The sequence below is a fragment of the Silene latifolia genome, chromosome Y, assembly GCF_048544455.1.
Source record: "Silene latifolia isolate original U9 population chromosome Y, ASM4854445v1, whole genome shotgun sequence".
NCBI classification, from domain to species: Eukaryota; Viridiplantae; Streptophyta; class Magnoliopsida; order Caryophyllales; family Caryophyllaceae; genus Silene; species Silene latifolia.
This window is the reverse complement of record NC_133538.1, coordinates 207,736,108-207,880,286: the sequence shown is the minus strand read 5'-3', so window position 1 is coordinate 207,880,286 and position 144,179 is coordinate 207,736,108. Positions and strand designations below refer to the sequence as shown.

The window sequence follows — 144,179 nt, the reverse complement described above, 5'->3', positions numbered from 1 at the left end:
TTCTTTGTTAATGACTTTGTTTCGTTCTGCCACGAACTTTCTTCTTTTCTCCTGTACTGGGGTGCAGCCTAGGTTCACGCTTAACTTGTATGAAATAGCGGTCGGGTCTATACCTACCATATCGTCATAGGACCAAGCAAAACAGTCCATGTTGGTTTTCATAAATTGAGTCAGCTGGCTGCGTAGCGCTTCACTGCAAGTTGCTCCAATTAATACGGTCCTATCCGGGTGCTCCTCATCCAGGTGGACCTGGTCTAGTTCTTCTGAGGGAGGCTCCTTGTATTCTTTCGAGGTGCCCCGGTCCTGTAATTGCTATGAGGGGAGCCTGGTTGTAGTTTTAAGGGCTTGAGCGTAGCAGTTCCTGGATTCCTCTCGATCCCCTTTCACTGTGACCGTACCCCATGGTGTTGGGAACTTGAGACAGTGATGATATGTCGAGGGCACCGCCTTCATCTGATGCAGCCATGGTCTTCCTAGTATCACGTTGTAAGTGGTCGGACCCTCAATGACTAAGTATCTTACCAGTTTGTTAACTCCTTCAATATACGTTAGGATGGTTATCTCACCTACCGAATGTGCAGTCTCACCACTGAATCCCACCAGGGGTACAGATTTCTTTATCAGGTCTCTTTATCAAAACCCATGGTTATGAGGGTTTCCAGCATAATGAGGTTCACAGAACTCCCTGTATCCACTAATGCTTTTCGTACGGTGCAATTGCCAATGGATAACGTTATAGTTAGGGCATCGTCATGTTGCTCTGCGCCGCTTTCTATGTCGATTTCGTCGAAAGTTACCGGGGGTAAATTAATCTGGCTTACCCTGTATGAAGTTTCTGAATGATCCCCTTTACTTTCGGTGGCTTTCCTCTTAGCGGCGGAATATGTCAAACCCGATAGCTCGAATCCGACTGTTATCACCTTAATAATTTTCGTGCATATGGGTGGGGCAGAAGGAAGCACCTGGTTAGCTGCTTCCCTCCTGTCGTGCTTGCCCCCACGTGATAACAGGTGGTCCAAGTTTCCCCTGCGTACCTGGAACTTTACTTCCCTGCGCAACCTGTAGCAGTCTTCTGTCCTGTGCCCTATGTCCTGATGCCATTCGCATCTTTTGCTGCTGTCTTTGTCGTCGTTGGGTCGATTCTGAGTGGGAGGCTTTGGCCACCTCACTTGATCACCTAAGCCTCTTAGCGCTTTCAGCAACCCTTCCATTCCCGTGTTGAATCCGTACTCAGATAGCTTAGGAGGATGCTGGGAGTCATCAACTTGCTGGTTTTTTTCTGCTACTCTGCTGATATTGGATCTGCTGTATGGCTTAGTTCGTTCGTCTTTCTTTTCTGTTGAGAGTTTCCTGCTAGGTTTGTCGAAGTTTGTTATTCTCTTTCTAGCTTGTGTATCCTCTTCTAATCTTAGTGTCGATGTGGCTCTCTGCTGGACTTCTTCGAATCTCTCACACGGTTACATCATTAATTCTTTGTAGAGGTTTGATTCCTTATCCAAGCCCTACCTGAAGGCGTTGATGGCCTTGGACGTGTCGCAGCCTCGTATTGAGACTTTCTCTGCATTGAACCTGGTGACGTAATCTTTGATTGATTCGCCTATTTCCTGAATGATCCTATACAGATCGCTCGGCTGCATTGGTGTTCTCCGGCTGCTGGAGAACTGCTGATTGAAGGCGTTGACTAAATCGGCGAATGAAGATATGGTTCCGTTAGGCAAGCCGACGAACCATTGTAATGCTGCTCCGGTTAGGGTTGAACGAAATCCTTTATACATGCATGCCTCCTTCGAGGCTCCTGTGGCAGTGGTAACCATCATTTTTTGCTTAAATTGGCTAATGTGATCGCAGGGGTCTGTGGTTCCATCGAAGAGGGTCATCGTTGGGACGTTAAATCCTTTTGGTAAGGCCACTGTAGCTATATCGTCAGTAAAAGGCGAGTCAGCGTAGCTTTCCGGTGCAGCCATCTCCATGGGCAGCGGCATTCCTGGGCCCCTCCGGAGGAGGCTTCGTAGTTCCTGGTATTGATGTTCTATGTATATCTCTCTCCCGGTGGGTCGCAGATGCTCCTGTGACTGACGTTCTGCCTCTCGTACGAAGTTCTGTTGTCCTAAGACTACTGGTTGGTGCATCTGTGATGCTGCTGCTGCCGGGCCGCTTTCCCAGGTATACTTAGCTTCATTTGTAACTGGAGCCCTGGTCACCTAGATCGCAGCTGCCGCTCTGCTCTACAGGCGTTCTTCTGCATCTGACGTGGGCGTTGGCTCTTGGCGTGCTGGCTTATCATCTGGTGTCAATGCTCCTAGTCCTGTTGGGACCAGGCCTCCTCTTGGCTGCGGTGTTGCGTCCATGTCCAATCTTAGTGCTACTTCGCGTGGTAGCACCCGCGTCTGCCTCCGATCCCTACTTTCTCCTGGTGATCCCCTCGATCTGTCTTCCTGCATTCAAGGGGCTGGATTAGCGGCATGGCTTCTTAACTCGTTGATCTGTGCTTGGAGGAGATTGTTGTCCTCTTCCATCTGGGATCTCATGCTCCTATTTTCGTTCTGCATTGTCCGGATTGTCCTTGCTAATGTGTCCAATCCGCTTATCATGATGCTGGTGGGACTTGGAGGAGCCTGAGCCTGTTGCCCAGATTGTGCTCCTCTCTCAGGCTGTGGGACTCCTTGTCGTCCCTGGACGACTCCCGAATCTCTAGTCTGGATTCTCTCCGAAGATGGGCTTGTTGCTGCCTGGGAACTTTGACTTTGCTTGACTTCTGGTATCTGGGCAGCACTGGTGGTTTGAACCGGGGTTGTGCGTGCTGCTGCTGCCGAGGGAGATGGTACCCGTGTTGCTGCTGAGGGGGATAGTGCCCGTGTTGCTGGGGCACCGCTGGTGCTACCTGAGTTGGTTTCTTGGTGTCCGGACATGTTATGCTTGCTGTGTAGACTGGCTAACGAATATGACCACTATGCCCCACGGTGGGCGCCAAACTGTTTTGGTAAATTTCTACCAATTTAGGGTTAAAGCGGTCTTAATGTTAGGCCTGTATTATGATTTGTTTGTTTGTTGTATGATAATTTGAATGCGCGACGTAAATAAATAACACAAGTAATTTTGGTGACGCGGAAAACCCGATTTGGGAAACAACCGCGGGGGGGAGACGGAATCCCACCAAGATTTTCACTATAACTCGAGGGGAAGTACAGTTCGTGCGCTATACTATGGAGGCTAAGGTATAATTCTTGTATTTTTCTATCATCTTCCTTCTTTGCATTGAGGCCCCTTATATAGGGGAGCTTGCTCAGCTAGGGTTTCTTGCTTTTCTTTCAAGTTATTCCTAATTTGACGCAGAATAGGACTTTCCTCCATTGGATATGATAAGTGATAGAATTTCCATATACTTCTTCCATATGGATCAAAGCGTCTTGCACTGCGCACTGATGCTGCCACCCTAGCTCCCTGACGCCCTACATCCCACACTGCTTCCAGACTCGCTGCCCCAGACCAGCCCATATCCAGATTTTGGGCCTAACAGTAAACCACTAAAAAAGTATGTTCGTAGCAGAATGAAAGATGGTCGAGTGCTAAAATTTGATGTCACTTATAAGAGACTCCCTACATTCTATTATGGATGTGGTGGGCTCGGGCATGGTGAAAAGGATTATGAAAATGGTCTCTTTGAAGAATGAGAGTTATTTTTCAGTGATATCTTGCGTGCCTTGTCACGTAAGATAACCCAAACTATTTCAGTGAGTAGGGGAGGATTAATGAAGGCACCAACTGGGAATGTTGGGACGGGAACAAGTAAAACGGAGGAGGAAAGTTTTCTTCTTATGATAGATAAATTGCAGGCCATTGCTTTGTCTTTAAAGGGCACAAGGAAGTTAAAAGGAGATACTGAGTTGCCAAAAGGGGAGATGAACGTGGAGCAGCGGATTGCTGAGTCAAGCTTGGTCGTGGGCAACCCGTTTTCAGCAAGGAGGGCATATGTGTTATTATGAAGACTTATGACGTTGTACGTATTGATCTAGATGCAGAGCAAGACTCTATTAGTATGGCGGAGGGCGGTTTTCGTTAGAATTGCGTGAGTAAATATGAGGAGAAGGAAGGGCTGGTGACGGCAGGGAGTGCTTGGAGGACGACAAAATAGGGTGGAAGTTAGAGGGGGGCTGAGAAGAATGTAGGACTTACTACGTGGAAACAAGTAGCTAAGGACAAGACGGATATTGTGGCTATAGGGGGTGCAAGGGGTGTGATCCATGCTGGTGATAAACGGGACGGGAGGAGGCCGGTGTCGAGGATGTTAGGAATGTAAAAAGAATAAGTCTTGATTATATGGGTGTGTTTTCACATAAGGCGGAGATTGGGATGACCTAATCCCACCCGACCCAATAAAATCTTGATTCTTAACTGCAAGGGTTTGGGCAAGCCCGATGTAATAGAAGAACTTTCTAATCTTGTCCATAGTGTGGTTCATAGTTTTGTATTTTTATTTGAGACCAAGCTAAGTGGAAAGGAGATAGATAAAATAAAGAAGAGGTTAGATGGATATGATGGACTGGCAGTGGATAGTGTTGGGAAGTCGGGGGCTTAGCTGTTTTATGGCGCTCTAAGTTTAGTTGTTTATTGCGATCAGCTACTATTCACTACATGGATTTAGATGTAACTGAGGGTGGCCGAGTATTGAGGCTGATGGGATTTTTTGGGCGGCCGGCAGTTAAGATCGTCACTTATCGTGGCATCAATTGCGTTTACTTGCATCAGAGGATGATAGCCCGTGATTATGTTTGGGTGATTTTAATTAGATTTTATATTCTACAGAGATGAAGAGGGGCTCCCGGGCTCAGTGGCAGATGAATAATTTTCCTGATGTAGTGGATGAATGTGGGCTGAGGGATTTGCCGTTTAAAGGTTACGAGTTTACATTTGATAGTGGACAGGTAGGTGAGGCAAACAAGCAGAGTCGACTAGATCATGCTATGGCTACAGGGACATGGTTTGATCATTTTCCTAAATTAAAAGTTCGTCATCTAGATAGGGAAAGTTCAGACCATGCACCTATTTTAATGATTCTTGATACCCGTGCTGACACGAGAGATAGAGGAGAAACGGTTCGGGTTCGAGCATATTTGGTGGGTAAGGATGAGTGTCAGAAGGCTGTGCGTGAAGCCAGGCGGAGGGATAAGGGTGACATGCTATAGACCTTGACTAGGTGTGCTACGAAGCTGAAGGAATGAAAGGGAGTTAGCATTGGGAAATGTAACACCCCCATTTATTAAGGAGCCTTTAGCTAGACATTCCCAAATAAATAGGACTGTTACCATCTCGGTTTCCCGAGGTAGTGAATAACAAAGTCCAACTCACCAAAGTACTTTAAATTAAAACTTTAACGATTACATGTTTATTACAAATTAATCGACTAAAACCTAATATCAAAATAATTACAACTCGCAGCGGAAATAAATAAAGTGATAAAACATTCTATGTGGTCTAGACTTCTAGGTAGGTTGTCCAAGTCCTCACGCATTCCCATAAGCTCCCAAGTCAGCTAATCTTTAGTACCTGTCAAATCTGCTCCCCATAAAACGGTTCACCGCAGGTGTTCACGAATACACGGTCAACCACGAGGTTGAGTAGGAATAAATACTAACAACAAAACATACGATAAATAATCCAATTTCTTTTTTCATTGCACAACCCCCTGACAACGTGCTCCTTCGTTTTACTTACTCATTACACTAATCATCCCGCCAATCCCTGGCCGGGGCAGCCTCAACCCGAAGGTGAGTAAACACAAACTACATTACCAAAGGTAATGTCTGCCTCAACATATAGTTGATTAATATCCACCAGATGGCTGCGGACCAATCTGGGCTGCCCTCAGTAAATACGATAAAATATCGTCGCGCGAATAAATCTGAGATACGTCACCCGAAGGCTTTTACACGACGTCTGCCAATATAACCTCAATAATAATCTACATCACCACGAAGGGATGTCTGCCAGTATTAAACTGAATAACCGATGCAATAACAGTAACTCCATCATAACTAATCCAACCAACATTTACAATATAATTCTCCCCTCCAACAATTTCAATGATATCAACCAACACAATTCTCATATGATCAATTCACTTTAATATAAATCATCCAACAAACATTATCGAGTAAAAGTTGAGTAGGATTTATCCCTACCTGGCAAGCGGTTCCAATTATGCAGCTTAAGCAATCCAAATAATTAAAGCAATCCGACCCGGTTATAATTTCTTCACAAATCAACCTCGAGTTAATTAGCTATGTAGATTCCGTTTTAATTCCTTCTATGTCTGCTCCTCTTTTCTCAAATTTTCAGTTTGCATATGATAAACTAGGTCAAGGTATTTATCTCTATTTATAGGGTAAGATTAAAGAGTATGTGAGGTCAATTAGGAAACTATCTTAATTTACCTATTCCAATTAATATAGGAATTACTATTATTATAATTATCATTATATTATTACTATCACAATTATATTATTATTATTACATATATCATAGGTAGGATTCCCTTATTTTATCTTTACTAATTATTATTGTCATAAATTATTATTAGTATTAATATAATTACTACCTTTCCATATTATATTATAATTATTATTTTCCGATGCAAATGCCGATTACAGTCCAATTACAGTCCAATTACTTAATGGCACATGGTCCAATACTCGATTATTAGCTAAGCCCAATTCCCGACTTATTTTACTTATTTTATTATTTAATTATCGTCTTATTTGTAATTCATTATTAGAAATGCCTTTAATTAATTATTAAATTACATAAACTATTCTCATAACTTATTATTAGAATACGGAGTATTACAGGAAAATAGATTGTGATATTACTAAGAAGCAAAAAAGGAATAAGGTGTTAACCAAAGGAGATCGATCCGTTGATAATGTTCGAGAGCGACAACGATTGGTAAGAGATATTGCCCATTTACTTGTTAGGTTCATATACCTATTATTAGACTCCTCTAATAGTGAACTAATTAACTTCTTAATTATTTGTTCTTTAGATCTAGTGCATGCATAAAAAATAAGACATTTATGAGGAAAAACAATGTCCCTTACATAGTATATAGGTCCGAAATTTAGGGCACAAATAAGGTCACCTTAATTATTTGTTCTTGAGCTTAATATGTTGGATGATCCTCCAAAAATCCCAAAGTAGAGATCCTCCTTAGATTGCACCCAAGACTTATCCCTTAAACTAGTATACTAATTAACTAGATTAATAAACTAGTATCCTTAAAATGTATTCTAATATTATCACTATTACTACACTAGTAATCTTATTTTGATATTTGAATGGATGAACAAAAACTTGTATTTCTAAAAAATTGTTTTAGAGAGATTGAGAGAATATGAGAATATTTTTGCATGTAGAAAATGTGAATGAATAAGTAGTGAAAAAATGAGAACAAAGTTCTCATAAGAGGAGGAGGGAGGACGGTTGGAACAAGGGAGTGATGGCCAAAAATTGGCATCTTCCTTTTTCCTTTTGGTCTTCACAAGGTGTAGATGAGTAAGACAATGTAGAGTAGGTGTAGGCGAGAAAGCAAATAGCTATGATTATTTCTCATAAAATAAATCAACCTCACACCACTACTATTCCCTCCATTCGGTCCATATCATATAAAATGAACTACCATTTTATTTTGTCAATTTGTCAATTGTCACACAATATGTCACATGTAGTATGTTACATGTTATTAATTAATTTAATGCATATTTATCACATAAATATCATTTTATAAATTAATTAAATTACATACAACAAATTAACTAGTGATACTTGATCATATAAATAAAATGGGTCATATAATTATAATTCACAACATCTTGTAATTATAATTAACCATTCATTCTTATCTCTATTGTTTCTCAAACAATAAACAATTTTAGTAATAAAGTATTCCAATTACTAAAATAAATCTTATTTAATCCCATTATAATAAGATATCAATATTCTCTCTCACAAGTGAATTGTTCAATTTTAAGGAATTGATCACCTTGTATCGTCATACAATTAATCAATTTATCTATTAAGGGAGCTGTCCTTTAGGTGTGACCTTAAGGGATCAACTGACCACCACCGTCGTACGACATTAATGTCAAACTCTAGTCAGCCAATCATTACCGAATAATGATGATCAGTTGATTATATAATAAATCATCCCTTACGTATTCTTAATATGAGATTTAAACATGTGATCGGACTATTGTTGAGGTCACATTTTCCAACAATCTCCCACTTGTCCGAGACAAGTGTGCGTCACCAATTCTATTTTCCTATTACAATTTCCCACTCAATGCAAAGTGTCTCGCAGGTCGTACTTACACTTGATCATATCTTGAGTGGTTTCCTCGATCTGTAGTGTAACTGTCTGACCGAAATTATCTACCGTAGATACCTTCCGAGCGTGGCCACGCATTTCCAGTTCACTACTCCTCGAGTAGCCTTGAGATTTCAAACGACCCTGATAAGGGGTGGACAATTCCTATCGCACTATTCCCTTTGTTCAGCCACAGTTCATCATATCCCAAAATATACTCATTTGACCTCATTTACGACAGTCGTAGAGCATTAATCAAAGCTAATCAGAAATTTGTGCTAACTTGGGCGAATAGTCTCTAGTCAAAAGAATTGACTCATAAGAACACTATAGCAGCTCTTACCACGACCAGGCTTTATGAATTACCAGAACTCTATAAGCGGTCACTGCCCGACAGAGTGTCCCATACAGTCTGCCTATGTGATCGACTAGTCATCCCGTATGACTCTATGGCACTTGAACTTGCCATCAATCGCATCACACTCTAGTCACTTCGAGACGTCACCTCATATAAGTAACTAGGGGCGAACACCATGTCAATCCAGTTCACTTTAATGGGGTTCAATTTGTCTCTACAACCCATTTGGATATAACAAGGTAACGGGTGAGTTTAATAAAACTCAAACGATAAATGCGATTATCATATATGAATAGTCAATACACTATTACTACTTCATATCTTATAATCTTTAGTGTACCTCTTACACTTAGTCAAAATGCAATAAAAACTTGGCAAGTGGATATACCCTATATCCTAACATTCCAATCTTATCAATTGCTATTTCCTTCTTTTCAATGTTATATCTAATAATATGAATTTATCTAAGTAGATGTCTAGTCCTCTTACTAGACTTGGGCTCTTTAACTTGAAAGATGCTCCCACTGTTATCACATAACTTGTGATAAAGTCATTGGTAGAAGAATTTACTCTCATTCCCTACGTTGACCATTTTATCACAATTTACTTAGATTCCTTTTGTAGAATTTGCAATGTGCGAAACTAAAACACTTTTCTAGTCTTTTACTCCTAAGTCAATAAGATATTATAGGATTTCAACAAATCCTTTTCGGTTTGGAAACTAAAGTTTGTGGAACCCTTCAACACATAACTTAGTTTATCATCCAAACATATGAACGGATCCTTAATTCTTCTCAAGAATCTCAAGGACATTCTTTAAGGCTTTCACAAGTCATATCATGGGAATTATCTTGTTATTGACTTGTTATGCTCTTAGCATATGTTACATCATGACATGTGCATCTGTTGGCATACATAATCATTCCAATGGCGGAAACATTAGAAATTAATTTCATGTAACCAATAACCTAATAGGTTCAGTGAACGACTATGACTCCATCATAGTAATTCCACTTCCATCAACATGAATAACCTATTCGACCTTGTTGATATTAAACAGATACGAAAGATCTTATCCTCATAAGACTCTCAACTCTATGCCAATATTCTCTCACATAGATTCAAAAATCTAGAATACTTTGCATCTTTTTCCAAGTCTCCAATCACTCTTTTACATAAGAGAGCATTGGTACATTATTCTCAATATGTAATATGTCATCAACATATAAGACATGGAGAAACAATTCTAGCTCCCACTTAACTTCATGTATAATCATGATTCTTGAATCATGTGAATGAAACCATTCACTATTATCACATGAACGAAAAGTATAATCCATTAATGCTTGCTTAAGACCATTCTAGGATCACTTAAAAAAGCTACGCATAAGATGTTAGGATTCTTAGATCTTTATCTAAGGTTTTGTGTTCCAAACACATCCCTCTCTAAATTCCCATTTTAGAAAAATTTATTTTTAATATCATTTGCCATCCTTCATCAAAATGAAATGTGGCGATCCCTAACATAATTTATCTTGATCAACATCTTTATGTCAATCTTATGCATTTGAGTACTCTAAAGCTCTATTTACCTTTAAAGAGACCCTCGCTTTAAAGTAAATCTACTCTTGAGTAACAATTTTTCGGATTGTAATGCTATGGCTCGTATATAACAAGGTCATAATACTATCACTTTCACAAAGCAATATTTTAACCAATAAGACATGTGCGATAAACTCCCACTGAACTATGCTCCTACTCTATCTTTATAGATTATAGCTCAACTATACTCCCACTCTATAGTTCCATTACTTACACAAAGTAATACTATAAGACATGTTTGTGACGATCCAATCTACTCCCACTCTATCTCTGAGAAATACATCTATCTTCTTGAGAGATAGCTTTGTGAGTTACAAACATATATATGGAGGAGTATTAGGAGTTTTTCTAGACTATGCATTAGCTCACAAAAGGCCATACCTATCATGGCAGTTTGATACATGTAATATGCGAGTCTTATCCATTTCATCTGTTTAATAGACTCTCTATTTTAGGTATTTTCTGGTTGACCATCCGTTTAGAATTACGTGTCCGTTTTGGATTGCAAACTCCCAAAATTGAGTTCAATGAGTCAAACTGACTCATATTAGTTTGATCTTATGGGTAGTGACACTAGGTCATAATCCATATTTTAATAAATCAAATTTATTACTTAGATCTTTGCCACTACGATCGAATCGTAATGCTTTATTACTTTGTTCAATTGGTTCTCTACGTCATTTATAAATTTCTCAAATGCTTCACTTTATATTTGATTAAGTAAATATACCCATATCTACTTAAATCATCGGTAAAGGTGACAAAGTAGTCATAAATTCCCCTTGCGGTGATGCTCATTAGAACACATACATCGGCATGTATTAGTTCCAACAAATCACTTGCTCGTGTCCCTTTACCACTAAAGGAAGTACAAATCATTTTGCGAAGGAGACAAGATTCGCATATTCCATATGATTGAAAATAAAATGGTCCAATAATTCTAGTCGACACTAGTGTTTAATGCGTTTCTCATTTATGTGACCTAATCGAAAAAGCCAAATGTACAAATCATTTGGATTACTAGTTATGAGTCTTTTGGATCGTATTATGAAGATATCATTGCTTGAGTTGGAAGTGTCTAAAACATGAATACCATTAAGAGAATTGACTTGGCTCCCAGCCATGTCAATTTTCAAACAAAATACAACGATTGTTTTTTATGGCGAAATATGAATCCTTCCATGTCTAACATGAAATAATGTTTTAGATAAAATGGGTACATAATCACCATTATGTAGATTACAACTCAAAGCTATTAGCTAAAACAAGTACACAAGTCCCTCTCGAAGTGGCGGCTACCCTAACTCCATTTCCTTGTCGGAGATTTATATCACTCCTGTTTAGCTTTTCCACATTTCCAAATCCCACTTGGAGTAATAAGTCCAACTTTGATATCTCCCAAATACTTGGGGCAATTTCGCTTCCAATGGCCCATGACATTACAATAATGACATTCTTCATAAGATTGGGCACCCTTCTTGGTCTTCGTTGTGGTAGTCTCACTATCCATTTCCAATTCATTATCAGGTTTGGGTTTCTTACCCATCTTTGCCATTCCTTTAATAATACCAATACTCCTTTCATTTGCAAGGACACTCTTGCTGGAACTCCCATTGAATTTAATATTTCTCCTTGTTTCTTCAAACAAGGATGCCATTGGTTTAGTGAGATTTTCTTCACAAGATTTTCTTACCAAAGTGGTGGGCAATAATATTGAAGTGGGTGGTGTGGAGGTGGTAAAGAAGCAAAGATTTCCATCCTAACCAATGCCACAGCGTAATTCTCTAATCGTATCATTGTCATACTCGGAGCACTTTTCATCGAATGATTGGAGCCATGAATTAATGGTGATTGGTGTAGGAGTATTAGATGAATTCATTGCGTATGATTAACTACAAAAACGGAAATAAAGGAAATAATTAACATCTATAGTTTTAATCAAACTTGTAAACACTTTAAATAAGTTTTAGCATTTATATAGTGACCTCTACCCAACTATTATAAATGATTCCGAGATCCAAATTCATATTAACTGGGGCACGGTGAGCCGATTCATCCCTTATCAATATAACTCGGTGGATTAACCACTTAATCGATTCTACTTCTAGAACTCTCGGTCGATAAAAATTACTTTAATATTTATCTTTAGCCCAGAACACATGCGACTACGGTCACGAATACTTCCGTTGAGCTCAATCCAAATTTCGATGTAATAACATTTTATTACCCACTTACCCAACGTAACAAGTTTAGTACCCCGGTGAGCCGAGCTTACTTCCTTATGAAATTGGGACTCATGGTTTCTACTATTTGGTAAGGCTAATTCTCAATTATTAATTTGTGAGAGGTCGTATCAATTTATTATCTATCACGTTTTAAGTGAACTAAAGCGGTGAACTACGATAATTATAATTGACACGGTCGATGACTAGATATGATATGCATGTGTTGTTATGGCGATTTGGCAATGCATGTAACATATTAAAAGAAATGCAAAGCAATGATAAAATTCCTAGTATGGCCTTCCTAAAATAGAAAATCAAATAATCTATTACATATTCGGAAACCAACTCCTTTGGTCCCTTGAATCTTCAAGTGGCGCGCCTCCCAAGAACTCCGTCTTCGTCGGAACACCTTTCCGAATGGCCGTCTTTGAAGAAACTCCATAATTACAAATAATAATAAAAATACAAAGCTATTCCTATTATACATTTGTAAAATGGAAAAACTAATAAAAATAAAAGTGATACGAGATCACATTAAATTACAACCGAATCAATATTCCCTTTCATTACGGGTAATATCGATTAAAACTAAGGTCATACTAAGATAAAATTATATAATTCAAAATTATATAAGTAAAAGACATTCAACAATTGAAATATGCGGCATTATAATATGTATCTATCATGCCAAATTATATGCCAAATCGCCATATTTAACTTATATCGTATATTTAACCCGGTTTTATGGAAATGCGTGATAATAACTTCTTAAAATCACAAATTAACACTTAAATCACGTCTAAACTCAAGTTAATTATCCTAAAACTACTAGGACTCAAAAATTAGTCATCACTCATTTTTTGACAATAATTCAACTTGATTTAATTTTTATGCTCATTTTTTACCTTAAAATCATAATATTTATGAAATAAATCCAAATTAAATTACAATAATTTCAAAATTTGAATTTTAAATTTTTGAACATTCTGGAATATATCCATGACACTCATAATATCAAAAATCAGGGTTAAATTTTTTGAATTAATTTTGAGAAAATATAGTTGCATTTTATCGGTTTTATCTCATAAAACATCTAAAATATCCAAAAATTAATCCAATTAATTTTAAAACCTTAGATCTGATTAGTGGGATAATTATTCAACCTAAAATAATTTTCTCATGCCATGGAATTTGTTTTAGCTATTTATGCTAAAATAGTCACTATTTATGCCATTTTTATTCTAAAAATTCATAAATCATGCTAAATGAGATCATTTCTCAAAATTTACATACACTCTGTAAATCATGCATATGACAACATATTAAAGTTTCATGGCCTAATTCAAAATTTAACTATTTTTAACCATTTTACCTCATTTAATCCATTTTTATCTCATCAAAATCATAAATCATGCAATATTAATCCAATTAATATGAGATTTTACACACATCTTGTAAAATATGCATGTGAGGGCATATAAAATGTTCAAGATCAGAGAGTAAGTTTAACCATTTTTTAGTCATTTAACTTCTATTTATGCCATTTTTACACTAAAAATTCATAAATTATGAAATATTAATCACATTAATATGATATTTTACATGAAGTACATAAAATATTCATGTGAGATCATACTAAAATACCACGACCATTAGTGAAGGTTACCTTATTTTAGTGAATAAAAGTTCATTTTACTCATAAAAATGTAATAAAATAACTAAAAATCATTAAAATGGGCAATAAATTTCCATAAATCATAAAAATGACCTAAAAACATTTTAGGACCATAATATATAATATACATAATTATTTTGTGACCTACTCTTATAGATCACAAATTTTTAGTTTTATATGTTAACATTTTAACTCGGAAAAACAATAACCGATTATGCATGCAACATCTTATGCTCTGATACCACTTGTTAGGTTCATATACCTATTATTAGACTCCTCTAATAGTGAACTAATTAACTTCTTAATTATTTGTTCTTTAGATCTAGTGCATGTATAACAAAATAAGAGATTTATGAGGAAAAACAATGTCCCTTACATTGTATATAGGTCCGAAATTTTGGGCACAAATAAGGTCACCTTCCTTATTTGTTCTTGAGCTGAATATGTTGGATGATCCTCCAAAAATCCCAAAGTAGAGATCCTCCTTAAATCGCACCCAAGACTTATCCCTTAAACTAGTATACTAATTAACTAGATTAATAAACTAGTATCCTTAAAATGTATTCTAATATTATCACTATTACTACACTAGTAATCTTATTTTGATATTAGAATGGATGAACAAATACTTGTATTTCTAAAAACTTGTTTTAGAGAGATTGAGAGAATATGAGAATATTTTTGCATGTAGAAAATGTGAATGAATAAGTAGTGAAAAAATGAGAACAAAGTTCTCATAAGAGGAGGAGGGAGGACGGTTGGAACAAGGGAGTGATGCCAAAAATTGGCATCTTCCTTTTTCCTTTTGGTGTTCAGAAGGTGTAGATGTGTAAGACAATGTAGAGTAGGTGTAAGGCTAGAAAGCAAATAGCTATCCTTATTTCTCATAAAATAAATCAACCTCACACCACTACTATTCCCTTCATTCGGTCCATATCATATAAAATGGACTATCATTTTATTTTGTCAATTGTCACACAATATGTTATATGTAGTATGTTACATGTTATTAATTAATTTAATGCATATTTATCACATAAATATCATTTTATAAATTAATTAAATTACATATAATAAATTGACTAGTGATACTTGATCACATAAATAAAATGGGTCATATAATTATAATTCACAACATCTTGTAATTATAATCAACCATTCATTCTTATCTCTATTGTTTCTCAAACAATAAACAATTTTAGTAATAAAGTATTCCAATTACTAAAATAAATCTTATTTAATCCCATTATAATAAGATATCAATATTCTCTCTCACAAGTGAATTGTTCAATTTTAAGAAATTGATCACCTTGTATCGTCATACAATTAATCAATTTATCTATTAAGTGAGTTGTCCTTTAGGTGTGACCTTAAGGGATGAATTGACCATCACCGTCTTACGACAGTAATGTCAAACTCTAGTCATCCAATCATTACCGATTAATGATGATCAGTTGCTTATATAATAAATCATCCCTTACGTATTCTTAATACGAGATTTAAACATGTGATCGCACTATTGTTGAGGACACATTTTCCAACATTACTGTCACAAGAAGAAAAGTTTCGGAGGCAGCGATCTCGTGCACTTTAGCTTAAGGATGGTGATAAGAATACAAATTTTTTTAACATAACGGCTAGTTAGAGCAAGCAAAACAACTATATTCCGCGACTTGTTGATGAGCAGGGGCGGGTATTTGAGACCTCTCAGGGTCTTCAGAGGTGTGTTGTAGGCTATTTTGAGTAATTATTGACACCAGGTAATCCGATTATCCCTGCATCTATTCTCACGGGGATTAAGGGATAGGTGACGAGGTAGATGAATGAGATACTGCCAGCAAAGTATACTATAAAGGAGATTGTAGAGACGCTGGATCAGATGCACCCATTGAAAGCTCCAAGGTTAGATGGTATAAATGGTCTTTTTTTCCAGACTTATTGACATACTGTTGGCCCATCAGTGTGTCGTATGTTTAAGGGTGTACTAAATGGAGGAGCTATTCCTGAAGGGAGGAAATAAAACGAATATTGTGTTGATCCCAAAGAAGAAAGCAGCGGATAAGATGCGAGATTTCAGACCGATTAGTCTCTGCAATGTGGTATATAAACTGATCTCCAAGGTGCTGGCAAATAGGTTGAAAATAATCCTTAATGATATTGTCTCAAAAAATCAGAGTGCATTTACACTAAGTAGACTCATTACTGATAATGTTCTTATTACTTTTGAACTTTTTCATTATATGAAAAATCCTAGAGGGGGAGGGGGCCATATGGCTCTTAAACTCGATATGGCCAAGGCCTAAGACAGGGTGGAATGGTGTTTTTTGGAGCGTGTTATGTGGAGCTTGGGATTGAATAAGGCATGGGTCGACCGTGTCATGGAGCGTTACGTTCTGTTTCTTATGTAGCCTCTCTTAATGATCAGTTATCTACTGAATTTGTGCCGAGCAAGGGATTGCGACAGGGAGATCAATTATCACCTTATTTGTTTATTCTTTACGCTGAGATTTTATCTTCTCTATTGCGACGGGCGGTTGAATGTGGGTCTATTAATGGGATTCGTGTGGCACCACAAGCTCCAGTGGTATCCCATTTACTATTTGCGGATGATAGTATTATCTTCACTAAGGCTAATGACTCTGAGGCACAGCGGGTTGATGACATACTCTGGGAATATGAGAATGCGTCAGGGCAGGTAGTGAGCAAAGAGAAGACTACGGTCTCTTTTATTAAGGGAACGCTAGTGGTGAGACGACAGCTGGTGCTAAATGTTCTTAATGTAGCTGAAGTACAGGAAAAAGAAAAATATATTAGCCTCCCGACGGTTGTGGGACGGTTTAAACAAGGCATCACCAGGTTGGTTCGAGAAAAACTAGGTAGGGAATTGCAGGGTTGGCGGGGTTTGCTGGTCAGTAAAGCGGGTAAGGAGGTATTAATAAAGGTTGTTGGCCAATCGATTCCAACTTATGTGATGAGCATTTTCAAGCTCCCTGTTAATTTTTGTGATGACCTTCGCTCGATGGTGTCTCAGTTTTGATGGGGGTTGGAAAATGGAAAGAAGAAGATTTTGTGGGTGGCGTGGAGGAGAATGTGTCGTCCGAAGGGTAGGGGGAATGGGTTTCCTGGACTTTCATATGTTCAACCAGGCTCTCCTGGGTAAGCAGGCATGAAGGTTGTTAATATTTTCGGAGTCTTATGTGTCGTGTATTAAAGGGAAAGTATTTTCCAAACAAGAATTTTATGGAAGCAACGTTGGAGCGAATCCAAGTTACACATGGAGGAGTATTCTGGAGAGCTGGGAGGTGCTCTGTATTGGTTCTCGTAAAAGGATTGGGTCGGTGATGCGTGACATTTATATGATGTTTTATACCCTATTTTACACGCATTTCAGAGCTCAGTTATGTAGTTTATGCTACTATTTTCCCTATTTTCGTCTACTTTCGTGTTTTTGTATAATATTGCAGAAATGTGAAGAATCCAGCGGAAAATGAGCCGAATCCGTTCCCGAGTGTTTAGCATAGGATTTGACATGAGGTATTGACTCGAGGAATGAGCTTGGTGCGCGTTTCAAGGCCTAAAGATAGCAAAAGCATGGGTGCGTACGAGTTTAACAAGCAAAGAAGCCCTTCACAATATTGCAGCCTGCTTCAGATAGCAATATCTCGAGTTCTAGAGCTGATAATCAAGTGATTCCAATTGGAGCTGAAAGCTTATCCTCTTAGCTTTCCAACGCCGCGTAGAACGCCTGATTTGACCAAGTAACGAAGAAATAGAAGCTCTTTTAAGATCGTTGCGCGCTGCAGAATTCATCAGAATGCATTACTGTACAGCACCCTTGGTCGATCGACTGACCTACATGGTCGATCGACCAGAGCGCGAATTCCAGAAGCTGATGTGCCAGGTACCTTGGTCGATCGACTGGACTCAGTGGTCGATCGACCAAGCTTCAATCGACGCAAATTAAGAACGAGAAGTTAGAAGCCCAACGTAATTAGGTTTTAGAAAATAAGAAGTTGTGTTATTCCTATATAACTCGATTGCTATCGATTAGCGAGGGACGGACGGAGACATTAGTTTAGAATTTAGCATACGGTTTACATTCAATTACTTTAATTTTTACTCTCAATAAAATTCGTTATTTCGCTTTCGGATTCTCTTGTTCCTGCCTTGTTACGGTATTCCTTCTTCATAATTCCAGTTTGTTTTAGTTATTCTTGCAGTAGTTAGAATTGTTAGAAAAATCCCGAAACCTTTAGTTTATTATTGCTTTTAATCGTTCAATTTCAATTATGCATTCGTTCATCGTATTTATCGAATTAGTTGTTGTTATCTTCATTAATATGTGTAGCTAAACCCTTCGTGCTAAGATGTAGGGGACCTATAGCGTAGATGGCGTAGAATTAGGCGACCTGAATTAGGGCATTGGTCGATCGATCGCTTCTCGGTCGATCGATCGTAGCCCGTTGGTCGATCGACTGCCTATAGTGGTCGATCGACTGACGCGTGTATGATTAGCACCGTTTTTAATTTATTAAGTACAATATTTGACAACGAGACCGAGAGGAGACTTGTTAGATGCTTAGTATTGACCAACCCATTAAAATCGAGAGATAGGGGAGGGAAATAATTAATGAATTAGAACGACTAAATTGCTAAGATCGAAAGATAGGTAATTTAGGCTTTAAGAATCACTTTTCAGGGCGAGAGCTAGCATTAGTGAGACTTAGGGGCTAGTAGCATAGGCCGAAAGAAGCTATTGGTTAACTTGGACCGAGAGGACTTGTTATTTACCCATCTACACGACTTTATTTCAGACTCACCCAGGACATGCGCCGTCATAGCTATAGTGAACCGACCATCTTAGCATCCTTTTTAATATTTGATTTTATCCATTTTATTTAATTGCTTATTTATTTGCTTTAGTTTAATTATATTGCATATTAGCTTTAGATAAACCCAAAACACCCCCCTTATTTGTTACTTTTAGACTGAAATCTAGAACAACTGAAATTCCCTTCCTCCCTGTGGTTCGACTCGTGCTACCGCTGTCTACAGTAGTAGTTTCGAATTTATAAATTTAAATCTTGATACTTTACGACGGTATCAAATTTTGGCGCCGTTGCCGGGGAGGTAGCGCTAGTTTTAGTTGTTTTTATTTTGGTCTGTCTTTAGCCTCAAGGGAAAATTGAGTACCTTGAGGCAGTTCTTATCCTCTTCTTTAGTGTTGTTTCGATAGGTCCTACAAGTCCTATTAGCAGTACTTCAGGAGGATTCACCATGTTCCGTTCTTGGGAGCAGCAGGTGGAATTTTGTGGGAGATGTGGTGCTAAGGGGCATGATTCTGCTATGTGCCGAGCAAATATGAACCAAGTCTACGCTTACGAGAAATATAAATAAGGTCATTATACGCCGCCACATCCGTACTATCAACAAGGCTTCCAAGAGCCTTCATATTCTTTTGCACCACCTCCGCAAATCCCTCTTCCCTCTAACGAGATGGCGGATATCAAAGCTATGATACAAGAGATTGCGACCAAAACTGCCAAACGTCGTGAAGAACATGCAGCATGGTTTAAATCAACTCAGTCCCGAATAGCCGAACTTTCTTCTCTTCAACACAAGGAGACCGTTCATGCTATGCGCGTCCATAGTGGGTCAACCCTTGAAAGGCTTGCTATGAAAAGGGTAAGCCCGGAAATTAATAAAGATGAATCGGGAAGAGAAGAGGCTGAACTGTCAGAACAGAAGAATATGGTTAGGAGTAGAATTTGTTGGAATATGTGTCCTCCGACAATAATGCGATCACGACTGTTGATCATGATGATCACATGTTTAAATCTCATTATAAAGAATACAATTGGGAAGTAATATTTTACTGTCAACTGATCAACATATATCGGTAATGATTGGCTGACTAGAGTTTGACATTACTGTCGTGCGACGGTGGTGATCAGTTGATCCTCTAGGTCATACCTATAGGGCAACACTCTTAATTGATCATTTAATTAATCGTATAATGTTACGAGTTAATTAAATTACTTGAAAATTGACGGACGATTTTGGAAGTAAAATTTACGTATCACATTGAAATTGATTAAAATGAGATACGGTCTGAGTAATCGAATTGTATCATTACTCAGATGAAATTATTGTTTAAGGACAACTAAATTTGAATGAATTATTATAAATACAAATTGTTGTGATTTATAAATTGGTAAAAGATTTTGGTACAAGTAATTATGAATTACTAAGTCGATTTTTGTATATGACGTATTTTTATTAATACGTTGATTTTTAATATGTTAAAAATACATAACAAATTTATGTTACATATGACATGTGATATATTGACAAATTGACAAAAATAATATGGAAACCATATTATCAAATGTACCGAAATTAAGGGGTGGTTTAAACAAATATTGTGTTTGTTTAAATTAGTTGTAAACATAATGATTGCTTGCTTTAGTAGCCATGCAACCCTAGTTTACCTTGTGAAGATAAACAAGTGCATGCATTGGCTCCCTTAATGCCCCCTACCACCCGGTTTTTGAAAGAGGAAAAACCAATTGGTTTTTCCTCTTATTTTATCTTATATACACAAAATGTTTTGTGTGATAAATTCATTCTTCATTATTCTAATTCTTTGAGTTTTAGAGAGATAAAAAGCTCCCATTCTTCCTCCTCCCAAAACCGAAAATATTAAGTGTTCCATAATATTTTTGGGTCAATTTTCTACAAAATTAATATTATCTAGTATTCATAGTATTAATTTTAATTAAGAGTAAGCTTTGGGTATAAATCCTTGGGAGAGATCCTACACTTGGGTCTTAGTTCATCCAAAAGGGAAAGCTCAAGAACAAGAGAGAAAGGTGATCTCTCTTGTGCCCATTAAACCGAAAATCACAATGTAAGAACAATGTTTCTTCCTTATTTTGTTTTAATGTTTGCATGCATAAGATCAATCATTAATTTTATGACAAATTAAACTAAAACATATATAAATATGTAAGTATATAGATCTACTTTTCCTTCAATCGGTATTCAAGAGCCATGGTTGTTTGCATGCAAATCGGTTAAAAGTTTTTCCGAGTTATAAAGATTAACATATAAAACTTGTAAAATTTGTGTTATTATGATATATCACGAAATTAATTCATGCATGTTAAAATTACTAGTCCTAAAATGTTTTAGGATATTTTGGTTAAATTTACGGATTTTTATTGTTCATATTATACAATAATGGCATTTAAATATGATTTTATGAGTAAAAATGTCATTTTCGGTCTAAAATTAGCTATATTCCGAATTTTCCAGTGATTTTTGGATATGTTATCACATATATTATTTTGAGATAACCTGTAAAATTTCATGATTTGTGGACTTCTTATACTCGAAAAATGGATTTTTCATTATTAAATTCGGATTTAGGTGAAAAATAGGTTAATATGAGATAAATTTCGAATCTGGTCATATAAATTTAGTATGTTATCACATGAAATTTTACAAGATGTGTGTAAAATAATGGGCTATAGTGAAGTCTTTTTGCATGATTTATGGATTTTTAAAGAAAAATAGCATAAATAGTGACATTATTAGTGAAAAATTAATAAAACATAATCTATGACTAAGTAAAAACGTCACATGTTGCATTTTATTATCTTTATCAGATCTAAAATTGAAAAGTTAATGAATATAATTTTTCCCATGTTTTTATGATTATTTTAGTTAAAACCGATAAACCGCAACATTGTTTTTCCGGAAAAATTTCGAAATTTTTAACCTAAGTTTTTGAACATTATGAGTGTCATGGTATTTTCCAGAATGTTCATGAGTTTAAATTTCAAATTTTGAATTTATTTGAAATTTTGTGATTTATTTGAAGTTTATAGCTTATTTTTGTAATTTTTAGTCCATTAATGAACAATTTTATAAATATGAGTTAATTATGGTCAAATTATTAGTGAAGACTAAATTTTGAGTCCTAAGAGGTTAGGGTAATTAACTTATACATAAATATGAATTTATGTAATTTTTGTGATTGTAAAATGTTGAAATCACGCAAATCCGTAAAAACCGAGTAATATACGATATTGGCTAATTAAAGGCGATTTAGCATAAAATTGGGCATGTTCATACATATAATAATGCTGCATTTTCTTTATGATTGTCATAATTTATTTTATGTAATTTTTGAATTATGTAATTTCACTTAGTATGGCCTTAGTTTTTAATTGGTATTTCCCGAAATGTATGGGAATATCGATTCGGTTGTAATTTTATTATGATCTCGTATCACCGTTTTGTAATTTAATAGATTTATTTTATTTTATTTACAAATGTATAATAGGATATTATGTAATTTGCTATGTAATTTATTTATCTCGGAGTTTCCCAAAGACGGATTTCTTCAAGATGGCGATACATAAAGACGGTGTTACCTCGAGATGCGTGCCACAACCGAATTTCAAGGGACCAATGGTGTTGGTTTCCGAATATGTAATATTTAAATAGTTTTTTTTTTTTTTAGGAAAGGCCATACTAGGATTTATTTATTTTTATGCTTGCATTTTATTTTATGTCGCATGCATCGCTAAATCACCATAACTAAAACATGCATCATCATCTTCATCGAGTTTATCGACCGTGTCAATTAAAATTATCGTAGTTCACCGCTTTAGTTCACTTAAAACGTGATAGATAATAAATTGACATGACCTCTCGCTAAAACAATCAATTGAGACATATCCTTACCAAAGAGTAGAAACCATGAAAACCTATTTCGTGAGGGAGTGCACTCGGCCACACCGGGGTACAAACCTTGTTACGTAGGGGAAGTGGGTGATAAATGTTTATCCACTGAATTCATGTTGATGAGGGTTTCATCGGCCACACCGTGCCCAAGTTAATATGGGTTTGGATCATGGACACATTTATTCGAAATTTGGATTGAACTCAACAAAAGTTTTTTGATGAGGGTTTTATCGGCCACACCGTCCCCTTGTTGAATGTGTTTTGGGCTAAAGATATATGTTAATGTAATATTATCAACCAAGAGTTCTAAAAGTAGAATCGATTAAACGTTAATCCACTTAGTTATATTGATAAGGGTTTCATCGGCCACACCGTGCCCAAGTTAATATGAATTTGGGTCTTCGAATCATTTATCTAGTTGGGTAGAGGTCACTAGAAAAATGCATAAAACTTGTTTAAATCATACATTTTTACGAGTATTATTATTAAAACGACATTTGCTTTACTCCTTCTATTTTGTTTTGTAGACCACTTCTTTTTCTCATAACAAATGGCAACACCAACCCCTAACGCCACGCCTCTCGCTAGTTCATCATGGCTCCGATCCTTCATGGATCGATGTAAACTTGAAAAGAATGGGTCAAATTTCTCCGATTGGGATGCCCAACTCAAATTAGCCGCCCAAGGTGACGACAAGCTTCGTTACCTTACCGAGGCCTCTCCACCCGAACCTACTACTAGGTCGACCGCCGCCACTAGGGAAGCATATGAGGCTTACCAAAAGGAGTCCGCCGCAATGAAAAATGTCTTGATATTTGCAATGGAGGCGGATCTCCAAAGGAGAGCCTTTAAAATGGGCAATGCTAATGAGATTTACTCCAAGCTTGTGACAATGTTTTCACAAACTCCGCGGATCGTCCAATATGAGGCGGTCGCGGCATTCTTTGATCTCGACTTCAAAGAGGGCCAAAAGGTTAGCCCTCATGTGCTCAAACTTATGGAGCTTGTCGAGACATTGAAGATTCAAAAAGTTGAAATCCCCAAAGAACTCATTGTAGATAGGATTCTACACTCCTTGTCCAAAGTCAAAGCATATGTTCAATTCTGGGTGAATTTTAACATGCAAGATAAGGATGTGTCTCTTGAAGAATTGCACAAGTTACTTGTGCAAGCCGAGAGGGACATGGGGTTAAATGTGAACCCTCCAAAGGATGTGCTTAACATAAGCACTAAGAGTAAGGGGAAGTTCAAGAAGAATGGGAGGAAGGGCAAGAAGCAAACTCCCACATTCACCAAAGCTAAGACTTGTGAAGCTAGCACTTCAAAAATCAAGAAGGGTCCTCTTGATAAATGCCATTATTGTAATGGTATGGGACATTGGAAAAGAAATTGTTCCAAATACCTTGGTGATATTAAGGCCGGAAAGATTACTCCAAAGAGGTAAATGACTATCCTTCTTTTATGTTTCTAATTCAACTATGGTATTATGATACAAAGTTGTGATAATGTATCTCCCTTTTTATTGTAAATAGGGCCTCCGCCAAGCAAAGACAGGGGAAAGGAAAAGCAAGCATGAGAAACCATCAAGAAGCTAGGGATAGCTTTCATGGAGCTTTGCTTTTCATTGTCTTATTTTAAATTATGTTTTGGATTTTAGAACCTTAAGTTTCCGTGTTCGACATGGAAAGGTATTTTGGATAATGGGTTGTATTTTGGATAATGGTGACTTGGTTTGCAACCCAAATCACCCGTTTTATCATTTTATCATTTTGTTCTAAAATTCATGTTTAAATGCTTGCTCTTAGAAACATAAGATTATTCACTTAAAGTGATCTAATAGACAACTATAATGACGGGATTCATTATATGTCCACATGCTTAAGGCTTGTGTATGATCATTTATAAAGTGGTGATGAGTCTATGAACTCTCTTAAAGGTATGTCAATCACCAAGTACACATACGAAATCAATAACTATTAGTCTATCTATGAGATAGTTCTCCTTATACTTCAACATCATTATTTGTGTCTCATATGCTATCTTTGAATCTATAGTGTATTTATTCTAAAGATAGAGTGGGAGAAAAATGAGGACACAACACACAAGGCAAGATAAAATTGTGTACTTGTGTAAATGAAGATCTACGCAAGAGAGAATGATTTGAATGAAGGTATATCTATTTACATAGTATACCGAATAGATGAGATCTATGGTCTCAAGTTAGTTTTATATGACTAAAGAGACCAAGTGAAGTAATCATAAGAGTATATTCTCAAGATAACTACACGAGGAGACCAAAAGAAAGTTTTGGAAGAAGAATGACTAATGTAAAGTCTTAACAAGTTTTTGACTAAGTTCTATATGATAATTTTGACCAATAGTTTCAACCTTGAGATTTACTTAAGAGCCTAAATGAATTATAGTAACATACTAGTTATGATCGAGTTGCAAAGATTGATATACCGATATCTTCAATGGCCAAGTTTTAACCACGCAAATGTCATTGTTTAACCTCATTATGAAATGGTTAAACCTCCTTCGGAAAGGGTATTTCGAAGGACGTGTTCTAGATATTATTTATATTTGAATAATGACATCGCTACACATCATTATGATATGTGAGAGTTAGAGATTAAAATCTTTTTCCATAAGGTTAAGATAAGACCACTTCAAAATAGGTATTTTGAAAGGATATGATGGGAACATATATGGTTTTATCTTAATAACTTGGCAATGCAATTTATATTTCAATTCTTGAAAAGTTTCGATTGAGAAGTCAATTTCGAAATATGTGGAATTGAGTGGGAGTTAGGAAATTGTCATGTGAAGACATGGAATTTAGTGGGAGCTATCATCTTTTGAATGTTTACAACTCATCACTCATTAAAGAATGATGAGCTAATACCTTCTTTCATAAAGAAGCATTTGAGTTTTCAATTCTGGATGAAAATGGACTATGATGAATCCAATTACATCAAGGGATGTTGGATAAGTATTGGGAGATACACATCGAATCAACAGAAACATAGGTTATTCATCTAAATGAAATGGAATTGCCATTAGCAGTCATGGTCGTTCCTTGAACCTAAATATAGTTGATGTCATGATTAAAAATTACTAATGTTTCCGCCATTAGAATAATCATGCACATGTCCAAATAATGAATCATATGCATAAGAGCATGATGATTCATTGGTAAGCCACAATAGAAACGTCATGAATTCTCGAGTAGAATCCGATGAGCGATTTCGGTGTTTGACGGAATGCTCTATTGTGTGTCAAGAGGTTGCACATATTATAGAAAATCCGTTCACATGCAAAGATTTATGAGAATCCTTAACCTTTCAAGCTAGAAAGAGAAATAAGAAGTTTAGGAAAGATACTTAGTTAGAGAATAAGTTACTCAAAACTAATCTTTCCTAACTATGCTAGGACTTGTGAGAAGTGCTAGGCTAATCATCTTGTCAAATTGTTGTAAGACTCTACAAAACATATACCTAGTGCATTGTGTATGGATGGGATACTTGATCAGTATAAGTTATATCATTCATCACAAATTCGTTCGTTATGTGATAATCGATAAGGAAGTTCTTTCAAGTTAAAGAACTGAAACCAAGGTCGGGAACCTTGATGCATACTTGGTAAGATTCATGCTATGAGAGAGAACATGAATGTAAAGGAAATGCAAGTGTAAGAAGTTTGAACGCATGGACACATGGCATGTTAAACTTCTGTTACAATCAATAAGTGTTTACACTTACGATATACATCACAAGGTTGTAATATGATATTCACTACCCGAGTGTGATGTCGACATTTGTCGTTTGAGTTATTATTAACTCACCTTATACTTTGTTACATCCAAACGGGTTGTGGAGACAATTGAACCCCGTTAAAGTGAACACGGATTAACATTGTATTTGCCCATAGTTACTTGTATGAGGTGACGTCTCGAAGTGACTAGAGTGTGATGCGATTGATGGCAAGTTCAAGTGTCATAGAGTCATGTGAGATGACTAGTCGATCACATAGGCAGACTGTTAGGAACATTTTGTCGGGCCTAATGACCGCTTATAGAGTTCTGGCAAATTTATATAGCCTGGTCGTGGCGAGAGCTACTATAGTATTCGAATGAGTCGATTTTTTTGACTAAAGACTGTTCACCTAAGATGGCACAGTTTCAGATTAACTTTGATTTGTGTTACTACGACCTTCGTAAATGGGGTCAAATGGGCATATTTTGGGTTATGATGGTTGTGGCTAGTCGAAGGGAATGAGTGCGATAGGAATTGTCCACCCCTAGTCAGGGTTATAACAATATCTCAGGGCCACTCGAGGAGTAATGAACTGGAAATGCGTGGCCACGCTCGGAAGGTATCTATGATAGATAAATCCGGTCAATCATTTATTCTCCAGATCGAGGAAACCACTCTCGATATGATCACTTGCAAATACGACGACCTGAAAGACACCTTGCATTGAGTGGGAGATAGTAATAGGATAAGAGAATTGGTGACGCACACTTGTCGAGGACAAGTGGGAGATTGTTGGAATATGTGTCCTCCGACAATAATGCGATCACGACTGTTGATCATGATGATCACATGTTTAAATCTCATTATAAAGAATACAATTGGGAAGTAATATTTTACTGTCAACTGATCAACATATATCAGTAATGATTGGTGACTAGAGTTTGACATTACGTAGTGCGACGGTGGTGATCCGTTGATCCCCTAGGTCATACCTATAGGGCAACACTCTTAATTGATCATTTAATTAATCGTATAATGTTACGAGTTAATTAAATTACTTGAAAATTGACGGACGATTTTGCAAGTAAAATTTACGTATCACATTGAAATTGATTAAAATGAGATACGGTCTGAGTAATCGAATTGTATCATTACTCAGATGAAATTATTGTTTAAGGAAACAATTAAATTTGAATGAATTATTATAAATACAAATTGTTGTGATTTATAAATTGGTAAAAGATTTTGGTACAAGTAATTATGAATTACTAAGTCGATTTTTGTATATGACGTATTTTTATTAATACGTTGATTTTTAATATGTTAAAAATACATAACAAATTTATGTTACATATGACATGTGATATATTGACAAATTGACAAAAATAATATGGAAACCATATTATCAAATGTACCGAAATTAAGGGGTGGTTTAAACAAATATTGTGTTTGTTTAAATTAGTGGTAAACATAATGATTGCTTGCTTTAGTAGCCATGCAACCCTAGTTTACCTTGTGAAGATCAACAAGTGCATGCATTGGCTCCCTTAATGCCCCCCTACCACCCGGTTTTTGAAAGAGGAAAAATCAATTGGTTTTTCCTCTTATTTTATCTTATATACACAAAATGTTTTGTGTGATAAATTCATTCTTCATTATTCTAATTCTTTGAGTTTTAGAGAGATAAAAAGCTCCCATTCTTCCTCCTCCCAAAACCGAAAATATTAAGTGTTCCATAATATTTTTGGGTCAATTTTCTACAAAATTAATATTATCTAGTATTCATAGTATTAATTTTAATTAAGAGTAAGCTTTGGGTATAAATCCTTGGGAGAGATCCTACACTTGGGTCTTAGTTCATCCAAAAGGGAAAGCTCAAGAACAAGAGAGAAAGGTGATCTCTCTTGTGCCCATTAAACCGAAAATCACAATGTAAGAACAATGTTTCTTCCTTATTTTGTTTTAATGTTTGCATGCATAAGATCAATCATTAATTTTATGACAAATTAAATTAAAACATATATGAATATGTAAGTATATAGATCTACTTTTCCTTCAGAATTGCAGCATTTGAAACTCGATCGACCAACCACTCTGGTCGATCGACAAACACCTCTGTTAATGCTTCTCTTTCTGACAATCAAAAGATTTCGGATCCCAGCTCCCATGGTCGATCGACCTCGCCTACTACTGATATTGTTGATAATTCGACCCGAATTCTTGACGGGTCGTTCATTTCAAGAGCCATGAAGTTATTTCCAGGTGTTGATAAGGACAAGGTCCTTAATTCAAAGGATGTTTCAAAGAAGGAAGTAGAAGAGCAAGCCAAGTTGTCGATAAAGCTATCATTTCCTGAGCGGCTCCAGAAATCGAAAGACGAGACTGAGCGAAAAGAGACTTTGAATGCCATAACACTGAGGAGCGGGTCTACTATTGTCGGGCCCACTGTGGCGAAATATGGGTCTGAAAAGAAGAAAGAAAGGGCGTCTGTGAACAGTGGCAAAATAAAGACGACTAGCAGCATAGGCAGTCGATCGACTGCCTATCATGGTCGATCGACCAGTGCCCGACCTTCCAGTGCTACTGTACCTGAAGACCTCGGTCGATCGACTGACCAACCTAGTCAATCGACCGAGGAAGCTGCTGAAAGTGCACAGTTCCGTCCTCCAATGCCTGATGACTTGAGAGACCATTTGTTTCGGGGTTCAACAACTCCGAAAATATTGAGGCAAGACCCAAATGCTGATGGGTCAGTTCCAGTGCCCAGGTATGACCCCACTCATCACAATGGTTCGTTCTGCGACGGATCAAGAGGGTTCTAGCTACAACAAAGAGAAGATGGTCGATTTTCAGCCCAAGTTTTCAGATGCTGGTATTAGAGATTTAGAGGAGCGTACTAAATTACTTCTCACCGCCCCTTATCCAGAAAGACTGGTGCCGACGAAGGATGAGGTATCTTTCGAGAAATTTATATCTGTTATTCATAGTTTAAATGTTCAAATACCTTTTCTTGAGTTGGTAAATCTAGTTCCTGCTTATATGAAATTTATGAAGCAACTTTTGACTAAAAAGCGGAAACTTGATAGAGTCGAGTCTGTTGCATTAACTGCTGAGTCTAGTTCTTACTTAATTCATACTGCTCCGCAGAAATTAGCTGACCCGGGTAGTTTCTCTATCCCGTGTCAAATAGGCACCTTTCGTCTCGATAAAGCTTTATGTGATTTAGGCGCTAGCGTGAGTGTTATTCCATTAAGTCTAGCTAAACGACTTGGTTTAACTGAGTTTGCTTGCACGAGTATGACATTTCAGATGGCCGGCCGTTCTGCGGTCCAGGCCATAGGAGTGTTAGAGGATATTCCTGTGCAAATCGAGAAATTATTCTTTCCTGTAGATTTTGTTGTCCTAGATATACCCGAGGATCATCACACCCCGATTATTTTGGGTAGACCATTTCTGCACACTGCTGGTGCAGTTATTGATGTTGGCCTTAGGACATTGACTTTTAAGGTGGGGAAGGAAAGAATTTCATTTGCTCAGTCTCCCATTCGTAGGGATCCTATGATGGTTCAGTGCAATGATAAGATAGCTAATACTTATGTGATTATTGATGATGAGCCTTTTATTCCTACCCCTATTCCTGCTTTAACACCTCCGCCCCATATTGGGAGCGAATTGGAGGAAAAATCTCGTGTTTTACTATATGCAGGGTCTGGTTTGGGGAAGGAACTACCGCATATTGCTCCAGCTGTGAAGGAACCAATTATTCAGAAAGGTGGACTGGGATGTTTAAGCTATGGATCAAATGAGGAGCCGGAGAAGAGCCCAAGAAAGAAGAAGCCAGCGCGAGTCACGGAGTATGACTTGGAGTTCGATGAGCTAGACGATACTAGAGCATGGGAGGCCAGAGCTGCTGATGATCCATTGAGTTGCCTAGATGATGGAGATGGGTGGAGTCCAGCTGCCGAGATTAGTATTGCTGAAGGAGTTTCTTATAGCCAGAAGCCGTATTCTGAGCTATATGGCGGCATGGATTGACGGATTCGATAGTTATTGAACTTTTGGACCATTTTATTTCTATTTTAGACTATTTACTGTTTTTGGTTTGCGCGAGACTTCGCATTTTATATTCGTTTGCTTAGGATTTTTATAGACTATAGACTATAATTTTGGGTTTAGCGCAAATTTTGGGCACGTTATTATGTGCAATTGCAGGTATAAAGACCACATTAACTCAATTTATTGAGTTATGTCGAATAACAGCACTGTTACGCCATGTATGACAGTCGATCGACTGCCCATAGTGGTCGATCGACCGCCTTATTCAGCACAAAAGCTACTGTTTCAATTCCCATGGTCGATCGACTAGCTATATTGGTCAATCGACCAAGCCCCGATGTTGAGTTGTTCTTTCTCCAATTTTAAATTCTTTGCACCTAATTTCCGCTTCAATTTTGTTTTCTCGGATAATGCGCGGTATATTCTGTCTTTTCAGGTACTTATGGTAGCACTACTGGCTACTGAAACCTCCTAGCTCACGCTGGTTTGGGGAGGTTTCCTTCAGTTGCACTTAAAGTCTTGTGAGTTTCCGAGTTTAACTTCATGTCTTATTTAGTTAATTTATCGCAAATTCCCATTTCCCTTTTATTTCATTACATGATTTTGCACAATGGGGGCATTGTGTGATTTGGTTTGGGGAAGAGTTTTGCATTGCATTCACATGTTTTATTGCATTTCTGTTTCACGTTTATTGCATTTCAGTTTGCATTGTTTATTTTATCTCCTATATATACAAAAATCAAAATTCAAAAAATTCAAAAAAACTCAAAAAATTTCACGTTTATTCTAGCATGTAGGTCGAGTCGGAACGGTAGTATTTCAATGATGACATTGCATTTGCATCTGTTTATGCCTAAGCCTTGCTAATTGACATGTTATTAGTAGAATCACATATGCATAGTCTACGAGTTTTTCGTTAATTTACTTGCTAGACTTGAGACTTGACTTAAATTTTGGCAAACTACTTATATATTCTGAGGTTTAGAGCTTATAACTGGTGACATTCATGACCAGTTCATTTAGGATTTGTGAGTAGTTACTCCTTATAAGACATGTTACATTAATTTGCATAAATATTAACTTGATCTACTTAATACCCGTATGCATTCGGTTTGTGGTTAGTTGACACATGTGGTAGAGGTTTCCTTTTCTCATTTTACCCATAAGCCTCACATAGCCAGATTGCCTTTTGTCCCATAAGCTACATACCATTATTTAGCCTACCCTATCCGAGCTAGTATTGGTAGTTTTGGGAATGTGTATATTGCTTTTTGGTTGTATTGCTGTTTATGAGAAGGTTGGTGAAATGTTGGTGTTCCGGGTGTGATTCCGGAGCAGGATTTATGACCACGTAAGCTTGTAGGATGATGTCTTTGCTTGACTCTTCCTTTCGCTCTTTCCTGTTTAAGATGAACAAACTGAGGGCTCGGCTTGGTACCGAGCGTACTCACTCCGACGCTCAAGTCAGTAAACTTAAAGAGATTAAGTTGTGTGTTACTTGGCAATGTATATTGTAGAGAGATAAGGGAGTTTATACCAGATTAATATTGAGTTTTAGGATGAATTGTGGATCGTTTTCTCAATGAGGATTGAGGAGTATTTATAGGCTTTCACCTTTTGTCACGTAGTGGCCAAGTGGCCAAGTGGCTAGCAGGTGGAAAGACCGTTCTACCCTCGGCCGAAGGACCCATGGCAGGCCGGCTGGCCTGGTTGACTCCATGCCGAGGGGACTGGATGTGAGTACGCGGATATGGCTCCCGGCTGGCTAGTTGCCTATCTGAGACCCAAGTGACAGGCCGAAAGGCTGCGTTGGTTAGGCTGTCTAATACGTTGACTTGCTGTCTTTTGGCTTTGACCTTGCTCAATATGTTGACTCGGACAGCGGGTGCAGAATATGCCCCATCAATTTGCCCCCAGCGTAGTCTATGCCGTGGTATGGACCTTCGATGAGTGTTGAGCGTATTCTGCGCAAGTTGAATTTCTTCCCCGGCTTCTTCTTCCTCGGCTTGGTTCTGTTCAGGCCGTACCGTATCCCCCCTCCACATGGATGTGTAATGGACATCAAATGTGGAAAAGAAAATGACGCTGGCCGAGACCAAGGTTGAGAGTGTCGTTTGTACTTTTGATTGCCCCCGGCCGGTGCTGTCTTTGCTTTGTTGATCAGCTGGCCGTTAGCAAGCAGATACCAAGGAGCGTGTCGAAGAAGTTTGGTAACTGTATGTCGATTGACATTCCGTGGCTGCATGCTTGACACGTGGCTTGGCATTTATTGGTGGACGTTTCATGGGCTTCGCCCTGATTGGTCCGCCTCATGGGCTTTGCTCTATAAATAGAGCAGTGTGCCCCGTTTTTTGGCCATCAAACTTCATTTTCTCAAAAAAAATTTCCCCTCTCTTAGTTTTTCGAAGAAATTTCTCTCTAGTCTTCAAAGCGTTACTCGGCGTAGCACTTTTTCCAAGGTAAACAAACAAATTTTTCCAACTTTTTAATTGTTAAGTTTTTGTTGTCACTATGTCTTCTGCGGATGCTCAACCCAGTACCTCTGCGCCGGGGGGCGAACCGTCGCGTCCTGATGAAGAGGAGCCACTGGTTGTCACCCCGATAGGGTTTGGGGGTCCCAAGCCGCTTTCTCCTGAAATTGATGAGCAATTTTTGGAGGGTTTTGATGATGACGATGATGAGGCGACCCCTTATGTCGTAAAGAGGCCGCATTTCTCGTGGCACGGCGACGCATGTTCGATCAACCCTGATCGTGCTTGGACGAACAAGTTCGCTAGTTGTTCCGGTTCTGACCTTTTTGAGAATCATTACTCCTTCGGCAGGGGGTATAAAATAATTGTTCCTGAGGGTGATCAGGACGTCTGTTGCCCTCCCAAGGGTTGTATCGGCGTATACATCAGACACCTGGAGTATGGGCTCCGGTTTCCTCTGAATGAATACGTTACTGCCATAATTAAAGCCACGAATGTCGCCGTGGCCCAACTGCATCCGTTGGCCATCAGGACGATTTTTGGCTTTGTATAGTTATGTCTTTTTAAAGGGGAGGCCCCAACGGTGAACCTATTCCGCCGGCTCCACCATCTTTGACAGACTACCCTAGGTGGCACGGGGTGGTATAGCATACAGACCGAGGCGGGTTATGTTACCGTTTCCAAGTTGACATCTTGCAAGGACTGGAAGGGGCGGTGGGTATACGTCGAGGTTCCGGAGGACTATCCGCCGCCCCAGTCCTTTCAGAGCCGCGTCAATTTGCGGTGTGAGAATCAAGGGGAGCATGACAAATATGTCTCCCGGAATAAGCTTAAGATGGACGGCATGAACGTCTATCTTAACGAGGACGAATCGCGGGCAATGAGGCTGTTTGAGGCTGAGAAGGATGGTACGCCGAAGGGATGGATGCCCCCGACGCAGATCGTTCTTCAGGATGAGCTGCTCTGCCACGTCGGCCTCATACCGGCCCTCAGCCAGGGTGAGTGGGATCGGTATGAGGCCCATATTTGCTTTTTATGTTTCTGTATTTGAATCTTGGTTTATTTCTTTTGCTTAACTCATGCTTCGTTTCTTTTGCAGACCGATTTGGCCCGGAACTGCCTGTCTCCATCCTCAAGAGGTTGGGACTTGACGAGAACGGGAGAGTTGTTGAGCTGCATCCTAAGGCCGCGCCACGTGATCGCAGACCGGCCCCTCACGAACTTATGGAGAAGCAGTTGAAGGCACTGGATGTGGCGGCGGCTCAAGCGCAGATTGCTGGTAACGTGCCGTGCCGGAGACCAAAGACAACGTCTACGGCGGCAACGACGTCAACTCTAGCTCAATCTGCAATCCCCGTAGTCCAAAAGGAGCAGGTGGTCGTTGATGTTGAAGAGGAGGTCACTGTTGTGGAGGGTCCTCCTCCTTCAAATAAGAGAAAAGAGGCCGAGCCTGCCGCTGCTGCTGTTACCGAGGCCGGGAAAGGAAAGGGACCAGCCGGCTCTCTGCCCAAGAAGGCCAGGACTGGTACGGATCTTACCCATGGCTCGGATTTAGCAGGTTCATTGGGCATTCCTGATGACAGGCTCTCTGACATGTCAATGAATGTTGACATGGATGCTTTGTCTGGATTTTTTGTAGATCAGCCGCCGTCAGCTGTCGTTCTCACTGAACGGCAGTTGGAGAAGCAGCCTGTGCAGACGGGCGGTAAGAATATCACCGTTGACTCCTCATCCCTGAAGGTTTCCCCCGCTCAGCTTGTGGCGGAAGGCAGAAGGTTGTCCAAGAGGCTGGGGAAGTGGACTGAACTAGCCGCCAATCATATTACGGAGCAAGAAGAGGTCATGGCTCGAGCTTCCCCTGCGCTTGAACGGCTTAGCCTCGAGCTTGCCGCCGCTAAGAAGGAGGCCGAGAGGTCGAAGGAGGACTTCCGGGCCGCCAAAAATGATTTCCTCGCTGAGCGAAAGCTTAGGGAGGACGCTGAGAAGGCGGTCCTAGCCGAGAGGGCCAAGGTTGAGGCTGCATTGGCTGATGCCGCTAAGCTGCGGGAGGAGCGGGACAAATTTGAGGGCGGCTATAACGCCGTGGTTGGGCAGAAGGGGAGATGGAAGACCTTGCATTCGGCTGAGGCGAAGGAGCATAAGAACACCAAGGCTATCCTTGGTCTGAGAGAGAAAGATATTGAGACGCTGAAGACCGTCATCATCCCTGACATGTGTGCCCGACGGACCAAGTCAAGATGCTACCAGGGATGTGATCAAAGAGCTCCTTCCAGAAGGCAACTTCCCGTGGCAAGAGTTTGACCGGCTTCTGGATGAGAAGGCCGCTGCTGCGGAGGCAGAGGCTGCGGAGAAGGCAAAGGCTGCGAAGGCCGCTGAGGAGGCTGCGGAGAAGGCGGCCCGGGAGGTTAAGGTGAAGGAGGCTGATACGTGCCTAATGTATAGTCTTTTTAGCCTATTTCAGCACGTATTTCTATGCTTTTCTATACTATCTTTATGGTATTTTGCCCCGAATTGGCTACTTTGGTGTATTTTGTCCTTTTTGTAGGAATGATCGCGAAAGTAGTGGAACCATATTCTTTTCCGTCCTTTTTGCATGCATTTAGAGGAGACAGAGTTGTCCCAGAGTAGAGTACCGCACTTGGAAGCATCATGGCACGCACTACGAGGCACTTGGGTGAAGACGTGAGCTGAAACGAAGACAAAATCACTCGATCGAGCAGTTTTCTAGTCGATCGAGTGGTTTCTAGACTCCCTGATGCTCGATCGAGCTACCCTTCAGTCGATCGAGTAAGCTGCAATTGACCAAGTCCTCGATCGAGTAAGCAGTTAGTCGATCGAGGAGCTTCTGCTGAGATATTGGTCGATCGAGTGGTTTAACCCACTCGATCGAGAGGCTTTCGACATCATGGGCTTTAATCAGTCCATGTTTACTTATTTCCGCAAAGACTCTTAGTTGTTTTATCTATTTAACCTATGTTTTACTAGGTTATCAGGTTTCCTTTTTACTATCTCTTGATCCATCTAATCTTTTACACTAGAAACTACTGTAACTTTTGCTACGTTGCTTTTACCTTCTACTGTTACTTTCATTTTTTGGAATTGCTTCACTCGGATTTCGAGTTCTTTACGCCGGAATTTGCTTGGATTGTAATTTCCTCTCTTCTCTCAATAATAATTAACCTTCTTATTGCATTAATTTCTTGTTACCTTATTTATTCTTTTGCCCTAATTTATTTATTATTGCATTTTATTATTATTTCATTATGTCTTCTGCTGGAAATTTATCTGCTGTTAGATTAGTTACGAACATGAGTAGCTAAATCCCCTTCATGTTGGGATTAGGGAATCTGCGGTAGAATAATGACGACGTAGTGAATGAATTGGACGAATTGATTAAGAGACTCTGTCACTATAGCAATTTAACTGTAATTCCCGACCTAGTTGAGTGCACGCTTCTATGTCACCCATTAAACTGGCTACAATTAATCCTGGATCGAAAGATTGGATTAAATAGGCCTGCTATAAACAGTAGACTACCCTATTGAGGACGGAAGTTAAGTTAGTGGTATTTTAGGGTAGGAAGTGGACCGAAAGGACCTTCTAACATCCGTCTCGCATTAGTTCGTCCGAGTCATTTACTGCCGAGTTGTTAGACTATCGTAGTGAACCGAATTCCCGACATGACCCTCTCTTCTTGATAGTTAAATCGTAATTTACCGCTTTTATTACTCATAGTTTAGAATCAAATTTAATCAAACCCCCCATTTGTTACCGTAGGATTAGAATAGACAGCTATAATTACATTTCCTCCCTGTGGATTCGATACTCGACTGCCTCTACTACATTTAGTTGAGACCGTTAGGTTTTATCTTTGATAGGGTTGCGATAGCCGTGTCAAATTTTGGCGCCGTTGCCGGGGAGGCAATTGTTCAATTTATTAGTTGTTTCGTTTTTAATCCTTTTTCGGTCTAAGGGACAACCGTTCCTTGGACTATTCTCATTTTCTGTTGTAGTTTCTTCTTATGCGCAGGTCGCAGGGTGCTCCACTACTGCCATTTGAACCAGAGATTGAGAGATCTCTGCACGTAAAGAGGAGACTATTTCAAGAGCAACAGTTGGAAGAAGAGTCCAGTTCTCGTTCCAACTTCTACGAGAACGAACTGTTCGAAGACAATCCACCGTCTTCTCCTGTTTCCAATTCGTCGGTTGAAACCGTTATTTTTCCAGACACTTAAGAAATGGCCGAAGAAGCGACCATTGCCAGTTATTCTGAACCCTCAATTGAGGATCTTTACAAAGGATTCGAGCTACCAGGGGAAGCTCGGAAATTCGAGCCGAAACCTTCTTACCTTAACATGGTTGAGAAGAATCAGTTCGGTGGGGCTGCAAACGAAGATGCGGCAAAGCACATGGAGACTTTCATTGATTATCGCCTTGCTCCATACCCCCACCTGCCGGCGTGATACCGATCGGATAAAGGAAACCTTGTTCATTTTCTCACTCCACGATGCTGCGAGGGAGTGGTATAGGGATTTAGACCGAACTGCTGCTGGCATAACTGATTGGAATTCATTGGCTTTAGCGTTCTATAAGAAGTACTTCTCTGCATCGAGGACTATTGCCATTAGAGCTCAGATAACAAGCTTCAAACAAGGGCCTGACGAGAATTTTCACGAGCCGTGGACTCGATTTAAGAAGCTAGTGCGAACCATACCGCACGATGGCTTCGAAAAGTGGAGTCTATGCAATCATTTCTATAACGGGTTGTATGATGATCAGAGGGACATTTTGGATCTTTGCTAATGGCCGGTTCAATAAAACTTGGGAGCTACCAAAGGGTGAAAGATCATAGAAGATTTGGCCATCCATAAGGCTGAATATGGGAACTCGAGAGGAAACCAAAGAAGAGCTGCTGAGTCTTCTTCTGTCGCTGCACTTGAAGCCCTCACTGCAAGGTTCGACAAGTATGAGCTAGGGGAGTTTCAAGGGGGCATGTACCAGGTTAATCTTTGTGACGAGACGGTCCTTTCGTCTGTAGGAGATGCGAATCAGAGGGACATGTCTCAGATCATTGTCCCAGTCCCTTTGAGCAATGCGCTGCCTTTCAACATTACAGGCAGAACAACAGTTACTACAAGCCAAACGTCCATCCCAATTTGAGGTGGACTAGCCAGAATGTACAAAATCCCACGGCCCCTCCAACGCAGCAACCATACATTACTCTACACCAGAAGCAACAAGGCTATCAGAAGCCTCCATCCTTCAACCCTCCTAATCAAGGTGCATCGTCCTCTAGTGGGGTGACTGAAATGGGTGAGCTTAAGTCCATGATGCAAGCCATTACAAAGCAGCTTCATGCAAGTGATCAACAGAGAAGTTCAAGTGATCAACAGAGAGATGCGTCCATAAAGGCACTTGAAACTCAAGTTGCCCAATTGGCCGCGAATAAGTCCACAAGAAAGCAGGGTCATTTACCGACTCAAAACGAGAAGAATCCACATGAGACGGTAAATTTGATAGAATTAAGAAGCGGTCTTTCTTATGAGGGACCGGAAGTGTCGAAATCAGACCCAAAGATAGTCAGAATCGATGATGAACAAGTGTTACATCAAGAAAAAGGGCTCACGACAAATGTAGCCTACTCGATCGATCAAGGCTGGTGTTCGATCGAGTGGAATTGGTGAGGAAAGCCCTCGATCGAGTAGTCTTTCTGCTCGATCGAGTGAACAGGAAGCTGAAGATGGTCGATCGAGTGGGAATGTTGCTCGATCGACTGAAAATGCTGAAGAAACTGCTCGATCGAGTGAGGAAACTGGTCGATCGAACAGTATTGATGACGGGAAGCTTATTCGAGAGCCTGCTAGTGCTCGTTTAAGCGAAGAATTACCAGAAAGACCTCGTTCGAGAGGTAAGAAGCGTTCAAAGGATACTGAACTTGCTCCGGAAGACACTTTGGAGGCGAGAAACAAGGGACTCGAGATACCAATCACGGTTCCCTTCCCGAGGCGGCTGCAGAGTACCAAAGTTAATCAACAGTTCGGCAAATTTGTTGAACTTTTGAAGAGCTTGGAAGTTTCCGTGCCGTTCACTGAATTGCTGACTAAGGTACCCTCTTATTTAAAGTTCATGAAAGACATTTTAGCACGTAAGAGGACTATAAATGACAGTGAGACCGTAGCTTTAACTGAGGTGGGGTCAGCCCTATTTCAAAATAAGTTACCCCCTAAGCAATCAGACCCGGGTAGTTTTTCGATTCCGTGTCACATCGGTATGCAGTTGATTGATAATGCGTTATGCGATTTAGGCGCTAGCGTAAGTGTCTTACCTTTGTCTCTGGCTAAGAGACTTGGTTTGACAAAATTGAGTTGCACCAACATGACTGTCCAGATGGCCGACCGTAGTCTATCACGGCCACTAGGTATAGTAGAAGACGTACATGTCCAGATCGGGAAGTTCTTTATTCCCGTCGATTTTGTTGTCTTAGATATCCCCGAAGATGCACACACCCCTATTATTTTAGGGAGACCATTTCTGTCCACTGCTCGTGCAGTGATAGATGTCAGTGGGAAGACTTTGACATTTCAGGTAGGGGATGAGGAGCTGATTTTCATCGGTCAAATTCGGAGAGCTCCCATGCAAGTTCAACCTTGCAATGCTCTTTCTTCTATTGTTCCTATTGTTGACACTCCGGATGAAAATTTGGAGAATATTGCTGTTATTGTTAACCCTCCGCCTCAGATTGAGAGCAAGAAGGAGGCAAGTTCGTCTGTTGTCCTTCTGCAGTGCAGATGAAAGCAAGGATGGGGCCGTCAAGAGACATGGTGTGGCCATTATCAATCAGAGTGGCAGCAAGGATGCCAAAGAAGATGACAGAGGAGCGAGAACGAAGAAAGTTCGAACCTACATAGACGGGAACTACATTCCTCCTACTGTCGCAAATGGTGATTCGAGTTCATGGAAGATGAAGAGGTCGGTCGATATCGCCGAGGTGACGTCCTCGATCGGAAGCCCACGAAGGGGCTACTGAAAGCTGATGAGAATTAAACGGGGAAATGCCCCGTGTAACAAATTGTAATAGACAATTCGTTGAATTTCTTTTAAACCTTGCTTTATTACGTTTTAATTAGGACAATTAGTTAGACAATTTTTAGCATAGACTAAGACTATAGACTGTGTTTTCTGCGTATTTGGTATTTTGGGATGTGTTTGGATGTATTCTATGCAGGTTTGGGGAAGTGTCACGCATTTCGAGGAAGTAAAGACGGAAATCAAAGAGCCTACAAGAGGAAGTCCTCGATCGAGTACTTTTTATACTCGATCGAGTGGAAGTTGGTTCGATCGAGTACATGCAGTTACTCGATCGAGAAAGGCCAAAGAGGAACAGGTCGATCGAGAGGTTTCTTACTCGATCGAGCAGAAGGGATATCAGAAGTCCTCGATCGAGTGATTTAAAAACCACTCGATCGAGTGGTATGAATAGGACACGGGAGTTTTCTATACTTAACTCCTTATTTCAGTTTTCATTTCTATTTTTATCCCTAATTTCTTCTAACCCCTTCCTAATTGCGATTTCCATCTCCCCCAAATCCCCATTTCTTGCCCAAAATTATCAAATCCGTCATCTACATTCTATTGCTAGCACTTTAATCTTCAATAGCCCCTTATTTTCCCCCTCTTTTGTGCTCGTTTTCGCGGTTTTTAAAGGGAATTAGGGTTTGCGGGTTTTTCGATTAAAATCCGCCTTCATTGCTTGTTTAATTGAAGTTTAATTGCTATTATAGGATCATCTTCATCAAGTAAGTGTTTCATTCACACTCTTTGCATTTTCTCTTCGATTAATTTGAATTTCTTGAGGTGATTTTGAATTAGGGTTCGGAAAATCCATGCCCAGTCGAATTTTTTCGATTTAATTGTGTTTATATGCCCTTAATTAGCTTCTTGATGATTTTATCCCAATCCCTCACTGCTTTGCTTGTTTAATTCGGAATTTGCGCGAAATTTCCGCGATTAGGGCTTCTAAGTCGGTTTTTCTCGACTGTCAGACGGTCTTTTTGTTGCCTTGCCTTGTTTGACTTCAGTCCATGCTTCCTTGCTGCTGTTGTTAACCGTTTTTCCGTCCCCTGTCGTTATTACATGTTATAAACTTTTGGAAATCTCATTCTGTGAGTCGACTTTTTCGCCTGCTAGTAGTCCTATATGTTGCCATATGCAGTTTTCTTGCTCATTTTAGTCCCTACTAGCAGTCATAGCTGTGTCACTTTATCAGTACTCACATGCTACCTTTCGAATTTATTGAGGATTGTTGGATTTTGTATGCTGGACGTCGGATTTCTTGACTGATAGGGCCTTATATTTGTTGTCACATGTTGGTTAGCGGGTTGTTTTAACCACGGTTAGCAGCAATATTTTCTTATCATGCCCCTTTTACATTCGCAGGATGGATGCCGGTTCTCTGCCTTCCACCAGCACCACTTCCAGTCAGACCGTGGGCGAGTCAGTGGCCCCTGCTGCTGCCACTGGCTCTGCCTTAGTCACCACTACAGTTCCTGCTCCTGCTACTACCCCTACCAGATCCCTCACTATGCTGGAACGAGGATTCACACCTCGATTTCCGCAGCCTGGTATGCTGCCACTGAGGCCACATCAGCAGGCTAGCCAGTTAGCCATCACTTCCAGCCCTTCTGAGGCTGATGTTACGGGAGAGGGCGCTCTCACCCCTTTACAGCGGATGCCCACGGTACGTTTTACTTCCGCGGCTCACCGGACTCGGTTAGCCGCTTTACTTCGTTGCCCTCTCTCCTCCACCCGTTTCCTTGCACGGACTGACCTAGAGACCTTAGGAATTTATGAGGAGGTCTGTAGTTTGTTGAACGGGACGGGTATGTCGGGTCTGATCACCATGCAGGAAGCTACTATTCGTACCCATATGTACGAGTTTTTTAGCTCCTATTCCTTTGACACCGACTCTTATGATGTTGACCACTCCAGCTCTTACATTCACTTTCGACTCCGCAATGAGTCACATCACTGGACTTTGGCCAGGTTTGGGCAGGTTTTAGGCCTAGTTAGTGACGGTCCCACCGACCCACCTCGAGACCTCCTTCAGCCACTTTGGGCTGCACTTTCTCACACCCCCTTCCCTTCACGGAAGGGAGCTCACGTTCACTTACCCGCCCCGTTACTACTTGCGTCTGATAGGAGAGACCATCTTTGGGCGACCTGAGCCCAATAACATGACCAACACTGAGCTAGCGATTCTCGCGGGGTACCTCAACATTGACTCCGGTACCCCGTTTGTTCTAAACATTGCCTATCTGGTAGCTCAGCATTGGAACGGAATTGGGACTCGGGTCAAGACCGCTGTTGTCTACGGCGGGCTAGTGACTAGGATTGCCCGCCACCTTTACCCCACTGACTCTTCACTCACTGCACCCGATAGCATGGCTTACCTTGACCTGGGTGCCATGGCTGACTTCGCCTGGTTCCCAAAGACGAAGGGGAGCGCGAGGACGTGGAAGATCTGTGGTTCCACGTCTGTTACCTTACCGTGCTCTACCCTTCCTCCACTCTTACCGCTCCCGTCTGCTGCTGAGGGAGCGAGGCCACCTCCACCCACCTACCACCTCACCTTTACCCCTACCTCTTCTTCTAGGAAGAGGAAGCGGGAGGCCGGAGCATCTTCTAGCTCCCAGATCCCGACTCCGGCCCAGACCCAGTCTCAGACTCAGACTGGACCCACACAGATTCCCACACCTCCACCTTCACTCACTCCACCTCCTTCTGATCCGGCCTTTCCGGCCAACTTTGTCTGCCCTCCTGTTTTAGGGGCGCCCGAGGTCATGGACCAAGGGCGTCGTGATGCCGTGCTTTCGGATATTTGCAGGTACATTACTGAGATGAGACGGGATATGGCTTTGGCTGTATTCCCGCTCTACGAGTTCCATATCCGAGCCCGGCGACCGATTCCAGAGGGGTGGCCACATCCCTCCTTCTACCGATACCCAGCGGACGGGTACCCTCCACTACCTTCTGACTCAGAGGAGGAGGCGGAGGAGACACCGGTAGCACGAGAGGTGCGGTTACGAGCGGAAAAGCGCACGATCGGTGCCGAGAGAGGAGGCGAGTGACCCTCCGTTCGTGCCCGGTCCGAGGATCGGCCGGAGATGACGACCGAGTCTCCCCCTTGTTTGTTGCTGGTTTGGGGAGACCGTTTTGTTGAGTCGGAGTACCTGGGAGACGGCGGTGTCGACGACGAGTAGCTACTGGTCTACTCACTTCCCCAGTTCTCTGGCTGGTTTGGGGAAGTTCGCTTTTGTATGTACCTTACTCTTTTTACTTTGTCTCCTTTATTTATTTTTCTTTTGTTGGTTGTATACCCCCATCTCCCATCTTTCTGCTGGTGTATGCTGGAGGACAACGAGGGCGTTGTCCGTTTTGGTTTGGGGAGGGTATTGCATCCTTTTGAGTCTGCATTTGCATTTGTTTTGCATTCACGTTTAATTTTCAGCTTGCATTGTTGTTTATTTTCAATAAAAAAATCAAAAATACAAAAAAAAAATTAGAAAATTTCAAAAAATTCAAAAACATTTCACGTTTAATTTAGCATATAGGTTGAGTCGGAACGGTAGATTCCCGTGATGAAATTGCACTTTAACTTGTCATTTTACTTGAGCCCTGCACATTTATTGATAGTTATTAGCCTTGTCATACGCATAATCTACGAATTTCTGTTCAAATAATAGCTGACTGTTTAGACTTGACCTAATAAACTGGCAAACTACTAAAAAAATTCTGAGTTTTAGAGCCATAACTGGTGACATTCATGACCAGTTCTTTAGGAATTTTGAGAGTAGTACTCCTTGCATAGCATGTTTGTCTCATTTGCACATTTATGACATTCAATTTCTCGTCAAATGCACATATTCGGGTTTGTGGTTGGTGTCACATGCAGGGAGGGTCTTGCAAATTCCCCTTTCTTTATATCTTCATCCATCTAGCTCCACTTTAGCCAAAACTTGCCTTTTTGACCCATTAGCTACATTCAAAACTAAGCCTGCCTAGTCAAGCTAGTTAGTATGTCTTTTGTGGTATGTCCTCCATTGCAGTTTGGTCCGTAATCTTTGTTGGAGTTGGTGTATGATTTAAGAAAGGAGGAAAGAAAAGAAAAAAAAAAGAAAAGAAAACGTGAAGGAAGAAAAAAAAAAAGAAAAAGAAAAAAAATATATATGAAAAAAAAACAGAAAAAAAAACTGTGATGAAAAAAGAAAGAAATAGAGATTGTGAAAAAAGTTGTCCCCTCTTGTCAGAGTTGAGAAGATGTTCGAAGATGTACAATCGACAAGAGGGTTGGTTGTTTCAGTTAGTTGTTTCAGACGATGTGTTTAAAAAAGGAAAGTTTGTGACCGTCTGACTCCTCCGTTCTATCCCACATTTTTTGAGGAGATTGTGCCTTGAGTCTAGTGAGTTTTGTGCCAAGTGAAGGGCACTAGTACTTAGTTTTTCAGTCAGTTGAGATCCGGATGGTTTCATTATGGTCCTGTTAGGAACTAGCTTGACGCTTTTACCTCCACTTTTCCATAACTTGTTTAGCCTTTTCTCACCTGAACCTCACTATTCCCATATTATTTGCAACCCTCGGCTGTGACGGACATTGTTGGTTGGAATTTGTGCATTAGTACTTGAATTGTCTTTCATTTTTGTTGCATGCATGCTATGTAGGTCGCAGTTAGGTGAGTGACTGTCCTTTCTCCTCTCTTTTACATTTTACATTTGCCCTTTGCTTCATGAGAGAAGAGTGACCACGTGAGAGTCCAGTTTTGTTGGCCTTGCAAGGTCGATAGGTCAGCTTTATTTCTAAACAGCTTATAATTCGTTTGCGTACTGACTGCTTGGCTTTAACTGTTGATTTCCGTTGCATTAAATTGGTTCAAGTAGACAAGCTAAGCTAGCTCTGAGTTATCTTTTCCGTTCCATTAGTTTAGTTTTGAGTTTACTCGAGGGCGAGTAAAGGTTTGGTTTGGGGAGATTTGATACGTGCCTAATGTATAGTCTTTTTAGCCTATTTCAGCACGTATTTCTATGCTTTTCTATACTATCTTTATGGTATTTTGCCCCGAATTGGCTACTTTGGTGTATTTTGTCCTTTTTGTAGGAATGATCGCGAAAGTAGTGGAACCATATTCTTTTCCGTCCTTTTTGCATGCATTTAGAGGAGACAGAGTTGTCCCAGAGTAGAGTACCGCACTTGGAAGCATCATGGCACGCACTACGAGGCACTTGGGTGAAGACGTGAGCTGAAACGAAGACAAAATCACTCGATCGAGCAGTTTTCTAGTCGATCGAGTGGTTTCTAGACTCCCTGATGCTCGATCGAGCTACCCTTCATCGATCGAGTAAGTTTACTGATTGACCAAGTCCTCGATCGAGTAAGCAGTTAGTCGATCGAGGAGCTTCATTGAGATATTGGTCGATCGAGTGGTTTAACCCACTCGATCGAGAGGCTTTCGACATCATGGGCTTTAATCAGTCCATGTTTACTTATTTCCGCAAAGACTCTTAGTTGTTTTATCTATTTAACCTATGTTTTACTAGGTTATCGGGTTTTCCTTTTACTATCTCTTGATCCATCTAATATTTTACACTAGAAACTACTGTAACTTTTGCTACGTTGCTTTTACCTTCTCTCACATTACTTTCATTTTTTTGGAATTGCTTCACTCGGATTTCGAGTTCTTTACGCCGGAATTTGCTTGGATTGTAATTTCCTCTCTTCTCTCAATAATAATTAACCTTCTTATTGCATTAATTTCTTGTTACCTTATTTATTCTTTTGCCCTAATTTATTTATTATTGCATTTTATTATTATTTCATTATGTCTTCTGCTGGAAATTTATCTGCTGTTAGATTAGTTACGAACATGAGTAGCTAAATCCCCTTCATGTTGGGATTAGGGAATCTGCGGTAGAATAATGACGACGTAGTGAATGAATTGGACGAATTGATTAAGAGACCCTGTCACTATAGCAATTTAACTGTAATTCCCGACCTAGTTGAGTGCACGCTTCTATGTCACCCATTAAACTGGCTACAATTAATCCTGGATCGAAAGATTGGATTAAATAGGCCTGCTATAAACAGTAGACTACCCTAATGAGGACGGAAGTTAAGTTAGTGGTATTTTAGGGTAGGAAGTGGACTGAAAGGACCTTCTAACATCCGTCTCGCATTAGTTCGTCCGAGTCATTTACTGCCGGGTTGTTAGACTGTCGTAGTGAACCGAATTCCCGACATGACCCTCTCTTCTTGATAGTTAAATCGTAATTTACCGCTTTTATTACTCATAGTTTAGAATCAAATTTAATCAAACCCCCCATTTGTTACCGTAGGATTAGAATAGACAGCTATAATAACATTTCCTCCCTGTGGATTCGATACTCGACTGCCTCTACTACATTTTAGTTGAGACCGTTAGGTTTTATCTTTGATAGGGTTGCGATAGCCGTGTCAGAGGCCAGAGAGGAGGCTGAGAGGGCCAAGGCAAGTGAAGCTGCCAAGCTCTCCTCTGCGCCGCCCACCGATGGTGATGCTGCTACTGCTGCCGGTGGCGAGCAGAAACAAGCATAGGGAGACGGGCGGTCGTCACCAGATTCACCCGGCCCTTCAGACAGCTTCAGCTGTTCGGGGGCCAACTATTAAGCCTTTCCTCCCTGCCATCCTTTTGGCGCTTTCAAGTCTTATGTTTGTAACCTTTTGCTGTACCTTTTGTTTTTGTTAAACTTTGGTAGGTTGTGTTTAGGCTATCCCTATGGGGACGGCCGTCGACTTTGTATTTGCCTCACCTGTAAACATTTTTCAATAAAGTTTGTTTATTTTGCCTCCATTCAGTTGTCTTATTACGTTTCAACATATTGAGTGCTTTTTCGTTTTTACTTTCGGCTTGGCCGAGGCAGTTAGAAGGCGCATCTCAATTGTACTTAAACGTTTTTAAACATGTTGGCATGTCGGTCGCTTCCTCCTCCACTCCCGGTCTTAGCCGAGGCGGTCAGATTTGCGCTTCCCAACCGCCGTTGTGAACATGTTAGCGTATCGGTCGTTGTGTCCCCGTCACTCCCGGCCTTGGCCGAGGCAATCGAGGTTACGGATCGACAGCGTTCGTATCTGTAGACATATTGATCGCTTCCTCTACCATTCCCGGATTGGCCGAGGCGGTCAGATTTGCGTTTCTCAACTGTACTTATACGTTCCTAAGCATGTTGGTCGCTTTCGCGAGTATCAACTGCATTTGTAGTGACTGCCGTGGCGTCTACTAAGCATGTTGGTCGCTTTCGCGAGTATCAACTGCCATTGTGGTGACTGCCCGGCTTTGGCCGTGGCGTCTACCTTGGTACGACTACGGAGGGGACAAGCATCTTGATGGAAAAGTTGGATCATTCTTCATAAGGTATAATTACGCGCTGGGATGTCCACAATGGTCTCGGACACCTCCGCCGCTATACAAAATACTTTCTAAGGTTGTCTGTGTTCCAATGGCTCATTAGAGGAACACCCTCCATGTCTGTCAGCCGGTATGTCCCCGGCCTCATTTCTTCAACTACCTTGTAGGGTCCTTCCCAGTTGGCCGTCATTTTGCTATGGATGTTTCCTTTGTTGGTTGCGGCCGACTTTCTTAGGACTAGATCTCCTACTCTTAAGTCCCTTTTGTGGACCCTACGGTTGTATGCTCTTCTCATCCGGTTTTGATATACTGCCAAGTTTAGCCGTGCCGTGTCTCGGCTTTCTTCGACCAGGTCTAGGGAGGCTCTCAGGCCTTCCTCATTTTCGACTGGGTCAAAAGTTTGCATTCTGAATGTCGGCACCGCTGCTTCAATTGGCAGGACGGCCTCAGACCCATAGACAAGGTGGAATGGACTGTATCCCGTTGCTTCTTTCTCCGTGCTTCGAAGTGACCACAGGACACCGGGTAGTTCATCAGCCCATCTTCCCTTTAGATCTTCAACCTTCTTTTTCAACCCGTTCAATATTGTTTTATTAGCCGCCTCCGCCTGTCCGTTGCTCTGAGGGTGGCAGACGGAGGAGTATGCGAATTTGATACCGAGCTCTTCCAGCCAATTCATCACCATGTCACTCCAAAATTCTCGGCCGTGGTCAAATACAATGACTTGGGGCAACCCAAATCGAGTTATGACGTTCTCCCAAATCACCTTTCTTACGGCCGCCGTGGTCTTGGCGAGTCTGCGCGACCTCGACCCATTTGGTGAAGTAGTCAACGGCGACGATTAGGTACTTCCTTCCTCCGGAGGCCGTCGGAAATGGCCCTAATAAATCCATCCCCCACTGTGCAAATGGTAGGGGGCTAAGTACTGGTTGCAAGTCTCGGGAAGGTGCATGTATCACCGGAGCATGCATCTGACAATTCTTGCACTTCTTGGTCTTAGTTCTGGAATCTTTCAAATGGTCGGCCGTAAGTAGCCGGCTCGGAGAGCTTTGTGGGCTAACGTTCTCGCCCCCATGTGATGTTCGCAGATGCCTTCGTGAATCTCTGTCAGTATGAGCTCCGCGTCGGTTGGGCCGACACATTTCAAAAGTGGTCTTATCACGGACCTTCTGTATAGTTCTCCTTCGAACACCAAGTACCTTGCGGCGATCCTTCTTATCTTCTGAGAGAGACTGTGGTCCTCCGGTAACTCTTTTGTTAGTTTGTATTTCATTATCGGAGTCATCCACGTCGTCTCGGCTTCGATGTCGCCCACCATGCCGACGGTCTCAGTGATGCTTTTAGCATTCCTGATATCCACCAGCACGGTTCGACTGACATTCTTGATGCTTGAACTGGCAAGTTTTGAGAGAGCGTCGGCTCGGTTGTTCTCAGACCTGGGGATGCACTGTATTTGGAAAGATTTTAATTTTGCAGTGTCGGCTTTTACCCTTTCCAGGTATCTCACCATCCCGTCGTCTCGAGCCTCATACTCTCCTCTGATTTGATTAGTGACTAAGAGTGAATCTGTTTTCACCACAACATGCTCCGCCCCGGCAGCTCTAGCTAACTCGACTCCAGTTATCACCGCCTCATATTCGGATTCGTTATTTGAGGCCGAGAAGGTAAACTTCAAGGCGTACTCAAACTCGTCCCCGTTAGGGCTGATGATAAGGATGTCGGCTCCTGAGCTGTTCGCCGTGGAGGACCCGTCGGTATATACTTCCCACACACCGGGATTTTATTCTTCTTGGTATGTGCACTCGGCTAGGAAGTCTGCAAGTGCTTGCCCCTTTATCGAAGGCCTCGGCTTGTACTGAATGCCGAAGCCGGATAGCTCCACTGCCCATTTGATAAGTCGGCCGGATTTTTCGAATTTTTCTAAGGCTTTCTCCAATGGCTGGTCGGTTAAGACCGTCACGGGATGTGCGTCGAAGTAGGGTTTTAACTTCCTTGCGGCAACGACGACGGCGAAGGCCGCTTTTTCAATCAGTGGGTAATTTCTTTCGGCGGGCGCGGTGTATGGTCGATAAAGTAGATTGGGTGTTCTTCGCTTATTTTCTTCCCGACAATTACGACCGACCGTGGCCGAGGTAATCGCTAAATATAGGTATAGCGTCTCCCCCGGCGGCGGCTGGACAGGGAGAGAGAGAGTTAGTAGGTGGGCTTTCAGTTGCTTGAAAGCCGCACTCTGTTCCTCCCCCCAGCAAAAATCTTTATTCCCCTTCAACACTTGAAAGAATGGGGTGCTCTTGTCGGCCGACCGAGAGATGAAGCGGGCGAGAGCCGCCATCCTCCCGGTCAGCATCATAACCTCTTTTCGATTCCTCGGCTCCGGCAGGTCTAGTATTGCTTGGACTTTCTCTGGATTGGCATCAATTCCCCTGGCGCTGACAAGCACGCCGAGGAACTTGCCGGCCCGGACACCGAAGTTGCATTTCTTTGGGTTAAGCTTCATTCTATATTTCCTTAGTGAACAAAATGTCTCGCTCAAGTCGGCCAAGTGCTCACTGTCAGACTTGGTTATTACAATAGCATCATCGACGTAAGCCTCGATGTTTCGCCCTTTTTTATCTTGAAACACTTTGTCCACCAGCCTAGTGTAAGTTGCGCCAGCGTTTTTCAAACCGAATGGCATCATTTTATACATGTATGTGCCGTGTATGGTGATGAATGCGCACTTAGGCATGTCTTCCTTGGCCATGAATACCTGATGGTATCCTGAGAAGGCGTCTAGCAGGCTCAGCATAGTGTAGCCTGCCGTTACGTCAATTAAACTATCTATTCGAGGCAAGGGATAGCAATCTTTAGGGCATGCTTTATTAAGATTACTAAAATCCACACACATCCTCCACCCCCCTGATGACTTCTTCACCATTACAACATTTGCTAGCCACTCAGGGTAAGTACAAGGCATGATAAAGCCTGCTTCTAACAATTTGTCTACCTCGGCCTTGATGGCCTCATCCTTCTCGGCCGAGGAGTTCCTCATCTTCGCTGACAGGCGAGCGGTGGAGAGTACGTTCGCCTTGTGAACGATCACCTCCCGACTCACGCCTGGCATCTCGGCGGCTGAGTACGCGAAGACGTCTTTGTTCTTCCTCAGCAGGTCTAGGAGATCGGCTCTGAATTTTGGCTCCAGGCCGACACCGACAGTTACGGTGCGCCCTGGGTCAATTTCTACTTCCTCGGTCTCGGCTCCTTCGACCATGCCGACGTTGGTGTGCATCGGATCACCCTCCTGTTGTAAGGATGGGCTCTTCCCCTTCTTTGACTTCTTCGCCACTTTGAGGGATTGCATGTTGCACCCCCTGGCAGATACTTGGACATTGACAATTTCGTCTCTTTCGTCCTTTGAGACGAGCTTTTGCGCTTTCCCCCGGTCCGAGACATACATCAATGTCAGGGCCCGGATGGACATCACTGCATCGACCTCGCTCAAAGTGACTCGGCCTATGAGAACGTTGTAGGCAGATGAACCATCAATGAAACACTAAGTAATGAGGGGTTTTCCGCACTAAGCAAGAAGAAAAGAAGTAGAAAACTCAGTTTTCAAACTCATAATTTTAACTCAACATAATCTGATTTTCTCATTAGGTTTTCTTGGTTTATATAGACCAAGCAATACAATCTTGTCCATCCATCATACATACATCTAAGGGCCACAAAAGGGCCTTACAAAAGCACAAAATAACAGCTATTTTATCTTACACAAACTGAATATAAAGACTAGAAAACAATAAAGCATAAAGCATAAAGTAATAAAGCTAAATTCAGTTTTGTTTGCTTGCATAAGGTCAATTTAGATGTGTAAGACCTTGGTGAAGGGACCTTAGCAGCTGCAAATATTCAAGCACAAGAGGTTAGGAGGAGTCTCAAGTCGTGCCCAGCCCTTGTTTAGCCAAAAGAAGGAAGTTGAAAGCAACATTTCTCCCATTCTCTAAAACAGCCCAATTTCTGATAGACAAAATGTGTCCTTAAGCTACTTCTTTAATCCTGCATTTTTAGGACCAATGACCCTAGATAAAGTTGCTCCAAACTCTCTAAGTTATCCATTCTAGGCTTTGGTTTCATGACTTTGGCATTTGCAAAGCTCCTGGACCTCAAAACAGAAGACGGACCAAAACCGGGTTGGAGAACAACTCAGGAATTCAGATGCATCTTTTAGAAGCCATATCTCATAGCTCCGGATGAATTTTAAGGCCTATGATAGCTCATTGGAAAGCTAATGAAGTTAACTTTCACCTTAAAAAAGAATCACCCTAAAATATGGATTAAATCTTGAGTTATTCAACGTTTAGTTCACAAAGGTCATGGGCTGTCCAATAATGCGTAGTCTGTTTGCATTGGCCATAACTCAAGCTATATACCTGATATGGAGATGATTCAAAATCCATGGTTTTCCTAAGATCCCAAGCTTTCCAATGACATAAGAATCATCATATTTGCATGAGTAAAACTTGAGATATAGAGCTTGGAAGTTAGGCTTGCTGTAATGACACTTCAAAAAGCGATGAAATGCATTCAATTGTGAACTGTTACTTGGACTGTTTCTTTTGGCTTAAAAATGAATCACAATGCAACAAATTTTGTTGCATGATCCTAGTGAAATCGCCGCCCCTAAACTTATGAAGAAATTGGCAGATATATATTTCGCGAATGTTGCCGCTACTTCGGATTCTGTTTTCTCGTTGACTCCGCGTCAAGTTGCATTGTGCAAGTCTCATCAGGGGGCTCACTCTTCTGATTGGTTGCGTGCGGTCCTATTTCTGGACTGGGGCGGACTATGAATTTGAGGACCTATCGTAGTGTGCTTAGCTATCGACTCGGCGTCCCATTGTTCACAGTGTCTAGGCCCTGTCCTGCTTGTTCTTGGATTTTTGACGAGAATGTTTATGGAGATCATGCTCTCCCTTGTGCTGGTACTGTGGGCGTTAAGCATCAGCATAACCTCGTTTGCGACACCTTATTGGACATCTGCTACAGGTCGGGGATCTCTGTTGGTTGGGAGGTTCATATCGGTTTGGTTGATGGGCATGGTTGCTCCCTTCGTCCGGCGGATCTGCTTCTTTATTCTTGGGACAGGGGGGGTGATGTGTGTATCGATCTGACGGGGTCTTCCCCCTTATCTCAGATTGGGTTTTCCGATTTTGTGCCAGGTCGGGTTGTTGCTGATGCTGCTCAGCGAAAGTGTGCCAAGTACCGGGATTTGTGCATGACGGCTGGTTATGGATTCCTACCCTTCTCTTTTTCTTCGCTGGGAGAGTTGGATACGAATTCTGTGGCTTTGTTCAAGCGGATCTAGAAATTCTCTGCTTCTGAGGATGCAGGGGCTCGCGTGGCCACTTACATTTTTACTAGACTTAGCTTTGTTATCGCAAAGGGAGTGGTGGCCCGGATTGTATCTCGGCTGCTGTATGGGTAAAAATTCCCTCTCATTTTCATCATGACGTGGCAACTCGCAATTGGATAGAGTAAAGTCACACGGATTAGTAACCAAGGTAGTAGGCTGCTAGATGCAAGGAAGGACAAGGGGGGATGAACCTAGACATTCAAGTGATATAAAGGCCACGTTTGAATTAAATAACAAACAGCCAGCAGGAACGTTGAAATGGCAGCGATCAGCAGAAGCTTTGACAAAGTCAGCAACCACTTCCTATTTCATAGGAAGTGAAGCGTATGGTTGAGCATATGTAGGGAGCATGTGCAATGACTCAAAGAAGGGCTATAAAAGAGCAATAAACAACAGATTCAAGGCATTCATCATTGGCTCCACTCGAAGAAATATCATTCGCCACCTGAAACAAATATTATCATCTACACACTTAGAAATTAATACATCGTTCATCTCAATTGTACTTAGTCGTTTGGAGATCACTGTTGTACCTCCTGATCATTCCAGCTAGGTTCACCCTCGAATACTATTATTACTACTAGTGGATCATTGGTGGGATACCATTTCCCCTTGCGGTTTTTCCCACATTTTGGGTTTCCCGCGCTACCATTTGGCTTGTGTCACTTGTCTCTGTTTCTTTTTTGTTTGTCTTTCTTTCGTACTAGTTGTTTACTTTCGTTCTCGCTATGTTCTGATAACCGATCTACTTAAGTCCTTAATATCGTATTTTAATTGGAATAGCCGCATCGACTCAGAAATCTCTAGTCGGTAAAATCTTACCAAAACCGTTTGGCGCCCACCGTGGGGCATTGTGGTTAAATCTTTGTTAAAATACCTCTTTTCGAAGTATCCTAACATCTCTATAGTTGGTCAAGTCAGGATCCAATCAGAACGTATCAGATCCGATGAGTACATTAGTGCAAACTCCAGTACTAGGGGCTACGCCAGTAACCTCCGATGTCCCAACAATGGCGGTCCCTACCACCAGAGTGACTGCAGGCCAGGCTCAGTCCCAAGTATCAGCAAAGCCTCCTTACTCCCCAAAATCACAGATCAGGAAGCAGGGAAGGCTGACAAATCACCAGTTATTAATCCTGTGCCAAAGCCTAATAAGGATGGGAGTCCGCAGCGCCAAGGATCACCAGGACACCTGATAGGAGCCCGTTTCCCAGGAGCATCACAACCGGATCCGATACAGCAATTGCTCCAAGGGATGACATCCTTGCAACAGGCGGTGACAGGGTTACAAAGGGGCAACCAGTCCTTGCAGGAGAAGATAGATGCAGTGTTACTCCTGGGAACGACCCAGCAGATGGCAAGGTCGACACTCGGCCAGGGGAATGCCAGGGAGTACTCAGGGAGGCTACTGCCGCAAAATACAGTAACCAGGCTCGATATGGATACGCTTCCACCAGGGGTAACCACGCCACCCGAGCAAGCATATCCAGCAGGAACGGTAGCCACCCAAGGTACGATCCAACAACCAGGGGTTCCACCACCACCAAGGATGCCACAAACGTACCCCATGGTACTAAATCCTTTGGGAGTAGGAGCATTGACACCAAATCCCATATCAACAACCAGCAGTATGCCCGTGGTACCAGGGAGTAACCCAGGGAAACAGTCAGCAAGAAACGCATACCCCGGGATATGCTCCTATATGCCGTATACCCCAGACAATCAGTTTAGGCCTATTATGAACTCAACACCATTACCTGGAAGCTACATGGTACCTCCTTACATTCCAGGAGGAACACTAAGTCCATATGGGATCTACTCAGTACCACACAACCAGGGTATGTGGGTAGGAAGCCATGTAGAACAACAGTTGCAGGATTCACGTCCCTACTCAGCAAGGTTCCAGGGTTACCACGTCCCATGGAGGTAGAAACCCCGGAGTGCTATGCGGATTCCCCCTTCGTGGAAAACATTGCCATTGTCAGCATGCCAAAGGGGTTCACCACACCAACAATGACGTTGTATGATGGAACAGAGGATCCGCTGGAGCACATCAACTAGTACAAACAGAAAATTATGGTGGTTGCAGCAACAGGGCCGGAGAAGGAGGCATGTATGTGCAAAGGATTCGGTCCACCTCCAGTGATTCATTAACCTTCCCAACAAATCTATTTCCAGCTTCGCAGGGTTAGTGAACGTTTTCAAACAGCAGTCGCAAGCCAGAAAAATTATCCAGTGATCTATAACGGATCTTCCAGAGGTTCGAGGAGTCCACCAGGAATTATTTCGCCAGATTCAACGTAGAAAAAATATCTATCCCTAGGTGTGACCCTACAACGACAGTCAACGCCTTCAGAAGAGGATTGCATTGCGACTCTGATTTGTACAAGGATCTCACCAAGCATCCATGCGCCACCTTTGAGGAAGTCAAGCAAATGGTAGAGGCTACTTATCGCCTAGAGTAGGATGAGGATAGAAGGGACCTACATGAAGCAGAGTCGTCCAGCAGAAAAATCACAACAGAAAAAAAGAATGAAAGAGCCAAACCGTACCGCAAGAACACAATGAACAAAGTCTCAGGAAAAACAGAGAGCACCAAGGCTCCACCTAAGCTCAACGAGTACGGTTTCACCACTGGACTTGTTGGGGTAATGAAGGCAATCAGAGAGCTAGGGCAGAGGGCCAGGTGGCCCAAGAAGCCTACCCCCAGGGAGAACAACAGAAGAGATGCCATCAAAAGGTGTGAATAATACCACAACAATATTGGCCACAATACAGAAGATTGTATAGTACTACGAAAGGAAGTGAAGCACCTCTACAGTGCTAGATGCTTGGATCACCTGCTCCCCAAGGGGGCGAAATTTGGAAAGGTGAATACTGCTGACCAGGCCCAACCATCCCCACCTCTACCTTACTCAAAGGTCGTGAGTGTCATCACAGGGGTGTCGGAGATATGTGGTCTCACTTATTCAGCAATAAAGCGCCATGCAACCGAGACTAAAGGAGATAAACCAGAGTTCTACCTCAGGGTCAGCAGACAGGGATCTACCAGCAATCTCATTCGACGAGGCAGACGTACCTGATGAGGCAGAACACCACAATGACGCCTTGATCATTACCCTTTCTATAAGGAATTGCCTTGTTAAAAAGATATTGGTAGATATAGGAAGCTCCGTGAATCTGGTAATGCTGGAAACCTTGAAGAACATGGGGTTCAGCGAGAAAGACCTGGTGCAGAAGGCAGTACCCTTGGTAGGCTTCAGCGGAGAAACTAAACAATCCCTTGGAGAAATAGTGATACCTACCTTTGCAGGGGGTGTGAACGAACAGGTACGGTACTTAGTCATTGATGGTCCGTCAACTTATAACGTGATACTTGGCAGGCCCTGGATCTACGAAATTAAAGCGGTACCATCAACGTACCATCAGAGCCTAAAGTTCCCTACACCCTGGGGGGTACAGGATATACGAGGATATCAAAATATAGCTCGAGATTGCTACAAGAACGCTCTGAAACCAACTGCAGCTAGTCCAACATAGCAATTACAGAAACTGTGCGTCCAGAGGGAGTATATGGCACCTCCCCAGGAGGAACTTGATGAAGTAAACCTGGACACACAGTTTCCAGCAAGAACAGTGCTGGTGGGAGCAGATTGTGCATGTAACATCCGTGAGTAGATAATTAAATTTCTACGTACTAACATGGGTTGCGCCTGGTCCCATAGCGACATGATTGGCATAGATCCAAGTGTAATTACACCCCGGTTAAATGTAGGCCCTAGCTTTCTTCCAGTCCAGCAGAAAAGGCGGAAATTTGCTCCTGAAAGGAACGAGATGATAAACCAGGAGGTAGACAACCTCCTGGCAGCAGGCAAGATCAGGGAAGTTAACTACCCAGAATGGCTCTCGAATGTTGTGGTTTTACCCAAGAAGAACAACAAGTGGAGATTATGTGTTGATTTTACAAATCTTAACAAAGCTTGCCCAAACGACCCGTTCCTCCTGCCGCACATTGATTCCATGGTAGACGCTACAGCAGGGCATGAGCTACTTACCTTCCTTGACGCCTGGAGTGGTTACAACCAAATAAAAATGGACCCTAAGGAACAGGAGAAAACAGCCTTCAGATATGACAGAGGCTTGTACTACTACAATGTGATGCCCTTTGGCCTCAAGAATGCTGGTTCCACCTATCAGTGCCTGGTGAACATAATGTTGAAGGAAGAGATAGAGAGAATAATAGAAGTCTACATTGACGATATGGTAGTCAAATCCGAGAAGGCAGAACAACACATGTCCGACCTGGAGAATACCTTCTCGATCTTTAGAAAATACCATATGAAGCTGAACCCCCTGAAATGCACTTTTGGAGTCTCATTTGGGAAATTCCTGGGGTACTTGGTGACGTAAAGAGGGATAGAGGCCAGCTCGGAGCAAATCAAAGCAGTACTTCAGTTAGAATCTCCTCAGAAGCCAAAGGACGTAAAGAGGCTCACAGGACGGGTAGCAGCCCTAAACCGGTTCATATCAAGGTCCTCAGACAGGTGTCGATTATTCTATGACATCCTGAGGAAGAGCCAGAAGTTTGGGTGGACGCAGGAGCATGAAAAGGCGTTTATGGAGCTCGAGCAGTACCTGAGCACCCCTCTGCTTCTCTCCAAGCCAGAACAGGGAGAACCGCTTTACTTGTATTTATCAGTGACAGAGGTGGCTGTAAGTGTTGTACTGGTACGAGAGCACGAAGGTATGCAGAAACCAGTATACTATATAAGCAAGTCTCTGTTACCTGCAGAGACCAGGTACACATCTCTAGAAAAACTCGTTTTAGCACTTGTTACTGCTTCGTACAAATTGCGTCCCTATTTTGAGTCACATACAATTTCAGTCGTGACCAACTACTCCCTCAGAACCATAATGAGGAAACCCGAACTGTCAGGGAGAACGGTTAAGTGGTCTATCCACCTGAGTGGGTATGACCTGAAATTTGAACCCCGAACAACCATAAAGTCCCAAGCCCTAGCTGACTTTGTGTCAGACATTAGTCCCACCCTTCAAGAACAAGCCGACAATGAAATCTTGACCCTAAGTGAAGCTAAAGGGGAGCAGGTATCGAACTTACATGTTGATGGGGCATCCAATACAAAGGGAGTAGGGGTAGGGCTGGTCCTAAAATCACCTCAGGGGGACCAGATAATACAGGCAGTACGGTGCGAGTTCAAAGCAATGAATAACGAACAAGAATATGAGGCCCTAATCTTAGGACTCCAATTAGCCTTAGAATTGCAAATCAGCCGCATCGAGGTGTATAGCGACTCCCAACTGATCGTAAACCATGTGAATAACATATACACGGCCAGGGATCCTCAAATGATAGCCTACCTGGAAGTAGCGAAGGAGCTCAAACTCCCTTTGCCTCCTTCAACATCCAGCAGATACCAAGAGATTAGAATGTTGAAGCGGATTCTTTTGCCACCCTGGGAGCAGCCTTCACTCCAGGGGCAGTGGGTACTATACCATTCATACATGTCATGAAACCTGCCATACGTCAGAATGAAAAGCAGAACGCCAGTAAGGCTGCAACCATCCACTGGACATACAAAGTAGGGATACTGTATACTGCCACACCCCAGGAAGAAATTGATGATTGGCTCAAGCCTTACATTAGTTGGCTCAAGCCTCCAGATTCATACTTATTGATGGTATGCTATTTAGGAAGTCCTTGACAGGACCCTATCTGAGGTGCTTGAGCATACAAGAGGCGCAAGCAGTAATGTGTGATATCCACAGTGGTGATTTTGGAAATCACACAGGGGGTAGGAGCGGGGTTACTTCTAGCCTACCATGAGGAAGGACGCCATAGATTACGTCACGAAATGCGGAGAATGCCAAAGGCACGCTCCTGTCAGCCACCAGCCAGCAGAACATATGTATCCGATCATCTCGCCTTGGCCTTTTATAAAATGGGGAATGGACATTATAGGACCATTACCCCGTGCTTCTGGAAACAGGACGTACATGCTGGCGATGACAAACTACTTCTCTAAATGGATAGAGTTAGAAGCTTTCCCTCAGATCTTGGAGAAGCATGTGATATCTTTCATCAAGAGGAACATAGTCAGCAGATATGGCATCCCTTCAGAAATCATATGTGACAACGGGTCACAATTTGTATCCAACAGGACGGAAGACTACTGCGCCAGATGGAACATCAAGCTGTTTAAGTCCACTCCTAGGAATCCGCAGTCCAACGGTCAGGCAGAATCCAGCAACAAGATAGTCATGAATAACCTGAAAAGAAGGTTGGAGGAGATAGGAGCCAACTGGGCAGATGAGCTCCCCTTCGTGCTGTGGTCTGATAGAACTCCCCCCAAAGTAGCAACAGGTCAAACACCATTCAGTCTGGTATATGGGGCCGAGGCAGTTATTCCCTCTGAAGTGAAAGTACTGACACATCGATATGCCAATGCCACCGAAGAGAGGAACCACGTAGAAATGGCCAGTAGCCTGGATACCATTGATGAGCCAAGGACTGAAGGAAATCATATTTTAAATATCACATATTTTAGTTTAAAATTTTAGTCATAAAAACTTAAGGATCTTATGCATGCAAAACAAATACAAGAGTAAGGAGAAAAATGGTTCCTTACATTTGATATTTCGGATATTTTGGGCACAAGTGAAGTCTCCTACCTCACTTGTTCTTGAGCTATGATGAGTAATAGGATGATCCTCCAAAGTCTTCAAGTATAGAAGCCACTCCTCGTGATTGCACCCAAGATTATCCCTTATCCCCACTAAATAATATGTGCTAGATATTTGTTTAGTAGTTTACCTTAAAATTGATTAATAATACTCATATATTACATTAATAATATTAGTAATTTGATTGAACAATTTTGATTGAATCTTCTCATATTTTAGATGAAGATTAAATAGAAGAGAGAATAATGCATAAACTTTTGCATGTGATGTGTAAGAATAAAATAAGAGAACTAACTCTCTCAATTTGAATGAGGGAACACGATTGGAGCCTCACCAAATGCCAAGGATGGCATCTTACTTTATGTTTTTTCTCTTCACAAGGTAATAGGTTGTGTAAGAGATGTAAGAGTAGGTGTGTAAGCTACATGGTGTAGGCATGAATATAATATTCTATCACATAAAATATTTCACCCATAATCCACCATAACTCCCTCTATTTCGGACCATGTATGTAAAATGGACTACCATTTTATTTTGTCAATTTGTCATTTGTCACACAATATGTCACATGTAGTATGTTACATGTTATTAATTAATTAAATGCATATTTATCACATAAATATCATTTTTATAAATTATTTAAATTACTTCCAACAAATTGACTAGTGATACTTGATCACATAAATAAAATGGGTCATTTAATTATAATTCACAACATCTTGTAATTATAATCAACCATTCATTCTTATCTCTATTGTTTCTCAAACAATAAACAATTTTAGTAATAAAGTATTTCAATTACTAAAATAAATCTTATTTAATCCCATTACAATAAGATATCAATATTCTATCTCACAAATTGAATTGTTCAATTTTAAGAAATTGATTAACTTGTATCGTCATAGAATTAATCAATTTTACAGATTAGGGCATCATCCTTGAGGTGTGACCTTAAGGGATCAACTAACCACCACCTTCCCACGACAGTAACGTCAAACTCTAGCAAGCCAATCGTTACCGATTAATGTTGGTCAGTTGACTATATAATTGAATCATCCCTTACGTATTCTTAAAATGAGATTTAAACATGTGATCATCATGATCGACAGTTGTGATCGCATTATTGTCGGGGACACTCCAACAATCTCGCACTTGTCCTCGACAAGTGTGCGTCACCAATTCCCTTGTCCTATTACTATCTCCCACTCATGCAAGGTGTCTTTCAGGCCGTACTTGCAAGTGATCACATCGAGAGTGGTTTCCTTGATCTGGAGAATAACTGATTGACCGGGATTATCTACCATAGATACCTTCCGAGCGTGGCCACGCATTTCCAGTTCATTACTCCTCGAGTGGCCCTGAGATATTGTTTTAACCCTGACAAGGGGGTGGACAATTCCTATCGCACTATTCCCTTCGACTAGCCACAACCATCATAACCCAAAATATGCCCATTTGACCCCATTTACGAAGGTCGTAGTAACATAAATCACAGTTAATCTGAAACCATGCCACCTTAGGCGAACAGTCTTTAGTCAAAAGAATCGACTCATTAGAATACTATAGTAGCTCTCGCCACGACCAGGCTTTATAAATTTGCCAGAACTCTATAAGCGGTCACTGCCCGACAAAGTGTTCCTAACAGTCTGCCTATGTGATCAACTAGTCATCTCACATGACTCTATGGCACTTGAACTTGCCATCAATCGCATCACACTCTAGTCACTTAGAGACATCACCTCATACAAGTGACTATGGGCAAATACCATGTTAATCCGGGTTCACTTTAACGGGGTTCAACATTGTCATACAGCCCGTTTGGATGTAACAAAGTACAAGAAAAGAGTTTTTAAAGTAAAAACTCGAAAACTCGAACGACAAATGCGATTATCACATATGAATAGTCAATGCCTGATTACTATTTCATATTCTATAATCTAATTTGATCTTGTATGTAGTTGTTCATTTCAATTCAATTGAAATGACATGACTCATCATGTTTAGCCCATGATTAGGCCTTGCTAAGGAGGTTTTAGCAACTCCTTGCTCAACCTTGCTACATACTCGTTTTCCTTTCGTAATGCATACCTTACATTACAAAACGTTCTGAGTACGTGTCTAGATCTAATCTAGACATAAGCTCTCTAGCTTTGGAATAGCTCCCACTGTTTTCACAGTGCGCGGGATCCATCCTCTTGCACATATCATAATTGCAAGTGTACTCAATTTCCGTTGTAAGCATCTCTCATTGTTCTTTATTGCCTAGAACAATTTTAGCAAATCCACTTCTTAAATAACATAGCCACAATGGTTCCTTAACCATCTTTAGGTGTTTCGAATATGGTTTTTGTCCGAAACCTTATACAATCTCAACAGTCATTAATGTAAGCCCTTACACAAATTTGTAAATTGCAAAAACACTTAACTTTGCATCTTTAATGCTTCTTCAAGCACTTAAGAATAATCTATATGGCTATTTGATAACTATTACTTAAATTCGATTTTGAAAAAACTCATCATACTCAAAGTATATGAAGTGCTATACATCATTACTCATTTAATGATCCGGCAGCGGAAGCAAATGGAATCAATCAAATATGTTCAACTTATATTGAACTAGTCATGAATCTTATCAACATAAGACTTCTTATTTGACTCTAATATCATGTGGATTTATCTCCATAAATCTGGATATTAAAGATGTATTATATTTCTCCAAGTCTTAATTCATTCCCAATGATCAATATGTCATCCACATATTAGACTAATTAAAATTACCGTAACTCCCACTAAACTTTATATATAAACACAACTTCTCGGCCTATCGAGAAAAGTTTTATAACATGATCAAAACATTGATTCCAACTCATTGATGTCCTACTTAAGACCCTCTCTTAAGTTTCACATTATCTTAGGATGGCAAGAATCTATAAAACTGAAGACATGTATTGAATACATTCCTTCTAATTGAAGAAGTGGGTTTTCGATTCACTCGCTATATATATCTCATAATGAAACACAATCCCTAAGAAGATCCAAATAGACTTAAGCATTTCAACTAGTGCAAAACCCTTGGCAACCAATCAAGCTTTGATATCTAACAATTCACTTGGAATTTATTTCGGATTTTCATGGCTCTAAGCCTTGTATTGAGTTGTGACTTAAACACTCTCATGTACGTCATATATTCATTACTTTCTAGAAGTAACTTGAATCAAACAATTTTTTTGTAAGTTGTAAGCTCTTTACTTTCTTAAAAGTAACACTAATTCATCATCTTCAACAAGTGATGACTTTAACCTCCTAGGTTTTCCTAGGTTTTGAAGAAACGTCTTACACAAAACGTCTCATGTAGCCAAGAAATACCAGTTTCTTGCGACATAACATTCTTTGTGGCTCTTGAATAATTTCTCCCACTCGGTCTTCTAGAAATAAACTTGTATTCTAGAAAGACAGCTTCACGAGCCACAAACCCGTTGTACTCGTGATTATAGTAAAGAAAAATGAGCATTTGTTTCTTTTGAAAACTTACAAACATAGTACCCTACCATTTCATTTCTCATATGATTCGTTTTTGATTTAGTGGAAAAATAATTTAGTCAAAATGATTAAATCCCCAAAAGGATCAAGTAATTCAAAGTAACTTGATTGAAGTCCAAACCATATCGAATAGCGTTTGATTTCTTTATCCAATCCACACATTATCCCATAATGCATGCTAAGAGAGATTAATTTGTGATACTATATCACATTTCCTTTGGCTTATATCAAAGTCTTCACTTTGATAATCCCATCACGACTGAATCATGATTCTTTGAACTCTTTGAACTTCTTCAAAGATTTCTCTATTTACCTTATTAAGTGAACACATTAGTGTCAACTTAAATCGTTGGTAAAAGAAAATGATCAACCTATTCTGGATCAATGATTTACAACCTCGATCTCCTTTTCAACCAAAAGCACGAGACATCTTGTTTTGAATACAAGATACGCATATACCATAAGATTAACAATCTAATGGTTCCAAGAGTACTCGATAACTCTTTGCGTTCATCATTCCAGAATATAAGGTTTAATCTTGGGCTACCAATTTGAGTCTTGCATCATCTACATGATGTATCATTCTAGTTTGGTTTAGACTATATTCACCTTGATAATGGGCTAGCCATACATCAAATCATGGTGTATAGGGTCACAAAAGTGAAACCTCTTTTGTATATTAACAAGTTTATATTCTTATTTAGAGTTTATTCACTTAATATTCATAATTAAGGTATAAATATAAACCCAAAACTAGATTGAGTACACAATGACTCTATCTCTCGACATCATTGTTGCTAGTCGTCATATTCTAATCATCCTATGTATCAAATACAATGATGAAAACCACCACCGGTTTCTAATATTGACGAAGTAGTACTATCAAAATTTAGGTTAATCGAATAAACATGTAAAGAAGAAAGTCCCATTAGATGTCCCACAACTAACTTGCTGATTCTTCAATAATTTGGGGTAGTTTCCTTTCTAGCATCCAACAATTAAGACAATGGAAACTTTATTGGTCGTGATTGATAGGTTTAGTATCGTTATTCTCAATAACTTTACTTTTAACATTACCTTGTATCAATTCCATTCTAATTTTACTTCTTTGAACCTCGTCCTTTTCTTAATGGTTAAGAGAATGCTCCCACTCATTTCAATGAGTCTTTGCTTAGAGAAGCAAAATTGAATTTCATGAAGACTACTCTTCAATTCATTTGTTTAGTCTTAAAACATCCATTGAAGTGGTTGCGGTATTTTGGTCAATTTTGATTTCCAACAAATCTAATTACCAAAATGATGTAACGTTTCAAAGTACTTAACTCAATTAAGCATGTGAGAAACAATTCATTGTAAGTAGATATGTTAGTCAAGAATCAAAAACCCTTTTGATCACGAATAACTTTTATCTATACTCTTCACAAGAGATCCTTTCAATGGATAACACGAGGTTTTAGAAGAAAAATTCATATTTGTCTCAAGTTTTAATGGAGATTTTGTACTATAATCGAAATGATATCGTATAAATTTGAGGTGAAGGAAAAAGAACGATGCGAACGATCCGACAACGGAATGATGAAAAACTAACATTTATCGTTATAATAATACTTGTAAATAATTTAACAAGTAAAGCATTTACATAGTGACCTCTACCCAACTATGATAAATGATTCCAAGATCCAAATTCATATTAACTTGGGCACGGTGTAGCCGATTCATCCCTTATCAATACAACTCGGTGGATTAACTCTTTAATCGATTCTAATTTTAGAACTCTTGGTCGATAAAATTACATTAATATTTATCTTTAGCCCAAAACACATCCGGCTATGGTCGAGAATACTTTTGTTGAGTTCAACCCAAATTTCGAATAAATGTTTCCATGATCCAAATTCACATTAACTTGGGCACGGTGTAGCCGATTCACCCCTTATCAACATGAATTTGGTGGATAGACATTTATCACCCACTTCCCCTACGTAACAAGGTTTGTACCCCGGTGTGGCCGAGCGCACTCCCTCACGAAATAGGTTTTCATGGTTTCTACTTTTTGGTAAGGCTAAGTCTCAATTGTTTATTTTAGCGAGAGGTCATGTCAATTTATTATCTATCACGTTTTAAGTGAACTAAAGCGGTGAACTACGATAATTGTAATTGACACGGTCGATAAACTCGATATAAAATGCATGTTTAGTTATGGCGATTTAGCGATGCATGCAACATATAAATAAAATGCAAAGCATAAAAAATAAAATCCTAGTATGGCCTTCCTAAAATAGTAAATCTAATAAACTATTACAAATTCGGAAACCAACTCCTTTGGTCCCTTGAACTTCGGTCTTGGCACACACTTTAAGGCAACACTTTCTTTGATGGATCGCCTTCTCGAATGGCACCGTCTTCAAGGAACTCCGGAATAATTAAATTACAAAATGAATTACATAATTTCCTATTATACATTTGTAATTAAAAATAAAAATAAATCTATTAAATTACAAAACGGTGATACGAGATCACAATAATTACAACCGAATCGATATTCCCATACATTTCGGGTAATACCAATTAAAACTAAGGCCATACTAAGTAAAATTACGTAATTCAAAAATTACATAAAATTAAAATATGACAATCATAAATAAAATGCAGCATTATAATATGTATGAACATGCTCAATTTTATGCTAAATCGCCTTTTAAGAGCCAATATCGTATATTTATCGGTTTTTATGGATTTGCGTGATTATAACTTGTTAAAATCACAATAATTACATAAAATCATATTTATGTACAAGTTAATTACCCTAACAATCTTAGGACTCAAAACTTAGTCTTCACTAACATTTTGACAATAATTCAACTTGATTTCTTAATATTGTTCATAAATGGACCCAAAAATACAAAATTATGCTATAAACTTCAAATTAAATTATAAAAAATTCAAATAATTTCGAAATTTGAAATTTAAACTCATGAACATTCTGGAAAAATACCATGACACTCATAATGTTCAAAACTTAGGTTAAAAATTTCGAAAATTTATCAAGGAAAAACAATGTTGCTATAATACTACGGATTTTATAGGCTGGTACTCGACCGAGTATGGCCTACTCGGTCGAGTAGTGTGTGTAGTGAGTCTTTTTGGCTACTGCCGAGGAACACTCGGCCGAGTATGATGAATACTCGACCGAGTATCCGGTCTAGCGAGTAATATTTCAGCGGTTTGATTCGGAAGTAATTAGAGATTATATAATTTGATAATCAGTTTCTAAAACACCATTTACAAACCTAATCAAACTTACGACGCTCTAATCACTCCCAATCTCTCCTCTGTGTATGTATGGACAATCTTAGCAATCGCATTCAATCATTCATTCTTTCGTCGGTAAGTCTTTATTCCCATGTTTATTGGTGTTTAATTCTAGGGTTTGCCTTTAATCATGAATTGGGGGAAATGGGGTTTTGCAGTTAGTGATTGGAATTATGTGATTGTTGTTGTAGGTGACGATGTGGTATTTGTTATGCATTTGTATGGTTGATTACAGCGTAAGCGGATTGCGAAAAGGTAGGGTTTCCCAACTCAGTTACTGTTAATTGATTTAAGAATGTGCTTGTGTTGTAATTGTTGTTATCTGCTGATCATCGGAGTATAGTTGTTGTGATGGCGGTGGTGATGTGGTTGTATTGTGACGGTTGTGGTGTTGTGACAGCTGTGATGTTGTGGTGTTGTGTGATTGTGGTGGAGTCACTTGCGGGAGTGGCTTCACACCCTAGTTGGCCCTCCGTGGAACCCGCCACGGGAGGGGATGTGCACATTAAGGGACAGGGATTGTTAGTCGCTCGTTGATGAGCTGGACTAGGTGGGGATGGGCTGCGGTCACCCACTGGCGGCGAGGATTACCTGTTGCGATAGGTAATCTAGCAGGGCTACACACTTCGGTGTGTAGTCGGTTACTGTGTGAGATCGGGAGATCGGGGATGGAGGATGATCAGCCGGTTACATTGTTTGTTTGTCTTATCTTGATTGAACGGTACTGACCCCGTTGTTGTTGTTTTGTAAAACCTGCGGTGATCCATTCGGGGATGGTGAGCAGATTATGACAGGTAATGCAGATGTTTAACTATGGGACAGTCATGGGGAGTCATAACTCGAGTCTAGCGTCCGCCGTCAAGAGACTTATCTTGCATTCTTTGTAGTTGTTAGGCCTTTTACAGTTATACTTTGGTTTGGTTTTGGAAATATGTAATCACTAACTCTTTATACTTTAATAAAGGTTGTTTGGAATTGGTAACTTTGATATGCTAACCTCGGGAAACCGAGATGGTAACAGTCTTTCATGCGGGGGTAGTCCTTGGTAAGGTACCTTGGTATGAGGGGGTGTGCAGAATAATTGCAGGCACGGGAACTGTTAAAGAAAGAGAGTCCTGGATATAGGAATGGTTGTAGGTGTTGAGGTTATAGTGGGTTATCGTTGTCATGCAGTGGTAATGAGGATTATGGGAGGTATAACAAAGGATCTAATATTAGTGAGTTACGAGGACGTAACATTTATCTTAAGAGGAGTAGGATGCGACAAGAGATTTTGATGGTCATACAGGTTGCAATTGGAAGTTTGAGTGTTGGTGCAGAATAAGGATGGATTTGTGTGATTGCCGATTTTATTACGGTAATGGCAGTGCTCGTAGTAGTATGATGTTTTTGAGTGAGAGTAACGGATTGTGTGAGGATGTTTATATGTGTGAGTAAACTTCGAGGACGAAGTTTATTTTAAGGATGGTAGAATGTAACATTCCGTTTTGATGGTTGATCTTATTTTGTGAATTGTCTTGGTATTGAGTTATTAATGAGTGTTACGGAAGTGAGACAAGGTTGGCAAAATTGTATTGTGGTTAGTCGATAATATTTTGGAGTCAATATCAAGAGGATATGTTATCTAGTAAGCGTGGTTGGTGGAGTTAGTGTTAGGTGTCCATGTTTTATAGTTTAGGTTGGAACTTCGGAGACGAAGTTCTTTTTAAGGGGGGAAGACTGTAATACTATTGATTTTATAGGCTGGTACTTGACCGAGTATGGCCTACTCGGTTGAGTAGTGTGTGTCGTGACTCTGTTTGGCTACTGCCGAGGAACACTCGACCGAGTATGATGAATACTCGCCCGAGTAGAGGATACTCGGCCGAGTATACTCTATACTCGACCGAGTATCCGATCTAGCGAGTAATATTTCAGCGGTTTGATTCGGGAGTAATTAGAGATTATATAATTCGATAATCAGTGTCTAAAACACCATTTACAAACCTAATCAAACCTACGACGCCCTAATCACTCCCAATCTCTCCTCTGTGTATGTATGGACAATCTTAGCAATCGGATTCAATCATTCATCCTTTCGTCGGTAAGTCTTTATTCCCATGTTTGTTGGTGTTTAATTCTAGAGTTTGCCTTTAATCATGAATTGGGGGAAATGAGGTTTTGCAGTTAGTGATTGGAATTATGTGATTGTTGTTGTAGGTGACGATGTGGTATTTGTTATGCATTTGTATGGTTGATTACAGAGTAAGCGGATTGCAAAAAGGTAGGGTTTCCCTACTCAGTTACTGTTAATTGATTTAATACTGTGCTTGTGTTGTAATTGTTGTTATCTGCTGATCATCGGAGTATGGGTGTTGTGATGGCGGTGGTCATGTGGTTGTGTTGTGAAGATTGTGGTGTTGTGACAGCTGTGATGCTGTGGTGTTGTGTGATTGTGGTGGAGTCACTTGCGGGAGTGGCTTCACACCCTAGTTCGCCCTCCGTGGAACCCGCCACGGAAGGGGATGTGCACATTAAGGGACAAGGATTGTTAGTCGCTCATTGATGAGCTGGACTAGGTGGGGATGGGCTGCGGTCACCCACTGGCGGCGAGGATTATCTGTTGCGATGGGTAATCTGGCAGGGCTACACACTTCGGTGTGTAGTCGTTTACTGTGTGAGATCGGGAGACCGGGGATGGAGGATCATCAGCCGGTTACATTGTTTGTTTGTCTTATCTTGATTGAACGGTACTGACTCCATTGTTGTTGTTTTGTAAATCCCGCGGTGATCCATTCGGGGATGGTGAGCAGATTATGACAGCTAATGCAGATGTTTAGCTATGGGACAGTCATGGGCAGTCATCACTCGAGTCTAGCGTCCGCCGTCAAGAGACTTAGCTTGCATTCTTTGTAGTTGTTAGGCCTTTCACAGTTATACTTTGGTTTGGTTTTGGAAATATGTAATCACTAACTCTTTATACTTTAATAATGGTTGTTCGGAATTGGTAACTTTGATATGCTAACCTTGGGAAACCGAGATGGTAACAGTCTTTCATGCTGGGGTAGTCCTTGGTAAGGTACCTTGGTATGAGGGGGTGTTGCAGTTACGGTTTATCGGTTTTAACAAAAATGACCATAAAAATATGAGAAAATTTTTTTTCATCAACTTTTCACTTTTAGATCTGAAATATATGATAAAATGCAACATGTGACGTTTTTCCTTTAGTGATGAAGTATGTTTTAGTATTATTACTAATTATAGTCACTATTTATGTGATTTTTCATCAAAAATTCATAAATCATGCAAAAAGATTTCATTATAGCCAAATATTTTACACACATCTTGTAAAATTTTATGTGACAACATACTAAATTTCCATGATCAGATTCGAAATATAACTCATATTAACCTATTTACCCATTTAATATGATTTTAAAGTTAACATGAAAATTTACAGTCCATCATTAGATAATATATATGAAAACATATCCAAAAACCACTGAAAAATTCGAAGTTTAGCAATTTTTCGTCCAAAAATGACATTTTTTCTCATAAAAATCACATTTTAATGCCAATAATACATAAAATAAACAATAAAATCCATAAATAAACCAAAATGTCCTAAAAATCACTTAGGACCTGAAACTTTTAACATGCAAAATTATTTCATGATTTATCTTCATAAATCCTAAATTTCAAGTTTTATTCGTTAATCGTATTATCTCGGAAAAACGATCCCGATCTTGCATGCAACAACCATAATGCTCTGATACCACTTGAAGGAAATCATATTTTAAATATCACATATTTTAGTTTAAAGTTTTAGTTATAAAAACTTAAGGATCTTATGCATGCAAAACAAATACAAAAGTAAGGAGAAAAACGGTTCCTTACATTTGATATTTCGGATATTTTGGGCACAAGTGAAGTCTCCTACCTCACTTGTTCTTGAGCTATGATGAGTACTAGGATGATCCTCGATAGACTACAAGTATAGAAGTCACTCCTCTTGATTGCACTCAAGATTATCCCTGATCCCCACTAAATAATATGTGCTAGATATTTGTTTAGTAGTTTACCTTAAAATTGATTACTAATACTCATATATTACACTAATAAGATTAGTAATTTGATTGAACAATTTTGATTGAATCTTCTCATATTTTAGATGAAGATTAAAGAGAAGAGAGAATAATGCATAAACTTTTGCATATGATGTGTAAGAATAAAATAAGAGAACTAATTCTCTCAATTTGAAGGAGGTAACACGGTTGGAGCCTCACCAAATGCCAAGGATGACATCTTACTTTATGCTTTTTCTCTTCACAAGGTAATAGGTTGTGTAGGAGATGTAAGAGTAGGTGTGTAAGCTACATGGTGTAGGCATGAATATAATATTCTATCACATAAAATAATTCACCCATAATCCACCATAACTCCCTCTATTTCGGTCCATGTATGTAAAATGGACTACCATTTTATTTTGTCAATTTGTCATTTGTCACACAATATGTCACATGTAGTATGTTACATGTTATTAATTAATTAAATGCATATTTATCACATAAATATCATTTTTATAAATTAATTAAATTACTTCCAACAAATTGACTAGTGATACTTGATCACATAAATAAAATGGGTCATTTAATTATAATTCACAACATCTTGTAATTATAATCAACCATTCATTCTTATCTCTATTGTTTCTCAAACAATAAACAATTTTAATAATAAAGTATTTCAATTACTAAAATAAATCTTATTTAATCCCATTACAATAAAATATCAATATTTTCTCTCTCAAATTGAATTGTTCAATTTTAAGGAATTGATTAACTTGTATCGTCATACAATTAATCAATTTTACAGATTAGGGCATCATCCTTTAGGTGTGACCTTAAGGGATCAACTAACCACCACCGTCCCACGACAGTAACGTCAAACTCTAGCAAGCCAATCGTTACCGATTAATGTTGGTCAGTTGACTATATAATTGAATCATCCCTTACGTATTCTTAAAATGAGATTTAAACATGTGATCATCATGATCGACAGTTGTGATCGCATTATTGTCGGGGATACTCCAACAAGGACCAGCGCCCAAATCAGAATGGCAGCCTACAAGTAGATAGCTGCCAGGAGTTACAACAAAAACATAAGGCTGAGAACGCTGCAGGTAGGGGACCTGGTACTCAGGAAGGTATTCCCAAACACCAAGAACCAGAGTGCAGGCAAATTCGCCTACAACTGGGAAGGTCCCTACCGCATAAAAGACAAACCCTGGGTAAAAGGGTACTCGTACAGGCATACCCAACCGGGATTATGGGCATCCGACGACTCCCCAGGCTGAGGAATGTGAATCTCAACCTCCTGCCCAAGGCCAAACCTCTCTCTCACCTCCTCGAGGGGGGTGTCAGCAAAGCTGGAATCGCACATATAGTGATCTGCGAGGATCCCAGAGGATCGGAAGGGAGAGAGAGCAGCAGCAGATGGATCCCCATGGGGAGAAAGAGGAGGAACGGTACGGTGGATAGACTTTTTGTTTAAAGGCGAAAAAATTAAGAGAGAGAATAGAAAGTGAGGAGTTTACCTGGTGGATAGGGAGACTTTATAAGGGAGGGAGAGTGAAGGGTTTTTAGGAAAGGGGGTAATATGGACGGGAATAAAGGAAGTGGGAGGGGGAGGGGTGTATTTATAACCAAAAGGAGTTAGGAGAGGGAGTTAAGAGAGGAAGTTAAGGGAAGGAGTTAGGAGAGGTAGTTATTGAGAGGAAGTTAAGGGAGGGAGTTAGGTTGGGAGGGGAGGGGATCGAGGGAAAGGAGACGTGGGGGAGGTGGGGAGTTATTGAGAGGAAGTGACTGATTAGACCTCTAACGGTCAGACTCAGTGGATAAGAATGCAAGTGGGCTGATGTCACGCTATGACATCACCACTATAGGTAGCGTTAGGATCGAGAAGCAACTCCCAGCATCCATCGAGCAATAACAGAACCTGGCGGTTGCTTGGGGGTAATTGTATGGGTAAAAATACCCTCTCATTTTCATCATGACGTGGCAACTCGCAATTGGATAAAGTAAATGCACACGGATCAGTATCCAAGGCAGCAGGCTGCTAGACGCAAGGAAGAACAAGGGGGGATGAACCTAGACATTTAAGTGATACAAAGGCCACGTTTGAATTAAATAACAAACAGCCAGCAGGAACGTTGAAATGGTCAGCAGGAACATTGCAGCGATCAGCAAAAGCTTTGACAAAGTCAGCAACCAATTCCTATTTCATAGGAAGTGGAGCGTATGGTTGAGCATATGTAGGGAGCATGTGCAATGACTTAAAGAAGGTTTATAAAAGAGCAACAAACATCAGATTCAAGGCATTCATCATTGGTTCCACTCAAAGAAATATCATTCGCCACCTGAAAAAATAATATCATCTACACACTTAGAAATTAATACATCGTTCATCTCAATTGTACTTAGTCGTTTGGAGATCAATGTTGTACCTCCTGATCGTTCTTGCTAGGTTCACCCTCGAATACTATTACTACTAGTGGATCATTGGTGGGATACCATTTCCCCCAACGGTTTTTCCCACATTTTTGGTTTCCCGGGTCACCATTTTGCTTGTGTTACTTGTCTCTCTTTCTTTTTCGTTTGTCTTTCTTTCTTACTAGTTGTTTACTTTCGTTCTCGCTATGTTCTTATTACCGATCTACTTAAGTCCTTAATATCGGATTTTGATTATTTTGCTCCCCTAGTGTTTTTGGGTCTGTCCATCTTCCTTTTGATGTCGCTCTTCGTTCTAGCTTGGAACGTATTGTCACAGCGTCAGGGCCAGGTTTTTGGGATTGGCAGTGGCGCCTTGCTACTTTCCCATTTCAGCTTGGTGGTCTTGGTGTCTATGCGGCGGGAGATGTTTTATTTTATGCTTTTATTGCGTTCCGTTTGCAGTCTGCTGGTTTGCAGGCAAAGCTCATCGGCCCTTCTGGTATTGTACCTGCTGGCCCTGCTTTTGATGATGCCGCAGTGTTTACGAGACTACGAGGATCGGTATTTTAGGTAACCCTAGTGAAATTGTGCCCCCCAAACTTATGAAGAAATTGGCGGACATTTATTTCGCGACGGTTCTTTCTTGGCTCGTAGTCTGTTTTCTCTTTGACACCACGCCCGACTTGCTTTATGGCGATCTCGGCGGGGTTCTCACTCCTCCGATTGGTTACGTGCGGTTCCTATCTCGGGGTTGAGGCGGACTATGAACGGGAGGACTTACCGTAGTGTCTTTGGGGTATCGTCAGGTGTTCCGTTATTCTCGGTATCCGGGCCCCGTCTGCTTGCTCTCGGGTTTTTTCTTTGAGGATGTTTTTGGGGACCACGCCTTTCTTGTCTTGGCACCGTGGGCGTTAAACATCGGCATAACCTTGTCCAGGACACTCTCTTCAACATCTGCTATAGATCCGGTATTTACGGGGAAGGAGGTTGATATCGGTTTGGTTGATGGGCATGGTGGCTCTCTTCGTCCTGCGGTTTATTGCTTTATTCTTGGGACGGGCGTGATGTGTGCGTCGACTGTGAGTTCTTCACCTTTGACTCGGGGCCCAGGTTGGCGATTTTGTGTCGGGCGGGTTGTCGGCCCGATCTTTGCTTTCGGCGAAAGTGTGCTAAGTATGGGGATTTGTGCGCGTGTGGCAGAGTTGTAGTTTCTACCTTTCTCTTTCTCTTCACTTGGGGAGTTGAGTTCGGATCTTTTGCGCTTTCAGCGGATCCGAAATTCTCGGTATCTCGGGATCTTTGGGCTCGGGTAGCCGCTTACATTTTTACTCGTATTAGCTTTCTATTCTTAAGGGTGTGGGAGCCCAGATTGTCTCTCATTTCCCACCAATTTCATGTAAACCTTTTATTTTTATTATAATGAAAGCTGCGCGCATTTATAATAATAATAATAATAATAATAATAATAATAAATACTTTACGTTTTTAATTAGAGAAAATTCTCTCTAATTCACGACGCCATTGTTGAAGCTTGGACCTCATCATGGCTCAACGTAGGTGGAGGCCACCGAAAGGAAGGCCACCATTGGAGAGCTCTTCTTACGCTGCATCTACTGGTACCAATTTCTTGATTAATTCTCCTTTGATTTTGGAAAATTTAGAAACCCAGATTGCTAGCCCTCTTCGACCCACTGTCAATGATTACATTGAAACTGCTGTAGTTAGTTCTGCTAGTAATACGAAGATTAGTCAACGATCTAGTGTGCTTAATGCTACCATAATTTCGTCGGATGTTTTGATTGAGGAATCCTCTGTTTCTCTTGATAATTCGTCTACAAATGTTGATAATTCGTGTGCAAACTCTAAGAATTCCTGTAATTTCTGATAAATTGGGGGAAACTTCGGGTGGAAACCCTAAAAAATATTGGAGTTCTTTGCCCCATAAGGAGAAATCTATAGGTATGAGCTTGTTCTATTGTGAAAATAGAGCAAGTTCTGAGGAAATTGTCATTGAAGAAAAAGATGTACTTGAAGAATTGAAATTGAGGAAACACACATTAATGGGGAATGTACTAGGAGCTAGACCAACCCTGAAAGTAAACACACATTTTGTGTGGAAACACTGGAATAATATTGCTTTGCCAACAGTCCAATATTACAAAAAAGGATGGTTTAGCTTGAGATTTGTAAGCTATGAGGATCTGATAACAGTTTTGAAAGGGGACCATGGACTTTAGGTTATAATACTTTGATTCTGAAGAAATGGAGTCCCTCTTTCTCCTTGGAAATACAAAGGGTTTCCAGAATTGTGTATGAATTGTGTATGAATGGCTCCCTCATTACTGCAGGGAATGTGGGAAAATGGGTCACTTACAAGCTAAATGGAAGAGGCTTAGGCCACCAGGAAAGCCTGAAATGCAAACAACAGTGCCAAACCCCCATATAACAGTTTTCAAGAAGGTTGCTGCTCCCATTGGCAAGGTACCCATCCCTGAAATAGCTCAGAAAGACTTAGGAAGCTAAGAGATAGGTGGTACCTCAGACCCAGAGCTGGCTGCTACTGAACCTGCTACTAGGGACGATAGCTCACAATGCCCACAGCTAGGCCATCCCCAACCAATTCAGGATCAAATGCACTCTCCTCTGAGTTCTAAAATGCACTCAAAACCTTTAGAGCTAGGTCAATCTCTGGCTATTAATCAGGGTGGCTTTTTTGAAAATGGAATATCCTTGGACTCTAGCCACAATCAGGTTGAGAGTTCAGAAGATCAGAGGATAGGTGGTACATTAGGACCTGAGAATGTTGTACCTGAACCAACCAGGGAAGATATAACCACTCCTAAAACAGGTGTGGGCACTCCATCTCGGGTTTCTATAAGGCACTTAGTACCCCCTGATAATGGAGGTGTGACAGATAATTCACAAGGAAATAGCAGCAGATTTGCTAACAAATATGCTATCTTGGCTTATACTAATTCAGATAGTGGAGAACAACCAGGGGATTTGGGTCCCCTAAATCCTTCTCAATGAAGATTGCATCATGGAATGTGAGGGGATGTAATGACTCCTCAGGCAAAAAGAAGTCAGGGACTTCTTTAGAACTAATCATTTGGATATCTTTGGAGTTGTTGAGAAAAGAATTAAGGAACAGATTGCTCCTCAAATTATTGGTAAACTTTTTCAATCTCTTAGTGTGCTCACCAGCTATTCTGCTCACTATAATGCTAGGATATGGTGTATTTGGAATCCCTCCACAATTACTCTGGTTCCTCTTATTATAAATGCTCAGTATGTTTACTGTCAAATCACTTACCTAGCTAATGGCATTTCCTACTACCTGACTGTGGTCTATGGCCACAAAAGAGGGGAGCAGAGGAAGGATCTGTGGGATTTTCTAAAAACAGTAGGGGTAAAGTCTGAACCCTAGCTTGTTCTAGGAGACTTCAATGTGGCTAGACATATCCAGGAAAGAATTGGGCATCACCCCCCTGATATTTAAGATATTTTGGATTTTAATGAAAGTTTGCTGCATGCTGGGCTTGATGATGTTCAAGGGACAGGTGTTGAGTTTACCAGGACAAGTAAGCAAGACCCCAGCTCTAGGGCCTGGTCTAAGTTGGATAGAGCTTTAGTAAATCCTGAATGGTATCAAGCAAATTCTCACACTACACTTGAATTTTTACCCCCTAGCATTTATGATCACTCTCCAGTGGTTATAACTGCTTTTAAAGCAGTTAATATTGTTAGGAGATTTAGCTTTCTTAACTGTTGGGTTAGTCATCCTGAGTATGACACAACTGTAAAGCAAGCCTGGGAAACACATATTCAGGGTAATCCAATCTATAGATTGTTCTATAAGCTGAAGTTAGTTAAGGCAGGTTTAATTTCTCTGCATAAACCAAGCTATTCAAATATTCAGAAGAGGGTCCAGCTCTTCTGGCAAGATCTTACTGCCGGTCAGCAACAGCTTTAGCAGGATCCATACTCAGGGGATTTAATCACTCAGGAAAAGGAAAAATTAGAGAATTATAAAAACCTTAAAAAAGCAGAAAGAAGTTCAGTGCAGCAAAAAGCTAAAATTGAGAACATCAAGCATAATGGTTGCAGCTCTTCTTACTTCTATGCTAAACTTGCATCAAGGAAGAACCAGCAATTGGTTGGATTCATTAACGATCAATATGATCAAACTCAACAAGGGCTAGATAATGTTACTAATGCCTTTGTTGATTATTATACTAGTCTTTTAGGGACTGCAACCCCTGCTGAGCAAATGGATGCCAGTTTCTTGTCCAAGGGAGAAACCCTTAATGCAGAAGACTGGTTTACATTGCTAGCCCCTGTGAATAAGCAAGAAATTAAGGATGCACTCTTTAGCATTGATCCCAATAAAAGTCCAGACCCAGATGGTTTCTCATCTGGTTTTTTCAAACACTCTTGAGCTCAAGTTGGAGGAGACTATTGTAATGCAGTGCAATATTTTTTCAAGACAGGAAAGATGCCCAAGCAGGCCAACTCCACTATTATCTCCCTATTTCCCAAGAAGGAGGTCCCAGCCACTGTTTAGGATTACAGGCCAATCTCTTGTTGCTCTACTTTTTATAAGTCTGTTAGCAAGATACTGGCTACTAAAATGCAAAACCTCCTGCCTAAATTGATAGGGGATGAGCAAGCAGCCTTTATCAAGGGAAGAAGTATTCATGAGAACATTATGCTCACTCAGAATTTAATAAAAGGATATAACAGAAAATATAAAACTCTTAGACGCTTCATGAAGATTGACATTAGAAAAGCCTTTGATTCCTTACAATGGGAGTATGTGAGGAATATACTGATCATTTATAACTTTCCTCCTGAGTTTGTAACTTGGATTATGCATTGTTTTTCTGGTTCATGGTTTTCCCTAAAGATTAATGTCTCAGTGAAAGGGTTCAAATGTAGGAGTGAGATAAGGCAGGGAGATCCTGTCTCACCCTACATTTTTGTCCTAAGTATGGAAATCCTTTTAAGACATCTATGGGCAATAAGTAGCAAGCCACATGTCTCCTATCATCCTAAATGATCCAAGCTAAAACTTACACATCTCATCTTTGCAGACGATCTGATGATCTTCACAAGAGGAGACGTGCCTTCAGTTCAAGCAGTAACTGAGACTATAACAAATTTTGGTGCCTGGTCTGGATTGATAGCCAACAAGGAGAAAACTTACATATATTTTGGAGGGATTAAGGACAAGATCAAAGTAGAAATCCTAGAAAACACAGGATATACTGAAGGAGCATTCCCTTTCAGATATTTGGGAATTTCAATGAATACCTCAAGACTCACAAAAGATAGTTTTGGAGTGATGTTGCACAAGGGGCAGGGGACTATACATCACTGGTCCACAAAAAAGTTGTCATCTGTCGGGAAGCTCCAACTCATTAACTCCATCATCTTTGGCCTAGAAAATTACTGGTGTACTGGTTTATTACTTCCAGTAGGAGTAGTTAAGCTCATTAATAAATACTGTAAAGATTTCTTCTGGGTAGTCCAAGAGGGAGTAAGGAAATGGGTCTTAAAAAGTTGGCAAAGCATATGTGCAGCTTAGTAGGAGGGTGGCTTTGGCTTAAAGGAACTCATGTGTTGGAATAGAGCATTGCTACTAAAATGGATCTAGTTGCTTGATAGCCCTAATTCAAGCATATGGGCAAACTGGGTTCAAAGTTATTGCCTTAATTCTGACAGCATCTGGATTGTAGTTGTTAAGGAAAAATTTTCTGAGTCTTTGAGAGGAATTTTGGCTACTCGAGACTACTGCATTAATCTAGCAGGGGGTGTAACAGAAGCTACGGATGCAATCAAAAGCTGTGTCACTAATAGACTATATTCTATGAAGAAGGCATATAATCTCCTAAGAGTACACTACCCACATCAGGCCTCGACAAGAGCTTTAAATAGCAACTCCATTCTTCCTAAGCATAGGGTTATAACAACTGTTGCAATGGACGGAAAATTGGCTACCTTGGATAATATCTCAGCAAGAGGTATAATAATAGTAAACAGATGTGTATTATGTAAGAATGCATGGGAGAGTCATGAGCATCTATTTCTCTCTTGTGCTTTCTCCAAAAACATTTGGTTATCACTCAAAAAGATGGATGGGTTTGGGAATCAAAGTATATAGCTAGGTGGGTTGAGGATCTTCACACTGAGATAGATAGGAATCTCCACAGAAAGTATATAGCTCCATGGATGAGGCATCAATTTAAATGTTGTCTTGTTGCCGCCATTTACAGTATATGGATGGAGAGAAACTCACGAGTATTTTCTAACAAGGAAACTGCACCAGAAACCATTGTTCAGCAAATCAAGCACATAGTGGCAGTTCGATTGCTAGATAGATATCATGAGACTGAAAATAGGGATATAACGTCAAGGCTTAATAGCAAATAGTTGTGTTGTAGTCCTTCTAATGGGCATCTCTTTGTTGTACTGTACTCTTTAGTGGATAGCCTGTAAGGTGATTCTCCTTTTATTCCCCCATATGTTGAAGAATAAAAATGAAGAAAAATTCTTGCAAAAATAAAAATAATAGTAATAGTAATAATAGTAGTACTGATAGTAGTAGTAATAATAGTAGTGATGGTGGTGGTGGTGGTGGTGGTGGTGGTGGTAGTAATAATTAATAATATGACAGATTATAATAATTGGTAGGTTTCCTAACAATTTTCTAATTGTCCTTGCCTTACTAATATATAAGTCAAACTAACCTACCCATAAGTCTTAATTGCACATAAAATTCACAAAACTCTCATAAAGAGAGAGAGAGAGAGAGAGAGGGAGATCTAGAAGGGACAAAAGAAGGAGATTCATCTAATTTAATTGCCTCAAGGTAAGATATTCATAAAACCGTCTCATAGACTAATTTGTCTTTTATTAGTTAATGTAAATTGCACCGTTGACCACCGTAGTGCTTGACCATGGCCGTGACCCCACCGTGACTGACCGGATTTGCCTCTGACCACCATTGACCAGCTAGGGTTAGGGTTAATGGGTTGTTGTTATAGTGGTTTAAACCGTGTATTGACACGGGTTTTTAGACCCTTACCCCACCTTATTTTAGACTAGATCTGGGTTGGCTGGGTTGTGGGTAGAGCATCAACCATCGTGGTGGTGTTGGAGTGGTTAAAGGTGGCGTCTTGCCGGAGTTTTCACATTAAGGTGACGGGTTAGTGGTTGTTGTTTAAACCGTGTGTTGCTAGGACCTAACCCCTCTAAGACTTAACTGGACCGTGACCAGGGGTTGAGACGTAGCCGGTGGCTCCATCGTGGGTCAGAGGTGACCACGGTGGTGGCTGTAGGTGACGTATGGTGGTGTTGTAGTGGTAATTTGGGGTGTCGGGTTTTGGTGGTTATTGGGGTGTTTGTTGTTGGTGTCGTGTGTTGTTGTAGTTAGGGCTGCCGTGGAACCTATGTGTGGTGGTTGTCAGGGGTTGCTGACAACCGTGGCCAGGTGTGGTGTGGTGGTGGCCAACGGTAGTGGTGTATGGTGGTGGTTGGCTGTGTATGATGCGTGTTGTATGGGCTATTTTCATGGGTTGTTCAACATGGTTTCAACCGTGTGTTCATGGGTATGTTGGGTAGTTTTAAAATGGGTTTTAATTGACTAATTTTAAATATCGTCTTATACACTTGGTTAGTTAGTAATTACCTTGTGTTAGTGATTTAATTAGTGTGATGGGTTTTAATTATATTAAATCACGTATTGTTGTAATTAGATTAATTGTTTTATGAATTAGAATAATTAGTAATTGTTATTATTATTATTTAGGTGACGGATATATTGAGGAATACTACTAATTGAGCTTCACTGCTAAAATTTATTGGAATTGCTAATCAGATAAGCTAGCTACTCAACACTTACTTGCGGGGTTCTTTTATGTGCTTAACTGTCTTAATTGTTTTGATTGGCATTGATGAATCATTACATAAGAACTGATGTTGATGAGCTATTGTATTGGCCTTTGGCCGTGGTATTATTTTGTTAATTGTTTTGTTGTAAGTTCTTATAATTGCTTGGCATTTATTATGTTGAATTTTGCGTTGACATATTAATATCATTTACTTAAGAGGAACTTGGCATTGTGGCAGCGGTTATGATTGACATTTATATTTTTTTATATCAATGTACCAACTCGTATTGGCATTTAGCATTGTTTGGCAACTCGTTTGCGGGATGGTTTGTAATTTGGATAGGTCAGGCACGACTGCGGTCGTGGGCCTGAATTGGATAGGCCAGGGAAGGGGATGTGGAAGAGCCGTGGACCTTGGATTGGATAGGACAGGCAGGACATGGTGTTCGGAGTTGGCCTTGGACCTGGCGTGGCAAGGTCACATGGTGTGGTTGAGCTTGGTGTAATACCCATCCTTTTAGGGACCCGTTGACCGATGTTGACTGACCTTAGACACCGATCTTGACCTTGGGAAACTTTACGAGTGATTACTTGTGACCTGGTGAGCTTTGGTTTGTGTGGTACTCGATCTAGCTGAGGTTACTCGATCGAGTAGCTTGGGAGCTCGATCGAGTGATGAGATTGCAGCGGGAAATTATAAACCGTATATCGTGAAATCCCAAATCTTTTCCCCATTTCCTTTTTCTAAACCTTGATATCGTCACCTCCTTTCTCCTTTGCCATAATCCCTTTTCTTGAGGCCTTTGAGGATGCTTACACCAAGGGATGGGATGTTTGAGTCGGGTAGCGGTCTTGACGCCGGATTACTTTGTATAGGTATGTTATCGTCATCATCATCGTCATCATTGTTTTCAGTTAGGTTTGTAGTGGTAGTAATAGGTGGTTGCATTGATTTTATAGGTGGTTTTCGTGGTTGGTTGATATCTTGTGATCGGACACGGAATCGCTGCGGTTTGCTAAAGGTAGGTTCGCCTACTCAGTACTGTTGATTTTCTAGAGTGTCTATTGGTGTTGTTTGGTTGGTGTAGAGTCAGTATTGCTGATTGGTTGTGGTAGTTGTTAATGTTGTGTTGGTATAGTAGTTGGTGTTTGTTGTTGTACAGCTGATTGTGATTGTTTGTCTGTGGTTCTCGAGGCGCGCCCTCAGCTGAGTAGAGTCACTTGCGGGAGTGGCTTCACGCCCTTAGTTCGCCCTCCGTGGAACCCGCCAATAGAGGGGATCTGCATATTAAGGAACATGGGATTATCGCTCGGATAGATGAGCGAGGCTTAGGTGGGAACTACTTGAAAGATCATAGATCCTAATTAGACTCTCTAATTAAAAACAAATTATCTCATAATATGTTCATTTAGTGATCTATGTAACATGCATGCAAATATAAAAGCATAAAATTAAAGATTAAGGAAAAACAATTTTCTTACATTGATATTTATGGTAATATAGGCACAATCAAGATCTTCTATCTTGATTGCTCTTGAGCTAAAAAGAAATGGATGTTCCTTCTTGAAAAACCTTCAATAAGAAAGTCTCCTTCAAGTTGCACCCAAGAACAAAACACCCAAAAATTTTACAAGTATTAACTAGATACTAGTAAAATTTACCCTTGATAATATTTGTAATATTACTAACACTATTAGTAATAATATTTTTGATTACTAACTTCTTAGTAAATGATGTATAATAATTTTTAGAGATATAGACCAAGTTTTGTTCACATCCAAAAGTGAAGTAATGAAGTGTAGAAAAAATGAACAAAAGATGGAGTGTAAGTAGAGCAAGTGGCGGGTGGAGTGTGTAGTAGTGGAGTGTAGGATTTATTTTCCTTATTTTATTGTCCAACACATTATGACACACATAATGATCACATGACAATTATGGAAGAAAAATAAGCAAAGTGTAATGATCACGATCATCCACTACACTCCATTTACACGGTCCAATGTACCATTTACGGGTCCATTTTGGTTCTCATATTTTTCGCACAAATACGTTTAAATTTTATTTAAACATACCTGTACAATTAATACGTTCCAATTAATTTCGTCCAAATTACTCCGTAAATATACGTGTACCGCTACACATATTATTATACGTACTAATATTAATCACATTAATCAATTAGTACAATTTTAGTGAATTAATAATTAATTAACTTAAACCCGTCTCATAAAATTTATTATTTAATTATCGCGTAATTAAATAATAACTGCTGCTCCTCGAGTTCGCAACTCAAAATCTCTCTAAAAATAATTGACTAACCTTTTTGTCTATAAATCAAGGGACTAAATAAATTGTATCTCATACAATTAATTAGTTGTCAATTGGGGTTCGTTCCTTTAGGTGTGACGGAATGGGGTTGATTGATCGTAGTCTCTCACGACAATAACGTCAAACTCTAGTCAGCCAACCGTTATCGATTTACATTAATCAACTGACGAGGATCAAATAATTAAATATCTGATGATATTTCTTTAATGAGATTTATTATGTAAACGCACTATTGTGGAGGACACTAACTCCAACAATCTCCCACTTGTCCAACACAAGGTGTGCGCTACCAATTCTCTTGTCCGTTTTAATCTTCCACTCAATGCAAGGTGTCTTTCAGGTCGCACTTGCACATGAACATATCGCGAGTGGTTTTCTCGATCGGGAGTGTGACTACCTGACCGGAAAAATGTCTCACGGATTACTTCCAAGCGTGGCCACGTATTTGTAGTCAGTGACTCCTCGAGTGGCCTTGAGATATAGTTACCCAACGTGGGTGGACAATTCCTGTCTGCCCTATCTATCCTATTGCTTAATACAGATCACCACGACCTAGTAAATGCCCTTTGGCCTCCTTTCACGGCACGACCTAGGACAAAGACCAAAGTCACTCGAAAACAGCACTTGCTCAGATAATAGTCTCCAGTCAAAAGAATCGACTCTTTGGAACATCTTAGAGATCCCTGCCACGACCAGGCGTTTATAATAGACTTAAGGGATTCTCTAAATGGTCACTGTCCGGCAAAGTGTCACACACTCTGCCTATCTAATCGACTAGTCATCACGTATGACCTCACGGTGTTGCACAACCATCAATCGACTCACAATCTAGTCACTCCAAGACATCACCTCATTAAGTGACTAGGGACAAAATACAATGTTCATCTTATTCACTTGAATAGTGTTCAACATTGTCTCCATAACTTATTCAGATAAACAAGGTATTTAAAAATTTAGTCACACTAAATAAAAGATTCATAAAAGAATGAATGCGAAAACAATGAATGTGATTATCATATATATAATAAGATATACACTATCCAATTATTACATATCCATAATATAAAGAAAATATGGTACTTGTCTCAATCCCATTGCGACGACATGACCATCATGCTTAGCCTTTGATAAAGGCTTGGTTAAAGGATCAGCAATATTATCATCTATCCCAACCTTACAAATGTCAATTTTCTTCCTTTCCACATAATCTCTAATTACATAGTATTTCCTTTCAATGTGTCTAGATTTGTTACTAGACTTCGGCTATTTGGCTTGAAAAATAGCTCCATTGTTATCATAATATAGAGTGATCGGATCTTTGGCAGAGTGGACTACTCCTAGTCCCTCCATGAATTGCCTAATCCAAATAGCTTCCTTCGCAGCCTCAGACGCTGCAAGGTACTCAGCCTCTGTTGTAGAATCCGCAGTAACACTTTGCTTGAAGCTCCTCTAGCAAACAGCTCCTCCATTTAGCATAAACACATACCGGATTGGGATTTCATATCATCCCGATCGGTTTGGAAACTTGCGTCCGTGTAACCTCTTACACGCAACTCAGTTTCTCCTCCAAACACTAAGAACGAATCCTTAGTCCTTCTCAAGTATTTAAGGATGTTTTTTACGGCTATCTAGTGACTCTCACCAGGCTTGGCTTCATAACAACTTGTCATGCTCAAGGCATACACAACGTCGGGACGAGTGCAAATCATAGCATACATGATAGACCCAACAACGGAAGCATAAGAGACGGTCTTCATGTGTTCAATTTCCTTAGGGGTGGAGGAAGACTGTGACTTGCTCAAAGTAGTCCCTTAGCCCATAGGTAGAAATCCTCTCTTGGAGTTTTTCATATTGAACCGGTCAAGAACTTTGTCAATATAAGCTTCTTGACTCAATGCTAGTACCCTTTTGGACCTATTCCTATAGATCCGGATACCCAAGATTCGTTGTGCCTCTCCCAAGTCCTTCATCTGGAAGTGTTTCCCTAACCACTCCTTAACGGAAGTGAGCGATGAAACATCATTCCCGATGAGCAATATGTCATCGACATATAGGATAAGGAATGCAATCTTACTCCCACTAAACTTCATGTATAAATACGGTTCTTCCACACTTCTAGTGAAACCGTATTGTTTAATAACATGATCAAAGCGATGATTCCAATTCCTAGATGCTTGCTTAAGACCATTGATGGACTTCTTAAGCTTACACACCTTCTTAGGGTTAGATGTATCCACAAAACCTTCAAGTTGTATCATGTACACCTCTTCTTCTAGAATCTCATTCAAGAAGGCGGTTTTGACATCCATTCGCCAAATCTCATAATCATGAAATGAGGCAACCACTAAGATTATCCTAATGGACCGAATCATAGCGACTGGAGCGAAGGTTTCGTCATAGTGTAAACCATGAACTTGGGTTAAACCTTTTGCTACCAATCTAGCTTTGTAAACATCTACATGTTTATCCACGCCGAGCTTAATTTAATATATCCATTTACACTGAAGGGGTCGGACTCCCTCAGGTAAATCCACCAAGTCCCATTCTTGGTTCTCGTACATGGAATCCATTTTGGATCGCATGGCTTCTAGCCAAAGAGAGGAGTCGGGACTAGACATAGCCGATTTGTAGGTAATGGGTTCATCACTTTCCAAAACTAACAAAACACCATCCTCTTCGATGTTACCAAGGTAGCGGTCAGGTGGATTAGAAATCCTACTTGACTTTCTAGGAACAATTACCGTTTCAGAGGAAGAGGGAATGCTATCCTCCACGTTCTCCTCTACCTCATTCTCGGTTTGTCGCTCTCGAACTTCGTCAAGTTCAAATATTCTCTCATTCTGTCTCCTAGAAATAAACTCCTTTTCTAGGAAGACAGCATCACGAGCCACAAACACTTTGTTCTCGTGTTTATTGTAGAAGTAATAGCCACGTGTTTCCCTTGGATATCCTACAAAAAGACATTTGTCAGACCTGGGTGCAAGCTTATTGTCAGACTTGATCTTGATGTACGCTTCGCAACCCCAAATATGCATGAATGACAAATGAGGGACTTTCCCTGTTCATATCTCATATGGAGTCTTATCGGCCGCTTTAGTCGGGCTTCGATTTAGTGAAAATATTGCAGACAAGAGGGCAAAACCCCAAAATGAACTAGGAAGCTCAGTTAGACTCATCATAGACCGAACCATATCTAGTAAAGTTCGGTTTCTCCTTTCGGCCACACCATTTAATTGTGGTGTGCCAGGAGGAGTTCATTGTGATACTATACCACAATCTTTTAGGTGTGAATCAAATTCATAATTTAGATATTCACCACCACGATCGTATCGTAGGGTCTTAATCTTTCTATCCAATTGGTTCTCTACTTCATTTTGAAACTCTTTGAACTTGTCAAAAGCTTCACTCTTGTTCTTTCATTAAGTAGACATACCCGTATCTACTTAAGTCATCACTTAAATTAATGAAGTAGTGAAAACCTCCTCTAGCGGTGATAGTTAATGGTCCATACACATCCGTATGTATGAGAGCCAAAACCTTACTAGCACGTGTCCCTTTTCCCGCAAAAGGTGCACGAGTCATCTTACCTAAAAGGCAAGACTCGCATGTACCATAAGATTCGAAACCAAATGGTTTGAGCACTTTTGATGAAGGAAGCCTCTTAATGCGTTGTTAGGCCTAGAAATCTGCAGACGTCCCTGATCAGTATCTCACCTTAACCTGACCATCAGGGTGTCAGGGTGTCAGGGTATCAGGACACATGAAGATAGGCGTCAGGACGTACATGGAGAGGACAACGGTCAAAATATCAGGACGATATCAGACAAGGAAGACATATTACAAGAGGAATATATGCGCAGCATTGAATAGGAAGATCTCGCAGGAAATGCAGTAATTATGGACATAATATTGGCAATTATTGTGGGTAATTAAGTAGAATAATCCACATTAATGCCGCCATCACACAACCGTTCAGCAAGAGCTTATATAAGGGATATTTGGAAATCATTTGAAGGATGATCACGAGACAAGGCAATATACAACATTCTCATTTCATTCATAGATAATTACGTCCAATTGTGCTCAATACATAATACAATAGTGAAATCCTCTCCTGGCTTGGTGCCTGTGGTTTTTTTCCATTTAAGGGTTTTCCACGTACAAAATTCTTTGTCTTCTTGGTGTTATTTTTTATTGCATTTATAATTTATATTTTGCCTCTGACGACCTGACTATTAGGGCATTTAGAGCTAGTTAACCCTATCCAAATCTACCCTGACCTGATTTCGCCTTGCGCAAAATCCACACAAAACAATTGGCGCCCACCGTGGAGCATCTAGCTCTTTAAATCCTTTTCTCTCATCTTACAAAAACTCAAAAATCCTACAAAAATGGCCCAGCCTAGAAGAACAATTGAACGCAGCTCTCCAGTAAATCGCTGAGTTGGAAAGCTTGAAAGAAAAAGTAGTCCAAACTGAAGCAGAAATCTTGCAACTAAGAGAATCTGAGTCAGCTCTGAAACAAAAATTAGAGAAAACCCAAGAAGCAGGCTCTAGATTTCAGCCAGGAACCCCATTTGCATCAATCATCAAAAACATCGATTTCTCCAGTTTTGGGAGCCCAAGTGGTTTTAAATTCATTAATGTTGATGGTGAAGGTGAACAAAAGAATGACAATGAAAAACCTGATGAATCTGTAGCAGCCATCATGATGGCAGTGGTTCAGGAGATCAAAAAACTCAATGAAAAATTTGACAAGATACAGGAGTACCCGGCATGGAAGAAGCGCTTTTTGACGATTATCTTGATTCGTCTTTCATAGACGAAATAGCAAAAGTAGATTTACAAAAGAAGTCTGTGGTCCCATCCATGAGGGTCTATTATGGAACCACAGATCCACAAAATCACGTGGCTCTCTATAAAAAAAAAATGTTGGCTGCATCTATTCCCAGCGAATTTAGACAAGTTTACATGTGTAAGGGATTTGGAACGACCCTGACCGGCCCTGCTCTGCAATGGTACATCAACCTGCCAACTGGGAGCATCCATTCCTTCGCCAACCTGATCAACAACTTCAACCAGCAGTTTGTGAGTAGCAGAGAGTTGGATAAACGATCCAGTGACCTTTGCCGAATCACACAGAAGCCTGATGAAACTCTCAGGACATTCCTTGCAAGATTCAACAAAGAGAAAGTATCCATTCCCAGGTGTGACGTTGGAACAAAGCAAGGTGGGCATTCGAGCGGGGTTGCTACCACACAGTGACTTATACAGCGAGCTCACTAAGTATCCCTGCCATACCTTCGAAGAGGTCCAAGCCAAGACTCTTGCCTTTATCAGGCTAGAAGAAGACAAAAGCTACAAACTTGGATCACCCAGTGGACCAAAGGATTATGAGAGGAGCATTAGGAAGAGCAACAAAGGAAACAACTACATGCCTACTCCATATTCCAGACCAGATCAATCAGAAGTTAACCTTGCTAATGAGTATCAAGGTAAGGCTAAAGTTTTTCCACCTATTTCCAAACATAACTTCAGTGTTGATATTGCAGGATTAATCCAGAGACATGACAACATAGGATCAGTAGTCAGATGGCCCAGAAAGTCAGAAAATCCCAACCCTAGAAGGGACAATTCCAAATGGTGCGAATTCCACATGGACATTGGTCACACGACGGATGACTGTTTCACCTTGAGGAAAGAAGTGGCTTATCTGCTGAAATCCGGATACCTAAAAGACCTGATCAAGACGAAAGGCAGGAATGCGAACCAGGGCAAAGAGGATCAGGAGCACAAGCAGGATCACAACCTCCCTCCACCACCTCCAATATACGAAGTAAAATTCATATCTGGTGGATCAAAAATCTGCGGCCTGACCAGTTCAGCAGCAAAAAAGATTGCCAGGACGCCAAAGACTGTCTCACCATACAAACCAGACCATATTCCAATAATCACTTTCAATGATTGTGACCTGGTAGGTATTCCTGATGTTCATCATGATGGCCTGGTAATTTCTATGCAGATTGGAACCGCCACAGTGAGAAGGATCCTGGTAGACGGAGGCAGCTCAGTAAACCTGATCATGCTTGACGTGCTGAAAGCCATGAAAATCAACGAGGACCATATCACCAAAAAATTCAGTGTCCTGATAGGATTCAGTGGCGAAACAAGGAGCACTCTAGGAGAAATCCACCTCCCAACCTACGTTGAAGGAGTCTCATCTTATGAGAAATTTGGAGTCTTTGATTGCTTGTCATCTTACAACGCAATCTTGGGTAGACCCTGGATTCATAATGTCAAGGCCATACCATCAACCTATCACCAGTTTATCAAGATACCAACAAACTGGGGCATAGCCACAGTTATAGGGGATCACAAGATAGCCCAAGAATGCTACACAACAGCTTTGAAGCCTTCCAAGGCAGGTAAGTCCCTCGCATAACAATTACAGTACTCTGTCAGGAGCACTTATGTAGCACCTCCCAGAATGGAAATAGATCAAGTAATTCTAGACCCTGAGTACCCTGACAGAGTACTGTAATTGTTATGCGAGGATATCTGTCAAGGATATCTAAAAACTGATAGGTCAGGTAGCTGCCCTGAACAATTTCATATCAAGATCCTCTGAGAGATTCAAAACATTTTACAACCTCCTCAGAAAGAATAAACAGTTTCAATGGACGGATGAACATGAGACAGCCTTTCAAGACTTGAAAGCTTATCTATCATCTCCACCCTTCGGCTAAACCGAAAAGGAGAACCCCTGTCGATATACTTATCCGTTCTTGACACAAAGATCGATGCGATCCTAGTAAAAGAACAGGACGGCCAACAACACCCTGTTTATTACGTAAGTAAAAGCCTATTTGATGCTGAGATGAGGTATGGACTTCTTGAGAAATAAGTTTTAGCTTTGATTATGTCATGTACTAAATTGCGACCTTATTTTGAAAGCCACCCCATTGTAGTCAGGACTAACTTGCCCATAAAATATGTCCTACGTAAGCCTGAACTATCAGGCAAGATAGCCAAATGCTCAGTGCAAATTAGCACGTACGATATCTCCTTTGAACCCACGGCAGCGATCAAATCGCAGGCCCTAGCAGACTTTGTGGCTGACTTTAGCCCTAAACTGGAACTTGACCTGAAAAAAGAGATCAACCAACTAGAAAATAAAACCCCAGACCAAGAATGGACCCTGTTCATAGATGGGGCATCCAACGCCAGGGGGACAGGGTTAGGATTAGTGCTCAAGTCACCACATGGAGATATCTTAGCACAGGCTATAAGCTGTGAGTTCAAAGCTACAAACAACGAAGCAGAATATGAAGCTCTGATAGCAGGCTTAAAGGTATGTCTAGACCTCGGTGTTCAAAACCTAAAGGTAAAAACTGATTCACTTCTAATTGCTAATCAAATAAAGGGAATTTATACGGCTAAGGATGCAAAAATGATTTCGTATTTAGAATATGCAAAAAACCTTACCGCTAAATTAGCTTTATTTGACATAGATCAAATATCAAGAGACTTGAACACCCAGGCTGATGCTTTGGCCAGCCTAGGTTCAAATTTTACCCCTACAGTTTTCGACAAAATACCAATTGTTCATTTATTAGAGCCAGCCATCAGCAAGCCTGAACAAGTCAATCCTGTCAATTATGATTATAACTCTTGGACTAAACCCTATTATGATTGGTTTCTCCAAGGAATACTGCCTCAGGGGAGACATGAAGCAAGGGCTTTTAAAATTAGAGCTTCAACTTACGCTATTATCAATAACACTTTATTCAAGAGATCGCGGGCTGGACCTTACCTAAGATGCTTGGAGCCTGGCGAAGCCAAACTGGTACTTCAAGAAATACACGATGGACACTGTGGTAACCATAAAGGAGGAAAGAGCCTGACAAGTAAAGTCCTCATGACAAAGCACATCGGCCTACACTAAGGGTCCGATCGCTGGAATATTCATCAAAATGTGAAGCCCGCCAAGTCCATGCACCAATCATACATCACCATCCGAGTTCCTTCACTCAATTTCGCACCACAGCCATTCATAAAGTGGGGCATGGATATTGTGGGAAAACTGCCCGTAGCTCCAGGACAAAAAGTATTCATGTTGGCCATGACTGATTACTTCTCCAAATGGATTGAAGCTGATTCTTCCAGGCAAGTAACCGAAAAGGAAGTAGTATCCTTCATCAGGACAAATATCATTTGCAGATATGGAGTCCCGTCAGAAATAGTATGTGATAATGGAACCTAATTTGTGGGGAAAAAGACCAAAGCATTTTGCCAAGAATGGAATATCAACCTGGTAACGTCAACCCCTGGATACCCAAAAGCTAATGACCAGGCTGAATCAAACAATAAGGTAGTCATAAGTTGCCTAAAAAAGAAGCTAAAAAGAAGATGAGGCAGATGGGCTGAAGAACTTCCATTAGTACTATGGGCAGACAGGACAACTCCAAAGACATCAACAGGCCAAACACCTTACTCTTTTGTGTACTACTGTGAAGTCATCATTCTGCAAGTACGGTGCCAACATCAAGGTACAAACAACAATGTTGAAGCAATTAGAGACCGATGCAAGATAACCTGGTTCTAACGAGAAGAGCTAAGAGATCTTTGCCAAAATTAGGATGACATCATACCAACAAGCAGTTGCCAGGACTTACAACAAAAATGTCAAAATAAGAGTTTTCAGGGAAGGAGACCTCGTCTTACGCAAAGTTTTTCCAAACAAGAAAGAAAAATCAGCAGGCAAGCTGGCCCCCACATGGGAAGACCCTTACTTAATTGATTGAATTGTTAGACAAGGAGTATACAGGCTCCAAACACTAGAAGGAGAAATGATCCCAAGATCCTCGAATGTAACCCATTTAAAACTATTCCATATATAAAGACCAGATTAAGCTATAACCAGGTACAAACTCATATCATTACTCACCTGATGTGCTACCTGAAAAACTACGTGTTTTACATGCTCTGTATGCGACTCATGTCTATATATTTAAGTAACCCATTTTCTCTCACTTTTTGAATCCTGAACAATTATACATGATAAATATTTTATATGCATAAATATTCAGGATTGAGGGCTACTCTACTATATATCAATTCCTGAAAGAAAACTTTGCACTTAACTGTGCCTAACGAGTTGGTAACCATCACGGATACGATAAAATGTCGGGACCAATCAGGCATGAATTAATTGCCTGACCTGACTAGGTTTACTGCCAATGATTACAACCGGCTGGACGCAGCAAGACAGGTGCAAGGGTGTTCTCTCCCAACCACTTAGTCTAAACGCCCTCCTGACAGGCCGGTTTTCCCACCCCTTCAACCATTATGGCAAAAAACTATACTTGGTTGAATTACTCACGACGATTCAAATAACAGGATAAATCAAAAATGCTTTGCAGGTTAACTAAACACAAATTTTGACAGGTCCATCAGGATGGAAAAAAGGAAAACTCACAGGCTCAAGCAAAGTCAAAAAAGCAAAATCGGCCAAAAAAGGCCACCATGCCTATATCAATAAAGCCCTTACCCCCTGGGGCAAAGGCGCCAAAATATTCATAAAGGCCAGGGATAGTCTCCCTGACCTGGATAAAAAAATAAAAAGATAAAAATTGTTCGTCCAGGGACATCCCCCCTGGATGGGCCAAATACCAACTAAAAAAATCAAATTACTGCTTCTCCTTAGAAACAGTACCAGCACTCCCACTCTTAGCCGGATAAGCATCAACGTCCTGCTCCCCTGGAGAATTCACCTCCTGTTCATTGCCCATGTTATGCAGGTCAGGATACTTTGAAGCAGCAAAAGCCATCTCAGCTTCAGGGTTCCACTTCGCCCTGGCCTCGACAGGCTCTAACATAGTAGCAGCCCTCCCCTTAATATAGAAATAGAGGGAAGCATCATCAAGTTTGAACTCCAATTCATCCCTCTCCTGGGTGAGCTCTTCATTCATGTCCAAAGCTTCCTGCAAGAGCCGCTTACTTGAATCTGCCTCAGCTTTAGTAGAATCATTTTCAGCCTGCACCCTCACCAAGTCAGCAGCTTTAGCAGCCAGGTCCGCCCATGGAAAATCCAGTTCAGACTTTAGCCTATCATAATCTGATCTCATCAGATCAATCCTGGCTACCAAAGAAGTAGCCTGATAGGCGTTATGGAGACAGGCCGCAGCACCCCGACCAAAAACAGGAAGAAGAATATGAGTAATATACCCTAATAATAAAAACTATCCAAACAAAATACACATAAAAATAAAAATAGCCTACCTCTCTCATAGCAGCCAGGGCACCTACCAAAAGGTCCGATGAATGATCCACCAAGCAACCGCACGAGTAGCGCTCAACAGGGTCAAGGGTGAGAATAATGTCTGACTTAGAAGCAGCATAATCTCTAATCTTCACCCTAGCAGCCTCCATATTGTCCACCCTGGCCTTCACTTCCCTGACCGGGGCAGAAATGTCAACATCTTCAATTTTTCTTTTTTGGGCTGCTGAACTTGTTTCAGCAGGGGCATCAGGTACAACAGTGACCTTAGGAGCATCAGGTTGTTCAGTCAAATCGATAACAGGCTCAACATCTCCGCTTCCCTGGGAGCCCTCCTCTTTAATCTTAGCCAACCTGGCTGAGAGGTCAGCCATACCAAACCTGGCAAGGCGAGTAGACCACCTTGTGGCTACAACAAGAAACACTATATTAGCAATATAAACTAAACATCACCAGGAAGCCAAAGTAAGAAGAAAAAAGAAATTAAGATAGACTTACTGCCTGAAGTAGTGGCTCTAACAACCCCGGAAGGTTTAGCCACCCTGGCAGCGCCATCAGCCTTCAAACAGCGAGGGAGATGGCCAACCCCACAGCAGAGAGGCCAAGACCTCGCCAAAGGAGGAATAGCAAGGAAAGCAGAAATATTGGCAGTGGGATACTCAGTTTCAGTAACCCCATCATCAACTGCACACATAAAAGGTATGATTCAATATGAACTTCATTTTATTTTTTACTAACGAGTGAAACATGTAGGACAAAAGAAAAACCAAAAAACTCACCAGCAACGCAAGCTTCATAATTTAAATACGCCAGGTCAGGACCCACAGAATTGGTCCTGACAAACATGTACCCAGCAGCCCAGCCCTTGTCATGTCCGCTATCCAGATTGCTCAAAAGGGGGGTAGTAGAAACCTTAACCTTAAAACTTATACGGCCAGGACAATTTGTTTTGACAGCATAACAAGCTTTTAGATCATCAAGGGAAAACGAGATATTGTGTTTTTTACAGACATACTCAACGGAACACACAACCTTCCACACCATAGGCATCAGCTGATAAGATGGAACACCAATCTCCTTAATAACCTCAACCATAAGAGGAGAAAAAGGAATCTTACAACCTGCCCTGAAAGCCCAGTCATGAATGCATAACCAACCAGGACAAGCCCAGTCAGCCCTGATAGGAGAATTTTCAGGGATCCAGACTTCAACATCAGCAGGGATGATCCCCTTATCCTTTAATACCTTCTCAAACTCAGGGTTCAAACGATTTGTAAGAGACTGATCGTCCTTCAAAGCCTTTGTAGGCTTGAACTGGAAATCCCCATAGAAAATTGAGATCATCTCCAATGGAGAATCACTCGGCTTATTGATCGTGGAAGGTTGAGCAGCAGAAGAAATAGGCAAATTCTCAGAAGAAGTTTCCTCAGGATTCTGGGAAGGAGGGATTGCAGGAGTCGCCGCCCTGGTAGACTTATTTTTTGCGGCCATTATTAAAAGATTATGAAGATTAATTGAAGATTAAGGACCTGGAAGCTAAGTAAAATTAGAGAAGAAAGTTATTAAGAAATAAATAGGGGAGATTATTCTTATGGAGATCAACTTAATGAAGTTAACGGGTATTTATATAGAATAAATTAGGGTTTTAACCGCAAGTGGATGGATAATCATTGAAGGAGTTGGAGTAAAAAGCTACAACGGCCAAAATATCAGGATGAAATCAGACCAGGAAGACATATTACAAGAGGAATATATGCGCAGCATTGAATAGGAAGATCTCGCAGTAAATACAGTAATTAAGGACGTAATATTGGCAATTATTGCGGGTAATTAAGGAGAATAATCCACATTAATGCCGCCATCACACAGCCGTTCAACAAGAGCTTATATAAGGGATATTTGGAAATCATTTGAAGGATGATCACGAGACAAGGCAATATGCAACATTCTCATTTCATTCATAGATAATTACGTCCAATTGTGCTCAATACATAATACAATAGTGAAATCCTCTCCTGGCTTGGTGCCCGTGGTTTTTTCCCATTTAAGGGTTTTCCACGTACAAAATTCTTTGTCTTCTTGTTGTTATTTTTTATTGCATTTACAATTTATATTTGCCCCTGACGACCTGACTATTAGGGCATTTAGAGCTAACTAACCCTATCCAAATATACCTTGACCTGATTTCGCCTTGCGCAAAATCCACACAAAACATGCGTCTTTCGTTTATGTGGCCTAAACGACAATGCCAAAGGTAGAACTCGTTTGGATCACCCATTTTGAGCTTTTTAGTTTCTACATGATAAACGTCATTAACATCATTTAAAACATAAATGCCTCCAATTGAAATAGCCTTGCCATAAACCACATCATTTAATGAAAAAGTACAACTATTGTCCTTAATCATAAAACAAAAGCCTTTCACGTCTAACGCGGAAATGGAGATGATGTTCTTGGTTAAAGTTGGTACAAAATAACACTTATTTAAATACAACTCTAGACCACTAGCTAAAGTGAGCACATAGGTCCCCACGGAAACGGCCGCTACTCTAGCTCCATTGCCCATGCGGAGATCCACGTCACCTTTTGCTAGTGCTCGCACGTCCCTTTAACCATGCAAATGATTACAAAGGTGAGAGCCACATCCAGTATCAAGTACCCAAGTGAAAGTTCAAGCATAATTAACGTCTATCACATAGAGAGCGAAAATCATACCAATAGGCGTCACACACCATTCCTTGAGATACTCCAAATATTTGGGACAACTTCTCCTATAATGCCCTTCCCATTACAATGAAAACATTCAGCCTCGAAGAGTTTGACACTTTTTGCCTTGGGATTGCCATTCTCAACGGCCTTCCCCTTTCCGTTGTTATGTTTCTTTGACGATTTCTTGAATTGGGACTTTTCCCTCCCCTTTCCTTTCTTAACTCCTAGGGACATGTTCTTTAACTTCGTGGTTAAAACATCCCCTTTGTCACTCCCAATAGCTTCCATATCCCTCTCCGCTTGGGTGATGAGTGCATGAATTTCATGATAACTCTTATCCATGCCATTCATGTTGTAGTTCACCCTAAAATGGGCAAACTTGGTGGGAAGTGAGTGGAGGATACGATCCACCACAAGAGTCTTAGGAATCTTACACCCTAGACGCTCTAGGATGTCGACATATTCGACCATTTTGAGTACATGGGGACCAACCTTTTGGCCCCTCTCAAGCTTAGCTTCAAAGAAGCGTGCCGTTGCATCGTATTGACGGACTTTAGGTGTTTGTGAAAACATAGTAATCATACGAGTGAATATCTCGTACGCATTTAAAGAAATGCATGAAAGCTTGGGCTTTGGAGACATCGACCATATCAACACATTCTTGATATCATTCGACATCCTCACATGGTCATCATAGGCGGTCCGCACCGCCGATGAAGCCCTTGGGCCGGGCTCGATGGGAGGAGCATCGGTTAAGTAAGTGAGCACGTTGTCGGACAACGCGGCGCTTTTGATGTTGGATTCCCATTCAAGAAAGTTACTACCGTCATCTTTTAAGATACATTTGTCCATTACGGACCTTAGCCATGAATTTTTGCCTAGTGATGTAGTCGTTGGAGTTGAAGAAGTTAACATTGCGAATTGAAATGTTACAACAAAAAGGAAATATTAACATCCATTGTTTTAAAAAAAAATTACTTGTAAAAACATGTTTAACAAGTTTTAACATTTATATAATGATCTCTCACTAAATTATATAAATGATTCCAAGACCCAAATATTAAACAAAAATGAGCATCGCTTGGGCGTAACATCCCATAATTGTGTAAATTCGGTAAGTCACGTTGACTAATTCTACCTCTAGCACTCTTGGTCGACGAATTTCCTTAAATCCATCTACTAGCCCCGGAACATAAGACCGTCTTATATCCCGTTGAGTTCAACAAATTTTGGCGTGTGATAACCGTTTACCACCCTACTTACCCAAGGTAAAAAGAGAACACCCCGCTTGGGCGAGCGTGGCTCTAATGAACAAGAGATTCATAGGTGTTACTAATTGGTAAGGCTAATCTAAATTTTAGTTATGTGAGAGATCTTGTCAATTTAGTCATAAATTCCCTATAAGTTAACTAAGTCGGTGAATGTAAATGACGTGAATTGACAACCGCGAAAATAAAATGCATGTGAATGTCGATTTTGGCATGCGCGAAAATAAAAACAAGCAAACAAGTAAGCATATGAATAAATCCTAATATGGCCACCTAGTTAATAAAAACTAGACTATTACATATCGGAAACCGACTCCTTGGTCCCTTGCCTCTTCATTCCAAAAGTGGCTCCTCTTGTGGGATTTGGAACACCTTCAAAAAAATAGACTCCGTCTCGATGTAATCCGTCTTTTGGAAACGCCGGTAAGAATAACTATTACAATTGAATTACATAGCTATTCCTATTATAAATTAATTAATAAATAAATAAAACTATTAATTAATTACAAACCGACTATACGAGATCGTATTTAATAACAAACAAATCGCTATTCCCATTCATTTCGGGTAATAACGATTAAAATAAACTAGGTCATACTAGGTACAACAAGATAAATACTTTAAATAAATGACAATCATTCATTCAACTTAAATAAATATGCTTAAAAAATGCTATAAAATGATGCCAAAATTGCCCTATCTATCAATCGTTGGTATCCATCTCGGTTTTTGTGGATTTAATCGATTTTTAACTTGTAAAAATCAATAATCAACTCTTAATTCTCATTTAAGTCCAAAATAATTGTCCAAACAGTTTTGGGCCTAAAAATTAGTCCTCACTAATTTTATGATGAATAATTAGTTTGATTTGGTTATATTTTGCTAATTTAATCAGTAAAAACATAATTTTTAAGTAATAAATCCAAAATAATTGAAAAATTACCCAAAAAAATTGAAACAAAAAGTTTGAGTATTCTGGAATACTTCCAAGAATACAAAAATGTCAGAAAAATTGCCCCAAAAATCCGGATAAAATATATGAAGAAAAAGATCGATATTTATCGGTTTTTAACCACTAAAACCAATAAACATCAAAACAAGGTGAAATCACATTTTAAATTTCACTTTTAACTTTTAAATAATATTTTTAAATGTACATAAATTTATCATGGGCAGGAACAATTTTTTCGAGTATATGATTAATATCTATAACTTTTATCGACTTTTATTTCATAAAATCAATAAACATGCAAAACTTCAAACAAACCTTCAACATTTTGCATACAATCAGTAGAACACATGCATGAAACACCATAAAAAGTCCATGGCCCGAATCATCATTTAACTATTTTTAGTCAATTTATAACTAAAATACGGCATTTTGACTCGGTTTTCTACCAAAAATCATTAAAAATAGCAAAATAACTTCATAAATCACCAAACTTTGTCAAAAATCTTTTGAGATCAGTAGGTATGCATGCCCCAAAAATTTCATGCTAAAACCTCTTCTAACACAATTTTTGAGTTTTTATAAATTATCTCATAATTTATTAATATGCTTAAAATCAACATGCAAATTACAAGCCTAAGCTCTGATACCAGTTGAAATATCATAGATCCTAATTAGACTCTCTAATTAAAAATAAATTATCTCATAATATGTTCATTTAGTGATCTATGTAACATGCATGCAAATATAAAAGTATAAAATTAAAGATTAAGGAAAAACAATTTCCTTACATTGATATTTATGGTAATATGGGCACAATCAAGATCTCCTATATTGATTATTCTTGAGCTAAAAAGAAATGGATGATCCTCCTTAAAAAACCTTCAATAAGAAAGTCTTCTTCAAGTTGCACCCAAGAACAAAACACCCAAAAATTTTACAAGTATTAACTAGATACTAGTAAAATTTACCCTTGATAATATTTGTAATATTACTAACACTCTTTGTAATAATATTTTTGATTACTAACTTCTTAGTAAATTATGTATAATAATTTTTAGAGAGATAGACCAAGTTTTGTTCACATAAGTGAAGTAATGAAGTGTAGAAAAAAAGAAAAAAAGATGGAGTGTAAGTAGAGGAAGTGGCGGGTGGAGTGTGTAGTAGTGGAGTGTAGGATTCATTTTCCTTATTTTATTGTCCAACACATTATGACACACATAATGATCACATGACAATTATGGAAGAAAAATAAGCAAAGTGTAATGATCATGATCATCCACTACACTCCATTTATACGGTCCAATGAACCATTTGCGGGTCCATTTTGGTTCTCATATTTGTCGTACAAATACGTGTAAATTTTATTTAAACATCGTATCATGTTTAAATGCTTCCAATTAATTTCGTCCAAATCACTCCGTAAATATACGTGTACCGCTACACATATTATTATACGTACTAATATTAATCACATTAATCAATTAGTACAATTTTAGTGAATTAACAATTAATTAACTAAAACCCGTCTTATAAAATTTATTATTTAATTATCGCGTAATTAAATAATAACTGCTGCTCCTCGAGTTCGCAACTCGAAATCTCTCTAAAAATAATTGACTAACCTTTTAGTTTATAAATCAAGGGACTAAATAAATTGTATCTCATACAATTAATTAGTTGTCAATTGGGGTTCGTTCCTTTAGGTGTGACCGAAAGGGGTCAGTTGATCACCGCCGTCTCACGACAATAAAGTCAAACTCTAGTCAGCCAACCGTTATCGATTTACATTAATCAACTGACGAGGATCAAATAATTAAATATCTGATGCTATTCCTTTAATGAGATTTATTATGTAAACGCACTATTGTGGAGGATACTAACTCCAACACGGCTGCGGTCCCCCACCGGCAGGACTGGACCTTCGGGCAGTCTGAGGTGTGGATGGTTGGAGGAGGTGTGGTATGTGTGTGTTGTTGTACTCGTGTTGTATCTGCCTTTATATGTTTGTTATATCAGTCACTGACCTTGTGTGGTTTTGCTGTGTTGTTTCTGTTGTGTCTGCCGTGATCCACTATGGTGAGCTGTCAGTCTTAGCAGGTTATTGTTTGGATCATAGCTAGGTGCTTGGAGGGACGAGTCACGACAGAAGTAGTTCACATAGTTGATAGTGGTGTTGAGTTGTATCTTTCATATCGTCTGTTGTTGTAAATCACTTGTAATATAACTTAAACGTCCTTTTATCGACATTTTATTATTACTGTCCTCGGGCAACCGAGATTGTAACGCCCTTATATGTTAGGGAAGGTCTTGTTAAGGCTTCTTGGTATATGGGGGTGTTATAAAGTGGTATCAGAGCGACGATTTTGGAACCAGTAACAAATGAGCCTAATGAACGTAGTGAGTCTAATAAAATGAACCTGGTATATGTATATTGGGAGCCCCAACTGATGCTTGGTTTTAGGTGAGTAGGCGCCCTCATTTCAAAATCACGGCCCCATTATGCTTAAGCCAGCCACCGGTTATGGGAATATCCAGTCGGGAATTATGTGCTTAGTGTATGATTAATAAGTTAGCAATGTCTGTGATAGGGCCTCTGTTAATGTTTGGTATGTATAACAGTGATGGTGAACAGCGTAGGGTTATGGTTGAATGGAAGTGTGAGTGAATGTAATAGAGATGGTGAAGTGTCAATAGTTCATGATAATGTTGAGTGATGTAGTGATAATGATGCGTTCTAAATCTTTCTATGGGTAGTGCTAGTTTATAAAGGAATTGTGAGTCTTGAATGTGTAATAATAAGAGTTGTAAGTCTTGGTATGCGTGTGAGTACATCAAGGAATGGTAAGTTTTATGTTGGATAATATACTTGTCAAACGGTAAATAGAATTGCAACGAATGATTCGTTGAATACTTTTGTATTATGGCATAGTTAAGTCGAATAATTTAGTTGATAATTTGTTATGACATGATTGAATTGTTATCAAACTCGAATGATATATTATGGTTTATTATTAGATGAATGCTTAGAGTAGTGTGAGTATAACTTGGATTGTTGAAGTTTGCACATGCATGATTAGAAGTGAAATAATGTGTTGAGTGTATGTATGAATAAGTTAATGATATGGTAAATCGTTTTATGTAGTGTTTGTTATCGATTGAAGTAATATGTGCCATGTTTGGATGGAGTAGTTGAGTTACATTTGAGTAACAATAATGTGTCGTGAATGAATGAAATAATCTGTGACGATTTCCAGATACATTTTGGTATCGATACAAGTTGTTGTTTTGCAGGGATTTAACTAAACTCGTAACTTTTGATCTGGTACCTAACCTTGCTCAATCGAGAACGAGTGCCTACTCCATCGAGTAGACCTTATTCGATCTAGTTAAGGAGTTATATGATCGAAATAGCTGAAACTGTCACCGAAAACTCGATCGAGTAGCTCCAACTCGATCAAGTAGAGGCCACTCGATCGAGTGCCTTACTTACTCGATCGAGTAAGTGAACAGTACCCGGATTTATGCGGGGTTCATATCCCTTCTTCCCAATTCTTTCTTCTTATTCTACTTCATTCATAAACCCTAACTTCTTATAAATCTCACTTTTCTCTCAAGAACTTGGTGTTTTTGGTGTTGATTCTTTGATTTTCATCTTGCTTAATTCATCCTTTTGCTTACTAATCATTCAAGGTAAGAATGTTCATCCTTTTCTATGTTTTTAATTGATTAAAAACATGTAGAATAGTTGGTGTTTTCTGAAAAATTCGATTTATATGTCTAAAATCTTGCTTATAATTGCTGTAACATGATCTATTTGCTTTAATTTGTTGAGTATTGATGCTAGGAGTAGAAAAATCGAATCAATTTGGGGGTTTGTATGAACCGAATTTTCTAGGGTTTGGGGATTCAAATTGATTTTTGGTTGTCTTTTGCATATGAAAGGGGGGAAAATTAAGTGATGTATGTTATGGATATCATGTTTAGTGTTGATTTTGATGAACGTTGCTCAAAATTTTGCCTTAAAACTCCGTCTTAAAAGTGCCCCAAACTGCAATTCGTCCCATATTCTTTGTCAAACTTGTCTATTTGTGGAACTATTTTGAAAGTTTAATCCTTAAAATTTGTAGTTGGGTTGTTAATGTGGGAAATAAATCTGTATACTTCCCTTAAACTAGAAGGATTATAACGATTTAATAAAGATGATCAATGGTCATAAAATAAAATACATAAACATAAGTAAAAAGATTTAGAATTAACTTTCGGTCCTAGCAAATATGGCCTAAGAACAATATCAAAATTGATATTCGCCTATTAGTTGCACCCAAGACGATCTGAGATATGCCCTTTGATTATGCAAGAAATCAATCTAAAATTTTTTGTAAAATTTAATTGTCTTTGTGTTCTTGTGATGAGAAAGAGGAGGCCAGGTCAAGAAAAAGCATTAGGGTAGAAATAATTCTCTACCTTTCTTTTTATACAGACCAAAACTTGGAGTCAATTAGGGAAAAAAAAACTTTCCCTAATTTCGGCCAAGTGAACCGAAATAAGGAGTATTTTTCTCCTTATTTTGGTCTTTCCAAAAATATATAAAGTGTGTTAAATTGTCATCTAGTGAGGATCGAACCCATGACCTCTTGGCTTGTGTACCCTCACTATTACCACTATGACACATTCAACTTGTTGATATTAAATACAACTGATTATATTTAACTACGAATTAACAGATTAATTCGTCCAAACTAACCTTATATATATTTAATTTAAATATAACTTATTATATTTAATTTACGAATTGACAAATTAATTACCCTCAACTTAATATTATTTAATTTTCATTAAATAATTATCTCATCAACACATTGACTAACTTTTTAGTCATTTTGGGCATCAATGTAATTATATTTCTATAACCACATTTCTCAAACACGTCCTATAGGTGTGACCTTTAGGGACCAGTTGATCACCGCCATCTGTATGATAATAACGTCAAACTTTCTAGCAAGCCAACCGTTATTAGGTAAACGTTAATCAACTGATTAAATATACGAAGTATACCCTTGTGAACCTGTAAGAGAATTACAAATGTTATCACACTAATTTGTGGAGGACACCAGCTCCAACAAACTCCCACTTGTCCTCACAAGTGTATGTGCGATAATCGATTCTCATATCCTATAAAATTTCTCCCACTCAATGTAAAACAATTTGCAAATCCGAATTCACAAAGGTCGTATTTTACAAGCGATCAGTATCAAGAGTGGTTTTTCCGACTAGAGAGTAACTTAACTGATAAACGAATCAACATTCGAGCATGGCCATGCATTTCGATTCTGAACTCCTCGAGTGGCCCGGAGAAATAACTATACCTGATAAGGGTTGGATATTTTCTTCAACTCGAATCCTGCAGATTTAAACACAGTATGAAATGACCCAGAAAAAATCTACTTAGCCCCAGTCACGGTAGACCGTGAGAAAGAAACCAAAGTCATCCAAAAACTGCCTTAATCTCAAGAGACAGTTGATAGTTAAAAGAATCGACTCTAGGAACACAATGGATGTCCTATCCACGACCTGGCACCGAATGTTTTTGAACATTTAGGACTCCATTACGTTGTCACAAAAAGTTATCCTACGAGGTATCGTCATAATCTCGTATCTGTGATCGATTAGTCAACCGTTTAACTTATGCCTCGTTGAACCCACCATCAATCGACTGCACAATATAATAGCCGGAGTTATCAGTTCACATTGGCGATTACGGACCAAAACAAATATAATGTAATTCAGTTCACTTTGTGGCGTTCAATGTTGTCAGTACAATCCACATGAAAAACAAAATATTATATATATAAAACGATGAAGTTATAAATAATATATGAAAAAGATAATGTATCAAATCCATAATCAAGTACTACAACTCTGGAACATGTTTAATTCCCATGAAATTAACATGCCCTACATGCTTATCATAATTCAACGGTTTGGTGAGAGGATCCGCGATGTTATCATCCGTCGCAATCTTGTCAATCACTATCTCTTCTTGCTCCACGTAATCACGGATCAGGTGAGCCTTCCGAAGTACATGTCTAGATTTGTTGCTAGACTTTGGCTCCTTAGCCTGGAAGATGGCACCTCTATTGTCACAATAGATGGTGATCGGGTCATTCGAACTAATAACTACCGAAATCCCTTTTAAGAATTGACGCATCCATATCGCTTCCTTTGCTGCCTCCGAAGCGGCATAGTACTCGGATTCAGTAGTAGAATCTGCTACAACACTCTGTTTGGAACTCTTCCAGTTGACCGCAACACCATTAAGAGTGAAGACGAATCCGGACTGAGATTTTGAATCATCTCGATCCGTTTGGAAGCTAGCATCTGCGTAACCGGTTGCGCATTAGTCCTCCGTAGGTACTTGAGGATATTTTTGACTGCTATCCAGTGTGTTTCACCTGGAGTCTTTTGGTACCGACTCGTCATACTCAATGCATATGTGACGTCTGGACGTGTGCATATCATGGCATACATGATCGATCCTATTGCAGATGCATAAGGAACACGAATCATGCGCTCAATCCCTTCAGGCGTCGTGGGTGACTGAGACTTGCTCAACTGCATCCCAGTCGTCATAGGAAGGTTCCCCTTCTTGGAGTTTGTCATGCTGAACCTCTCAAGAACCTTATCCAAATAAGACTCCTGACTAAGTGATAACGTCCGTCGTGATCTATCTCGGTAGATACGGATTCCCAATATACGTTGTGCCTTACCCAGATCTTTCATCTGGAAATGGTTCTTCAACCATTCTTTAACCAAAGATAGGAGAGGAATGTCATTCCCAATCAAGAGTATGTCATCGACATACAATATCAAGAATACAATCTTGCTCCCACTCGACTTGATATATAAGCAAGGTTCCTCGACCGATCGAGTGAAGCCATACTCTTTTATCACTTGGTCGAAACGATGATTCCAACTCCGAGAAGCTTGCTTAAGTCCATAAATGGAACGCTTAAGCTTGCATACTTTCTTAGGATGTTTAGGATCTATGAAACCTTCGGGTTGCACCATGTACAACTCTTCCTCCAAATAACCGTTTAAGAAGGCGGTTTTCACATCCATTTGCCAAATCTCATAATCATGAAATGCGGCAATCGCTAAGATTATCCGAATGGAACGTAGCATGACTACAGGTGCAAAAATCTCATCATAATGCAATCCTTGCACTTGAGTGAAACCTTTTGCCACAAGTCGTGCCTTATAGATATCTGGTTTGCGTCTACGAACGCTTTATTTTGTAAAGCCATTTGCCTTGTAGAGGTTTTACCTTATTAGGTAAATCAACTAGATCCCATACGTTATTCTCATACATGGAGTCCATCTCGGATTGCATGGCTTCGAGCCATAGCTTTGAGTCAGAATAGGCCATAGCACCTTTATAGGTTGCGGGTTCATTACTTTCTAGAATTAAAACGTCATTCTCCTCGACCATACCAATGTATCTGTCCGGAGGATGAGAGTCTCTACCCGACCTCCTAGGTTCCTCGGAATATTAACCGTATCATCGGTTGGAGGTACGACTTCCTCCATCCTGTTCCTCGGTTGTTGGTTCCGGAATCTCCGAAGCGGCTCGAAGGTTCTATTACTCGACTTGTTCTCGAGAAATTCTTTCTCTAAGAACGTCGCACTAGCCGCAAAAAAAAACTCGATGTTCGGTTGGCGAATAGAAGTAATGACCAAATGTTCCTTTTGGATAACCTATAAAGTATGTCTTGGCCGATCGCGGGCTGAGCTTATCCTCGTGTCTCCACTTGACATAAGCCTCGCACCCCAAACCCGAATAAAGGATAAGTTAGGTCTTGTTCCCTTCCACATTTCATATGGAGTCTTGTCGGCGATTTAGACGGACTTCGGTTAAGTATAAGAGCAAACACAAAGAGCATAACCCCATAATGAATCAGGCACTATGGTGTGACTCATCATGGATCGCACCATATCAAGTAAGGTTCGATTTCTCCGTTCGGACACACCATTCAATTGAGGTGTTCCAGGTGGAGTTAACTGCAAAACGATTCCACAGTCTATTAGGTGTTGATCAAACTCATTTGAAAGATATTCGCCACCACGATCTGAACGAAGTGCTTTAATATTTCTACCGAGTTGGTTCTGTACCCTATTCTGGTATTCCTTGAATTTCTCAAAGGACTCACTTTTATGCTTCATTAAGTAGACATATCCGTATCTAATCAAATCGTTCGTGAAAGTGATAAAATATCTATAGCCATCTCTAGCGGTAATTGACATAGGTCCACATACGTCCGTATGTATGAGTCCTAATAGGTCACTAGCGCACATTCCAACACCTTTGAAGGAAATTCGAGTCATCTTGCTAATGAGACATGATTCACACGTGCCATATGCAGAAAATCCGAATGAGGGAATAGTCCCATTATCGACGAGTTTCTTTACGCGTTTCTCATTTATGTGTCCCATTCGACAATGCCATAGATAGGTTTGATCTTTGTCACCAACCTTTAATTTTTTATTATTCATGTGTAATATTTCCGTGGTTTGATCTAAGATATAAATTCCATTCATGGAAACTGCTTTGCCATAAATCATTTCATTGAAAGAGAAAATACAACTATTATCCTTTATTAAAAATGCAAAACCGTCTTTAGCTAGTACGGAAACAGAAATAATGTTCTTAGATAAACTGGGTACATAGTAACAGTTATTTAAAGATAACTCAAAACCACTAGGGAGTTGGATTACATATGTTCCCTTCGAGGCGAGCCTACTCGTGCTCCATTCCCGACTCGCAGGTCCACATCACCTTTTTCGAGAGGTATGATGTTTTTTAGGCCCTGCAAATGATTACACAGATGAGAACCACAACCAGTATCAAGTACCCAAGTTCCGAAACTTGCATGGTTAATCTCAATCATATGAATATAAGATGACATACCAACAGGAACGACGCGGCCTGCCTTGATGTCCTCAAGGTAGACGGGACAGTTCCTCCTCCAATATCCACTCTTGTGACAATGGTGGCACTCTATGTCACCGCCCTTGCTCTTTGTCTTGCTCTGTGAGCCACTAGTCTCACCAAGCGCACTCTTACCGTTTCCTGGCTTCTTAAACTTTGGCTTACCTACAGCTAGGTCGCCATGAGCCTTGCCCTTACCTTTACCTTTGTTGTAAATTGTGAGAACATCCTACTTCATGCTCCCACTCAATTTCATATCCTTCTCGGTCTGTACGAGAAGGGAGTGTAGCTCATGAGGACTCTTTTTCAAGTCATTCATGTAGTAGTTCGCCCTGAAAAGCGCAAAATCATCGTGAAGAGAATGAAGCATTCGGTCAATGACAATGCTCTAACTGATTTTATAATTCAGTGCCTCCAGCTTCTCGACATTCTCAATCATGTGAAGAATGTGTGGGCTAACCGGTTGGCCCTTCTGGAGTTTCACATCAAAGAAGCGACCGGTATGCTCATATGTAACGATTCTCGGTGCCTTTGAGAACTCGTTAGTGAGCGTGGTGAAAATCTTGTTTGCACCTTGGGCAATGAAGCGTCTCTGCAAATTGGTTTCCATTGCAAAGATGAGTACGTTCTTTATCGCACCCGCTTCCATAACGAAATCACTATAAGCGAGTGACTCGTTGATTCCCGCATTTGGGCCTGGTTGGCCGGTATTGGCTCGATTAAATACCTAAGCTTACCGTCGGTAGTGGCGGCATTCCGTAGTGCGCCTCCCGGTCCGCAAAATTGGACCCATCATTCTTCGATCGAGTGGACCGATTCATTTGGTCCATGAACATTTTAAGCCAAGACGAACGATCTAGTGTGGCACTAGGCATTGGGATTGTGTTATTTCCGACCATTTGTTGTAACAAAGATTATTGATAATAAGCGTGTTCTACACTGCGAAAGAAGAATAAAATAATAAGCATGCATCGTTTTTATTTTAAGTCTAATGAACTAATGTCATAACGCGAAGACTCAAAAACATTTATACAATTGACCTCCCTCAAGAATTATATAAATGACCCCATGTCTCAATTCTCTTTAAATTGATAAGCTAACCTGTTAGCTAATTCTACCGTTAGAATTCCTGGTCGATAAATTTCTGTAAATTCTATCTTTAGTCCATCATAATCACGAGAAACTCTTCGGACTATGATGTTGAGGTAAACTAAGTCAACACAACTACTTACCCAATGTAGAAGGGGTCATATTAGGCCTACCGACGAAGAAGGGACTCATAGATGTTTGCCCTTATAAAGACTAATCTCAATTTCCGTTTTAGAGGAAGATCACATCAACTATTTTTAATTCATTTTAAGTGAACTATAATCTAGCATGCGAGAATGATTTAAACTAAAGTGATTGCTTATAGACTGTGACATCTGCATGTCCATGAAAACTAACATACAACTATATGAGTCAATTTTCATGCATTTTAGTAGTAGGTGGTTTGGTTTTAGGCGGAATATGATGCAATTACTAGCATGTGAATGAAAAGCAATGAAATGAAAAACGTAAAAAAAAAAACAGTAAAAGTCCTAGTGTGGCCTATCCTATCAAAATGAACAATAAATACAAGTTTGGAATCCATCCTTGGACCCGAGAAGCTTGTCTTGATGTTCCATCTTGATCCATATAGCGGGAGTGAGCTTGAATCTTCATCTTTAGTCTTCTTTGAAATTACAATAAATAAAATTACATAATTGACCTATTAATTACATTCTAATTTCAAAACCCAAAACTAAAATAAAGGAGATTCGAGATCTCATAATTACATAAAAAACATGTTTCCTTCATTACGAAAACATAATTGACTAAGGCCACACTAAGTATTACAAATTACAACCGATTGCAAAATTAATACGTAAATAAAATTCATTCATTCGATTCATTCAACATAATTAAAAGCATCAACTAAAATAAATTAAACATACATAATACAATACATTAATTATGTTGATTAATTTATCCAAACCACCTATTTAAATTAAATTAAGTGACAATTCCGCAATTTAATCACATTAATTTCATTTCAATCCATATTAAACTTGTAATATGAATTCTATCCGTCAAAATTTTAAACCGCTTTAAAATAACTCGGTATCTTTAAATTGTGAACCGATTCACAATAACTAATTGGCCAAAAATAAAAAAAAAATAAAAAACCAATTAAAATTGGTTCGGTTGAAAAAAAAATTAAACAAATTTTTTTTTTTTTTTTTTAACAGCTACTACACGGCTGATCATAAAAAAAACAGCCCCTTCCCTTTTTTTTTATTCGGCAATTAAGAAAAGGAAAAAAACTTTCCAAAAAATTTTTTCAAAAAAAAACTTTCCTTCTTTTCCTTTTTTTTTTCTGATTCGGTAATAGAGAAAAAAAAATAACCTAAAAACGGTTTTTTTTTCCACGGCATACCAAAAAAAAATTGAGCCGTCAAAATTATTTTCCTTTTGCAGCAAAAAGCCCTAATACAAAAATTGATGAAGAACAAAGTTTATAGTTGCTAATAGAACATGGTTTAGCAAATGAATTAACAATCATGATTAATCTTATATGCTAAAACTATATAGCAAAAACAAGTTCTTGTATCAATGACATGATGATACTATATCTATTCTAACTTAATCTGCATTAAATCAAAATTTCCCAATACTTCATATGATAATTTTAACCGATTAAAACAATGATATGATCAAAAGAAATTGAATATAAATCATCAAACAAAAGGAAAAACGAAATAAAAAAAACAGGCCGAAAGAAAAAAAAGGTCTCGGCTAAAAAAAATTTCAACCGAAAAAAAAAACGAAACCTAATTTATTTTCTCGAAAATTAGGTTATAGTTTACATACAAAATTTATGAAAATCATCAAAATTAAAATCGTGGCCTAGTGCTCTGATACCACTTGTGGGAAATAAATCTGTATACTTCCCTTAAACTAGAAGGATTATAACGATTTAATAAAGATGATCAATGGCCATAAAATAAAATACATAAACATAAGTAAAAAGATTTAGAATTAACCTTCGGTCCTTGCAAATATGGCCTAAGAACAATATCAAAATTGATATTCGCCTATTAGTTGCACCCAAGACGATCTGAGATATGCCCTTTGATTATGCTAGAAATCAATCTAAAATTTTCTGTAAAATTTAATTGTCTTTATGTTCTTGTGATGAGAAAGAGGAAGCCAGGTCAAGAAAAAGCATTAGGGTAGAAATAATTCTCTACCTTTCTTTTTATACAGACCGAAACTTGGAGTCAATTAGGAAAAGAAAAACTTTCCCTAATTTCGGCCAAGTGAACCGAAATAAGGAGTATTTTTCTCCTTATTTTGGTCTTTCCAAAAATATATAAAGTGTGTTAAATTGTCATCTAGTGAGGATCGAACCCATGACCTCTTGGCTTGTGTACCCTCACTATTACCACTATGACACATTCAACTTGTTGATATTAAATACAACTGATTATATTTAACTACGAATTAACAGATTAATTCGTCCAAACTAACCTTATTTATATTTAATTTAAATATAACTTATTATATTTAATTTACGAATTGACAGTTAATTCGTCTCAACTTAATATTATTTAATTTTCATTAAATAATTATCTCATCAACACATTGACTAACTTTTTAGTCATTTTGGGCATCAATGTAATTATATTTCTATAACCACATTTCTCAAACATGTCCTATAGGTGTGACCTTTAGGGACCACTTGATCACCGCCATCTGTATGATAATAACGTCAAACTTTCTAGCAAGCCAACCGTTATAAGGTAAACGTTAATCAACTGATTAAATATACGAAGTATACCCTTGTGAACCTGTAAGAGATTTACAAATGTTATCACACTAATTTGTGGAGGACACCAGCTCCAACAGTTAATTGATGTTATAATTGTCATAATTTGATAGCTGTAGAGACCGTCGGATAAGCAGCTGAGAGTTGTATACTTGAAATTTGGATTGTTTGGTGAAAGTTTGTACATAGTAGTTCTTTTTACATAGCTATACATGAAAGTTTATATGTTTTCAAGTACATGTTGTTTGTGTATCTAAGATGTGTGTTGGAAACAGATGCCGAGACCAAATGTTGGAACCCGTCAGAGTAAGAGGGGGAGGGCCTCTGAGCCTGAGGTAGGTGATGGGAGTCGCGGACCTATAGTCCCAGCGGTGCCTGAGTACCCTTCTGTTGTCTTTCTTGATTTTAAGCAAGGAGATACTTTCGTTGCTTTACAGAGACGTCGTATGAGACCCACCCGTTGCATTGATACTAGCATCTTGACTAACCTAGGGATTGAGACTGATGTGAGACACATATTTGAGACTTTGAGTATGACTGGGCTATACCATCTTAGGAAGCACTCCTATGCTTTTCTGACCTTGGAGTTTATGAGATCTTTTCGTTATGATACGGTGGAAAAGACCGTTCAGTTCCGTCTCATGAACACTAGCTTCTTTCTGACCATGGACATGTTTGCCACCCATCTTGGCCTTGCTAGACCAGAGAAGGGAGCCCTTAGGGACATCCCAACTGAGTGTGGAGCCAGTAGCCTCATGCCTTGCTTTACCGGCAAGCCACCCCCCACCTCTAGAAACATGTTGATCAATGACGTGCAACACGTCACTCTGAAGATTTTCCTTCCTGCTTTGACCTGTTTACTCTATGAGCGGAAAGATGTGAGTAAGCTTAACTTACATGAGGTGATGTTGCTTGCGGGTTACCTTAACCCCACTCGAGCCCCGAGAGTCTCTATCAGTGCCCCGGCCATAGTGTGTGCTAGCTTAGCTTTGATGGCGTCTTCTGACACCCGTTTCTTGAGTTGTGATTCCATTGCCACTCGGTTGGCGGAGTGGTTGACTACCTTTGTGGTCTCCTCGGCCTATACCACTCTGACCCCGACGGTGCCTACCTTGGACCGTGAGTACTTTCTCGACCAGAAATGGTTGAGGACTTTGGCGGATGGTGGGTTAGCGTGGAGTGTTTAGGGGATGAGTTGGATGAGGATACCCGACCCTGAGCACCTTCCCGTGACCAAGCCTTTACCGGCGGCAGTGGTGGCAGCCGATTCTGATGATAGGGAGGAGGTCCCGGATAGGCAGTTTTACCTCGTTGATGATGAAATTTTGGAGGTGATGCCTCAGCCGATGAAGAGGGATCAGGCTAGACTCGAGGATAGACAGCCTAGAGTGGGGAGAGGCCCACGACGGGTGAGAGAGAGAGGATGGCTGAGACCCAGCCAGAGTAGCCTGTACCTTCACAGCCCTAGTTTTTCAACTACCCTTCCTTCTACAGCCTTGAGATGAGAGTGAGTGAGCTCACGGAGAGGGTGTCTTCTACTTTGACACTCCGGAACCTCCATGAGATGGCATATATGCAGGGCATCGGGACCGAGGCAGCTCAACCGATGTTGTGGAGAGGTGTTGGGGATGACAGCGGAGTCTTCCATTCCTTTGGCGTGGAGCGTTCTACTTAGGGAGAGCCTCAGAGTTACCCCTACGGTTGATTGGCCCCATGGCGTGTGGGAGAGGATTCCGGTGTTGGTGGCGTCGTGGGTGAGGGTACAGCTGGAGCAGGCACGTCCGGAGACAGTGGTGGTGATGAGGTGATGGAGGAGCAGGCCATGGAGTGATGTTTGTTTTGTTAGCATTGTTTTATATATATTTTTCTAATAGATTTGTCATAGTTAGTACTCGATTTGATGATTTGTTCTCGTTGGCACTTGGTTGGTAGTACTTTGTTAGACTTCGATGTATATTTTGGCCATAAGGTCGTATTTCGAATGCTTTTCAGACATTTATGCAGGATATTGATGCAGGGAACACGCTTCTGACTTGTGTATTTCTTGCTTTAGACTTACAAAGTGACGAATTGGGAGAATCTTGACCCGTGGCTACTCGATCGAGTGCCCCTCACTCGATCGAATAACTACAGGGGTGGCATCTGGGGGTGGGGGGGGGGGGGGGGTATTCGATCTCAGCCAACTCGATCGAGTAACTGATGAACTCGATCGAGTAAGGCCAGCTCGATCGAGTACCTAACGAAGTCGATCGAGTAACCCTCTAACAGCTCTATTTCGTTTTAACACTAGTTGGCATTATCGTGACGATGGTTGTTGTTATAAAATTTCTTGCTGTGGGTATATTATATCGTAGTATTATCTCAACGGCGGTTATACAGTGTGCATATTGGTAGGATTTATACAATTTTCGATGATATTTATATAAGTTCATATCTAAATTAAATTGCTTCAGATGACGTAATGTACAATGATTATAATTCTTGCTGTGTATTTGGTATGGTCGTATAAGGAAATAATTCATGCCATGTCGGATAGTTGATGATGAAATTTACGGTTGTGTTGTTCAGTTTGCTAATAGTTATATATATATATATATATGATATGAGTGATGTTTACGTAATGTCAAGGAAGTATCGTGGATAACCTGAGACAAATGTGCATATGTTTTGTTGGTAATGTCAATGTGGGGTAATAATATACCGGCTTGGGAGATAGTAAAATTGTGTTGTTGGTGAACTTTGGGGGCGAAGTTCCTTTTAAGAAGGGAAGAGTAATGTCGCAAAGGAAAATTACGGAATTACAGAAATTTTATAGTATTTATATGACATTTGGTAGTATTATAAGTGGTTGCTTGGATAATGTTGTAATGGTTATTCCGTAACTGAGTAGCAGTTTATAACTGTTGAATAGAATAGCATGATGTTATATCTTATTTTCAATTAATTGTTCACTATGTTGTCATGAGAATTGGATGTTAGTAGCAGTAGTAGAGTTCCTATTAGTAGAATTGTGTTGTGTGGTTGAAGTAATAGAGTGGAATGAATGAAGTGTTGTTGTGCATCAGTAATAGGACTGTCATTTTGAGTGTTTGTATCTATTAGTTGTTGGCAAGAAATGGATGAAAGAATAGTCTGATAGTTGTGTTGGTTTACGTTTGAGTAATATTATGAGAGCAGTACAAGTAATAATCAAGTTAGTTGTCTTTATGTGCAATGTGTAATTGGTGATGCAATAGAAAGTCAGTGATCGATGGGGAGTCGTGTTGTGTAATTTATGCCAAGATAGATGATGATGATGGTTGAAGAACATGCATAATGGGATGGTATACCTAAGCGGTTGGGTTGTCCTGTGTCGGATAAACAATTTTGGTTATCTTGGTTCTTTGACCTTGTGTTGCGGGGGAGGATGAGTCGAACATCGGGGACGAAGTTCTTTTAAGAGGAAAGACTGTAATACCCGTCCTTTTAGGGACCCGTTGACCGACGTTGACTGACCTTAGACACCGAACTTGACCTTGGGAAACTTTACGAGTGATGACTTGTGACGTGGTGAGCTATGGTTTCTGTGGTACTCGATCTAGCTGAGGCTACTCGATCGAGTAAGTTAGTTACTCGATCGAGTAACGAGGTTGCAGCGGGGAATTATAAATTGTATATCGTGAAACCCCAAATATTTTCCCCCACTTCTTTTTTCAAAACCTTTATGCCGTCACCTCCTTTCTCCTTCGCCATAATCCCTTTTCTTGAGGCCTTTAAGGATGCTTACACCATAGGGATGGGATGCTTGAGTCGGGTAGCGGTCTTGACGCCGGATTACTTTGTATAGGTATGTTATTGTCATCATCATCGTCATCATTGTTTCAGTTAGGTTTGTAGTGGTAGTAATAGGTGGTTGCATTGATTGTATAGGTGGTTTTCGTGGTTGGTTGATATGTTGTGATCGGACGCAGAATTGTTGCGGTTTGCTAAAGGTAGGTTCGCCTATTCAGTATTGTTGATTGTCTAGAGTATCTATTGGTGTTGTTTGGTTGGTGTAGAGTCAGTATTGCTGATTGGTTGTGGTAGTTGTTAATGTTGTGTTGGTATAGTAGTTAGTGTTTGTTGTTGTACAGCTAATTATGATTGTTTGTCTGTGGTTCTCGAGGTGCACCCTCGGCTGAGTGGAGTCACTTGCGGGAGTGGCCTCACGCCCTTAGGTCGCCCTCCGTGGAACCCGCCATGGGAGGGGATATGCACATTAAGGAACATGGGATTATCGCTCGGATAGATGAGCGGGGCTTAGGTGGGAATGGCTGCGGTCCCCCACTGGGAGGACTGGACCTTCGGGCAATCAGTGGTGTGGATGGTTGGAGGAGATGTGGTGTGTGTGTTGTTGTACTCGTGTTGTATCTTCCTTTATATGTTTGTTATCTCAGTCACTGACCTTGTGTGGTTTTGCTGTGTTGTTGTTTCTATTGTGTCTGCCATGATCCACTATGGTGAGCAGTCAGTCTTAGCAGGTTGTCGTTTGGATCATAGCTGGGTGCTTGGAGGGACGAGTCTATCACGAGTCACGACAGAAGTAGTTCACATAGTTGATAGTGGTGTTAAGTTGTATCTTTCATATCGCCTGTTGTTGTAAATAACTTGTAATATAACTTAAACGTCCTTTTATCGACATTTGATTATTACTGTCCTCGGGCAACCGAGATGGTAATGCCCTTATATGCTAGGGAAGGTCTTGTTAAGGTTTCTTGGTATATGGGGGTGTTACACTTGGGCTGTGAGCCTTGGCAAGAGACTACTTGTGTATTCTTGGTTTTTAGATGGTGGCAATGTGACATTGGTTAAGGCCGTGTGCTTTGACATATAATCTCATTATCTTTTTTATATTTACACATTGTTCTGTCTATTTGTTTTATGATCATAGGTTGACTTGTGTGTGTTCATGTGTCCTTTAATTATTGTTTCCGTCATGGAAGCATATAATAGCAGGTACTTGATTAACTGCGCAAGGGAGCTTGGGTGTGAGAGCATGGATGGACTTAGGCATCTAGCTCACTTAATTCGGACTTTATATACTCTATGTTTAAGTCCTTACCATTTCCGCTATTTGTTTTGTAATTTATATTAAATTAGACATTCAGTTCAATTGTAATAAAACCATTTAAATTTATATTTCAATAAAGTACCTTCTGGTTTGTTATCTTTGTAATCACTGCCTCAGAAATTGAGATGGTTACATTCTTATTTATCTAGGAATGTCTTGTTAAAGACTCCTATATAAATGGGGGTGTTATACATACTCGACCGAATACGTCCTACTCGACCGAGTGTCTCACATACTCAGCAGAGTGCACCTAAGGCAGTAGCCTGCCTCAAAAAACTCGATGACCCACTCGGTCGAGTACGCTGAGTACAACCTACTCAACCGAGTTCACTATACTCAGAAATTTGTGGTATTACAGTCTTCCCTTCATAAAACCGAACTTCTTCCTCGAAGTTCACACTCATGCACCACACAACCCTCTTCCTCTAATCCCAAAACCTACTTACTAACCTCCATAATACTGTCAAATACCAACAACACTAGCACCAACACAGATCTAACACTGTCTTACTTATTATATCGCCACTAATAAATTCAATATTAAAAAATTCACCAAACATAAACACTACCGGAATGAAATGTTACATTCTACCACCCATAAACGGAAGTCATATTTGAACAACTAAAAACCAATCATACAACCACAAAGGAGAAAACCAACTAAATACCAACTAAAGAAGGTTACTTCCACACAACCATGCTGCTAGAACCTTCACAACACCATAAGCCAACTTTATACCAATATGGCCCTTATCTTTAAAATTATAAAATACTAAATCTAATCTGAAAATAACAACTTAACAAATGCATAGTTGTAAACAAGATCAAACCATGTAATACATCAACACCCAAACACGACGAATAGATAATATGTCAACAATCCACATAAGAAAATATTAAGGCAATATAAGTCATATTGTTAACAAAATTGTAAAATAACGAAAACAAACAGCACACTCTACTCCCGTAAAAGCAACTTCTTCCCAAAGTGTTTTAGCGAATACTTACTCATTCATACGATCACATAAACTATTCATTGTGTCGTAACCATGATTTACTCATACCTCAATTCGTACAAAGTTACATAATGCAAGCTAGGTATTTCTGTTCCTTTAACATCCTTCACATCATATTCTTTTAGCCACGTCAAATTACATGAAAAATATACTACAAACCACCAAATCACGTCATTAAGTATCATAGCATTTACGTATTACCTAGTATAAAATAAAATTTACATATAATTGCATATCACCTTCTCTTTAGCATATTCATAGTTCATTCATTTCGTTCTGTCAATTTACACATCGATGTTATTACTAACTTAGATAAACCATACATATTGGACTCGTTATACAACAAACCTACTTTTAACACAGTTACTATTTCCATCGCACCTATCAAACATTAACAAGTAATTTAAACAACAAAATCATCCAACCATATTATTCATGCTCATTGACTATCCTCAAACTGTATATATATAAATAGCATAGGTCATTAGTTCTCCCACTATGCAGAAATTCGTACACATCATTAGACATAAGGTACCCTTTACAAGTAGATTTCACATTCTCATAACTTTAACATGTATAGCATATTATATATAGTCGATTCTGCCAATTTACAAATCAAAACCTTATTGGTTCAAATTAGTAACACATACTTAGCTTTTCATGTAATACAAGTTCTATTCTCCATTACCTCAATTAATAAAGCTCAAACAATTAAGAGTAAAAACCGATAAATTTCAACATGGGCATACTTCATCTTAAATCCAATGGAAGCCAGTTTATCATGCTACTATTTTCACTTCCTCGTGTTACTAACATGAATTTATCAAAAGCACGTAACCATTTACACATGTTCCACGTCATAGTCATTTAATCTTTTCCATTCCCATGGCAATACCATTATTAGTTCATTATATATAACGTATCTGTAGTAAGCTTTGTAACATCTAAACTTACCATTGTCGACCTTTCTATATCTTCTTATATCAGCATAGATTATACTTAGCATAATGTAAACAACCAATATCATCCATAAAATAAACTCATTCATATCAATACACATGAGTGGCAAATTATAGGTAAATCTCATACTTCACACATAACTTGTCAACTATACATAAATCCATTTCAAACACAAGCACTATTCTTGTCATGATTATCATTAGCTCAAGCAAGTTAAACAACAGAAATCATCCAACATATCACTAGGTATGCCGTTCTAATCATGAAATTCATAATTCACATATTAACAATGTCATTAACTCATTATGTAAAATACATGAATCACTCATACATATCATCTTATGATACAACATCTCATATGTACACAAAATCACTTTCCCAACAATTAGCATTATGTTCATTAAAACAATCATTATAGACATGCTCCTTGCCTCAATAAACTCATCGACTTCACCTCTATCCGTCACGATCACCCATGACCAAGCATCTCTCTTCCAAACCATACCAATCACAAGATGGTACTCCCCGCATTATAAGATCCGTCTAACTCATGCATTAAGACCAATGCATATGTAAAACAAGGCATAAAAGCAAAAGAAATTATTTATAAACATAATGACATATAAGGAGGTCAAAAGGTAAGCATAAAAAAACAAGGTTACTAGGTAGAGTGCTCAATCTACTCGATTGAGTATGGGAATCAGAAGCACGTAAAGAATATATTAGGGTTACTCGGTCGAGTAAAAAGGTTCACTCGATCGAGTACGAGGCACTCGGTCGAATGTGGGGTCCACTTGATCGAGTATGGGGTACTCGGTCGAGTATAAAGATCCACTCGGTCGAGTATCCTACGCATTTCTCCGCAATGTCTAGTTTTGGTAAAGCACTCATATCTCACTCGTTTCTTGGTCATTTTGGGCGTGTGACCTACCGTTAGAATCATAAGAGAACACTATATCACCTCCAATTAGAATCACATCAATATCATTCTTATAACTCATCCAATGACAGTTTTAAGACAGCTCTTCCATAATTGGACTTCATACAAATCAAATTTCCTTAACAAAACAACTTAAGCATCAATAATGCAAACAATAGCAACTCAATACTTCTAAAACCAGTATACAAGATAAGCTTTTATCATACCAAGATGTAAATTAAACACAACATTCAATATGCATGTCAATGTCGCCTTACTTCACATGTCCGATTACTTCACAACTTGCATCACCACTTTTACCAACTCATACCCATACTTCCCACCAAATAATACTCATAACATATCGCCCACTTGAAGCACATATAAGATATATATCAATTGACACCATACAACCCATTTCACATGTTCCTAACTCGATAAATATGCGAAAATAAACACTTCAATTCATATAAACATGCCACATAATTTCACACCGAATACTTCACTCCAATTCCACATAGCCACATCTCTTTACCACATCCATCATATGAGCATACTCATTCACGCTACACATATGTATAACACTACACACATCCGAACAATCGCATAACACACCCCCGTCGTAACCGGCTCGATATCGTAAGGGTCATAGTGCAATTTTAGGACGTCTCTCAAATCTTTGCGGTAGCTCCAAACAATCTCTACCCGGGTTCATTTATTAGACACCCTAAATTTATTTGGTTCATTGGTTTAGGTTCCATGATCGTCACTCAGATACCACTTTGTAACACCCCCAGTTACCAAGGAGCCTTACCAAGGCCTATGATACCGTCGTCAGGTACCAAAAATAAAACCTAGATACTCTAACAGAAGCTAGCAGTAAGTAGGGTCGATCTCCACGGGGAGATGGGAAAATGTCAGCTTTAAGTAAGTCCGTCACAGTAACCAGTTTTTGGGGGTTTGAATTGGTTGTTCTAATCTAATGAGATCAAAGGAAAGAGAAAAAGAAAGAGAGCTGAAATAAAGCAAGCAGGAAGAAAACAGCTAAGACAATCGGTTCACCATGATTTTCTAGCAATGCAATCTAAGGTCTGGGGTCAATGCTTGTGTAGTCTATGGAGCAATGAATATCTCCTTCCGGTCTCAATTTGCCCTAAAACACAAATAGCTTACCTTCCGCCCTCACTAAAGTACCCTAATGTTCGCTACAGCTCTCACCCTTTCCCATCTTCCGATCTAGGTCAAGGTTTACCGTAATTTATTATCTCATTGCGTCGACTCAATTAGGCAAGAACAATTATATGTAGCGATTAACAACAAAGACTAAATTTGCATTAAACCTAATAACTCAATTTATACTTCCCTTAAAATCATGGCTTCCCTATGTCTTAGCAAAGGAGATTAGCTATGCATTATTATTGAGGTAGCAACAATCATACATAAGCAATGAAGGATAAACATGATGACAAGAACAAAAGAGAGATTAAAGATAGCAATTGTTAATTAAAGAAAGAAAAGCAATAAAGAACAATAAAAGATTGAGATTAAAGGGAAAATCAAAGTATCGATTACAATTTGCGAGATCGAGTAAGAGTTCTAAGGAAGAGTATGAGAGAGTAAGGAGAGAAGAGAGTAGTCGAAGTCTAGAGGAAGAAGAGATGATCTATCGTACTACTTAACCTAGCTTATATCCTAATTACAAAGCCCATCTCGAAAATAGGCAAAAACACGCATAGAAAGGAAAACCTCTCGATCGAGTGAAATGAAACCACTCGATCGAGGACAAATCTTGAAATTCCTCTCAATCGAGTAAAAGAGGAGTTTGATCGAGTACTTCTTAAATCAGCCATTTCGATCGAGTAGATAAACAACTCGATCAAGCAACTCTTGATGGATAAAGCATTCGATCGACCAAATAACTGGTTGATCGAGCTATATTAGCGCATATCGACTCCTTGGCACCTTCCGAGATCAGCTCACGCGTCTTTAAGCGATGGATTCCATGCTCCGATTCCTTATTCTCCAAAATGAATGCGAATGAGACAAGTTTAGGCTCGATTTTGCACCTTTCTGGTCCGTACTTGCAATTTACACAAGACAAACCAAAGTAGACTATTCGGGGGCATTTGTAGCTATTCGCCACATAAATAACACAGAAACGCAACTAAAGACAACCAATAGAACAGGACCAACTCATCAGCTACAAATCATCCACCCATACCAGCTTAATGCAACAACTAACAAAGTGACCAATGGAAAGTGCAAACGAGTTAAATCAATGTTTCAAACTACTGAACCGTCAACCTTGCAAGACTCATGAATATCGGACTCGCACGGGTCGCTCATCACTCAAATTAAGCACATGGTGAGTATATAAGTAGAAGATAGAAAGAAGTAAAGACACTCACCTAACTCGACCTATAAGAACATGCATGCAATCTATTATAAATAAAATCTCTACAACCGTACATATGCATTCCCACCAACTAATGACCAAGACACATGCCGAGGACTTACATTTGGGTAAGTGAGGTAATGGGTAAGAAGGGGCTAAGAAGAATTTGGATAAGTGGAGTTAGCAGCGAAGCTAGCAGTAACGGACCAAATTAATAACACATCCCAACTTCAAACTCAATAAATCAATACACATCGGTGCTAACTGTCAGCACATAACTCACTAACAACCACAAAAATTTTAACTCCCCATAGGATACAAATAGAACATGGGAGCATAAATTACAACATAATAAGCTTTTGGCACATGACTTTTTTCATAATGTCTTTCTATTTTTTTCTTTTTCCAATTCTTTTTAAAAAATTTTTCTTGTCATAACAATTATTTCCCTTTTCATATTTTTTCTTCTTTTCATTCTCTTCGGCACTTCCACCAACCTATCAGATCAGATATGTAACCAAACTGCAATGAAACATTCCAAACAGCTACTAATTACTAGCTCGGGTAGGATAGGCAAAATTATAGATTGTAACTATACAGGACAAAATAGGCAATTTGGCTATGTGAGGCTCATGGGTAGAATGAAATAAAGAGAACTGCCTCTCCTAACATGTGTCACCAACCACAGACCAAATGCATACATGTATCCAGAAGACTGAATTCATGCTTATGCAAATTGATGTTACATGCCTTATAGAGAGTACTACTCACATCCTATATGAAACTGGTCATGAATGTCACAAGTTTATTGAGCTCTAACCTTAAAATGTAAATGTAGTTTGCCAATAAATGAGTCAAGTCTATTCATTCAGACAAGAGAGAAACAAAAACTCGTAGATTATGCACATTACCATGCCAACAAAATGTCAAGAATATGCAAGGCAAGGGTAAAGACTCAAGGTAGCGTCAAAGTTCAATCGTTCCGACTCAAAATAAACGTGAATTTTCGAATTTTATTTGATTTTTCGAATTAAAACAACGATGCATGCGAAAATGAATAAACGTGCAAGCAGAAATGCAAGAAAACATGCAGACACAGATATGGATGCATACCTCCCCAAACCAAACCATACAATGCCCTCATTGTACCAAAAATAGGGAAAGAAATGCAAACTAAAAAGAAAAGGATAGCGGGAGTCAGAAAACTTACAAGACAGCGTAAGGAGGGACCTCCCCAAACCGACCATGAACATGGGAGGTCACATAAAGCCTTCTAGCATCGCATCAGGCGAAAAATAGAAACTATACCACGCATGTACTCGATCGAGAGATTAAGAGTAGTTCGATCGAGTAGAAATGGTGCCAGAAGTGCTCGATCGAGAAGAAAAGGGGCTCGATCGAGGAAAGTGGTTTTGCAGGGTTTCGATCGAGAGCAGCAGATGCTCGATCGAATGAAAATTCCAGCCAAAAGGTTCGATCGAGTAGAAGTACCACTCGATCGAATCAAATCACCTGCAAAAACGTATAAAAAGAAGTACAAGACTAGAAGATGCGTGATAGTTCAGCGTAGAAAGAGTTTTAAACACATAACATAAAAAGAAGAACAAGTTCAAACAAAAGTATAATAAAACAGTCCGGGTTGCCTCCTGGATAGCGCAGGTTTAAGAGGTCCCGCACGACCTTTCTGGCTTCAATTGGCTGGCTCATCAGGATTGTCGAAGTACTGGACTTCAACTCGATTGTCTACATCATTTTCCTCATGGTAATGCTTCACATATTGCTCATTTACTTTGAAACTATTTCCCTCGGAATTTTCTAACTCAACGGACCCAAATTTAGTGACAGCTATCACTATATAAGGGCTGTTCCATCTGCACTTCAGCTTGCCAGGAAATAAACACAGTCGGGCATTAAACAGCAACACCTTCTGCCCGACATGAAATTCACGAGGTATGATCTGCTTGTCGTGCCATCTCTTCGTCTTCTCTTTGTAGATGCGCCAGTTCATCTAGCTGCAATAAACGGTTCTGACCACATAACTTAGGATCAAAGTTAATTTCACGAATAGCCCACCAAGCTTTGCATTCTAACTCAACAGGTAAATGACATGACTTCCCGTAAACCAGCCGATTTGGTGATGCACCAATCATTGTTTTAAAGGCAGTCCTATAAGCCCATAATGTGTCTTCCAGTTTAAGACTCCAATCTTTCCGTGATTTAGAAACTACCTTAGCTAAGATCTCTTTAATCTCACGATTAGAGACCTTAACTTGACCACTATTTTGGGGATGATACCCCAAACCACGCCGGTGTTGAACACCAATCTTAGACAAAATAGAAGTTAGTTTCTTTTCCTTAAAATGCATTCTCCCATCACTAATGACGACCCTAGGGACACCTAATCGGGGAAATATAATCTTTTTAAACATTTTAATCACGGTCTTGGCATCACAATGGGGTGAAGCAATTGCCTCCACCCACTTAGACACATAATCTACAGCTACCAAGATATATCTGTTACCTTTGCTAGATGGAAAGGGTCCTTGGAAATCGATGCCCCAGACATCAAGAACCTCGACCTCTAGGATACCATTTTGTGGCATCTCATGTCTCTTTGAAATGTTCCCAGAGCGTTGGCAAGCATCACAGGCTGAAACAAAAACTTTAGCATCAGCAAACAAAGTAGGCCAGTAAAAGCCAGATTGAAGTACCTTAGCAGCCATGGTGCGCGATGGACCGTGGTAACCACCATAAGGAGATGAATGACAGCCCTCCAAGATTGCTTTGGTCTCCCACTATGGAATACACCGTCTGTAGAGACCGTCTGCACACTCCTTAAATAAATAAGGGTCATCCCAGAAGTACTGCTTAGTGTTATAAAGAAAACGCTTCCTCTGCTGATAAGAAAGGCCAGGTGGCAGCGTGCCACTAACAACGTAATTTGTTAAATCTGCATACCAAGGATCTTGGTTAATAATAGAAGACAGAACAACAAATAAAGAATCATCGGGAAAAGAATCATCAATAGGTAAAGAATCTTCTCCCTCTTGCTGTGACAGTCGCGACAGATGATCAGCTACTACGTTCTCAACACCTTTCTTATATTTTATCTTCAAATCAAACTCCTGAAGGAGGAGTATCCATCTCAACAGCCGTGGTTTAGCTTCCTTCTTAGCAAGAAGGTGTCTCAGTGCTGCATGGTCAGTAAAAATAGTAACTTCTGACCCTATCAAATAAGAACGAAATTTTTCTAACGCATATACCACAGCTAGCAGCTCTTTCTCAGTAGTGGTGTACTTCACTTGAGCCTCATCCAGAGTTCGGCTCGCATAGTAGATTGCATTCAAAGCTTTTTCTTTCCTTTGGCCTAGCACCGCTCTTAGTGCATAGTCACTAGCGTCACACATAATCTCGAACGGCAAATCCCAGTCAGGAGGCTGTATAATCGGCGCCAAAATCATGGCCTGCTTTAACCTGTTAAAAGCAGAAAGACACTCATCAGTAAATACAAAAGGGCATCCTTAAGCAACAGTTGTGTAAGTGGTTTAGCAATTTTGGAAAAGTCCTTGATAAACCGGCGATAAAAGCCAGCATGACCAAGGAAACTCCTCACTCCCTTAACATTAACAGGAGGAGGTAATTGCTGAATCACTTGCACCTTTGCTTTGTCAACCACTACAAGAAAAACAATCAATAGCGACGGATATATTGCGACGGATGCAAATTCCGTCGCAAACAAGAACTTGCGACGGAGATTTTTAACTTGCGACGGAAGTATCATTTTTGCGACGAAATTTTTTTTATTTTGCGACGGAAAATTCCGGTGCAAGTTTTGCGGCGGAAATTCCGTTGCAAATTCCGTTGCAAGTTTTTTTGGGATTTCGCGGGTGTTTTTCACATGGGCGGGAAAAATGTTGCGACGGAAAACCTCAATACCCTTGTCAGAAACTAAGTGCCCTAAGACAACTCCCTCGTTGACCATAAAGTGACACTTCTCCCAATTAAGCACAAGATAAACCTCAATGCAGCGCTGCAACACTTTATCAAGGTTAGACAGACAGTTAGCAAAATCACTTCTATAGACACTGAAATCGTCCATAAAGATTTCCATAATAGACTCAATATACTCAGAAAATATCCCCATCATGCACCTTTGAAAGGTGGCAGGGGCATTACACAAACCAAAAGGCATCCTGCGATAAGCAAAAACACCCTGTGGACAGGTAAAAGTAGTCTTTTCCTGATCATCCGGATGAATAGGGATTTGAAAGAACCCTGAGTACCCATCTAGATAACAGAAAAACTTATGAGAAGCTAACCTTTCTACCATTTGATCAATGAACGGAAGGGGAAAGTGATCTTTCTTTGTGGCGGCGTTCAGCTGTCTGTAATTTATACACATCCGCCAGCCAGTTACTATTCTAGTAGGTATCAACTCATTTTTGTCATTCTTAACCACGGTAGTCCCTCCTTTCTAAGGAACTACCTGAACTGGACTCACCCATTTAGAATGACCAATAGAATAGATAATACCTGCATCAAGCAGCTTCAATACCTCAGCCATCACAACATCCTGCATCTTCTGGTTCAGCCGGCGCTGACCCTGTCTGCAAGGCTTGTGATCTTCCTCAAGCTCAATTCTGGCATACAAATGTCGGGACTAATACCCTTGATGTCATCCAAAGAATAACCCATAGCTTTCCTGTTCTTCTTAAGCACAGCTAACAGAGCGGTCAGCTGATCATCATCAAGTTTACCACTAACAATGACTAGATATTGCTCTATATCATCTAAGAAAGCATATTTAAGATTAGAAGGGAGAGGCTTACACTCAGGTACCTTTACCTCTATGGCGCATAGAGTACTAATCATTTGTTTCACTCTCTCTCCTTCAGCATCAGTGAGTTCACGCTCATCTAAAGCAGCTTCAAGCAAATCCAACACAGCGTCATTGTTATCTGGTGATACCGTCGCCAGGTACCAAAAATAAATACCTAGTTACACTAACATAAGCTAGCAAAAAGTAGGGTCGATCTCCACAGGGAGGCGGTCACTATCTACTTGTCTATTCGGTCTGTCTACGGTCACTAATGGGGTTTTGAATTATTTTAACTAAACTAATGAGATTAAAAAGGAATAAGAGAAATTAAATAGAGAGAGAGAAAACTAGGATTGTCGGGTCATCAACGAACGTCAGTTAATTGCAGCTAAGGTCACAGATTAGTCGATGTGTCAGTCTAAAGGGCAATGAATATCTCCTTCCGGTCACAATTCGCCCTAAAATACTATTATCTTAGCTTCCGCCCTCACTAAAGCATTCTATTGTTCACTGCAGGTCTCACCCCTTCCAACCTTCCGGTCTAGGTCAAGGCTGGCCAAAATTAAAAAGGCTAATTGCATCGATTCAATCAGCAAGATACAATTAAAGCAGCGATTAACAATATAGACAAAAACAACGACAATCTGCAAACTAATTAGCAACTAACATTCGTTCATTGACTCCCCTAATCCTAGCAGGGAGAAATTAGCTAGACATGATAAAGGAGAGAACAGAAATAAAGAGAGAAATAATCATAAACATAAATAAAGGAGAAACGGGAAAGAGAGAAAGTTACAGTAGATCCGGGAAAAGAGAGAAAGGAATGTTTACAGAGAAAGAGTAAACTATCACGGAACGCAGTCCAAGAACTGTTTCGGTCCCCCAAATGTGTTTGTCGCCGTCCTATTTATAGAGGAGACGATTCTTATTAAACCTAATAGCGAAATAAAACAAAAAGCCCGAGCCCAATAACAATTCCACTCGATCGAGTGATTTGAAACCACTCGATCGAGCAAAACTTAGCTCAAACCACTCGATCGACCAGTATAAGTTCTCGATCGAGTAACCAATAAAATGAAACCATTCGATCGAGTAAGGAAAACACTCGATCAAGGTCTTCTACCATTCAAAAGCATTTGATCGACCAGAAAACCACTCGATCGATTCACTTTGACTTTAGCAGCTCATAACTTCGTTAGTTTCAGCTTCGACTTGTCTTTTTAGCTTCTGATATGTCTTCACGCATCCCGAGACAGCTACATTTCCGCTCTAATTTCACTCCTCCTCCAAATGCATACAAAACGGACGGTAACAAGCTTGATTTCACTACTTTCTGGTCCATTCCTACAAATAAGGCAAAGAAAACCAAAGTAGCATATTCGGGGCATTTCATAGCATAAAACTACGATAATAGCATAGAAATACGTGCATAAATAGGCCTAAAAGGACTATATAAAATGAACGTATCAAATCTCCCCAAACCAAACCTTTACTCGTCCTCGAGTAAACTAAACGCAAACTAAGGGAACGGAAAAGATAACTTGGAGCTAGCTACAAATGCTCACTTAAACCAATTTAATGCAAGCAAACTAACAATTATAGAAAAGCAGTCAAATGCAAACGAGTTATAGGATGTCTATAATAAAGCTGAACCGTTGACCTTGCAAGACCTTTAATAATGGACTCTCACGGGTCACTCTTCTCTCATGAAGCAAAGGGTAAGCATATGAATGTAAGAGAGAAAGAAATATAGTCGCTCACCTAAACTACGACCAACATAAACATGCATGCAACTGATATGATAGACAATTCTAGCTACCGTACACACATTCCAACCAAACAAGGTCCTGTCACAGCCGAGGGCTTACAAAAGTATGGTAAAGTGAGGTAATGGGTAAGAAAAGGCAAAACATTTTTGGGAATGTGGAGGTAGAGGCGGCCAAGCTAGTACCTGAACAGAACCAAATAACCACATCTGATTCTCCCTCAATTAGAGAATTAAGCACATGTGCCCTTCATTGGCATCAAAACTCACCAAACCTAACTGAACATACACGTCAATAAATGTAAATAAAGCATAGGAGCAGAAACCGTCTCAACAAATCTTCTTTTTTTTCTTTTCGGTTTCTGTTTATTTTTTCCGAATTTTTTCTTTTTCTTTCATTTTTCATTTCTTTTTTTTCCTTCTTTTTCACGTCTTTTTTCATCATCCTCCTTTTTTTCATAAATTACCAACTCCGAATCAATATAAAACAAGCCAAACTTGGCACGATAAATTATATACCGGAAAAACATACACTAAACTAGAATGGCAAGGCAGGCTAAATTTGGATGTAGCTAAGGATCAACAGGCAAATTTGGCTAAATGTGGAGTTAAATGGGTAAAAATGAAAGAAAGGGGAATGTAAGCACCTCCCTGCATGTGACACCAACCACTAACTCGAATGTATGCAGGCAAAAAGCAATTGAATTTCATATACGTGCAAATTGATGATACATGATATGCAAGGAGTATACTACTCACAATCCTACATGAAACTAGTCATTAGTGACACCAGTTTATAAGGCTCTAAATCTTAGAAATTATAAGTAGCTTGCCAAAATTTCCAGGTCAAGTCTATTCGTTCAGCTAAATTTTAACATTAACTCATAGATATGCAAAATGACAAAGCTAAAAATATATTAATCTATGCAAGGCCTAAGCAAAAAGACAAATTGTAGTGCAATTTCATCATTGAAATCCACCGTTCCAACTCAACCTATATGCTAAAATAAACGTGAAATTTTTGAATTTTTCTAATTTTATGAGATTTTTGAATTTTTATTAAAAATGAACAACAATGCATACAGAAATTAAACGTGATAACAGAAATGCACTAAAACATAAATGCAGGCATAGATATGGATGCATAACCTCCCCAAACCGAACCGTACAATGCCCTCATTGTACCAAAACATGGAAAGGAAACGCAATCGTTTTGAAAAAGAGTGTAGATCCAGAAAGCTTACAAGATTACGCGAATAAGGGGCCTCCCCAAACCAGCCAGCAACGTGGGAGGTCGCAAACAGCCCAGAGTGTCGTCACAAGAAGCTAATCCAAGCAAAAAGCACTCGATCAAGAGAGTAGATTACTCGATCGAGTGACTTGGGCATCTAAAACTGCCCGAGCGAGAAGATAGGGCACTCGAATGAGGGATCATCTTTGGCAGGTACTCGATCGAGAAGAATGGATACTCGATCGAGTCAAATTAGCATCAAAAGTGTTCGATCGAGTACAAAAAGTACTCGATCGAGCCATCCTTAATATATTCCCGCAAAAACACAACATAGACAGCCCGTGAAAATAACAAAACATGCGTAGCTGAAATAGTCTATGGTATGAAAACCAATTATTACAACTAAAATGAAATGAAATGTAATGTTTGGAAAACAACTAAAAATAAAATCTCTCCGGGTTGTCTCCCGGGTAGCGCTAGTTTCAGACAGGTCCCAGCTTGACCTTCTTTTCTTCAACAACTGCTCTAATTTAGCCTGGTCAAAATAGCTGAAAGCGGGCAGCAACCGATCAAATAGCTGCGCATGTGCTACACAAAACTGTAAGTAGCACCATAGTAGAATAATGACATAGGAAAATAAAATGTATAAACGTTTGAGTCTAACAAATTTCCTATGACAGCTCCTAAATTTGTAAACAAAATAATGGAGCTCGGGAGCAATTATCAATAATTTGGGGTGCCGATTCCGATTAACAAATTTAAGATGACAAGTATGGTGAAAAACTGTTAAATCACTTGTCTAATTGGGAGGGGCTATGGCATTAAAATACGAAGCATAAGTCAAATGAGGCAATGTACTGTTTAAACAAACAATAATATAATTATTGTTAACTACCTCGGTTGGTTGCTCTCTATAATGGAATTATTGACAAAGGAAGATATTACCTCTTTCGTGCTAGGAGCAATTACCGACTCAACTGTCTCCTCGTCACCCTCCTCTGTTGAATCCGTCCCGTAAATCGCAGCCTCAAGCGCATCCAACTGGGCTTTAAAAAGGGGAGATTCACCGTAACCATTATCATTGTCAAAATTGTCATCTAAGACGAACCCAAGTGATAAATCATTGCTCTTACTGGCTAATCAGTCGATCGAGTAGAATCACGGCTCGATCGAAAGCTTCACTCATGATAATCATTCGATCGAGTATATGAAACAGCTCGATCGGGTACTTCCTCTAAGCAGTTGTTCGATCCAGTGATGTATTGTGTTCGATCGAACATTTCTTCAGGTATTTCACTCGATCGATCAATATAATCCACTTGATCGAGTGATTCTTGCTGATCAGTGCAGAATTCTTCGCGTGAGGCATCATTATCAGATAGATCTTCATTTTCCGAGTCGTCCTAATCATCAGCAACTCTAGGCAATGCGGGTCCTTCGTGGGAAAGACCACTCTCTGCGTAGGTAACGCGGACTTCCTCTGGTTACCTAATGTTCGACTCAGCAGCTAACTGAGCTATTTCAGAGTCAAGCTTATCAATTTGCGCACAAGTGTGTCTATCATGTTCTTGCACTTGGAGTGCAAGCGCCTTCACTAAAGACTTCAACTCACCAATCACTTCTTTCCGTTTATCAGGAGGAGGAGCTTGTTGTTGCAGTGGCCAGACAGATGAAGGCTGTTGATAGCCTCTTTGATAAGGTAGATGCGGCGGCACAACTACAGCGGAATGGCTAACTTGTCTATGGTGCTTGAACACGTAGACCTCGTCGTTCTCTGCCATGCAAATAGCTGCATTGTGCCCAGCAGCACCACATCTCCTGCAGTAAATCACCTGCTGCGCCATAGGATGGAAAATAGGTGGAGGGTCAAAGGTACTCAAGCCTTCCCCTTTGACGATCTTTTACCTAGAACTGTCTAGGTAGGACCTGTAGGGCCTATCAAAACAGCACTAAAGAAAAAGATGAGAACGGCCTCAAGGGAAAAATCCCTTAAGGCTAAAGACATACATAATTAAACAAATAAATAAAGTAACTAGCCTCCCCAGTAACGGCGCCAAAATTTGATACCGTCGTCAGGTACCAAAAATAAATACCTAGTTACACTAACAGAAACTAGCAGTAAGTAGGGTCGATCTCCACAGGGAGGCGGTCACTATCTACTTGTCTATTCGGTCTGTCTACCGTCACTAATGGAGTTTTGAATTGTTTTAACTAAACTAATGAGATTAAAAAGGAATAAGAGAAATTAAATACAGAGAAGGAGAAAACTAGGATTGTCAGGTCATCAAAGAACGTCATTTAACTGCAGCTAAGGTCACAGATTAGTCAATGTGTCAGTCTAAGGGGTAATGAATATCTCCTTCCAGTCTCAATTCGCCCTAAAATACTATTAGCTTAGCTTCCGCCCTCACTAAAGCATTATATTGTTCACTGCAGGTCTCACCCCTTCCAACCATCCGGTCTAGGTCAAGGATTACGAAAATTAAAAAGGCTAATTGCATCGATTCAATCAACAAGATACAATTAAAGCAGCGATTAACAACATAGACAAAAACAACAACGACAATCTGCAAACTAATTAGCAACTAACATTCGTTCATTGACTCCCCTGATCCTAGCAAGGAGAAATTAGCTAGACATGATAAAGGAGAGATCAGAAATAAAGAGAGAAATAATCATAAACATAAATAAAGGAGAAAAGGGAAAGAGAGAAAGTTACAGTAGATCCGGGAAAAGAGAGAAAGGAATGTTTACAGAGAAAGAGTAAACTATCAAGGAACGCAGTCCAAGAACTGTTTCGGTCCTCCAAATGTGTTTGTCGTCATCCTATTTATAGAGGAGACTATTCTTATTAAACCTAATAGCGAAATAAAACAAAAAGCCCGAGCCCAATAACAATTCCACTCGATCGAGTGATTTGAAACCACTCGATCGAGCAAAACTTAGCTCAAACCACTAGATTGACCAGTATAAGTTCTCGATCGAGTAACCAATAAAATGAAACCATTCGATCGACTAAGGAAAACACTCGATCGAGGTCTTCTACCATTCAAAAGCATTCGATCGACTAGAAAACCACTCGATCGATTCACTTTGACTTCAACAGCTCATAACTTCGTTAGTTTCAGCTTCGACTTGTCTTTTTAGCTTCCGACATGTCTTCACGCATCCCGAGACAGCTACATTTTCGCTCTAATTTCACTCCTCCTCCAAATTCTTACAAAACGGACGGTAACAGGCTTGATTTCACTACTTTCTGGTCCATTCCTGCAAATAAGGCAAAGAAAACCAAAGTAGCATATTCGGGGCATTTCGTAGCATAAAACTACGATAATAGCATAGCAATACGTGCATAAATAGGCCTAAAAGGACTATATAAAATGCACGTATCATCTGGGTTATCTGCACACTCATCCAAAAGCATTAGAGCTTCTAGTGGGTCTTTTATAAAAGAACCCGACCAGAAGTCATCGACAGACTCGTCAACAATATCAACAGAATAACAAGTATGCTCAATCATTGGCCAAGCAAGAGTACTAGGCAGACTAAAAGTTATCGCATCATCCCCCACTGCAAGAGTCAGACACCCTTTTTTGACATCAATGATGGCCACAGCTGTACATAAGAACGGTCTTCCTAGTATGATTGGGGTCCGGGTATCCTCAGCTATGTCTAAAACAATAAAGTCCACTGGTATAAAGAATTTGCCTACTTTGACAGGCACATACTCTAAGATACCCAAGGGTCGTCTTACAGATCGATCAACCATATGTAAAGTAATGTTAGTCATTTTAAGGTGACCCATATTAAGTTTCTTGCAGATAGAAAAGGGCATGACACTGACATTGGCTCCTAAATCACAGAGAGCCTTGTCTATTACTTCATTTCCTGTAGTACAGGTAATAGAGAAACTACCCGGGTCCTTCATTTTAGGCGGAGCTTTATTTAAAAGTAAATTACTATACTCTTCCATAAATACAACAGTCTCAAATTCACTAAGCTCTCTGTTACGCGTCACAATATCTTTCATAAATTTAGCGTAAGTAGGTACCTGGGTAATGAGTTTGGTGAAAGGGACAGGTACCTGAAGGTTCTTGACCACGTCCATAAACTTACTGTACTGTCTCTCGACCTTAGCATCCTTCAGACGTCCCGGATAGGGAACCCTGGTAGCAATGAGTGGGCCCGCGACTTTCTCTTTACCTTTATCAGCACGTGACACCTCCGTAGTAAGAGAAGATGACACGGTAGCGGAATTAGATGTAAAATTTGAAGTTCCGCTCGCTCTGGTACTCGATCGAGCAGTTTTATCACTCGATCGAGTTGTTTTATCAGAAAAATCACTCGATCGAGGAATATGCATCTCTCGATCGAGTTCTTCAATCTCAGCTTCTGTCGATCGAGTCCCAGAATCACTCGATCGAACAACATTTCTTGCCAAGTCACTCGATCGAGAGGAACTAACTCCTCGATCGAAATCTTCGAATTGGGCACTTCTCGATCGAGTTGGCATTATACTCGATCGAGCACTTGGAGAGGCTAAATCACTCGATCGAGCTGTAACTTCACTCGATCGAGATGCAGGATGATATTCAGCAGGGATATCATCTATTAGCTCCTCCAGCTCGTTGTCCGGGGTATCATCAGCTATCACAACCCCGTCTTCCGGCATTTTCGGTCCATCGTAAGTTAGACCGCTTCGGAGATTAATGGCATTGATTGGGTCACATGAGGGTGATTGATTCGCTTGTTCTTGCGCGAGCGAGAGACGCGCCACTTGATCTTGCAATTCAACTATGGCATTATCACTTTTATCGGTCTTCCGGCCGAGCTGTAATGTCAAGTTCAGCACTAAGGAATTCAATTCTGCGAGCTCTCCATTTGAAGAAGGTGAATCAATCGGTTGAGGTATTGGTGTAAGAGGGCTAGAAATACTTTTTGTTGTCAAATCCTTATAAAGCTTAGACAATGGCAATCCTTGCTTGAAGTTTTTATAAGCACGGATGCGCTCTACATCCGCCATACAACCAATACGGTCATGTCCCCCCATACCGCATCTACCACAAACTATCTCATGCTCAGTAATAGCACAAACTTGTTCATACGTACTCGTACTTTGTATAATCTCCGGACCACCTAGCCCTCTAGTAGGACTCTCTACCTCAGCTACTGTCAACACATTTACATACCTACTTCCTCGAGGATTTCCATATTCGGTAACGTGGATGGCCATTTCTTCAATAAGGTGCCACCCTTGATCATCCTCTACATTTTTCTGGAATCTCCCCTTGGCCGCATTATCAAGAACAGCTCTCTGGTCTGGATATAACCCATTTTAGAATTGGGTACATAAGAACCAGCGCTTGAAACCATGATGAGGTACAGATCGGACGAGCTTCTTAAATCTAGTCCAAGCCCTGTTCAGGTCTTCAGTAGGTAGTTTCTCAAATGCAGTAATTTGAGCTCTTAACGCATTAGTGCGCTGTGGTGGGAAATATCGTCTGTAAAAGGCTAAGGCAAGGGAATTCCAGTCAGTCACACCGAAAGCTTCCCTATCCAAATCTCTCAACCATTCCCGGGCATCATCAGTCAAGGAGAAAGGGAAAAGGACTCCCTTAACTCTATCTTGCGTTACCCCAGCAGCCAGAGGAATGGTGGAGCAGTATTTTGTAAATAGCTCTATATGCTTGCAAGGATCCTCTTCAGGCACCCCCCTGAAGAGATTTCTCTCAACCAGCTGTATATAAGAGGGGTGGATTCCAAAGGTCCCTGAATCAGTAGTGGGTAACAGGAAACCTTTAGGAAGGCAATCCACCGTAGGCTCTGAATGACTGGCTATATTCGGCATCCTAGCAGATAGAATTTACAGCAAGGCAGGTACGACAATGTTCTCTTCTAGAACGGAAATCCTGCAAAACTAATTAAGAACTTGCAAAAATATGAGATCAATCTCAAGGAATAAATTCCTTGAGACGAGAGACAAACAAAATAAAAGCATCAAAATTACGCCACCTCCCCGACAACGGCGCCAAAATTTCTTATCGTCGTCAGGTACCAAAAATAAAACCTAGATACACTAACAGAAGCTAGCAGTAAGTAGGGTTGATCTCCACAGGGAGATGGGAAAATGTCAGCTTTAACTAAGTCTGTCACGGTAACCAGTTTCTGGGGGTTTGAATTGGTTGTTCTAATCTAATGAGATCAAAGGAAAGAGAAAAAGAAAGAGAGCTGAAATAAAGCAAGCAGGAAGAAAACAGCTTAGACAATCGGTTCACCATGATTTTCTAGCACTGCAATCTAAGGTCTCAGTTCAATGCAAGTGTAGTCTATGGAGCAATGAATATCTCCTTCTGGTCTCAATTTGCCCTAGAACACAACTAGCTTAGCTTCCGCCCTTACTAAAGTGCCCTAATGTTAGCTACAGGTCTCACCCTTTCCAATCTTCCAATCTAGGTCAAGGTTTACCGTAATTTCATATCTGATTGCGTCGACTCAATTAGACAAGAACAATTATATGTAGCGATTAACAACAAAGACTAAATTTGCATTAAATCTAATAACTCAATTTACACTTCCCTTAAAATCATGGCTCCCCTATTTCTTAGCAAAGGAGATTAGCTATGCATTATTATTGAGGTAGCAACAATCATACATAAGCAATGAAGGGTAAAAATGATGACAAGAACAAAAGAGAGATTAAAGATAGCAATTGTCAATTAAAGAAGGAAAAGCAATAAAGAACAATAAAAGATTGAGATTAAAGGGAAAATCAAAGTACCGATTACAATTTGCGAAATCCGAGTAAGAGTTCTAAGGAAGAGTATGAGAGAGTAAGGAGAGAAGAGAGTAGTCGAAGTCTAGAGGAAGAAGAGATGATCTATCGTACTACTTAACCTAGCTTATTTCCTAATTACAAAGCCCATCTCGAAAATAGGCAAAAACACGCATAGAAAGGAAAACCTCTCGATCGAGTGAAATGAAACCACTCGATCGAGGACAAATCTTGAAATTCCTCTCGATCGAGTAAAACATGAGTTTGATTGAGTACTTCTCAAATCAGTCATTTTGACAGAGTAGATAAACAACTTGATCGAGCAACTCTTGATGGATAAAGCATTCGATCGACCAAATAACTGGTCGATCGAGCTATATTAGCGCATATGGACTCCTTGGCACCTTCCGAGATCAGTTCACGCGTCTTTAAGAGATGGATTCCATGCTCTGATTCCTTATTCTCCAAAATGCATGCGAATGAGACAAGTTTAGGCTCGATTTTGCTCCTTTCTGGTCCGTACCTGCAATTTACACAAGACAAACCAAAGTAGACTATTCGGGGGCATTTGTAGTTATTCACCACAAAAATAACACAGAAATGCGTGTAAAAATGAGGTAAAAACCTTATATAAAACACACGCATCAGCCTACCTTAGCAACTAGAGGCATTACCATCTCGGTTACCCGAGGTATTAAATATCATTAGACAATAAAAGAACAAATTAAATAACTTTATTAACTTCTTTATAAAATATTGATTACAACTCGATGCAATACCAACTACTTAACAGCGGAAGAGTGCAAACTAATCTAGCTACTATCATCTGAACTAAGTGAATACTGCGATGACTCGCTCCCTCCAAGGATCTCAGCCAAATCTCAGCAATCATCAAAACCTGATAAGACTACCTTCTCACCAATTGCCGACAATATCAAATGGATTACCGCAAATACAGACAACAAGAATAAACACAACATACACCACAAAAGATCAGTAACAGTTATACAACTAAGCACAAATACAACGATACAACCACAATAATTCATACGAAAAAACAATTACAACTCCATCAACTCCGATCCCCACAGTAACTAATGGCTCTCATCGCAACGAGTAGCCGGGTTCCCATCGCAACAGGTAACCCACCCCAGCCAGTGGTAGACCGCAGCCTTTCCACCTAAAGCCCCACTCATCGCAATGAGGGAACCGAAGTTATTAATGTGTACATCCACCTTGCGACAGGAGTCATAATCAATCCTCCAAATATCCCAAATTACGGTTTAAGACTAATACCAAAATGTAATAAAGACAAGATCTAGAACTTACAATCCGATAGACGCGAGACTTACGAAACCCGAAGACCAAAATGGTAGATCCTTGCTTAGTAGTTTATTAGGTTGATTAGGGAGTAAATTAGGTTTGTAAAATGATTATAAAAAAATATTAATGACGACTGCAATGGTTATTTTATACTCCCTAATCATTCTAATCAAAACCACTCGAAAACACGACTTTAGACCGGGCACTTGATCGAGTGCCAGACATACTCGACCGAGTACGTCCTACTTGACCGAGTGTCTCACATACTCGGATGAGTGCACCTAAGGCAGTAGCCTGCCTTAAAACACTCGATGACCCACTCGGTCTAGTACAGCCTACTCGACCGAGTTCACTATACTCAATAATCTGTGGTATTACAAGTACCGTCAATTTAGCTCGGAAATGCTCCATATTTGCGTGATTTTCGCCTAATTTGATTCCTTTTCTACAAATGGAACAAAATCCAATAGAAAATCAAATAGTAATCTAGAGACGCCGAAACGACCCTAATATGTGCGAAAACGCATGCAAATCGGGATTTGAAATAGGGTTAAAATGTGCTATTTTGGACCACATCAAGTATCCCCAAACCTAACCTTTGCTCATCCCGAGTAAAGAGGTGACTAAAAATAAGACCTTTATTAAAATTAATACTAATACATATTCTATGTGAGACAATTAGTGGGTCTTACTCCGCCCCTTCAACTAACAACAAGACATTCATAAGGTAGAATGCCTTCTTGAAATGCAAGGTGGGGCCTGCCAAAATGGCGATGCATCCTACATTAAGCACAAAAACATATCAAATTATGCATCAACAAAAGAATAGCCACTTTCCTCATATAGGTGGCGGAAATCAACTAAAAGGGAAACAATTCAAGGTTAAACACTTCATTCAAGATACTAGTTCTACAAACTACTAAGTCCAAGAGGACAAAAGCAAGTCACCTCCAAGTAGTGTCAAACTAGGTTACTTTCGTCCACATTTACTAAATGATTTTGTCAAGAGCAAGGTCCTTATGGTGTTAGAAGACACTGTTCTAATACCACAGTAGTGTGTCGTGTGTTTTCTGGTCAGGCTACTGTCCAGGAACACTCGGCCGAGTAAGGTAGTACTCGGCCAAGTACTCTCAGTACTCGACCGAGTATCTGGTCTGACGGAAATTGTTTTTGCGGTTTGCTTAAGGATGATTAGAGTTATAAATTACGTTTAACAGTTTTACTTTTCACTTTTACCAAAATCTAAATCATTTCTACGTTCTCTAATCATCTCTAATCACTCCCAGGACCTTTGATTGTTCGTGAGTCTTTGTTCATCTCTCTATCGCGTCAGTTGCGTCGGTAAGTCACTAGCCTTGTATATTTTGTTAGATTTATCTTTTAGGGTTTACCCTAGTATTGGAATTTGGGAAAAGGAGTGATTTCAAGTTGTGATTGGATTGTTGTGAATGTTGCTAGGTGAAGGATTTGTAGAAGAGCGTTTCTAGCCTTTGTCGTAGACTCGTGTTGGCTTGTCTTTCTTATTTGTTGGAGTTGCGGTAGATTGGCAATGTTGGTGAGGTGCATCCTCGGCTGAGTCGAGTCACTTGCGGGAGTGGCTTCATGCCCTTAATTTGCCTCTTGTGGAACCTGCCACAAGGGGGATGTGCACATTAAGGAACATGGGTTGTTGCTCGTTGCGATGAGCGAGGCTTAGGTGGGCAAGGCTGCGATCCCTAACTGGCGGTGTGGATTATCTGTTACGGCAGTAATTTGGCAGGACTACACACTTACGTGTGTAGTCAGTTATGAGGCATGATTGGCAATGAAGAATGGTTGTTGTTGTTATTGTGGTTGTTTGTGTATATTGCTTATCGTTATTATGAAGTGAACTGACCCGTTGTTGTTTTGTAAAACTGTGGTGATCCATTCGGGGATGGTTAGCAGACTGTGACAGGTGATGGTTGTCGTTAGCTACGTAGATGAGATGGGATGTCATCACTTCGAATCTAGCTTTCGCTTTTATGAGTTTAGAAGTTTTGGATTTCTTTTGTATTGAGATCTTACACACTTTCATTTTGGTATTTCTTTGAGACAGTGTAATATTTAAACTTTATACTTTAATAAATGTTTCTGAATGGTTACTTATTATATACTAACCTCGGGCAACCGAGATGGTAACAGCTTCTCATGCTAGGGTGGTCCTTGGTAAGGAACCTTGGTATGTGGGGGTGTTACAAAGTGGTATCAGAGCGACGATTTTGGAAACTAAAACCAATGAACCAAATGAACATAGGGAGTCTAATTAAAATGAACCGGGGTAATAGTTGTTTGGAGTTACCGCAAAGACTTAGGAGACGTCCCGAAGTCGAATTGAGTCCCTTACAACTTCGAGCCGGTCAACGTGGGGGTGTCTTGGGAATCGTTGTGTTTTGAAGTAAAGTGTTTTGTATCTATATCTGTGATTCTTGTGAAGTCGTTGGATGAAATGAGAAAGTGATTGCGTATCTTGAGCATGATAGTACTTGAGCATGATATATATGTTATTAACTGGCTTTGGAAGGGTAGTAATATGTTGGATATATCTTATGCATGTTTAAGTATGTTTTCCGTATTAGTTGGCTCGTTTTTGGCATGATTCAGCAGAGCAGGGCGGGTACTCGATCGAGTAACCAAGCACTCGACAGAGTGTTTGTTTGTGTGTACGAGGCAGTAGCTACTGGTTGTGATCACTCGGCCGAGTAAGAGGGGTACTCGACTGAGTGAGGTATAATCGACCGAGTACCATATATACTCAACCGAGTTTGTTTTATGTGATTTGGAGGTTAGCTACTGGAGTGGAATACTCAGCCAAGTAGTCTCAGTACTCGACCGAGTAGTCCTAACTCGACCAAGTATTTCACAGTACTCGGCCGAGTACTTCTTTGACGGATGGTTTGTTTATTTTCAGTCATAGGCTATGTGCTTAGGATTTCTTGGATATATCAGCTTAAAATGCCGCCAAAGAGATCAACTGCATCCATCCAAGCTACTGAGATGACTGTGGATGAGAACCCCCGAATGATTGAGCAGCAAGATACGCTCATGGAGGCACTCAAGAACGTGGGTTAGGGAGGTGAGAAACCGGTGGACGCATCCCAGCTAAGCACCACTATTTCTCGCTTCCACCCCTCTACTTATGAGGCCACCAGTGAGCCAAAGTTGCTTGATAATTGGCACCGCGAGATGGAGAGTCTACTAGAGGTTGTGAAGTGTCCGGCAGAGATGATGGTAGAACAGGCTGCATTCTACCTAAGGGATGAGGCTGGAGTATGGTGGCAGAATGTGAGGGAGGATGTTAGGGCATACTATAAGGATCAGGGATATGATGCTATCCCATGGGCAGGCTCAAGAGCGCTATGAGGGTATATTTTGTACCAGAGCACATCCGTGACAAGCTGAGAGCTGAGTTCAATTCATTCACCATGGCTAATGATATGACCGTCATGGAGTTCTATCACCAGTTTATAGAGTTGTCACGATACACAGAGGATATGCAGATGGGTCAACGGGGTTTAGCTCTTGTCTTTAAAAAGCGGTTGATACCAAAGATCATGGATAGACTACCATCTAGGGTACTCACAGATCTGAAAGAGGTATACGCATGAGTTGGACACGCTGAGAGGTTGGTAGAATTAGCCATGGAGGCCAAGGAAAGAAATACTGAGAAAAGGAAGGCGGAGACTGAGAGTGGCAACCAGTCGGGTCACAAGAGGGGCCATCACAATCAGGCTAGGACCTTTTCTGGAGGATCTGGGTATGCAAGGAGATCTCGAGCTTGGAGAAGAGGAGGCGGTCGGAGTACTAGTGATAACTCCCACCTTACCAGCTTCCACGGTGGCGGAGTGGGTCATAAGAGGCATGAGTGCACCAGTGCTAGAGGAGGAGGAGGAGGAGGAGGCTTTCCAAGGACTTATCAGGGGAACTTTTCTCAGGCTCTAAGCCAAAGCTTCACTAGCAACAGGCCATTTGGTTTATGGGGTAATCGCGGAGGGCAGAACAACAACAATGGCGGCTACAACCGCAACAGTGGAGGGTCCTATCAGCGTCCGAACAACAGTGTGACGCAAAACTCAGCAGCCAAGCCAATTACTTCGACTACCACGGTCCAGGGTGGAGGTCAGAAAAGCAGTGGGAAGCTCATTATGATGGGCAAGCAGGAGGCAGAGAATGACGCTCACGTTGTTACGGCAGCTTTCTTGTTCATAATACGCCATCTTTTGTCCTGTTTGATTTAGGGGCAACCCACTATTTTGTGTCCAGGAGTCATGTCTTAGCTATGGGTTTGGGAGAATATGAGCTGGTGAAAGATAGTGTGTTTATATCTTCAGGGGAGTAGGTGTCGTGTTCTAAATTGTATAGAGATGTGTCCATGTTGGTGGGGGAGGTAGACTTACCAGTCAACTTGTTAAAGTTTCCTATGGATGGGTTTGAGGTCATCGTCGGGATAGACTGGTTGGGCAAGTATAATGCTAAGATAGATTGCAGACAAAAGAGGGTGTCTTTAAAGGGGCCTAAGGGAGTCAAGGTATCACATAGGGGGTTCGTGGTGAGACCTAAGCTTAAGTTTATCGCGGTGATGACTCTAAAGTCATGTTTGAGGAAGAAGTGTCCTTTGATCCTTTGTCAAGTAAGGGATATGCGTGTGGAGGAGCCGTCGGCATCTGACATACATGTGGTTAGGGAGTTTGGTGATATTTTTCCAGATGAGATACCGGGGTTACCACCTAAGAGAGATATCGACTTTAATGTTGAGTTCAAACCAGGGACGGGACTTATATCTAAAGCACCATACCGTATGGGGCCTGTTAGGCCTAGAAATTCGTAGACGTCCCTGATCAAGATCTCATCTTGACCTGACAATCAGGCTGTCAGGGTGTCAGGGTATCAGGACACATGAATATAGGCGCCAGGCTATGGAGAGGACAATGGTCAAAATATCAGGACGATATTAGACCAGGAGCTCATATTATAAATGAAATATATGCGCAACATTGAATAAAAAGATCTCGCAGTAAATGCAGTAATTAAGGGAGAAATATTGACAATTATTATGGACAATTATGGAGAATATTCCGCATTAATTCTGGCATCAGGTAGCCGTTCAAGTGAAGCTTATATAAAGAATACTTTGAAGACATTTGCAACACATCGTCTACACAAGGAGAAGCATATATCCACATACACAATACTTAGAGAAATATAAACATTGTCGCTATCATATAATTCTCCCAATTACATAGTGAAATCCTCTAATGGCTTGGTGCCCGTGGTTTTTTCCCATATAAGGGTTTTCCACGTACAAAATTCTTTCTCTCATTATTGTTGTTGTTATTATACTTACAGCTTTATATTTCAACCCTGACGACCTGACCAACAGACCACTTAGAGCTAGTTAACTGCACACGACTCTATCCTGACCTGACTTTGCCTTGCGCAAAATACACCCAAAACAATTAGCGCCCACCGTGGGGCATCTAGCTCTTTAAATCCTGTTTTCTCATCTCACAAAAACTCAAAAATCCTACCAAAATGGCCCAACCTACCGTTGAAGAACAATTGAATGCAGCTCTCCAGCTAATCGCTGAGTTGGAAAGCTTGAAAGAAAAGGTAGCCCGAACTGAAGCAGAAATCTTGAAACTATGAGAATCAGAGTCAGCCCTGAAACAAAAATTGGAAAAACTCAAGGTGCAGGCTCTAGATTCCAACCAGGAACCCCATTTGCGTCAATCATCAAAAATATCGATTTTTCCAGTTTTGGGAGCCCAATTGGTTCTAAATCTATTGATGTTGATGGTGATGGTGAACCAAAGAATGACAAAGAAAAACCCGATGAATCTGCAACAACCATCATGATGGCAGTGGTTCAAGAGATCAAGAAACTCAATGAAAAATTTGATAAGATACCTGGAGTACCTGCCAGCATGGAAGAAGCTGCCCCTGACAGCTATGCTGATTCGCCTTTCATAGACGAAATAGCAAAAGTAGATCAACCAAAGAAGTTTGTAGTTCCATCCATGAGGGTCTATGATGGAACCACGGATCCACAAAATCACGTGGCTCTTTATAAACAAAAAATGCTGGCTGCATCTATCCCCAGCGAATTTAGACAAGTCTGCATGTGTAAGGGATTTGGAACGACCCTGACCGGCCCTGATTTGCAATGGTACATCAACCTGCCAACTAGGAGCATCCATTCTTTCGCCAACCTGATCAACAGTTTCAACCAGCAGTTTGCGAGTAGCAGGGAGTTGGAGAAACGATCCAGTGACCTTTACCGAGTTACACAGAAGCCTGATGAAACTCTCAGGACATTCCTTGCAAGATTCAACAAGGAAAAAGTATTTATACCCAGGTGTGACGTTGGAACAGCAGTGAAAGCATTCAGGCAGGGGTTACTACCATATAGTGATTTGTACAGCGAGCTCACTAAGTATCTCTGCCATACCTTCGAGGACGTCCAGGCCAAGACTCTTGCCTTTATCAGGCTAGAAGAAGATAAAAG

At 40.1% G+C, this 144,179-nt stretch overlaps 3 protein-coding genes and 1 long non-coding RNA gene across 6 annotated transcripts; 3 read left to right on the top strand and 1 right to left on the bottom strand.

Annotated features, from left to right (window-relative positions):
* Nucleotides 1-620: 620 nt before the first annotated feature.
* LOC141629984 (uncharacterized) lies at nucleotides 621-2,129 on the bottom strand. Its single transcript, XM_074442888.1, has 2 exons — nucleotides 1,507-2,129; nucleotides 621-1,446 (listed from the first exon to the last, which is right to left on the bottom strand). The coding sequence occupies exons 1-2, from the start codon at nucleotides 2,127-2,129 to the stop codon at nucleotides 621-623; spliced, it is 1,449 nt and encodes a 482-aa protein (XP_074298989.1).
* Nucleotides 2,130-56,067: 53,938 nt separating this feature from the next.
* On the top strand, nucleotides 56,068-56,622 carry LOC141629983 (uncharacterized). Its single transcript, XM_074442887.1, has one exon. It carries the CDS (start codon nucleotides 56,068-56,070, stop codon nucleotides 56,620-56,622), a length of 555 nt encoding a protein of 184 aa, XP_074298988.1.
* A 19,507-nt stretch (nucleotides 56,623-76,129) lies between these two features.
* LOC141629981 (uncharacterized) lies at nucleotides 76,130-77,541 on the top strand. The gene is made up of 4 exons (XM_074442886.1): nucleotides 76,130-76,273; nucleotides 76,393-76,517; nucleotides 76,626-77,059; nucleotides 77,153-77,541. The coding sequence occupies exons 1-4, from the start codon at nucleotides 76,130-76,132 to the stop codon at nucleotides 77,539-77,541; spliced, it is 1,092 nt and encodes a 363-aa protein (XP_074298987.1).
* Nucleotides 77,542-79,792: 2,251 nt separating this feature from the next.
* LOC141628631 (uncharacterized) lies at nucleotides 79,793-116,561 on the top strand. Of its 3 annotated transcripts, none has more exons than XR_012537168.1 (4): nucleotides 79,793-79,974; nucleotides 80,914-81,871; nucleotides 81,956-82,017; nucleotides 116,329-116,561. It is a non-coding gene; the product is annotated as an uncharacterized LOC141628631 (long non-coding RNA). The 3 variants fall into 3 exon arrangements; XR_012537167.1 differs by lacking the exon at nucleotides 116,329-116,561 and adding an exon at nucleotides 115,854-116,254; XR_012537166.1 differs by lacking the exon at nucleotides 116,329-116,561 and adding an exon at nucleotides 100,620-101,225.
* The last annotated feature ends 27,618 nt before the right edge of the window (nucleotides 116,562-144,179 follow it).

What these genes read in the sequence shown, in the direction of transcription:
- LOC141629984 (XM_074442888.1), bottom strand. Translation starts at nt 2,129, where the DNA reads ATGCACCAACCAGTAGTCTTAGGACAACAGAACTTCGTACGAGAGGCA. An exon ending in AAGGCCATCAACGCCTTCAG is followed by an intron (nt 1,447 to 1,506) that starts GTAGGGCTTGGA and finishes ACCGTGTGAGAG; the next exon opens with ATTCGAAGAAGTCCAGCAGA.
- LOC141629983 (XM_074442887.1), top strand. Translation starts at nt 56,068, where the DNA reads ATGCAACCGAGACTAAAGGAGATAAACCAGAGTTCTACCTCAGGGTCA.
- LOC141629981 (XM_074442886.1), top strand. Translation starts at nt 76,130, where the DNA reads ATGAAGATTGCATCATGGAATGTGAGGGGATGTAATGACTCCTCAGGC. An exon ending in GATTGCTCCTCAAATTATTG is followed by an intron (nt 76,274 to 76,392) that starts GTAAACTTTTTC and finishes ATAAATGCTCAG; the next exon opens with TATGTTTACTGTCAAATCAC. An exon ending in CTAAAAACAGTAGGGGTAAA is followed by an intron (nt 76,518 to 76,625) that starts GTCTGAACCCTA and finishes TTTTAATGAAAG; the next exon opens with TTTGCTGCATGCTGGGCTTG.